Below are 142652 nucleotides of genomic sequence, written 5' to 3'. Positions count from 1 at the left end.
CCGCAGGCAGGCCTCACCATGTCCTGGTTTTCAAGACAGACGACAGGGCCCGCCCCAGGTGTGCGTGCCCCATGAATCGGGTTTGCTTGCTTCTCTGTCCCCGGACGAGGGGACACCCAGGAGGTGGGACTCAGCATGCCTACACCTTGCCCTTCCCACCCTGGGGCTGCAGGGACAGAGGACGGCAGGCAGTCTGAAGGGAGCGGTGGCCTGGCTACAGTCCTCGCTGACCACGGGGAGGACTGGGTCACTCGGACCCTCCCTGAGTAGCCCCGGGCGCTGATTTAGAGCAGGGTTACCACAAGGCTCTCCAGCTTACGGGGTCACCCTAGGGGCTTGGCAGGGAGTACGTGACAGCCAGGGATGGGGACAGGCTCTTGCCCGTGGTCCCAGGGTCACCCCACCCACTGAGGCAGGCTGGGCAGGCAGCAGGGGCCTGGGGTCGTGTTTGTAGAGTGAGCCAGTGCTGGGGGTGGGCTTCCGGCAGCCCACGTGCCGGGCGTCTGGGGCCACGGTGAACTTGAGGCGGCGGGAGGAGGTACCTTTATTGGCAGAGCCCACCCCTCACTTGGCCTTGCCCTGGGCAGCCACAGCCTCCATGGCCTTGCGCACGGTCTCCTCGTCGCCAAGGAACCGCATGGGCTTGGTGGGCTTCAGCGCCTGGTCCAGCTCGTACACGATGGGGATCCCGGTGGGCAGGTTCAGCTCCATGATGGCCTGGTCCGACATCCCTGGGGGAACAGGGTCCTCAGCCCCTCCCAGCCTGTCCGCCAGGCAGCCACCTGCTCCTGCGTCCCGCGGGCTCCGTGACCTTTGCGGGCCACAGAGCCGTCAGCCGGGCTCAGCCCTCCTGTCCCTGACAGCAAGGCCGCAGAAGTGTGGCTCGAGAAGGTCAGGGCAGACCTGAGACAGCAAGCGACAGAAATAGCTGTGGTAAACGGAGGAACCCCGCTCCACCCTGGGGCGACGCCATTGGTCCTCGCGGCCCGACGTGAACTCCAGCCAGACTGGTGGATACTTGGGTTCAGGAAAGACATTAACCATTTGGTTTCTAGAGAGTTCTAACTTCTAGGCACCCTAAGCAGAGGAGCAGGGGTACTTCTGAGGAAGGGAGAGGGGTAGGGACTGAGAGAAGGGCTGCTGGTGGCCGAGGTGGACGGGAGGCCCTGCCAGGTGGGAGGCAGTCTCTCGTGGAAACCCTACCCTGCCAGCCTCCCGCAGCCCCTGGCCTGGAATAGCAGCTCGACCTTTGCTGTCCTGCCACCCCACCCCCTTGGTGCAAGGAGGGCTTAAGGGAAATGCGTAAGTGGGAGGCCCCAGTCCCTCTGCCTCGCCTCGGGGCATCCTTTCCTCCTAGGCCAGCCCCCAGGACGGGGCTGGAAGATGGACTTTCCACCTGCTAGACTCAGGGCCAGCTGTGAGGCGTCTGCTGGACGCAGCATCCTGGGGAAGGCGGACTGGGGCCAGCCAGGCCTCCGTGCAGGAGCCTGTCGTGCTGGAAGGGGTTGCCCCTAAAAAGAAGCCCAGCTCCCAACCTGGGGTCCCTGGGGGTTCCCACACCCTGCATCCTTTTGATGGCCTTACCTGTGCCTGCAGTGGGCCTGAGCTGGGGTGCTGGGGCGGGGAGGGAGCAGAGCCCTGCCGAGGGTCACTCAGACCGGGACTTAGAGCCAGGCGGCCCTGCCTTCTCACAGGTGGGTGTCCTTGGACAAGAGGCCGCCCCCGGCCTCCCCTCCTGTCACCTGGGGCTTGTGTTTGGGAAGCCAGGCCAGCCGTGGGCCCCTCAGCCCCTGAGCAGGGCCTGGGCCCGGGGTCAGTGGTGCTGGACGCTGTCACCCACAGTCTTCGAAGGAAACTCATCTTAAACAGTGTCCCAGCACACACAGGTAGGGACTTATACAAAGCTGTTTTTTTAAATGGCTTCTCAATCCTCCGTGTTTGATTCACAGGCCGAAAGCCCCACTCTGGGCGCTGTGTCTGCAAAGCTGCCGCTGTGCTGGAATGCGGAGCTGGGGGCTGGCCGGCTCCAGGGAGCTCGTCGCCGCGCCCCGGGGCGCCGGGCCTCACCTTCCAGGTGCTTGACGATCCCCCGCAGGCTGTTCCCGTGCGCTGCGATCAGCACTCTCTTGCCGGCCTTGATCTGGGGGGCGATCTCGTCGTTCCAGAAGGGCAGGGCCCGGGCGATCGTGTCCTTGAGGCTCTCGCAGGTGGGCAGCTCCCCGGGCTTCAGGCCCGCGTACCGCCGCTCCTGGGGGCGCCCACATTGCGGTCGGCTGCCCGCCGGCCCCCCGCCCCCCCACCCCCACCCCGGCCTGCCTCCCGCCCCGCCCCGGCTGCTCACCTTGCTGATGGAGCTGTAGTAGGGGTGGTGCTCGTCCATGGGGGGCGGTGGGATGTCGAAGGAGCGCCTCCAGATCTTCACCTGCTCCTCCCCGTGCTTGGCCGCCGTCTCCGCCTTGTTGAGGCCGGTGAGGCCCCCGTAGTGCCGCTCGTTGAGGCGCCAGGTGCGCACCACGGGCAGCCACATCTGGTCCGTCCCGTCCAGGATGGTCCAGAGGGTGCGGATGGCCCGCTTGAGCACCGACGTGTAGCAGATGTCGAATTCCATCTTCGCATCCTTGATGGCGTGCGCGCCCCTCTTGGCCTCCTCGGCCCCCTTCTCGCTCAGCTCCGCGTCAAACCAGCCGCAGAAGCGGTTCTCCTGGTTCCAGGTGCTCTCACCGTGCCGAACCATCACCAGGCGGTGGTGGGTGGACATGGTGCCGGTGGGGGCTGTGGCAGGTTCCCGACGGGGACAGGCAGCCTCCCCAGCAGCCCCTGGCTTTATAACAGTCTGTCCCCAGCCCCCACCCCAGCCAACTGCCTATCAGCATTCCAGGCCTGACAGGCGGCGGCAGGTGGCCAGTAGCAGGGCTCCGTGCGCAAGGCTGGCCAGGAGCTGGCCTCAAAATAGCCTCAGCGGCCACCAGTCCCCACCAGTCCCCGGAGCCCAGGCTGGGCGGGGCCGGGTGGGGCCCCAGCAGGGCTGGGCGAGAAGGGCAGAATCCGGGCCTGCCACAGACCTGGGAGGTGGGGGCCAGCAGCAACAGAGGGGCTCTCCAGGGGGAGACTCCCCCTAAGGTTGGGGCTCCCAGCCCCGTCCAGCCCCTCCCTGTTCCCAGACACACACACAAAAAATCCCAGCCACGTTCACTAGTCACTCAGCACAACCGGGGACAAGCCTGAGTTTCGGTAGGGACGCTGCTCGATTCAAGAGGAGCCGCGGGTTGCGGGAGCCCTGTGGAAGCCTGTGGCCGACAGCCAGCCTCGGAGGGGCTGCGGCACCCTCTCCACTAGGGACGGAGGAGGAGGAAAGGTTGCTGTGGGCAGAGCTAGGGAGCAGGTGAGGGCTGTGGCCCTGGGGAAGGAAGAGGTCTGGCCTTGCGGGAGGTGGCAACAGTGTGGGGCGAGGTCTGAGCTGGGCGGAGCGGGGTTTCCAGGACAGTCGGGGGAGCTGAAGGTCTGGCTGCTTGGGCCAGGGAGGGGCCCCTTTTTTGCATCCTTATCCCACATCTGGCTACACTCTCCCGCTCTGCCTTCACCCAAGCCAGGCTCATTCCTTCCAGCGGGAACCACCTTTAAAAAGAAATCCTGGATGCATGTCCCCAAGAGGCCCCAGGAGCAGAGGCCACTGTGCCCATCCGTGGTCCCCCACGTCTTCCCACCCGCTGCCATGTTTCTGAAAATGGACAAGGGTGGGTGGGAGGCCATTTCAAGCTTGTGGTGGGGGGAGGGTGTAGCCCAAGTGGTAAAGTGTGTGCTGGGGTTCAATTCCCAGTACCTCCTCTAAAAATAAATAAATTAGCCTAATCACCTCCCTCCCTCCCCCCACCCAAACAGCAACAATAAAAAAAAAAAACACAAAGAGGCATTCTGATTATACAAATAACCCCTGTTAAGTGCAGGATACTTTTCAGATACACAATTAGAAAAAAATGAAAAAATAAAAAAAGTGAGGCGAGAGAAACTCTGACACCGCACCCTCCAGCCTTGCTGCCCACCCAGCGTAGGGGCTCCCAGCTCTGGGCCCCCAAGGTGGAGGCTCTCCACCCCAAGGCTGGAGGCGTCTACTTTTTGTCCCTTTGCCCCCAAGGTCCATCAGGGAGCCAGATGGGGGGTTGATACTCCAACAGGGAAAAGAATATGTGAAAGAATTTCAACCTAAAATAGGACTGGAGGGTATCAAGTGGAGAATCTCACACATGTGCCCTCAGGAAGACTGAGCGGGACCTGTGGGACCTTCCCGGGTTAGACACCCCCCCACCCCCGACCCCACCAAACCATGTCCTCCCCCTGCCTCTCTTTTGTAGAAAAACTTTCCTAGGCCTTCCCTAAGTTCCAAAGAGTAAGTTTAATCTAAGTAGGAAAATGCAGAACCAAAGGGAGAACAGCCAAGCAAGACGAAATAGTTTAGCCCTTAAACATAGTCAAGGACCTTAACTTTCTTCTCATGGGCTCTAGATGATATTCTGAGCCATGTCTTTGGAGCTTTCCTGCAGACACTAAAATCCCCACCGGATGGGAAAAGCTAAGTGCGTGCTGCCCACCAGCAGTAGACCCCAGACCAGTTGGAACCAGAAGGTTGATGGTGTTGACTCCTGATCACCTTACCACCAACCGATTAGAAGGATGTCCATGAGCTGATCAGACAGACACAACCCCCTTCCTCACTCTGTTTTTAAAAACTTTTCCCTGAAAAGCCATCAGGGAGCTCACGAGTACTAGCTGCCTGGACTCCTTGCTCGGCGCCCTGCGATAAACGCTATGCTTTCCTTCGCCGTAGCCAGTGTCGGTAGCCCGCCTTCCCTGCACCCAGGTGGATGTGCCCAAGTGTGGTTTGGTAACAAATTCCCATCAATGCCTGATGACAGAAAGCTGATAGTGTAGGAGTTTTCCCAGATAGTGGGTGGTTGATCACAAGTTGTCTTGTATGAAAACTTGGGAAGTTTTGCCTTGGGCATAAATCAAAGATGGCCCAGATTGGGCTGGCCTCACTAAGTGGGCTGAAACGAGCTTTGTTTGTGTGGCTGAATGGATTTTTTTCTGCTTGGCAAGTTTTCAAGGCTGGTCCCTTTCTGGTTTTGATTTTTAACTGACCCAAACCAAACACTCCCTGCCCATGAATACAACCTGCTTCAAACCCTCAACAGACCCTCCTGGACCTTGCTACAGAGTTTCCTGAATTGCAGCTTCTCTTTTAGTCCTGAATAAACTCATCTTTGGGGCTTTCCTCAGCTTGCTTCTTCATATTTAGGCCAACAGATAACACAGACAACTCAAGCTATTCCGGTTCATCCTGACCACTAGGAGAGGGGGAAATAATGGGATAGAGAGAGATGGAAGGTGACAGGGCAGCGACTTTTGATGGGAGGCAGGGGTGGGGTGCTGGAGACAGTCCCTCAGGCTTGACATCTGAGAAAAAGCAGAATGCAAAGGGCTTAGCTTTCTTGAATCCTAGGGAGAGAGCCTTCCAGGCAGAGGAGCCAGGAAAGAACCGATCTGCACAGAACAGCAAACAGGTATGAGACAGAGCGGCACGGAGGGGCTGGGCCCTGAGTCCTGATGAGTGGGAATCACTGGAGAGTTCGAAGTGTGGTTATACCTTAAAGCCGCTCATGGCTGCGGATGCAGGAGTCGAGGCCGAAAGCCCTGGGAGAGGCCGGGGCTTTGTGTTAAAACGAGGCTGCTTGGCCTGGGCTGGGTACAGACTGCGGATGAGGAGCCGCCAGACTGAGATGCTGTGGGGCCTTTCTGCCAACCAAAGGGAGGGGGTGGGCATGCCTTCCTGCCCGTCTGAGGAGTGCTGAGAAAGTGGGGCCCTCAGAGGAGAGTGTAGGACTGAGAAGACAAGACCCAGCTTTCAAGCCTTGGCTGCAGCCTGGCTCGTTCATTCAACAAGTATTTGCTGGGGATGTTCGAGCGCTGGGGGTGCCAGTGGTCCAGCGAGGCCCTGCCTGTGGGGACCTCCATCCCAGTGAGAGGACACGGACGGCATGCAACGTGTGGCACGGTGGACAGTGATGAGGTCCACGGAGAAGCAAGCGAGGGGTCAGGAGAGAGGCGGTTTCAACAGGACAGTCCTGGGAAGATGGAGGGAGGACCGCCCACTGGTTTCTCCCCATGATCACAACTGTAAATCCTGGACAGAGGCAGAGAGCGGATCTCAGAGGACTGAAAGTAAGTAACAGCAGGCAGATGAAGCAAGGACGTCAGATTCAACGTTCCATGGTGAATTTACCTTTTTTTTACTTCCAGGATTGCCCAGCTTGAAACCTAGAAGTGCACCCAGTGTGGACAGAAGAGGCCCCAGAGAATTCCTCTGGTCCAAGGAACGGAAATAAATTTCCTGCAGCCTCACCCCCACCCCATTTGTTTTTTCTCCTTCTTACCAACACCAGCTCCTGGGCAGTAATGTGGAGGTGGCATTGTGATGGCCGCGCCAGCCAGGCAGGCACCTGAAGCCCTGAGAGGGGAGTGACCATCTAACCAGAGAAGCTGAAGCCACAAGGGTGTGTGGCAACCACTCACTGCTTTCCCTCTGCCCTCACATCTTTTTCAACCAATTGCCTGTGGATGGGCACTTGGGTTGTTTCCATGTCTTGGCTCTTGTAAATTATTCTGTTATGAACATTGGGGTCCATGTATCTTTTCAAATTATAGAGTTTTACCCTTTTAGGGTATATATGCCCAGGAGTCAGGCTGCTGGACCTACTTTTGGATTTTTAAGGAAACTCCACACTGTTTTCCATAATGGCTGCACAAAGTTACAGTCCCTCCGAAAGTGTGGGAGGGTTCCCTTTTCTTCACACCCTCTCCAGCGTTTATTATTTATAGATGTTTTTGATGATGGCCATTCTGACTAGTCTGGGATGGTACCTCGTTGTAGTTTGGATTTGCGTTTCTCTAATAATTCGTGATGTTGAGCATCTTTTTATGTGCCTGTGGGCCATCTGTATGTCTTCTTTGGAAAAATGTCTATTTGGGTCTTCTGCCCATTTTTTGAATTTTTTTTAATATTTTATTTATTTACTATTGTATTACTTATTTTTTTATTTTGGGGGTGAGGTAATTAGGTTTATTGATTTTTAGAGGAGGGACTGGGGATTGAACCCAGGACCTCATGCATGCTAAGCGTGCGCTCTACCACTTGAGCTATACCCTCCCCTCTGAATGGTTTTTTGTTTTTTTCTTAATATTGAGTTGTATGAGCTGTTTGTGTATTTGGGTTATTAACCCCTCATCAGCTGCATGGTTTGCAAATATTTCCTCCCGTTCCATAGGTTGTCTTTTCAATTTGTTGATGATTTTCCTTACTGTACAAAAGCTTCTATGTTTGATTAGAACCCATTTGTTTATTTCTGCTTTTATTCCTTTCACGTTGGGAGACTGATCTAGGAACTTTATGGTGTCATGTCTTATATTTAGATCTTTAAACCATTTTGAGCTTATTTTTGCATATAGTGTAAGGGATTTTTCTACTTTCGTGGATTTACACGCAGCTGTTCAGCTCTCCCAGAATCACTTGTTGAAGACACTGTCTTTTCTCCATTGCATATTCTTGCCTCCTCGGTCATAGATTAATTGACCAGAGGTGTGTGGGGTTTTTTTCTGGGCTCTCTATTTGGTTCCATTGATCTATGTATCTGTTTTTGTACCAGTACCACAATGTTTTGATCACTTTAGCTTTGTAGTGTAGCCTAAAGCCTCCAGCTTTGTTCTTTTTCATCAGAATTTCTTCAGCAATTCTGCATCTTTTGTGGTTCCTTGTAAATTTTAGGATAATGTGTTGCAGTTCTCAGAAAAAATCTCATGCCAATTTTGATAGGGGTCGCATTAAATCTGTAGATTGTTTTAGGTATGTGGTCATTTTAACAATATTAATTCTTCCAAGAATTCTATCCCATCCAAGAGCATGGAATATGTTTCTATTTCTTCAAATGATCATCATTTCTATTATCAATGTTTTATAGTCTTCAGTGTATAGGTTTTTTTTTACCTCCTTGGTTAAGTTTATTCCTAGGTATTTTATTTTTATTGACACAATCTTAAATGGTATTTTTTTTCTCTTTCTCATAATTTCATTGCAATGTAAAGAAATGCAACAGATTTCTGTGTGTTAATCGTGTATCCTGCTACCTTGCTAAATTCATTTATTAGTTCTAATAGTTTTTGTGGGTTCTATATATGGAACATCACGTCATCTGCAAATAGTGACCGTTTTACCTCTTCTCTTCCAATTTATATATATTTTATTTCTTTTTCTTGACTGATTGTGGTGGCCAGGACTTCCAATACCATGTTGAACAGAAGTGGTGAGAGCGGGCATCCTTATCTTGTTCCTGAAATTAGCAGGAAGGATTTCCGTTTTTCACCCTTGAGTCTTATGTTGGCTGTGGACTTGCTATAAACTGCTTTTACGATGTCGAGGTATGTTCCCTCTATACCTACTTTGGTGAGAGTTTTGATCATGAATGGGTGTTGAATTTTGTCCAATGTTTTTTCTGTGTCTAATGAAATAATTTTGTGGTATTTGCCTTTTCTTTTGTTACTGTGAGGTATCACACTGTTTGATTTGTGTATATTGAACCATTTTTGCAGCCCTGCAATGAATCCAACTTGGTCATGGTGTCTGATCCTTTTTATGTATCGTTGGATTTGCTTTGCTAAAGTTTTGTTGAGGATTTTTGCATCAATATTCAACAGAGTTACTGGCCTGTAATTTTCTTTTTTTTTTTTTTGTAGTGTCTTTGTCTGGTTTTGGTATCAGAATGATGTTGCTTTCATAGAATGAATTTGGGAGTGGCCCTCCTCTTCGATCTTTTGGGGTAGTTTGAGAAGGATCAGTATAAATTCTTCTTTGAATGTGGTAGAATTCCCCAGTGAAGGTCCTGGACTTTTGTTTTCAGGGAGTTTTTTTTTTTTAATTATTATTATTACAGATTCCATTTCATTTCTAGTGATCTGTCTGTTCAAGTGATCTGTTTCTTCTTGAGTCAGTTTTATCAGGTTGTATGTTTCTAGAAACTTGTCCATTTCTTCTAAGTTGTCCCATTTGTGGGCATACAACTGTTCATAGTGTTTCCTTATGATTTTTTTTTATTTCTGTGCTATCTATTGTAATTTCTCCTCTTTCATTTCTTATTTTGTTTATTTGGGTCCTCTTTCTTTTTCTCTTGGTGAGTCTGGCTAGAGGTTTGTCAATTTTATCTTTATGAAAAACCACATTTGGGTTTTATTAATCTTTTGTATTGTTTTTTAATCTCTATTTTATTTGTTTCCTTTCTAATCTTTATTATGTTCTTCCTTCTGCTGACTTTGGGTTTTGTTTTTTGCTTTTTTTTTCCTAATTCTTTTAGGTGGTGGTTTAGGTTGTTCATTTGAGATTTTTCTTGTTTCCTGAAGAAGACCTGTATGTATTTCCATCTTAGAACTGCCATCTCGATCCTCTGGCCAAGCTCTACATTTTTACCCACCCTCGTGTTTTATGTTTTTGATATTACAATTAAATTTTTTCATGCATTTTTTATCCATTAACAAATTTTATTTTGTTATTTAAAATACTTCTGTCTTTTAACTTTCATTAGATTTATAAGTGATTTGTAGATTTATAACTGGTTCATCCATCACCATTACATTAGAATATTCTGAATTTAACTTTACCAGTGAGATTTCTAATTTCAGATGTTTTTCTGATACTATACTAATAAGCATCTTTTCATTTCAGCTTTTGAAGTCCTTTTAATATTTCTTTCAAGGCTGATCTAATGGTAATGAATTCTTTCTGCCTTTGCTTATCTAGAAAATTCTTTATCTCTCCTTTAATTCTGAAGGACAACTTTGCCAGTTAGAATATTCTTGGCTGGCAGGGTTTTTTCCCCAGCACTTAAAATATATCATGCTGCTCCATTCTAGCCTGTGAAGCTTCTGCTGTACACCTGAAACATTATGTATCACCTATACTTCAATAAAAAAATTAAAATTAAAAAATCAATTTGAAACAGACTAAAGACTTGCACATAAGACCTGAAGCCATAAAACTCCTAGAAGAAAACATAGGGGGAAAACTCCTTGACATTGGTCTCAGCAATGATTTTTTTGATTCCACATCAAAAGCATAGAAAAAAAAAAAAAAGCAAAAATAAGTAACTGAGACTATCAAACTAAAAACTTCTACACAGCCGAGGGAATAATCAACAAAATGAAAAGTTAGGCTATGAAATGGGAGGAAATATTTGCAAATCGTGTGTCTGATAAGGGATTAATAGCCAAAATAAATATAGAAGGAACTCTTCACTCAATAGTAAAAAAAAACAAGCAATCAAATTAAAAAATGGACAGAGGAAATGAATACATCTTTTTCTAGAGAAGACACACAAATGGCCAACAGGCACATGAAAAGATGCTCAACATCACTAATCATCAATGAAATGCAAGTCAAAATTGCAATGAGATATTTTATCTCACAGCTGTCAGATTGGCTGTCAACAAGGGGGAGGGTACGGCTCAGTGGTAGAGCACGTGCTTAAAATGCATGAGGTCATGGGTTCAATCCCCAGTACTTCCATTAAAAAAATTAAAATTAAAAAAAAAAGAATGGCTGTCAACAAAAAGACAAGAGATAACAAGTGTCAGTGAGGATGAGGAGATTCTCCACACACTTGTGCACTGTGATGGGATTGTAAAATGGTACACTATGAGAAACAGTATAGAGTTTCCTAAAAAAATTGAAAATAGAACCATATGATCCAGCAATCCTACTTCATGGCATATAGCCAAAGGAAATGTTTTCCTCAGTGGATGAATGGATAAAGACAGTGTGGGATGTGTGTGTGTAAAATTCAGCCGTGAGAAAGGAAAAAAATCTTGCTATTTATAGCAACATGGGTGAAACTGGAAGGCACTGTGTTAAGTAAAATACATCAGAAAGAGAAAGAGAAAGACAAATACTGTATGGTATCACTTATATGGGGAACTAAAAAAAAAAAAAAAAAAAAAAAGAGTCCAGCTCATAGAAACAGAAAGTACAGAAGTGGTTTTTTAGAGGCTAGGGGTGCTAGAAATAAGCAGATGCTGGCAAAGTGGTACAGACTTTATGCAGAACAGATAAACAAGATTATACTGCAGAGCACAGGGAAATATATACAAGATCTTACGGTAGCGCACAGCAAAAAAAAAATGTGACAATGAATATATGTATGTTCATGTATAATGGAAAAATTGTGCTCTGCACTGGAATTTGACACAACATTGTCAAATGACTATAGCTCAGTAAAAGTGTTTTTAAAAAATGGTACAGACTTTCAAGTGTGAGATAACTATGGTCTGAGGATCTTATGTAAAACATGATGATTACAGTTGTTAACGCTACTGAGCAATTGGAATTTGCTTAGAAAGTAGAATGTATATGTTCTCACAAAACAAACAAACAAACAAACAAACACACACGTTTTGTGTCAGGTCCCTGGAAGCTCTCTACTTTCTAACTTCCATGCTACCCTCTTTTTCTCTTCTTGTTCCTTCCTGGCTATTCCCTGATCACCTCTCATGTTCCAAGATGTCACTTCTTCCAAGCTTCTACTTCTCTAACTCATCGACTCATCTGGCATTGCTGTCCATCCTATGTCATGTTTCTTTGAGAGCATTAATTAGTTCTACTGTAATAGTTTGAGTCTTTCCTAAATCGTAGCGGTTATCCCGCTGACGACAACACGCATAGCTGTCTATCTCCAGGATATAATCAAATATTACCTGGTATATAAAACCAGGGAAATTTCAACATGTAAGAAGAAAGACAATCAACAGGTTCCCACCCTGAGATGTCATAGACATTGATATCATCAGATAAAGGCTTTACAGCATCTCCCATAATCGTGCTGCAACAAGTATCAGTGAACGTTCTTAAATGGGATGGAAATGTACAAAGTACCATGCAAGAAACAAGACATAAAGAGGGACAAATGGAAATTTTAGAACTGAAAAATAAAATAACCAAAATTTAAAATCCACCTGATGAACTCAATAGCAGAATGTAAATGGCAGAAAACAATAATTTGGGAAAAGATGGAAGCTTATAAATTCATGAAGTTCAGTGAATCACAATCAGGATAAACAACCACCAAAGAACCCAAGCCTAGAAACATCAGAATGAAATTTCTGAAAACTAAAGACCAAGAAGTATTCAAAAATCAGACCAAGGAAAATGAAGACATGTCCCACACAAAAATTTGGATGTTAATGCTCATGGCAGCATTATTCATGAGAGCCAAAAAGTGAAAATAACCCATTTTTGTGTCCTGTGGGACTCCCACTGTCCTGGACCTGCTCCAGTTCCAGCCAGAGCCTCGGAGGTGGTACTCCCCACAGGCTGCCCCCAGCCCTTGCCCACTCCAGCCCACACCAACCTGCCAATTCAGCTTTAGGCGCAGTGCTCCCCGTGGACTGAGCCTGGCCCTTACCCACTGCCGCTCCAGCCTCCCCTGGCCTGCACCTACTCCAGCTCCAGCCAACCTGTCAAAGCCACCAGGTGGAAGCGGTCCACACGGGGAATGATCCCACACAAGGTAACTCTTTCAAGACCAGGAAAGGTAGCTGGTTTCCCTAATTCATAGAGACAAAAGCCAAAGGTCAAACAAAGAGGCGATAGATGAGCATCTTCCAAATGAATGAACCGTAACAATAAAAGCCAGAAAAATGCTAATGAAACAGAATTAAATAATTTACCTGATACGGTGTTCAAAGAAATGGTCATAAGGATGCTGAGTGAACTCAGGAGAGGAATGGAAGAACTCACTGAGAACATCAACAGAATCTTAGAAGACATAAGAAAGAACCTACCAGAACTAAATAATACAACAACTAAAATTTTTTAAAATACTCTAGAGGCAATCAACAGCCAATTAAATGATACAGAAAAAAGCAGATAAGAAATCCAGAAGCTAGAATAGTGGGAATTGCCCAATCAGAAGAGCAAATTACTTATTATTATTATTATTATTATTATTATTATTATTATTATTATTATTATTATTATTACTATTACTATTATTATTATAGTAAGAATAGTTTAAGGGACCACTGGAACAACATCGAGTATACTAACATTTGAATTATAGGAGTCTCAGAAGGAGAAGATACAGAGAAAGGAACAAACAAACAAAAACCTTATTTGAAGAAATAATGGCTGAAAAATTCCCTAACCTGGGGGAGGAAACAGAGATCCAGGTACAGGAAGAACAGAGGATTGCTAACAAGATGTACCAAAGAGATCTACACCAAGATATATTATGACTAAATGCAAACATTAAAGATAGAGAGAGAATCTTAAAGGCAGCAAGAAAACAAAAAAGATTAATGACATATAAAGACCCCCCATAAGACTATCAGCTGATTTTTTTTTCAGCAGAAAGTTTGTAAGTCAGAGGGAGTGGCAGGATAAATTTAGAAGGCTGAAAGGAAAAACAGTACAACCTAGAGTACTCTACCTGGCAAGGTCATCATTCAGAATCGAAGGAGAGAAAAGAGTTTCCCAGACAAGCAAAAACTAAAGGAGTTCATTATTAGTTAACTCGCCTTAGAAGAAATGTTAAAGGATCTTCTTTATGCAAATAAGAAAAGACCACAACTCGAAATAAGAAAATATGTGAAAATATGTCTCAGGAGGTAGAGCACATGCTTTGCGTGCACAAGGTCCAGGGTTCAATCCCCAGTACCTCCTCTGAAAATAAATAAATAAACGTATTTACTCTTCCCCCCACCACCCAAAAAAAAATTTGTGAAAGGAAAATAATCTCACTGGTAAAGGCAGTAGACCAGCCACTTAAAAAGCTAGCATGAACAAGATTATACTGTGTAGCACAGGGAAATATATACAAGATCTTGTGGTGGCTCACAGTGAAAAAGAATGTGACAATGAATATACGTATGCTCATGTGTAACTGAAAAATTGTGCTGTACACTGGGATTTGACACAACATTATAAAATGATTATAACTCAATAAAAATGTTTTTAAAAAAGCTAGTATGGAGAGGTTACAAGACAGAAGCAGTACAATTAATTATAACTGTAATAAGTAGGCTATGTATACATAAAATAAAAAGATGTAAAATAAAACATCAAAAACATAAAACATGGTAGGGGAGAGTAAAAATGTAGTGATTTTAGAATACCTTCAAACTTGACTATCAGCTTAAAATAGACAGCTATAGAGAGAGGGCGATATAAACGAACCTCATGGCAACCACAAACCAAAAACCTACAATAGATACACAGACAATAAACAGAAAGAAATCCAAATATAACACTAAAGAAATCCATCAAACTACAAGGGAAAAAAAACAAGAGAAAACAGGAACAGGGAACAACAAAAACAACCAGGACACAAAAAGTGGCAATAAATGCATACCTATCGATGATTGCTATAAATGTAAATGGACTAAATTCTCTAATCAAAAGACATGGAGTAGCTGAATGGATTTAAAAACTAGGACCCAACTCTATGCTGTATACAAGGGACTCATTTCAGATCAAAAGATACATAGACTAGAAAGTGAAGGGATGGAAAACGATATTGTTTGCAAATAAAAAAGCAAAGAAAGCCGGAGTAGCAATACTCATATAAGACAAAGCAGAGCTTGAAACAAGGACCACAACAAAAGGCAAAGAAGGTCACTGCATAATGACGAAGGGGTTAATCCAACAAGAGGATATATGATGTGTAAACATTTATGCATCCAACTCAGGAGCACCATAGTATATAAAGCAAATATTAACAGAACTAAAAGGACGAATAGGAATGCAATATTAGTAGGGGGGTTTAATACCCCACTTACATCAATGAACACATCATTCAGACAGAAAACCAGTGAGAAAAACCACTGGTCTTAAACGACACATCAGACCAGATGAACTTAGCAGATCTATGAAAAACATTCCATCTAAAAGCAGCAGAAAACATTGCATGCAATATAATGTGTATGTGCAGTCGAACTGTAATAATTCGACATAATAAAACTGAAAAAGAGAGAAAGAGAGAGATATAGATGGATCGAGACATTGGATCAATGTGCTTTGTAGAAAAAGAAGAGGCAGTGAACCAAACGTGCAGGTAGGCTCTAGAATCTGAAAAAAGCCAAGGTAGAGAAATTCTTCTTAAACGGTTAAAATTTACAAAGCACGAAAAGGGAAATGTTTGATGTTACTACCATTAAGTACATTTATTCAATAAAATTAATGTCTTTTAAAAAATAAAAAAAAAAGCAGCAGAATACACGTTCTTCTCAAGTGCCCATGAAACATTCCCCAAGATCGATCACATGTTAGGCTGCAAAGCAAGTCTCAATAAAGTTAAGAAGATTGAATCATACCAAGCCCCTTTTTAAACCACAACAGGATGAAACTAGGAACGAGAAAATTAAAAAAACAAAGCAAATCACACAAACACGTGGAGACTAAACAACAAGGAGCAATGAAACAAATTTAAAAGGAGGAGGAAGTGGCCAAGATGGCAGAGTAAGAAGACGCTGAGCTCATGCTGTCCACGAGCACAGCAAAATTAACAACCATTTACAAAGCAACCATCAATGAAAAAACCTTAAAGACTAACAGAAGAGAATTTCTCCATCCAAAGACAAAAAGAAGAACCACAATGAGACAGGTCAGGGGGGCAGAAATTTGGTAGAGTCAAGACACAGACTTCGGGGTGGGAGACCCACAAATGGGAGGCTAATTTCAATTGCAGAGGCAGTCCCCAAGGAATGGTGGGTCTAAGTCCCATATCTGGCCCCCCAGACTGGGGCTGCTGCCCTGGGAAGATGAGCCCAGATCATTTGGTTTTTAGGGCTGGCAGAGTCTACTTTCAGGAGAGACGAGAGGCTGTGGGAAATTGAGACATCGTTCTTAAAGGGCACACACAAGATCTCAAACGTCCCAGGACCCGAAGCAGAAGCATTAATTTGAAATGAGCCGGGCTCAGACCTACCTGCTGACCTTTAAGGGCCTCCCAGAGAGGCAGAATGCAACTGGAAGTCACCCTGAGGACATAGATGCGGGTGGAAGCCATTACCGGGAGCCCTCCCTACCATGGGGACGCTGCTCCTGGCAAAAGGGCCATTTTGCAGTCCTGCCTCCAGCCCATTAGCATCAGGACCCAGCCCTTCCCACCGCCTGTTGGCACAGTCGTGGGATGCCCCGGCCAAGCAAGGAGCCAGGCAGGACATACCCCACTGACCAGTAGATTGGCTGCTGCCCTGAGACCCAGTCCCACCCTCCACAGGGACCCACAGCTGGGCTGGCACTAGCCATGGGACCCATGAGACCCCACAATGGCCACCCCAGGATCTAGACTTACCTACCAGCAGCCGAACACAAGCCCTGGAAATCACCCCCAACTCGACCATGACCTTGAACACCAGCACGCTGACACCAGCGCCAGGACCCCCATCCCCACGGAGGAGCCACCCTGGGACCCAGCTCCATCCTTCAGCAGTCTGACACTGCCTCAGGGCCGCCCAGGCACTCACACCACCCATCGTCAGCCAACAGAGTTCACACTAAGCAGGGCCTGGCAAGCAACAGAGCTAGAAGCCAGCCACACCAACCAGCATCCCACAGTAGTCAGCCTGCCACACGCAGCCCACAGAGAGGCACCCCGGGGGCATAGGGCCCTGGTGACTGCTGGCCCCTTAGGGACCCTTCTCCAAGATCAGCAAACATAGCCAACCTACCAAATACATAGAAATAAAAACAGAGAATTAGGCAAAATGGTGGCGGGGGAATATAATTCAAACAAAAGAACAAGATAAAATGCCATAAGAAGAGCCAGGGGAAGCAGAGACAAGCGATCGACATTGGAAAGCATTCAAAGCCAGAGAAAGACAAATGCTCTAAGATACGGCTTCCATGTGGAATATAAAAAAAAAAAAAATACAGCAAACTAGTGAATGTAACAGAAAAGAAACAGACTCACAGATGCAGAGAAGGAACTAGTGGTGGAACAAGGGGGAGAGGGGAGGGGGAGGGGCACGGTGGAGGAGGGGCGAAGGGGAGGGGCAAGGGGGAGGCGGGAGATGAAGAGCATAAATAAAATAAGCAAAAAGGATGTATTGTACACCAGGAGGAATATAGCCAATATCTTATAATAGCTTTACATGGAGTATAATCTATAAAAATTTTGAATTACTATGTTGCACACACTGATACATCGTAAAACCACTACATCCTGATAAAAATAATTATATTTTTTAAAGTCAACGGATTGGATATTGACATTAGCATCATACTGGTCTAAGACAATTAATTAGACATTCATCCATGATCAGAAGTGTCTCAGTGGGAGCGGTGGGACACAGCGTCATTTACCAAGGGACCCTGGAGGACTGTCACTCACCTGTATATCTGAAAAGAGACAAAAGACATTTGGTGAGAACTTCATATCAAGCAGAGTTAGTAAGCTTGCCCCACTCCTCCACACCGTGATTGGAGAAAAAAACTTCGGGAGTGCGACCTCAGATGGGCAAGAGAATTTTTAGAAGTCCAGAATGCCTGAGGATGGACTCCAACACCCATCAGAGAGGGAGGATGCAAGTTTGGACCCAGCGAAGAAGAAGGAACTCCTCCCCTCTGCTGCTCCCACCCAGCCGCCCCAGGGCAGCACTGAAAGCGGCTAGTCTGTTGGGTTTGGGCGAAGTCTCCCCACAGGAGAGTTGGAAAGCTGGCAGCGAGTGCCCAGCCACCCCAGTTGTGTGGGGTGTGACTGGACAGGTTCATTTTTCTCCAGCAGCGCCCAGACTACTGGGGACAGACCTCTATGACAAGGGGCAATGGCGGAGAAAGACAGAGATGCAGATGAGAACTTCCCACATTAAAGGGACATGGACTCTGCTGACTGCTTTAGGATTTTAGCAGGAAGGCAGCCCCCACAAGCTTCTCGGAGAATCCCAACCAAGCATCTCCCCTTATGGTCCAAAGGTACCCCCAACACCCCTTCACTAAGCCCCAGCCTCACCCATTCTGTGTCCAGATCCTTGGGGGAGCTCCCAAGCACAGCAGGTGTGGCAGATCCAGTCATCACGGTGCTTCCAGAAAAATGGATCAGGGTCTGTGCGCAAGGGAGAAGCACCCGCAGGAGCCATAACACTACCTTCTGGAAAAGAGAAGAAGGATTTCTAGCAGCCAGCATCAAGATTTGTAAGAATAAGAGAAGACATTATAGATACTGACAGGTGTATATAGAATCGAGAAACAAGTTTATACTGCGTAACACAGGGAAATATATTCAAGATCTTGTAGTCGCTCACGGTGAAAAAGAATATGAAGATGAATATATGTATGTTCACGCATGACTGAAGCACCGCGCTGTGCACCAGAAATTGATGTGACATTATCAACTAACTGTACCTCAATTAAAAAAAAAATATTTCAGAGCAGCTGAAAGAAAAGAGAGAGAAGGCATTGAAGCTTGACAGCTCTGCCACAAGGGCGAGCAGGAAGAGCGGAGAAGGGCTACACGTGCACAGTCTAGGAAACCCCAGATGAAGCTCCATCAACAAATAGGGCTCCATCTGAAGGCAACCAGCATAAAGGAGGCGTCTGCTACTTCCAGTGTGAAAGCAAAAATGCCAAAGTGCAAGGAACATGAGAGATCAAGGAAATATGTCATCGCCAAAAGATATCAAAAGCTGTACAAGCACCAAGCTCAAAAGCACAGAATATTGTGATCCGGCTGCTGAAGAGTTCAAAGCAGCTGTCCTGCAGATACTCGATGAGCTGCAGGAGAACTGAGAAAGAAAGTCAATGATTTCAAAAAGCGCTTTACCAAATAGACAAAAACTGTTTTTGTTTTTATTTATATTTTTAACAATATAACATTTTTTATTGATTTATAATCACTTTACAATGTTGTGTCAAATTCCAGCGTAGAGCACAATTTTTCAGTTATACATGAGTGCATATATATTCATTGTCACATTTTTTTCTCTGTGAGCTACCACAAGATCTTGTGTATATTTCCCTGTGCTCTGCAGTATAATCTTGTCTATCTATTCTACAACTTTGAAATCCCAGTCTGTCCCTTCCCACCCTCCACCCCCTTGGCAACCACAAGTTTGTATTCTATGTCTATGAGTCTGTTTCTGTTTTGTATTTATGCTTTGTTTGTTTTTGGGTTTTTTTTTTTTTTAGATTCCACATATGAGCGATCTCATATGGTATTTTTCTTTCTCTTTCTGGCTTACTTCACTTAGAATGACATTCTCCAGGAGCATCCATGTTGCTGCAAATGGCATTATGTTGTCGGTTTTTATGGCTGAATAGTATTCCATTGTATAAATATACCACATCTTCTTTATCCAGTCATCCGTTGATGGACATTTAGGCTGTCTCCATGTCTTGGCTATTGTAAATAGTGCTGCTGTGAAGAAACCTTTTTTTTTTTTTTAAATCAAACAGAAATTCCGTGGCTGAAGAATTCATTGAGTGAGATACAGGATGCAAAGGGAGCACCTGTAGAAAAGATGAGAGACAGGACCAAGGACGAAGGTGATAGGAATTTTGAAATAACATAGAAAAAAAATAAAGAACTTAAAAGAGTGAGGAAAACCTATGTGACCAAATGGGAACCCATTAAAAGGACAAATATTAGAGTGATCTATATTCCACACAGGGAAGATTGAAAGAGGAGTGTAGAGAGTTTATTTAAAGGAATAATGGCTGGGAAATTCCCAAATCTTGGGAAAGACTTGAACATGCAAGTTATGAAGTTAATAGATCACCCTATTTTCAGTTATTATTATTAATTATTATAAATTATTATTATAATAAATTATTGTTTTCAATACCAAAAGACCATCTCCAAGACACATTACAATTAAACTATGAAAAATCAAAAGTAAACAGATAATACTAAAGGCAGCTGGGGGTGGGGAAGTAATCTACATTAGGCTGTTAGTGGACTTTTCAGCAGAAACTCTACAGGCCAGTTGAGGATGAAATAATATATTCAAATTGTTTAAAGAAAAAAATTGCCAGCAAAGAATACTCTATCGGGCAAAGTTAATGCAGAAAACAGCAAAGGAAACCATAAACAAAGTGAAAAGACAAGCTACAGACTGGGAGAAAATATTTGCAAGTGATGCAACCGACAAGGGCTTAACTTCCAGAATATATAAACAGTTCATACCACTCAACAACAACAAACAACCCAAACAAAAAATGGGCAGAAGACCTAAACAGATATTTCTCCAATGAAGACACACAGATGGTCAACAGGCACATGAAAAGATGCTCAATATCGCCAATTATCAGAGAAATGCCAATCAAAACTACAATGAGGTGTCACCTCGCACTGGTCAGAATGGCCATCATGAAAATGTCCACAAATAATAAATGGTGGGGAGGTTTTAGAGAAAAGGGAACCCTCCTACACTGTTGGTGGAAATGTAATTTGGTGCAGCCACTATGGAAAACAGTATGGAGTTTCCTAAAAAAAACTAAAAGTAGACTTACCATATGATCCATCAATCCCACTTCTGGGCATATATCTGGAGAAAACACTAATTCAAAAAGATACATGCGCCCCACTGTTCACAGCAGCACTGTTTACAACAGCTAAGACATGGAAACAACCCAAATGCCCATGGACAGAGGACTGGATAAAGAAGCTGTGCCTGTGTATTACTCAACCATAACAAAAGGAAATGCCATTTGCAACAACATGGATGGAAACCTAGAGATTATTATATTAAGTGAAGTAAGTCAGAGGAAGACAAATATCACATGATAGCACTTATATGTGAAATCTTAAAAATGACACAAACGAACTTATTTATAAAACAGAAATCAACTCACAGATGTAGAAAACAAACCTATGGTTACCAAAGGGGAATGGGGGGGTGAGGGATAAATTAGGAGTTTGAGATTAGCAGTACAAACAACTATACACAAAATAGATAAAGAACAAGATCCTACTGTGTAACACAGGGATATGTATCTGAATCACTAGCTGTACACAACATTGTAACAGACTAACACTGTAACAAACTCACACAACATTGTAAGCCAACTATACTTCAATTAAAAATAACCAGTAGACAAAAAGTTCTTTACTGAAGAGACTGAAACAATTTTTAAAACACTAAAGGGAAATTCTGGAGCTAAAGAATGCATGAAAGAAATGAAGAATGCAGCTAAGAGCGTCAGTAACAAGGGAGACCAGATGGAAGACAGAGTAAGTGACATGTTGGACAGGAATATAGAAATAGCTCAATGAGGAGAGAGAACAAAAGTATTAAAAAGCGAGGAAACCTTGCAAGACCTATCGGTGTTGATCAGAAAGCAAATATAATAATGATTGGTATACCAGAAAGAGAGGAAGTGGGCAGAGAGTTTATTGGAAGAATAAAAACTGATAACTTCCCAAATCTGGGGAAGGAATTGAACATACAAGTGCATAAAGCTAACAGAACACCCTATTATCACAATGCAAAAGAGCTTCTCCAAGACACATTGTAATGAAATGGTAAAAATCAAGGATAAAGAAAGAATATTAAAGACAGCCGGGGGGGGGGGATGGAACAAGAGGGTAAGCTACAAAAGAACCCCTATTAGGCAATTAGTAAATTTCTCAGAAGAAACTTTACAAGCCAGGGGACTGAAATGACATTTTAAAAGAGCTGAATGATAAAATTGCCAGTCAAGAACACAAAGTCCAGCAAAGTTATCCTTAAATATGAAGGAAAAATAAAGATTTGCCCAACAAAAAAAAAGGTGAGGGAGTTCACCACCATCAGATCTTTTTTTCTTTTCTTTTTTTTTTTTTTTTGCAAGAAATACTGCAAGAAGTTCTTCAAACTGAATATAAAGTTGCCAGTCAGTTACATGAAAACATGTAAGAGTACGTAACCCTCTGCTGGGGGGAAAATAAACACTCAGATTTTGTAATTTTGTATTAGAATGGTCTGTTAAACACTTAACTGTGGTTAACAGAGTAGAAGTTAGAAGAAAAGAGTATAACCAGAACTACAAAATTTTGCTACTAACACACAGCATGAAAAGAGGTAAACAGTGATATCAGAAATATAAAAGGGAGGAGTGAAAGTGTGGAGCCTTAATAATTGAACAAAGATAAGTTACTGTCAGCATAAAATGGACTGATTTATCTATGAGATATTTTATATAAACCTCTTGGCCACCACAAAGCAAAAACTTAGATTGGATTCACAAAACGAAAAAAGGGAGACCGAGCATATGATCATGGAAATACACCAATTTATAAAGGAAGGCATAAACAGAGGAAAAACAAAAGTGGAGATATAAAACAACCACAAGGCAAACAATAAGATGATAGTAGCGAGTCCTTACATGTAATCACTGTATGTGCTGGGGAGAGGGTACATCTCAAGTGGCAGAGCGCATGCTTAACATGCATGAGGTCCTGGGTTCAATCCCCAGTACCTCCTCTAAAAATAAAGATGTAAATAAACCTAATTACTTCCCCACTCCAAAAAAAAAACACTAAATAAATACATAAACCACTGTTAAAAAATTTTTTTAAATCACTATATATGTAAATGTATTGAAATAAAAAGAAGCAGAATATATGGGTAGATAAAAAAAAAAAAAGACCTAACTGTATACTGCTCACAAGAGATTCCTTTCAGCTCTAAAGAAACAGGTAGGCTCAAAGGGAAGGGATATAAGAAAATAGTCTAAGTGATGGAAACCAAAGAAAGAGGGTAGCTATACTTACATCAGAGAAAATGGACTTTAAGCCAAAAATGGTGACACAAGACAAAGAAGGTCATTGTATAATGATAAAGCGATCAACACACCAGGAAGATATAACAACCATAAATAAATGCACCCAACATTAATTGGATTATCTAAATGTCTTAAGCAAACACTAACAGATCTGAAGTGTGAAACAAGGAATACAGTACTAGCAGGTTTCAATACTGTGCTATCAGCAAGGGATAGCTGATAGCAGACAGAAAACCAACAGAAAACACTGGACTTGAATCAACTGTTAGATAAATGGACTTAACAGGCAAATATAGAACATTCCATCTAACAGCAGCAAAATGCATGTTCTTCACTAGTGTGCATGGAATATTCGCCAGGATAGATCCTATGAGAAGACACAAAACAAGTCTTAGAAAATTGTAGAAGATTGATCATGCCAATTATCATTTCTGACCTTAGTGGTATGAACTAGAAATCAACAAGAGAAAACTGGAAATTTACAACTATGTGGTAACTCAACTATTTTAAAAATTATCTCAAAACAAATGAAAATGGAAATACAACATATCAAGTCCTGTTGGGCACTGTAACAGCAGTCCTGAGAAGAAACCTTATAGCAATAAATGCACACATTGTGAAATTAGAAATAGCTCAAAGTAATTTTACACCTGAAGGAACTAGAAAAAGACAAGCAAATTAAATTCAAAGTTAACAGATGGAAGAAAATAATCAAGATCAGAGTGGAAACAAATGAAATGGAGACCAGAAAAATCAATAGAATAGATCAATGAAGCTAAAAGCTAGTCCTTTGAAAACATAAACAAAATTAACAACCTTTAGTTAGACTAGGATAAGAGAGAGAACACTTAAATAAATGAAATCAGAAATGAAAGGAGAGACGTTAAATCTGACAGTAGAGAAATACGTAGGATCATAAGAGACTAGTATGAACCGTTATTAGCCAACAAGTTACATAACCTAAAAGAAATGGATACATATCTGGAAACACACAACCTACAAAGACTGGATTAATAAGAAATAGAAAATCTGAACAGACCAATAAGGAGTTAAGAGATTGAATCAGTAATCAAAATCCTCCCAAAACAGAAAATCTCATGACCAGACAGCTTCACTGGTGAATTTTACCAAGGAGTTAATGAAGAATGGAGAATTATCCTTCCAAAATTCTTCCAGAAAAATAGAAGAAGAGGTAATACTCCCAAACACATCTTATGAGGCCAATATTACCTATTACCCTGATACCATAGCCAGATAAGATCGCTATAAGAAAGAAAATTATAGGCCAATATCCTTGATGAATATAAATGCAAAAATTCTCAAAAAATACTTGGAAACAGAATTCAAGACCACATTAAAGGGTCACAAAATGGCTACAATCAAGTGTGATTTATCCCTGGAATGCAAGGGTGGTTTAACATAATGCAAATTAATAAATGTAATATGTTACATTAATAAAAGATCAGATAAAATCACATGATTAGTGGATGCAGAAAAAGCATTTGAAAAAACACAATATTTTCTCATGATAAAAGCCCTGACACCTTGGTGTTAAAGGGAACATATCTCAACATAATGAAGCCCATACGCTGCAAACCCACAGCTAACATTATATTCAATGAAGAAAAATTGAAAGCTTTTCCTCTAAGATCAGGAACAAAACAAGGATGCCCCCTTTCACAACCTTTATTCAATATAGTTCTAGAATTCCTAGTCAAAAGATTAGGCAAGTCAAAGGGATGAAAGGGCATCCAAATTGGAAATGAAGAAGTAAAATTGTCATTATTTGTAGAGGACATGATCTTGTATTCATAAAATCACAAAGACTCAACCAAAAAATGTTGGAAGTAATCAACAAATTCAGTAAATTTGTAGGATATAAAATCAACACACAGGGTTGATGTTAGCATCTTGGAGGCATGAGTTATTTTTTCTCCTCTTCAATTTACAACTAATCAGATCTCTGTAACTGAACAAAAGCACCTCTGTACAGTACGTCAGAATACCCAAGAGATCCAATCACTTGTGAATTGGAAAGTGGGTGGATTGGACCTCAGGGAAGGGTATGGACCCAAGGGAGTTGTGGCTGTAACAGGGCAACAGCAGAAGTGATGATGGAGGCAATGACACGAGGGTGAGTGGCACACGGGTCAATAGCAGTGGCATCAGAAGCACCAGAGAACTTTCTAACAGAGGAAGTGAAAAGTGAAAAGGGTGAATGACTGTCTGCCCAGTCACATGGGCTTCAGCTGGAGGGTCCAACTGCTCTTCAGCAAAACCTGGATCTCTGAGGAGATACCTCCATGGCTGAGGGGAGGCTAGGAAAGGAAAGAAGGCAGACAAGGAGAACTGACAGAGTATATGTCCTGCTGTCTGCCCCAGGTTTCTAGCAAGAGATCTGTCCACAGATCTGCAGAACTTCCCCCCGTAGATCCCCTACCAGGCCATGAGCATACCCAAAGCCCCAGTTCTAAGGGCACATCTCCCCACACTCTGCCATTATCTTTTTCTGCCAGCTTTTTTATGTGCATGCTCCAAACTTTAGCAAGCTATTAGGTTCCATTAGAAAAGTCAACAAAAGAATAATGATCATTCTATGTTATTCTAAGTGAAGTAAGCCAGAAAGAGAAAGAAAAATACCATATGAGATCACTCATATGTGGAATCTAAAAAAACAAATGAACATAAATGCAAAATAGAAACAGACTCATAGACATAGAATATAAACTTGTGGTTGCCAGGTTGGCGGGGGGTGGGAAGGGACAGACTGGGAGTTCGAGGTTTGTAGATACTGACAGGCATATGCAGAATAGATAAACAGGATTATACTGTAGAGCACAGGGAAATATATACAAGATCTTTTGGTAGCTCACAGCAAAAAAGAATACAACAATGAATATATGTATGTTCATGTATAACTGAAAACTTGTACTCTACACTGGAAATTGACACAACATTGTAAACTGACTATAACTCAATAAAAAAAAAGAATAATGATCATTCCAGAAGAGAAAGAGAAGGAGAAAAGGGCAATGAGCTTAAAAAGAAACAGTATCTTGGACTTCCCAAACCTGCAGAAAGAACTAAACACACAAATCCATAAAGCTAGTAGAACACCAAATTATCTCAATGGAAAAGACTTTGTCCAAGACACATTATAATGAAGCTATTAAAAGTCAATAGTAAATAAAGAATTTTAAAGGCAGCCAAGGGGAAAAAAGAGAAAGTAATCTACAAGGAACCTCCATTAGGCTCTCAGCAGATTTTTCAGCAGAAACCCTACAGACCAGAAGAGAGTTGAATGACATATACAAAGTATTGCCAGCCAACGATACTCTATTCTGCAAAGTTATCCTTCAGTTATGAAGGAGAAATAAAGGCTTTGTTAGACAAACAGAAGAGGAGGAGTTCACCACTAACAGAGCTGCTTTACAAAAAATGGGGAAAGAAGCTTTGCAAGCTGAAATGAAAAGACAAAATACACAAAACTAGAAGATATTCTAAGCAGAAACCAAAAGAACGTGGGCATGGCCATATTTATATCAGGAGAAACAGACTTCAAGCCAAAAAAGGGAACAAGAGACAGAAAGGACATTAAATAATCATAAAGTGGTCAGTACATCAAGAAGAGAAAACACTTACAAATACATGCTTTCCCAAGACTCAAGCCCTGAAATTTTTAAGCAAATACTAACAGACCTTAAGGGAGAAATGGACACCAATAATAGTAGGAGATTTCAATACCCCACTATCAGCAAAAGATAAATTGTCCTGATGAAAAATCAACACAAAAATGTTGGAATCGAACCATACTTTAGAGAAATGGACTCAGCAGACATACATGAGACGTTCCATACAACAGCAGCAGAATACACATTCTTCTCAAGAGCATATGGAACATTCTCCAGAATAGGGCATATGATAAGATGCAAAACAAGTGCTAGCAAATTTAAGAAGATTGAAATCATGCCAACTATCATTTCTGACATCAGTGGTGTGAAACTAGAAGTTAACGACAATAGGAAAGTGAGACGTCCTGCAAATATGAGGAAACAAAATGAAACATTTCTGAACAATGAACAGGTGAACGAAAAAAATTAAAAGGGAAATAAACAATTATCTCCAAGCAAATGAAAATGGAAACATAACATATCAAATCTTGTGGGGTGCAACAAAAGCAGTTCTGAGAGGAAAGTTTATAGCAATAAACACATATATTAAGAAGTTAGAAAGATGTCAAATAAAGAACCTAATTTTATACCTCAAGAAAGTAGAAAATGAAGAATGAATTAAGCCCAAAGTTAGCAGAAGGAAGGAAATAATAAAGATCAGAGTGGAAATAAATGAAAGAGAGACCAGAAAAGCAGTAAGAATGGTCAACAAAACTAAGAACTGGTTCTTCCAAAAGACAAACAAAATTGACAATCCTTTAGCTAGATTAAGGGAAAAAGAGAGCAAACTCAAATAAATAAAGTTAGAAATGTAACAGGAGATATACAACGTATACTACAGAAATACATAGGATCATAAGAGACTACTGTGAGCAATTACATGCCAAGAAATTACATAACCTAGAGGAAGTGGATGCATATCCAGAAACACACAACCTACAGAAGCTGAATCAGTAAGAAACAGACAATCTAAACAAACCAATAAGGAGTAAAGAGATTAAATCAGTAATTTAAAAAAAAAAACCAAACTTCCAACGCAGGAAACTCCAGGACCAGATGGCTTCATTGGTGAAATCTACCAAACTTTTAAAGAAGAATTTAAACAAACCCCCCTTCAAACTCTTCCAGAATATCAACGAGAGGGACCACTTCCAACATCCTCTACAAAGCCAGCATCACCTTGAAACCACAACCAGATAAGGATCCCACAAGAAAAGAAACCATGGACCAATACCCTGACGAATATAGAAGAAAAAGTTCTTAACAACATATTAGCAAACAGGATTAAGGAACACATTAAGAGTCTTATACACCATGTCAAGTGGGATTTCTCCGTGGAATACAGAGATAACTCAGTGTGTGGAAATCAGTAAGTGTAGTACCTCACATCAATAAAAGGAAAACCAAAAATCACATAACATCTCAATAGATTCAGGAAAAGCATTTGACAAAAAGCACTTGACATCCTTTTCATTGATAAAAACCCTTAACAGGTTGGGTATAGAAGGACCATAACTCAACATAATAAAGGTCATATATGACAAACTGATGGATAACATTATACTCAATGGAGAAAAAAATTGAAGACTTTTCTTCTAAGATTAAGAATACAACGAGGATGCCCACTCTCATCACTCCTATTTAATAGATAGTTCTGGAAATCCTATTCAGAGCTATTAGACAAGACAAAGAAATAAAAGGCATTCAGATCAGAAACAAACTCATAAAACGGTTGGTATTTGCTGATAAGATCTTATATATTGTAACTCCCAAAGATTCAATCAAAAACTCTTGGACCTAATGAATAATTTCAGTAAATGAATAAATGAATGAATGAATGAATGAGTAAATAAATAAATAAACAATTAAATTGAGACAAAGGGAAAATGGAAACCCAGCCATTTGTGACAACATGGATGGACCATGGACCTTAAGGGCATTATGCGAAGTGAGAGAAGTCAAAGACAAATACTGTATGATATGATTTATATGTGAAATCTTTAAAAAGCTGAATTTGTAATAACGGTAGAGTGGCGGTTCCCAGGGGCTGCACTTGGAGGAACAGGAGAGATACTGTTTAAGGGTACAAACTTGCAACTAGTAGATACATATATTGCCGCTAGTAGGTAAATACATGGCCATAGATAAATGTATCCAATTAACATGTTGCAAAACTCAAATTTGCATAATGTTCTGTGTCAAATATGTTTAAATTTTTTTAAAAGGAAAGAAAATAGATTAAACTCTCCCAATCAAAAGATGTAGTTTGTGTGTATGAACGGATTGGCAAAGTGGATCCAAGGAGGAAGGGTGTAGCTCAGCCGTAGAGTGTGTGCTCAGCATGCACATGGTCCTGGGTTCAATCCCTGGTCCCGTTGTTAAAATAAATAAATAAATAAATAAATAAATAAATAAATAAATAAATAAATAAATAAAATTAAAAAGGAATTCAACCATATGGTATCTATGAAATACTTAATTTCTTAAAATTTTATTTTATTGAGTTGTGTCAATTTCCAGTGCAGAGCACAATTTTTCAGTTATACATGAACACACATGTATTTATTGTCGCATTCTTTTTCACCGTGAGCTGCCACAAGATCTTGTATATATTTCCCTGTGCTCTACGGTATAATCTTGTTTATCCATTCTGTATATACCTGTCTGAAATACTTAATTTTGATTAAAGAGTACACCAAGGCTGAAAGCAGAGGAATGGAAAAAGATATTCCATGCAAACGGCAACCAAGAGCAATCAGGAATTTCTACATTAATATTACACAAAAAAAGATTATTATGTCCAATAATTTGAAAGCAGGATGTTGAAAAGATATTTTTACATCCACATTCACAGCAGCACTATTCATAATAGCCAAGATGTGGAAGCAACCCACTGTCTGTCAACAGATGAATGGATAAATAGTATGTAGTGATGTGGTGTCTATATACAATGGAATATTATGCATCCTTCAAAAGGAAGAAGATTCTGATATATGCCACACAACGGATGGACCTTAGGACATCATGCTAAGTGAAATAAGTCACTCACAAAAAGGCCAACGTTGCATAATTCCACTTATACGAGTTACCTAAAGTAGTCAAATTTGAGAGACACCAGCAGGATGACGGATAAGAGTTCTCTACCATCATCTCCCAAAAGAATATCAGTTTTGAAAATCACCCTCAGATAAGAGAACCTTTGTGGGAGTCCAGGATTCCAGTGCAGAAATTCCAGCACACAGATGGAGAAAAAAAAAAAATCTGAGTTTGGACACCTTGGAGAAGTCAAGAGGAACAGTTTCATTTGAAATGTGTCACCCTCAAATAACGGGACACAACCAAGGTGCCAAAGAGACTCCCTCAGCCCATGATCTCTCTTGCAAGGGAAAGAGAGAGCAAGTGAGTAAGGGCCCAGAATCCCCAGGCATGCAGGATGCTGCCCACGTGGCACATCTTTTGCTTGCCTTCCCCATATTAGAGAGGTGATTTGTAAGTGTGGGAAGGTAGGGAAAGGCTGGGAGCGTAGCAGTCAAGGCTTGGAACTCAATAAAGAGATGCTACTAACTAGCTTAGAATTGTTCCCACTAACCAATTCATGGTCTCCATCAAGACGCTCACCTATGAGCAGCTAAGGACACCTTCTCTGCAGACCCCAAAGAGCCCCACAGGCACCAAATACTTCACGTGTTTCTACCACCCTCTCCCCACATGGCTGGACTCCTGCATGCACGCCCATGGATGGTAAATTGGTAACTAAGAAAGTCCAAGCCTTAGGAGGTAGAGAGCAAACACAGAGAGCCAGCCCAGCTCTGTGGAACTGGGAGAAGGATCAGAAACCTGAGCAATTCAGGAAACCACCCTACAGAAAACAAATGGGAGGCTGTCAGCACCCAGCCTGGCTTTGTGAGATTGAGAGAAGGCACACAATGTCAAGAACCATCCCCCAGTGCCCCCACCCAGAGGACACTACATCTATAGAATGAGTACATCTACAGAAAAGATCTGAGAAGTCCTCAGAACCCCAGGCTGGACTGGCTGGTGAAGTTATCTCTTTTGCAAAGTGAATAGAAGACTGGAAGGGGTGATTGCTTCTTAAAATGTGAAGACAGCAACTCAATGTTCAAGGAACATGAAATATCAAGGAAATATCAAGACACCATCAAAGGAATACAAAATTTTCCAGTTACTGTCTCAAAAAATATATATATAGAAAAGACTGACAAAGCTAAGAGCTTGATTTCTGAAAGATAAACAAAATTGACAAATCTTTGGCTAGATATCTAAGGAAAGAGAGAAAACTCAAATAAATAAAACCAGACTTGAAGAGTAGACATAACAACTCAATACATATGATCACAAGAGATTACTGAAAATGAAAATGTGTATATTCATATATGACTGAAAAATTATGCTGTACACCAGACATTGACACAACATTATAAACTGACTATACCTCAATAAAAAAATTTAAAAAACAAGAGATTACTATGAGCAGTTGTATGCCAACAATTGAATAGCCAAGAAAAAAATGGATAAAATTCTACAAATATACAACCTACCAAGACTGAATCAGGAAGAAATAGAAAATCTGAACAGACTAACAAGTAAAGAGATTGAATCGATAATCAAAAACCTCCCAGCACAGAAAACCCCAAGACTAGATGGTGTCACTGGTGAATTCCACCAAACAAAAAGAATCAATATCAATCTTTCTCAAACTGTTCCAAAAAATTGAAGAAGAGGGAACACCCCCACATTTTATAAGGCCAGTATTACCCTGATACCAAAGTCCGATAAGGACAGTGTAAAAAAACTATAAACCTATATCCCTGATGAATACAGATGCAAAAATTCTAAATAAAATATTAGCAAACCAAATTCACCAACAAGTTAAAAGGATCATACACCATGATCGAGTTGCATTTATCTGTAGGTTGCAAGGATGTTTCAACATATGCAAATCAGTAAATGAGATACCATATTACTAGAATGAAAAATAAAAATCATATGATTATATAAATGCAGAAAAAAAAAGTTGACAAAAGTAGTACAATTAACTATAACTGTAATAAGTACGCTATGTATACATAAAATAAACAAATGTAAAATGTAACACCAAAAACAAAACGTGGTAGGGGAGAGTAACAATGTAGTGATTTTAGAATGCCTTCAAACTTAAGTAACTACGGTGCCTACAGAAGACTCACTTCAGGGCAAAAGACATACACAGACTGAAAGTGAAGGGATGTCTATTCAGTTCCTCTACCAATTTTTTAATGATTGCTACATTTCTTTGTTGAGTTGTATGAGTTTTTATATATTCTGGGCATTAAACCTTTATCTGATAGATCTTTTGCAAATATGTTCTCCCATTCTGTATGTTGCCTTTTCATTCTGTTGATTGTTTCTTTTGTTGTGCAGAATCTTTTAAGTTTGATGCCGTCTAATTATTGTTTTTTGCTTTTGTTCCTTGTTCTTTTGGTGTCATTTCCAAAAAAAAATTATTGCCAAGACCAATATCTGGGAACTTCTTTTCTATGTTTTCTTCTTACAGTTTTACATCCCAGGGCTTACGTCTTTAACCCATTTCAAGTTATTTCTGTGAGTAGGGTAAGATACAGGTCCAACTTTGTTTTTCTGCATGTGTTTCTCCAATTTTCTTAACACCATTTATTGAAGAGTGTATCCTTTCTCCACTGGCTCCCTTGACTATATATACAGGGATTGATTACTGGGCTCCCTATTCTGTTCAATGGCTCAGGGAAATGGCTCTCTGTGTCCATTTTTATGCTGGTACAATACTGTTTTAATAACTATATCTTTACATATAGTTTGAAATAGGAACTGTGGTAGCTCCAGCTTTGTTCATCTTTCTCAGGATTGCTTTGGCTATTCTAGGTCTCTTGCGGTTTCATACAAATTTTAGGATTTTTTCCTATTTCTGTGAAAAATACCTTTGGAAACTTGATAGGGATTGTACTGAATATGGCTTTGGGTAATATGGATATCTTCACAATATTAATTCTTCTGATTCATAAACATGAGACAACTTTCCATCTGTTTCCATCGTCTTCAATTTCTTTCATCAAAGTCTTATAGTTTTCATTGCACAGAGCTGTCACTTCTTTGCGTAAATTTATTCCTAAGCATTTTATTGCTTGGATGGTGTTGTGAATTTATTTCTTTGTCAGATATTTCAATTTAACTGTTTATTAATGCAACAGATTTTTGTATGTTGACTTTATATCCTGCAACTCTACTGAAGTTGTTGGTTATTTCCAACAATTTTATGAGTCTAAGTCTTCAGGGTTTTCTATAAGTGAGATCATATCACGGCAAAGAATGAGTGTTTTATTTCTTTCTCTCTGATTTAGATGACTTTTAGTTCTTCATTGTGCTGGATTGCTCTAGCTAGGACTTCTGGCACTATGTTGAATAAGCTTTTTAAGTGTCTGGTCTATGGCCTTTACCAGTGAGATTTTTTTTTCCCCAAAGAAGACACACAAGTAGTCAACAGGTACATATAAAGATGCTCAATATCAGTAATCATGAGGGAAACAAAGGCAGATCAAACCCATGGTGAGATGCCACCTTACACCCAGTTTGAAGACAGCCATCTTTCAGAGGACAAGACATATAAAGCAGTGATGAGGACGTGGAGAAAAGGGGCCACTTGTGCACTGTTGGTGGGGATGCAAACTGGTGCAGTCACTGTGGAAAACAGTGTGAAGGACCCCTGAAAGATTAAAAATAAAACCACTATGTGATCCAGGAATTCCACTTCTGAGTAGATAAGCAAAGGAAAACAGTATATCAAAGAGGTATTTGAACCCCCTTGTGCATTGCAGCATTGTTCCAATAGTGAAGACAAGGAGGCAATCCATGTGTTCATCAGTGAATGAATGGATAGTGAGGAAGTCTCATATATATTGCAACGTATTGTTATTCAGCCACGAGAAAGAAGAATGTTGAGGGCATTACGTGAAGTGAGATAAGTTCGCCAGAGAAGGACAAATAGTGTATGACGTCAAATGATGTGGAATCTGAAAAAGCTGAACTCACAGAAACAGACAAAATGGTAGTTACCAGAGGCTGGATTTGATAGGGAATTGCAAGGATTCAAACTTGCAACTAGTAGATAATTAAGTCCTGGGGATCCTACGCAAAGCATGGTGATTACGGTCAACAATACTGGTTTATATACTGCAAACCTGCCTGGAGACTTGATCATAAATGTTCTCACCACAAAAAAGAATTGATAATTGTGTCACGTCATAGAAGCGTTTTCTTACTCTCTGGTGGTTATCAATGCAGTAGATGAATGTATCAAATCAACAGGTTATGTAACTTAAAATTACACAATACTATGTGGCAACTGTATCTCAATTTAAAAAGCAAATAATTTTTAAAGTGTAAGAGATAGCTGGCTTCCCCTAGAATGGGTGATTCAAGAGAACAAGGAGAGAGTGGGAATGTCTTTTATCCCTTAGCTGTAAGTCACACAGCATCATCTCCACTGATAAACTACGAGGAGATTACATGGGGGCAGGAATATTAGGAGGTGAGATGACCGGGGACCATCACAGAGGCTGGCTCCCACAGTCCTACACAACAAAGATTTCTCCACTGTTCCTTCAGGATAACCTGCTGGATATTTATGCCTTGAAAGACCTGTTTACAATTCTCTTAAGTCTAAAATCAAACTGCGTTTTACATGCGAACACAATGTAGGTTTTGAACCATCTAATACACACTAAATTTTCTAGGAATGCAACTTCTGTGTAAATAGAAGGAAAGATTGTAACTATTTTGTTTATAACTGTACTAAGAATTTTTCATCATTTCGGGTAACCTCACTTGGGCTATTTTGGCTACACAGCGCACCTGGCAATTCTGGTTTAATTCCTCTAGTTGGTAACAATTCTCCACATAAGTGCAACTATCTAACCACTTCAATGACTCAAGCGATGCTAAATATTTATGTATCAAAATATATATTAGTTAATTATAAATAACTTTTTCTCCTTTATATTGTAATTGGATTATTCTGATGGTTTCAATTATGTGTATGGGATGTCACAGAATTTGTGAATTTCATTTCAGGATGCTAAAAGGAGAATTACAGCAGGTTTTAAGAAAAGTTGTGAGAGTGAGCCCTTCCGCAAAAAAAGGAAAAGAGAACAGAGGGATGTTTGCCAGGACTTGGGAGTGAGAAGGGTCTGGATACAGGAGGCAGCGCTAGGGGACTGCATTCTTTCACATTATGGTCGCAGAATTTATGCATGTTAAAACATCACAGAACTGTACATCAGAAAAGTGAATTTTTACTGTTTGTAAATAAAATGAAATAGAAATTCATCTGGGAAAAAAAAAAAAAAGGTTGTGAGGGTCACATAATGTATTGGAGTATTGTTTTAATCCAGCATCCTTTTTCACATTTATAAACCGAGGACAGAAGAGGCTGAACATTTCAAACATTTCATGTCTAATTAGTGGAGGAACTTGGAGGAAAACCCAATCCTTAATACTAGCCCAGCGCAGACCCCATTGTATCTAGTTCCAGGCACTGACTTTCTAATTAATCTCTGCACTGTGAACACGGATCAGCCTTGGATCAGCTGTTGGCCACAGTGGTCCAGGAAACTCATTCTTTAAATGGCTAACCTCTCTTCCTCCCCAGCCCTCCAAGGAAAACACAGTTTAAATCTATCTTACGAATTACTTCTTACTACCTCAAAAGTTACTCTCTCCCATCAGACCTGGACAGTTGATTGTATATTTAACAATATGGCCCCATGAGGACTTTTGTTAAGTTGCAGAGAATATTGTGTGCGCAAGATGTTTATGTTTGTTATTGTAATTTTATTAGGCAGAGGAAAATTTTACCACAAACGACATGAATCATACATGCAGATCTTTTTTTTTTTACATAAACTTGTAAATAAAATCCTCATATTAAGAAAAGGAAATTTAAGCATTGGCAATGCCTTTTCTGAGGAACGATGCCCATTGGGGCAATGAACAATCAGGAGAAAACTCTTAAATCTATTAAAATTAAATTTAATCGATTAAATCTATAAAAATTAATTAAAATTAAATCTATTAAAATTAATTAAATCTATTAAAAATCCAATTGATGTTTCCCAAGTAAATTCTTTCATTGTAATAAAGACTGGGTTCCTAGCTATGGAATTGTATCCTTGAAATATGGATTTGACAGCAAGGAACGGAGACTGAAAATGTCAGCGGTTTAAATAAGATGGAAATGCATCTCTCTCTCAAGTAAAGGGCCAGAGGGATGCAGCCAAGGACTGCAAAGAAAGTTCCGCACTGATGGAGTGGTCAGGGAGTCAGGCGTCTCCAGTCTCACTGCTTCTGTCTTTCCTAGAGCGTGACTCTCATCCTTATGGTCCCACATGGCAGAATTATATCCGAGGTAGCTGCTGAATGAAAGAACACACACACACACAAAAAAGGGCATGAGTTTCTGAGAGCAGATCCCAAAAGTTCTCATCACAAGGGAAAAAGGTTGTAACTCCACGAGGTGATGGCTATTAACTAAACTCATTGTGGTGATCGTTTTGCAACGTATGTAACTCAAGCCATTATGCTGTGAGGTTTAAACTTAGGCTGGCGGCTGTATGTCAAATAAACCTCAATAAAAATGAAAAATAAAGACCCTTAGCCATCTGTCTCCAGCTGGTTGTTTTACTTTATGTATCTTGCAACTTTTTAGCACGAACGTTTTTACAAACAGAGGAAGATTGAAAATATGCATTAAGCGCTCTTTGACTTTCCATCTTGAATCCACAGTTAATATTCTCTCTCTGTTTTCCAACCCTCTCCCCCATCTCCCTTAAGCGTGTGTGTGTCTTCAGTAACCAAAACATGTGAAAATAAATTTTAGAAATCATTTTTCACCCTTAAGATTTCATTGCATTCCCTAAGAAGAAGAACCTTCTCCCACCGACTCACAATTTAATTATCACAGCTCAGAAAATGAACAATATTATCTGCTATTCAGATTTTCCCAAATGTTCCAGGCAAGGCTGACAAACCACATTCAGTTTTTATGTTTCTTCAATCTTCTCAAAGAACAGTTCCTCTATTTTTTTTTTTTTTTTTTTTTTTTGCTTATGTCTGGCGTTGTCCAGGGCACCCTCCATTGTAAAGATGCATTTTTGCATTTGCAATTTGAAAGGCATCTCTTAGGTGATAATTTAGCCTCCCGTTCATATGTTCTTCCCCAAACATAGCTCACTCAAAGGGTGACGATCTTTGTCTGAATGGATGACTGCATAGATGTTTACAAAATATAAAATTTCTAATTATATCATTGCTTATGTATTTATTAGCTTCTGCCAGTTGTGTCTTAAGTAAGAGACACCTTAGAAGATGCCACATATTAAGGAAGACACCTGTTTATGTTTCACTGGTGTATGTTATGTGCTGAGCTGTCTTCCTCTTTGTCCAAATTCATACGTAGAAGGCTCAGAATGTGACTAATTGGAAATAAGGCCATTAAAGAGGGGATTAAGTTAAAAGGAGGCCATTCAAATCCAACCTGACTGGTGTCCTCATAAAAGGAGGGAACTTGGACACCCAGAGAGATACGGGGGTGCATACGCAGAGTGACAGCCGTGTGGCAGGCAGCAAGAGGGTGGCCGTCTATAAGCCAAGGAGAGGGGCCTCAGAGGACACCAACCCTGCCAGCACCTCGGTCTTGGACTGACTTCCAGCCTCCAAGACTGCGAGAAAATAAATTTGTGTCGTTTAAGCCACTCGGTCTATGGGACCTTGTTATGGCAGCTCCAGGACGTGGATACAGACTAGCACTGAGCAGTGGGGTGCTGCTGTAGCAAACACCTACAACTGTGGCAGTGGCTTTGGAACTGGGTAGCGAGCAGAGCCCGGAAGAGCTTTAAGGTACGTGTTAGGAAAACCTGAAATTACCCTGAAGGGAGGATCGGTAGAAATATGGACATTAAAGGTGATTCTGATAAGGTCTCAGGTGTAAGTGAGAGCAGTTATAATGGGCAGTGGAGGAAAGGTGAGCCTTGTGTTGACTGAAATAAAATCACACAGTGTGAGAGTTGGGGGGTAAGTTTTATTTGGGGCAAAATGAGGACTATTGCCCGGGAGACAGCCTCCCAGAAAGCTGTGAGAAACTGCTCCAAAGAGATGGGGGGAGAACTCAGTATTCTATGTGACTTCAGTGAAGGGATGAGCACATGCAGCCAAGCATACACTTAGGCAGAGGCTGGCTGCTCGTCACAAGGGGCAGATGTCACCATTAACAATTTCAGCGCTTTTCTAGATATGAGAAGACACAAGAATTTGAGCTCATAAAATCTTCTGCTGCAAATATCTGTCTGAAGGCCTGCTCGGCCAGTTTCCCCAGAGCACAGAGCGCCTCATTCCTGACCTCCACCCTGAACTCCTTTCTGGGTGTGTTGGAGGCCAGTGGCTGCAGCGGCTTGGAGATTAATCCAAGCACAGTTCGATGGCAAGTGCCAGTGTGATCCAATCCCTGGAGAGGCAGATGGCCAGTGCCAAGTTTTAGTTAGCACCTGTTGTAAAGTGACAAAGAAATTGGCTGAACTGTGTTCTAGAGTTTTGTGGAAGGTGGAAACCAGAAGTGGCAAACCTGAGAGATTTCTAAACAAAGTTTTGAAGGTGCAGGCTGGTCTCTCTGTACTAAGATGAGAGAGGAGGGAAATTTAAGAATGAATTGTCAAGCAAAAAGGATCTGTACCGTGAAGATTTAAAACTCTCATCCTGTCCATATTGCAAAAACTGAGATCGTCTGTTCTAGAGAGAATCCCAGGGTGGCTGGACACTCACTCCTGTAAAGAGATAACCGTGTGACTCATGGATCCAGTCAGCTGTCTCAACAAAGGCTGGGAATAGAAACGGGGTTGTCCCAGCAGGAACACAGCCATCCTGAACTAAAAAGGGACAGAAATGAGATAAAATGTAGGAAGGCTGTTGGGGACTCTTCAAGATGGGAGGGCAGAACTATTTCGCTGTCAGTATGTGTTACCCTGTAAGAAAAGGAGAAAGGAATCTTACGGTGGGGCTGTCGCCTCTTCGGGTCCAGAGGGCAGGGCCACTTCCTAGGTAACAGTGGGCCAGGCTGCTGTGAACACAAGGTGGGCGGGTGTCATGGGTGGTGAAAGGATTTACCGAAGGCCACGGGGATTGAGGAAAAAAGGGGAGATTTAATAGCTATGCTGTGACAAGCAGCAGTGGGCCACACAGACGAGAGGGACCTGTGTGAGCCCTGAGGGTGGTCGTGCGGGGTCTTTTATTGGGGGGACGGGCTGTGCACACAAAGGGGCGGGGTCACATGATCGATTCGGGCACAGGCATCTGATTGGTTGTAAGACCTGTCAGGACGTCTCTGAACAACAGGATTTATGACTTGATAAGGGAAGGATGCATGGTCTGTCTGGCCAGGGGTATTGTGAGCCGGGCTATGTCCCGGTTTTGTTCAAGGGAAGATGTTTCTGTCTCGCAGAAGTGCAGGTGTGCAGCGGGTCCGGCCGTGGGGAGTGGGGCTGAGGTGTCTCCAGGCACACAGAGAGCCCTGGGGTGGGGGTTTTCTAACTTTAAAGTGGCTTCAGAGAGTGCCAGCTGGCCCCACACAGGCTGCTACCGCCCAGAACTGAGGGGACAATTCTTCCCTCACCACCGCCACCTGGCAGGGGTCCCAGAAGGCAGAGCTGCCACCCTAGTGAGCCTGGAGAACAGAACACTGAGCCACAGAGAATTATTCTCAAGCCTTAAAATCTAATAGAATTTGCCCTGCTAGGATTTGAACTTGCTTGGAACCCATCACTGCTGCCCGTTCTCAGATTTCTCCCTTTTGTAAGTGGCGCTGTCTACACTGTCCCCATCCCACTGTTGTATTTTGAAAGTGGATAACGTGTGTGGTTTCACAGATTCAGAGCTGAAGAGGAATTTTGCCTCAGGATGAATCACACCTCAAGCCTCACACGCTTCATCTAGATGGTTTTTAAATGCGATTTGGGACTTGGCGTTGACGCTGGAATAGGTAAGACCTTTGGGCTGTTGGGATGGGGGTGAATGCATTTTGCGTGTGTCAACTGAAAAAAAAAAAATTGCACAGCCTGAAGTTGAAAATGATGTTTTATTTGGCGTGGAGCAGGCTGGCACTCTCTGGGGTCACATAAACCCCCACCCTTGGGCTCTCTGTGTGCCTGGAGCCCGGTTGACACCTTGGCCCCCAGTCCCCACTACAGGACCACTCTGCACGCCTGCATTCTGCAGGACTTCAAACCACCTTTCATGTGAGTTTGCATTTGGCAGACTCACTGATACTGGCCGACTTAAGCCTGGGAGACAGCCTCTCAGATCGTTCAGGATTGTTCCAAAGAGGTAAGGGAGTGCCCAGGATATACAGGAGTTTTTGCAAAAATCCTGGTAGCCAGAACATTAAAAAAAATTACTATTAATTAAAGAAAACCAGCCATCTCAAGTTAATGAATTCAGTGCCCTTCTCTGTATGGGAAGCGTCTGGGCTCATTGAAATTATTCCTTTGATCTGCAACTTAACTATCTTGCTTTCCTCCAGCCTGAATCCCCGCAGGGTGCACGGTCAGGGACAGCTGAAATGGCTGATGGCTTGATGCCTGCAGCATCCTTTGTTTACTGAGATGGCAGGTGACATCCTTTGCCCACATGTGTGAGAAGGACGTGAATTTGGGGGCGGGGGCAATGGTGGAATGTTGTGGGTGAATTGCATTCTTTCCAATTCATGGGTTGAGGTCCTAACCACCAGCCCCTCAGAGTGTGATTATATTTGGAGCCAGGGCTTTTAAAGAGGTGAGTAAGTTAAAACAAGGCCATTAGGGCACGCCTGAATCCAGTCTGACTGGTGTCCTTAAAAGATGGAATTTGCACAGAGAGAAACACCAGGGCCAAGTGCAGATGAGGCAGGAAGGGGGCAGGGCACAGCCATTCTAGGAACGCTACAGCAGTTAACATCAAAATGGTGAAAGATTCAACCCCGGGAGGCCTTGAGGCTCAAGACGTGGGAGATTTGACGTCCAGTAGACCTTGAGCGTCATTGTACGCCCATTGTAATATATCAGCATGGTGAATAACACGCCCCCAGGCACCATGGCGGTCCTGAGGCTGCCACAAAAGGTCACAGGGTGGGAAATGGCCAACTCCCTGGGAATCCCAGCCCCTTCCCCTTAGACTGGTCCTTCTACTTATTAGCATATGAAGCCACCAAGCCCATAAAAATGGGCAGCACTGCCCCTCACGGCCGCCACCTGTGTATCCCTCTTTGGAGACGGCCCGCACTCTTGTCTATGGAGTGTGCACCTGCTTTTCCTCTGAGCATCCAACCCCCACACCTCGTGGCCTTTCTCTTGCCTTTCGATGTATCTCTTTAAATAAATCTACCTTGACTCAACCGTGGCTCACTCCTGAGTTCTTTCCTGAGCGAAGCCAAGGACCCACACTTGGTGGGGCCCGTCCCAGGGGCTCCACCGAAGCCTGGGACACAGCCCTCCTCACGCCCCACACCCATTTTTCCTGCGTCCCAGAGAGGAACCATCACATGAAGAGGCAACAAGCAAGTGGCCACCTGAAAGCCAGGAGCGAAGCCTCAGAGGTAACCAACCTGCTTGGCACCTTGATCTTGAACTTCCAGTCCTTGGAACTATGAGGAAATAAATGTTTATTCTTTAAGCCACCCAGTCTGGCATTTCTTATAGCAGCCTGAGCAAACTAATATGCGGAGTTAACTGCAAACACCTTGTGCGAGGGACGCTGAAAACTGTAATCCTCATTATTCTAAACCCTGGGGGACTGTTTTTATGGAAGAAAAGGAGAACTGGATGATGGGGTAACTCAGACCATCACAAGCCCTGCACAGACGCGAATTCCTGAGAAGACCTTTCCTTTTTAAAAGGGTCCAAATAATGCTTAATATTGGGAAACACTCAACTCAAGAAACATCTGTAGTTAAAGGCGAAATCATGTTGCAACTTCTGAGTCCTTCAGTAACCTGGAGACAGGAACCTGCCAGTCTTTCAGTTAATAATGATTGAGAGGCCAGGGCTGGTAACACAGCTGAGCCCAGTAGGTGAAAACTCACTGCTTTTCTCCACAACCCTGGAGTTTGAAAGTGTGTTTCTCCTGGATCCCAGCTCACATCCTCCTTACATTTGAAGCTGCCCAGGCTTTATTTGGGACCTATTTAGAGGTTTATATTTCTAGTAGAGGACTTGTTCTGATTGTGAGCACTTGTTTGCCACTTTGGTCTGATTTTTTTTTTTTTTTTTTTTTTTTTTGGTATCAGACTGTTCCGCTGAAACTGGCTGAAATTGCCCTTGGCTTATTCCCTTTGGAACAGGTGTTTAGCCTTTGACTCATCCCTTCAGGAACAGAGGCTGTTTCTCTGAAACGGTGCCAAGTTTTTCAACCTTTAGCCTGTTGCTTTGGAAAGGCTGTCTTCTGAAGACTGGCTTTTAAAAAAAAAGCCTTTGGCCTGGCTCCTCCAGGACCCACCAGTCTCCTTAAGACTGGCTGGGACTGGCTTGCAGCTTTTTGAATTGAGCAGTTTGAAAATTGTTCTTTATGCTAGAGGAAAAAATCTCTGAGAAATAATCGCAGTGTTGTTGTATCATATCACTTACATGTGGAATCTAAAAAAAAATCATACACATGAACTTATAAAACAGAAACAGACTCACATAAACAAGCAAACAAACAAACCTGACTGTCTGGAAGCTGGGGAAGTCATCTTCCTGGCTTTTCCACAAAGAATGCTGCCTTTCAAGGGACCAACAACATCCAAAGCGATGTTTTCCCAAATGATAATTTAGAAAACTGGCCAGAGCCCGCCCAATCATTGGCCTCAGAAAAGGAAAAATAAGATTGGAAATTCGACAGTTGTAGGTCTGATAAGAAGAGAAAGTTTTGATGTAGACTAAGTTATAACTCAGTCCTGCCGGAATCTCCCCAATTCCCATTCCTCACCACTGTACACGCATTAAACCATCGGTCTAATGACAGAATAGCCTTCATGAGTCAGTGCTGGTGGGGGAACATCAACAAGGCTGCAAAAAGTGCCCACTTCACTCATCCCGCTTGTCTAACCCAAGGAAGCCTGTTCGTGCTGCTCCCAGACATTTTAAGCTGCCAAATGGGTCGTCTGGCAAAGGGATTTCAAACACCTTCTTCCATCTCCTGAATGTACGTATGTTTCAGTCATGGTCTGTATGTTTTCACACTGGACTGACGCCTTCCCTTGCAGACAGAATACTGCTCCTCTTGTGGCTAAAGTCTTTTTGGAAAATATTATCCGTACCTGGGAAAGTCATCTTGAACTTCACGGTGACGGAGGAACCCACGTTACTGGCCAGGTGTTTTTGACAACTGTGCACCGTGTGGCCGGTTTTAAAACGCCTTCACTGTTCTTATCACCTCGGTCCTCTGGTTTCAGTGGAAACTACTAATGGCACCGTTAAGACTCAGCTGGCGAGGTCTGTCACAAGCATTGCTGTTGGTCCTTCTAAGTCCCAGGTCCACCTTTTTGGGAACTCATAAACTCTCATCTTTTGAGATGGTCACAGGGCGTCCAATGCACTTGGCTCCTGCCTCTTTTCACCCACAACTGATTAAAAAAAAAAAGAGATACTCCAATATTGCAAAAGCCTAACTGCTTCTATTAAAAATAACCATCTTTTTTTTTAACATTTTTTATTGATTTATAATCATTTACAATGTTGTGTCAAATTCCAGTGTTCAGCACAATTTTTCAGTCATTCATGGACATATACACACTCATTGTCACATTTTTTCTCTCTGAGTTATCATAACATTTTGTGTGTATTTCCCTGTGCTATACAGTGTAATTTTGTTTATCTATTCTACAATTTTGAAATCCCAGACTATCCCTTCCCACCCTCCACCCCCCTGGCAACCACAAGTCTGTATTCTCTGTCTATGAGTCTATTTCCGTCCTGTATTTATGCTTTTTGTTTGTTTGTTTGTTTTTGTTTTTGTTTTTTAGATTCCACATATGAGCGATCTCATATGGTATTTTTCTTTCTCTTTCTGGCTTACTTCACTTAAAATGACATTCTCCAGGAGCATCCATGTTGCTGCAAATGGCATTATGTTGTCGGTTTTTATGGCTGTGTAGTATTCCATTGTATAAATATACCACATCTTCTTTATCCAGTCACCTGTTGATGGACATTTAGGCTGTCTCCATGTCTTGGCTATTGTAAATAGTGCCGTTATGAACATTGGGGTGCAGGTGTCATCCTGAAGTAGGGTTCCTTCTGGATACAAGCCCAGGAGTGGGATTCCTGGGTCATACGGTAAGTCTATTCCTAGTCTTTTGAGGAATCTCCACGCTGTTTTCCACAGTGGCTTCACCAAACTGAATTCCCACCAGCAGTGTAGGAGGGTTCCCCTTTCTCCACAGCCTCTCCAGCATTTGTCAAAAAATAACCATCTTTTGGCAGAGCAATCTTTTCACAGCATGCTCCCACAATGTGGGATTCAAAGACCTGAAGTATCACACTTTTCAACGTGGAGTTTTTGTCCATTGGAAGTGATTCCTCCAGAACTCTCTTCAGCCTCACTGGAGCGGCCCCCCCCCATCAGGTACTGAAAACCAAGTCTGGGGCTGCCAAACTCCAAGGAAAAGACTCGTGATTTGCATGGCACATCTTTAAAAAGCACCAAACCCTGACTAGGTCTTCACACCATCTGGTGACCTGAAAGAAAAGACTTACCAGAACTGAAGCCGATGACATGTGATGAAACAGCTTTCCCAGGATATCCGGACCAGGCTTGCTGGAAGTCTGTCCCCAAACCTTTGACAATGACGTAACACTTCAGATGATCTCCAAAGTCTGTGTTCTTGATAACACATGAACTTCAGATAAAAAAAATGCCTGAGAGTTCTCCTTCCTACCCCTTCCTTGTTACTCAGCTGTAGCTTTAATAGTTTTCCAACCTGTGCACTTTTCCTCTGACATGAGACACTGCACCCAGGAAAGGTTCTTCCCAACATTAAGGGATAAAAAGCTGTTGACACTAGAAAAGCCATCAGTGACGCTTTCACAGGAAGATCTTGATCAAAAGGGGTAAATGCAAAAAATTAATAAAAAGAAATCTCAGTTAAATAGTCGAGAGACCAGAAGGGGGAGCTCTCATAACCTATGATGATAGCAGAGCCCAACAGGAAAGAAGCAAGATTTCTCTTCTTCCTCAGGGAGGACCCAGGCAAAGGAAAGCCATGGACTCTTTGTTTACTTTAGCCACCCCAACATCCTCCTCTATGAAAGGGTACTCCCTCTTTCCCCTGTGGGGCATGCGTGTGGCATGCCATGGCCACACGCCTCAAATTGCAATTCTCTGCTGTGTCCAAATAAACCCATCTTTGCTGGAGAAATAACTTATTTGTTTCAGGGCAACAACCCATTAATGAGGAAACAGCAAAGCTACTTCAAGGGAGAATGCAAGCAAGTGTGTATACAGAGCAAGTGACAAAGAGGAGAAACAGAAACTCTTGGGATGAAATTGATGAATCAGACAGAAAACTGGTTAAGGCTCTGAGTGTGGCAGAGGTCACTTGCATTTTTACAGGAGAAGATCGTTTACACCATCATTGGAGAAAAAAAACTTTGCATCTCTGTTACACAACACAGCTTGAGCTTCGCTTTCTGCAAGTTAAATTCTGCCCTTTAAGAGTAATAAAATGCTCTCATTTTAAATAGTAAGTCTAAGTTACTGGAGTCCAAAGACCCTTGGTGGTCCTGTCGGATGGTGTGTTACCATTGCAATGAAGACCAAAGATGACTTTTCTGCTTTCCTGGCAAGTTCTGGTTCCAACAGGTGTGGTCTGGCGTTGCATGATTCAGTCAATCAGATGTGCACATTTGCTGAGATCTGGAAAAGTGTCTGGGACTCGCCTTAGGTGCTGTCTATTTCCCTGAACCCCTCCCTTCACCTCCGGTCATGGGTAAGTTCATTTCCTTTACCTCCTTAACTAACTTCTAGCCTCACTGTCTGCACTCAGCACTTTGCATCCTGCTGGTGTAATTGCTTATCTCTCCCTCTAGACACCAGGCAGAGTTTTCTTGCAACCCTCTGTGTACTGGCTCTCCTGCTCGGGGTCTGGTACAACTTACAAGTTCAATAAATGGTTTTTGAATAACTGCACGAATGAGATGGGATCTGAGCCGTGTTGTGAAAAAAATATATATGGTGGGTAAGAGGTAGTGGGGGGTGGAAGGGGAATTCAGCAGAGGTGAAGGACATCTCAAAGTCACCAGCTGGAGGGTGGGCTTCAGTGTGGGCCAATTGTAGGGGAGCGCGGGGCAGGGCCAGGGGAGCGCAGGGCAGGGGCAGAACAGGAAGATCCAGGCATGAAAGGTGAGGCTCAGGGAGCCTTCCGTCCGCGGTCTGCCTCCTCATCCTTTGGCTGTCCTTGCTGTCACACGTGGGGAGAGTGCATGGCCCCACCGGGCGCAGAGATCGGAGGGACCTTGAAGAACCTAGACGCACAAGACGCCGCGAGACAGAGCAATGGGTTCACGGCCAGTCACCGCCCTCTGGAACAAGCCTCAGCCCGCAGGGACTTTGCTTCTTTCAAAAACCTTGCCAGGCCTATTCAAGGGTGACAGGACGGTGTCCTAGAGGGAGGAGACCCCTGGCAGCAACCCTGCACCTCGCCTGCCCAGCTACTGCCCTCGGGGCCCCTGGCGCGCGCACTCAGGCGGGGCGGACCTTGGTACCCAGGAGTGTGCCCAGGGGGTTGCGAGCCGGGGTGGGGCGCGCGAGCCGGGGGGCGGGGTTTGCGCGCGAGTCGGGGGTGGGGTGGGCGGGGTTTGCGCGCGAGCCGGGGGCGGGGTGGGCGGGGCGCGGCGAAGGCTGCACGGCGCATCCCCGCTCCTCGCCCGCTCGCGCGCCCCCGGCTCGTGCGCCCCCGGGGCCGGATCCCGCCCGCCGCGCAGGGGACGTGCCGCTAACCCGCGTCTGCGGCGAGGAGGACGCGCAGCCATGGGCCGCCTGGCCAGGAGGGTGGCGGCGCTGCTGCTCGGGCTGCTCGTGGAGGTAGGGCCCCGCCGGGCCGGGCTGGGCGGGGGCCACCCCGAGGCGCACGCGAACCCGTCTTCGGGGCGCCCTGAAGGCCGAGGGCCGAGAGCCGCGGGTTCCTCTGTGTCGGGGAGTCGCCCCAGTGCCCCCCCGCTCCTCTGACGCCCTCCACGCGTGTGGGGAGGACCCCGGAGCATCTTCCCCGAGGGGCCCGGCTCAGGGTGGGGTGGGCGGTGAGGGTCCAGGGAGCGGCCCAGCGGTTCGGGGCGGGGCGGGGGCGCCGCCGGGTCACGGTGCAAGCGCGCGGGGACGCGGATGTGGGCCATGTCACGGGAGCGCGAGGCGGACGGCAGGGCTGAGTGAGAGGGAACGTCGCCCTTGTGAAAACACAGCCCCAAAGCTTCAGATACGAGAGGAAAGCCCTGGAGAGCTGGCAGGGTGGGTGTGGCCTTCGGAGCCTGGACCGGGGACTGGACTTGTTGGAGCGGTCGCGGCGGAGGCGCTGGTGACCGCAGCCGCCGTGGGGACCTCGGCTGTCCCCCGCTGGGAAGTCGCGCCCTCGGACGCGGGCCACCTCCTTCTTGCCAGAGCGGCTTCCTTAACATGTGAGCTCGTGGGATTCTGGGGTGTCGTTTGCATTAGGGTTTGTTCCGTTCCCTGCTCAGCTCCATTATTTTGAAGTGAATGTGTATTAAATTAATTAAGTCAGAGTAAGTGATGAGACTGTGTTCCGTTTCTGTCTTTAATATTTGTGGTCTTAAACACTTTTCTTTAATAGTGGGGTGTTCGTGTTGGAAATCACCCCTTGGTTTTCTCCATTTATAAAGAAAGATATGTTACAAATGCTCTCCTAAAAGGTAGGTTGATGGCCAAGTTTCTGGCCCCAGAATCCGCCATAACAAAGGCTTCCTGTTTTGTTCTTATATCTCCCTGGCAGAGTTGTTTCTGTTTTTGTGGTTTCCCTCCACTTGCATTCTTTTCATTCATTCAGAATTCTATGACCTTACGAATCACATCGCCTCGGTGATTACGAGACAGGATAATGGGGAAATGAGTCTGAGGCCACTATTCGCATAAAAAAACAAATGTATCTGTACCTACACGTGCAGTCCCCGCACTTTTTAATCAGCACTTGATGAAATTATCTGGCATTTGTTTCTTCTGTCTTCCCCAGGTCTTCAGTGTGGTGCTGTCCCCTGAATGTAGCATAGACTGCCTCTTCCCAAAATAGATGTTCAGTTGCACAGGAGTGCCGCTATGGGGAAAAAAAACAAAAACAAAAACAAAAACGTACAACTGCAAAGTTGAGAATTAAGTTTTATTCAGCAGGCTTACTGAGGACTTAAGCCCTGGACACAGTCTTTCAGCTCTGAGGGACTGTTGGGAAGAGGTAAGGGAGGAGCCAGGATATATATTTTTGCAAAAATAAAATAAAATAAATTATAGGAATAATTAATTTCTGTTAATTAAGGAAAACCAGACATCTCAGGTTAATAAATTTAGCGCCTTTCTCTGTATGGGAAGATGCTGGAAGAGTCTGGGCTCGTTGAATTCATTCCTTTGATCTGCAACTTAACTGTCTTGGGGCCAGAATTCTGTTTTTCTCCGTCCTGAATCCCCACAGGGTGCTGTCTGGGGCAGCTGCAGTGGCTGGTGGCTAGATGGATGCCACATCCTTTGTTCAGTGAATATGGCAGGTGACATTCTTCGTCCACAGGAATTTATGGTCTTAACAGAGAATTCAAGTCATGCCTGAAAACTTCAAACAATCTTAGGCAGAACTGTGACAACACTAAAATTTAAGTGACGAAATGGATGCTGGCACAAAGTCAAATATTTAGATGACTGGTGATTTTTGTTTTCATGGGATGGTTATTCCAAGCACCTGTTTTGTCTGTGGCAGAGAGGTATCTCTCCAAGGAATTACTCCAAGGAATTAAGGAGATTTCTTTCTAATCTATCGTGTGGAATTTTATACATGGGGTATACATCTGAGATGTTGTCATCTGAAGCGGGTTGCTCTGAATTTTGCCTAAAATTGGGTGTTACCAGCATACCTCGCGTGCTTTTGAAGCCCTGAATCACATGCATAAATGTGCGATTTCAGTTGCCGATGATGTGGAGAGGCCGAGGGCTATCTTCCAGATGAGGGCATAAGACGATCGAGAGAGATGTTTGAAGGCTTCTGACAGCCAGCTGCAACCTGGGATTCTTGTCTTTGTTTCTTTGTTCTGCTTGAGCTGGTTTCATCGCAGTCCTGGTGTGGTTGATCAGAAGCCACCTGGCAGCCTTTAAGCCGTCCTGGCCCCTCCTCTGGCACCCTGTTCCTAGCCAGCACCACGCAGGAAGATTGCACGCGGGGGTTAAGCTAGCAAGGGGTCCTTGAGCAGGGAGATGTGTCTGAAAGCTGTCTCAGAAGAGCCTTCCTCCCCTGCCTCACATCCTCTTATAAAAATTCACTTAGCTGCTACACGTAAAGACTGTGTGTTTGTTACTTAGCAAACACTTCCAGAGTGTGTACCCTGAGGCACGCATTGTTCTGAGCACTTGACAAACATCAACTCCTTCATCTTATCAATTGCTTGTGTTCCCGTTTTTGTTTCAAATGGGAGGTGTTAAAAGAGCTCGTCCGCGTCCCTCTGCTGTGAGGTGGGAGGGCTTGAGATGTCAGCTCAGGCGGTGGCCCCCGCTCCCTGTGCTGTGCTCCTGGACAGACAGACATGGAGAGGGTGTGCACACGGGTGCTCCCGAGGCCGGTGGTCGACTTAGAGAGGTATTCGGTCCACGCAGGAGATAAACCAGAAAGTGCCCTCTAGGAACTCAGCCACATCTCCTTAGGGGACCACAGAATTTAGCATCCACACTGAAATCGGGGGCTGTACCCCAGGCAGCGGGACCGTCCTGGAAGCCCTGGTGTGCACCCCTCGCCCGAAGCCCAGGCAGGGCTTTAACAAAGTGGAAACAGGCCGCTGATCTCAGTGTCCCTTCCCCGGGGAGGCTCCTGGGGAGTTGATTCCCGCAGTGGCCTTTCCTTCCTGTTAACTCAGAGTTGCCTGTGAGTTGCATGGGGAGCCGGCGAGGACCCTTGTTTCATCTTCCCCCTTCCCCGGTCACTCTGCAGTACATCCCAGGCCCCCGGGCCACGAGCGTGGCCACAGAGTAGGGGGTCTTTTGGGGTCATAAAATTCTGTGATTGTCTTCTGTCCCCTGGTTCATGTGAGGCCCTGAGAACAGTGCCTTTAGGAAGAGTGACAATGCTGAGAGCTGCCTCCCAGAACCCCTGGTGAAGCAGCTCCCAGTGGCCGTCCCTGGGCTGCAGAGCACCTTAGAAACTGGAAAAGAAAAGACGTTTGAAAGCTGTTGGTGCCTTTGACCCTGGGGAGCCATTAGGCCTGGATCAGACGCGCTCCTGTGGGCCTTCATCAGAGGGCGTGGCTTTCTAGCTATGTCACTGCAGTTTCTTCCCGGGGGCCGGGTTGTTGACACTTTTGTAATAGACTGAGTGGTGTTTGTTCTGGCTTCTGTCCTTCCGGAAATGAGCCCAGAACTGCGCAGCGCCCCGTTCAGTGTAACACCCTCGCGTGCCAGTGTCGGGGGTCCCACTGTGCCCATTCACGGGGGAAAGAACTCTGTGCCAGGTGATCTTTTTAAGAGACCGGCATCAGTAGCTTTCTGACCCTCTCCTGGAGCCAAAAGCTGGAAAACTTTAAGCAAGGCCACCGTGTGTTTCATAATTATTCTGGCCAATGAACAGCTCTTCTTGGGCTAGAAAGAAAGCAGTGGTCTTGTCTTAGAGAGAGAGGATCGGGAAGGGAGCATTGTCTTTTGCAATTAGGGAAAAATAAGAGGGTTATTGAGTATTTTTCTCAAGTCCTTTGTATTTTGAGGCCCAGGAGTCTTGAAATGAGACCCAAGTCATGTTTTAAGAGTGTTTCCTGTCTCGTGCCAAATGCTTGTTTGTGCCCTGGGATTGCCACGAATGCGGCAGCCTCTGGGTGCCAATTTTCTGAAATCCATCGTTTCAAGCCTCCCACTCTTTAAGAGTTTTTAGATTTCTGAGCAACATGCGATTTGAATGAGAAAGGAGCCTGTAGGGAGTCTGTTAGGGCTGGAAGCTCCACCGGAGGCCGGGGGCGCGAGGATGCGAGGTGGCAGTGATCAGTGAACCTGGTGGCAAGGACGCCACTCCGAAGTGGGGCGAACTGGCTCCCGGTGAGTGAGGAGGTCTCAGAGCTCTGGGCCCAGACCTGGGAGCCTCATGAGCCCTTGCTGTCCTTTGGTTTGTACGCAGCTGGAGGGGGGGCGGTTGGTCAGTGACTCCAGAAGTCCATAGATTAGGCTGGTGGCCACTGGATATCTCACCATGGGGTGGCACGTCATTTTTTTAGAACCCATGTGTGTCCTCTCAGTGAGGCCTACCAAGATCTTGCTCTGACCAAGCCCCTCCTTTTTCTGTGTCTTCAAAACATGGAATTTACTTTCCATAATCTAGTGATCCATTGTGTTAGCTGAAACCTGCGCCAGCTCCTGGAACCGTATCTGGCACAGAGCAGGGACTCCGTGTGTATTTGAGTGAATAAATAGATCAGGGGGTGATGACCATGGAGAAGAGTCTGAATAGGTCTCTAGAAAGAGAGGGGAAGGCGATTGATAAGCTGTGGACTCTGAAGGGGGCCACGTGTGCTTCGACTTGGAGCTGACTTTTATTTGAATATTTCTAGGGCTGGAAACTCACTGTCTCAAAACAAAGCATCAACTCTGCGGCCCATTTCCGCGGTTAAAGTTTTCTGTTACATTGAGCAGAAATGTCTGCGCCGTTGCGCCTGGCTCTAGGTCTGTTCCTTGGGCTTTTTCAGAGGAAGTGCCATCACGATGACCGCCCCTCGGCGTCTGAACACAGCTGTGCTGGTCCCCACTGTGTTCCCCTCCAGGCTTCATCTCCGTCTGTCGTTTCTCACAAGATGTGGTTTCGAATTTGAAAACTGCCAAGCTGCATGGGCAGCGCTCAGGAAACCGTCACTGTCTGAAAAAAGTGGCTCCTAGAAAACGGCCGCTCAGAGTGAATCCATTTTAAAAGAGGGATCAAAATTTCATAGCTGATAGTGGGGGGAGAAAGCTTGATGGAGTGTTGTTTTGAGAAAACAAAGCCCAGATGAGAAAGATGAATTAATTTGTTGTTTGTCTTATCATTTCTCATTTCTTTTCTTTTTTTCCTTTGAGAGGAGATGCAATTCGGTTTCTTCATTTTTCTTTATTTTTTTTTAATGGCGGTGCTGGGGATGGAACCCAGGACCTCATGCAGGCTAAGCACGCGCTCTACCCCTGAGCTGCACCCTCCCCCAAAGATGAATGAATTTTATCCTAAGAACCCATTTTTAGAATTGAGTCAATTTGGGGGCGAGGAAGGGAGATTCACTTTTCTGCTAAAACCCTGTGATGTGTAACAGCACAGCCTTCACTGGACATTGCAAGTTAAGGGCGTGATCATAGTAAGGGTTTTATTTCTTTTTTTTTTCCCCCCCAGAATTATTTAGTCTATTAATCAAACCCCACCTTACGTCCACCTCCAGCTTCTCTTGGTCTTTTTAATTCATATCATTTTTCCTTTGGGCATCTGTTGGGTTATTTTTTTTTAATAGGCTTTGTTTTTTTAGAGGAGTTTCAGGTTCACAACAGAATTGAGCAGAAAACACAGAGTTCGCACAGAGCCCTCCCCACCCACACATACGTCCTCCCGACCCTCAGCATCCCTCGTCAGTGTGGCATCTTTGGTGCCATCGGTGAACCAACATGGACACGTTATTATCAACCAACGTCCACAGTTTACATGAGGGTTCACTCTTGATGTTGGACATTCTGTGGGCTTTGCCAGGTGCATGATGACATGTGGCCACCACTACGGTGTCACACAGACTAATTTCATCGCCCTAAAAATCCCTTGTGCTCCGTCTGTTCCTCCCTCCCTCCCTCCCTCCCCCCAAACCCCGTGGAAACCACGATCTTTTTATTGTCTCTGTAGCTGTGCCTCTTCCAGAATGTCATTTGGTTGGAATCGTACGGTTTGTAGCATTTCCAGACTGGCTTCTTTCATTTAGTAACATATCTCTTAAGTTTCTTCTGTGTCTTTCATGGCTTGATAAGCCTTTTTTTTTTTTAACTGCACATATATTTTTTAATTCTAATTTACATGTATGTACTGTTTATTGTTTCTAAGAATGTTCAGAGCTTTAGCTTTTTGAACTTACATAGTTATCAAAGGAATGAAGCCACCTGTTGGGTTGTTACCAACGGGTACCTGCCACGTCCGTTTGTCTGTTTCATAGGCTTCGTGAGCCACTGCGTCTTTGGGAGATCTGCACGGTCACGGTCACGGTCACGTTGCTGTCCACTTGCGTGGTATTTGTGTTGGACTGTCCTGGGATCCTGCCCTCTGAGGTTGACCCGGAGCAGCTCGTGCGACATGGCGCTGTCTGAGAAGGGGTGACTTCGGTGCTGAGTGCATTCTGTCAGCCGGCGTGCCTCCCATCTCTTCCCCGCTGGGCCTTGTCTGAGCGGTAGACACACTCCGCCCTGCAGGTGCGGTCTCTCTGGCACTGTCACCGCCCCTGTTTGGACCTTTTCATCGCGAAGAGAAGATAAGCCAAGAGATTCACATTGAGTTTGCAGTTGCAGAGCGGTTTAGCATCATATTTAAAACCCAAATTGAGGACGATATATTGATTCTAATTATATTTTACATTACTTCCTTCACCTCAACTTCTTAAGCCTGTCAACACCTGTCTGAATACTATTTTCTAAAAAATCCAGTATCCTTTATGGTTTTGCTACATCGAGGGTGAAGTATATGGTTAAGATTTTTGACACCGATATCCTTAATTTTTAAAAGTCAGAATTTAGCTGTAAATATGCAGTGTTTTTAAGTGCTTGACCACTTGCTCTTGGTGAAGAAAGACCCAACAAATGAGGGCCTGGAACTCTGGCAAAGTATCTAAATGTGGGGCTTCTTTGCACTCATGCTGCCGAGCAGTCAAGAAGCCTTTTGCGACACCATTGTTTGGTGATCAGGAAACAGTGACCTTTTGCTATTTAAGGAGTCAGGTGGTGGATGAATACAGGGAGGCAGTGAGTATAAGTATATACACTTTCAGGAAATGCAGCTGTGGACTTCAGAGCTTTTGACAAGGGCACAGAACTGAGGTAGTATCTTAGAAATGAGGTTGGACTGTTGATTGATGATTGATTTTGAACTTGAAGCACAGAAGACTTCTGCTAGTGATGTTTTGTTTAGATGGTGTCAGTCCATCTGAGCCGCCGTAACAAACTTCAGAACAGTGGGTGGTTTGCAAAGAGCAGAAGTTCTGGAGGCTGGGAAGACAGCAGCCTGGTCCAGTTCTGGTGAGGGACCTCTTCCTGGTTCATACCTGGTTCGTACCTGGCACCTCCTCACGTGGTGGGAGGGACACACAATCTCTGCGTGGTCTCTTTGATAAAAACATTAATCCCATCAACCCTAGTGATCTAATCACACCCTTAAGCCCCCCACCTCCTAAGTCACCACATCGGCGTTAGGATTTCAACGTGAATTTTGAGAGGGGGGGACATGAACATTCAGGCCAGAGCAGGTGGCACCATAGCCCCGTGTTGTGGGATCTCGGTGCTTTGTGGATCGGCTGGGAGCCTTTGGGGTAAATTCCTCAGGCTGTCCTTGGCTTAGCTGAGTCCCTTGTAGGAAGAGAAGGCCCTCGGTGTTGAGGGAAGCTCTGGGAAGGGCCACCGGTTGGAATTTAGCTCCGCACAGGTTGCGCCAACAGATTGTGAACACGGTCAGCTGTTTTTAAGCAAGGTTTTTCGCCCGGGTTTCCTGCCAGAAATGGAGGCTGCACGTCTGCAGAGAGGGAGGGCCCCAAATACCTTTTTGTTTAAAAATGATGCTTTTTTGGCCTTTTTAGTGTATCTGTGACTAGGCTCGGTCATTAGTGGCCGAAACAAAGGAAAGGAAGATTGCGATTACTGTCACCCTTGGCTCTTAATTTTTGCCCTGGGTAAGGTCATCAAAGGGTCCCAACGGGCATTCTCTCCCCGTGTCTATGCTTTTTTGGGTGGTGGGCCGGAAGGCAGCAGCCGCGCAGGTCACATCTTGACTTTTTAACCAAGTGACGATGAGTGACACCCTTTTAGCTCATCTCAGTCTAATGGCGTTTGGTGATTTGTGACCAGTGTTGTCCCAAGAATCAAACCAACCATGGCTTCTCGGAGGGTGGGGACAGATCTCAGATTCTTAAGGGGGGTGGGGAGTGTGTTTGTGAAGCTCTAGTTGTGGTACCTCGTTCCTCAGTCGGATGGAAAAGAAGCAGGGCTGGCAGGGTGTGGCGTGTATGAGGCAGGTCCCCCAGCCTCAGGGCATCCCTGTCTTCGATGAAGCCTCCAGAACCTCAGTCTGCTGTCTGCTGACCTCAAGGTACCATCCAAGAAGTTCAGCCTTACGCTCTCTTTTCAGGAACCCTGGCTTCTTTCTGTTTTGTTTTGTTTTTTTTTTTAATTTATTTCATGTCGCTTTCCTCCTGACCACTTTTCTCTAGCTCAAAGATTGTCAAAAATTGGGTTTGTATGCTCTCTGGAGGCATTTTCAAAACCCGTATACCCCGTCACACATTTTATGGAATCCTTTGCATTACAGATTTTAAATGATCGATGAATTTATTCCAGTGAGATCAATGGATATTAATCGCTCAGGTATTCTGAAAACTACTTGAAATTAAACTAGAACATCATTCTTTTAATGCATCCAGTGGAATCAAAATATCAGCTGCAATTTGATACTGATTCTTGTGGATGGAGAGTGTCGCCTGCCGTATCAGTAAACAAAGGATGCTGCGGCCGGCAGGCCATCAGCCACTGCAGCTGCCACGACTGGGCACCCTGAGGGGATTCAGGATGCAGAAAAACAGCATACTGGCCTTAGTAGCTAAGGTGCATGTCAAAGAAATGATTTCAAAGAGCCCACACTTTTGCATCTTTCCATACAGAGCAAAGTGCAAAATTCGTTAACTCGAGATGGTCTGGTTTTCTTTAATTAACAGCAATGTTTTGAAGTTCAGACTACCTGGTCTTTGTTGCAGAAACTCCGATACATCCTGGCTCCTCCCTTACCTCTTTGGAGCAGTCCCTCCGAGCTGTCTGAGAGGCTGTCTCCAGGGTTTAAGTCCTCAGTATGTCTGCCGAATAAAACATGATTCTCAAAAAAAAAAATAAATAAATAAAAATTAAAAAAAAAAGAAATATGAGACCAAATCAAAAATAGAAGGAAAAAACCCCCATAATTCTCAACTTTCAGGTTGTGCATTTTTCTTCAGTTAACATTATCGTTCCTTTAAAAATAGACAAACAAGCTCATCTCTAACAGTTGGAAATTTTATATCATTTCCTTTTCTCTGACCTTCTGCTTCCATTCTTTCTACCCTGCAGAATTTTAGTGAAATCCATGCTTAAGTTTGTTTTTTAATATCTATCTTTTTTTGTAACAGAAATACGTATCTTGAGTTAATTTTAAAAGCATTTCCTCAGATAAGCCATTCAAAGATTAAAAATTGGAACCTGACTATAACTCAATAAAAAAAATTGGCTAATGGAGTTATCATTACACATTTGATTGAAACAATGTAAATATATTTCAAACTGAATAGTCTTCAACAGACAAGTTTACTGGAAGCGAATTTCTGCATGAGCTGGGTGAGGATTTTTTTTCCAGTTAGATCATGTATCACTGGTAGAAATGGAAGAAGTTTTGTATTGAACTTCTTTTGACTCATGGGCCCAAACCTCATAGTCAGCTATGATCAGGTCATTTTTCAGTTTAGTTGGAAGCAAAGAGTTTAAGAGCAGCGGTAAAGTGTGTTCTGACGGAGACCGCCTCCTTGACAGAACCTCAGTGAGCTTTCTCTGAGGGTCTTCTTGACCAGGCCCCTGGGTTGCCCTTCTGGGTCCGTCTGCACAGAGCCAAGTTCAGCAAGAATCTTGCCAAGTAACACTCCTGCCCTTGGTATCCAAATGCTTTGACCTGCCTTCAGCAAGAATTCTGTTCAATCAGTTTCGCAAAAATGTCCCCGCCCTCAGTGTGTCCTCTCAGTGATTTTCCGCCCCCGACCCCGTCGCTCTGCTCCGTGGCTGTAAACCCCCGTTGGTCCCCGTTGGGTTTGGAGCTGAGCTCCGTCACCCTGTCTGCTAGTGCAGAGTCTTGAGCGAACCCTTCCCTACCGTCTCAGCAAGCAGCAGAGTCAGTCCCCGAGGGCAGGGTTGGTATCTGATGCCCGGGACAGTTTGCAGTTCGAGGGCAGCGCATCCCAGTAAGAGCAGGAGTTGGGGCGAGGTGTGCCTTGCTTTGTAAAGAGGAGAAGGGTGACGGGGAAAGGGGGACCAGCTTGGTCACTTGACCAGCATCTTCACCAGAACCTGAGTTCCCTGGCAGGTCACTTTTAGGAAAAGAGGGCTATGGGAGTTACGGTCTAGAAATTAGGTTTTTAACAGTATGGAGGAGTGTCCGTTAGTTAAGTCTCTGATCCTTTGAGGACCTCCCTGCCTGTCTGATCCTGGGGAGCTTTGAGCCATTACCTGCGCCTTGGGCTGCAGCCCAGAGCGACAGCATGTGTCCCTGGGTGTGGGCCCCAGGCAGCTCTGCTTTCTGAGAGGTGCTTCTGATGAGATGGTGAGATGGGAGCCTTCGGTCCTTCCAGCCAGACAAGACTTGCTCCGGGTCCCTGAAGGCACCACACTTCCTCTGCGCGTTTCCCCTTCCCCCTGACTTTGGCATTTCAGCTCCCACTGTGGTTAAAGACCCTCAGGTGATGTCTGGGAAGACACAGGTAAGAGTTGCAGGACCTGGCCAATCTACTCCCAGAAGCTCCTAGCTCAGGGATCTTCCTCGCCTGCCTGTTAGGTCTTCTTGAGCAGAGACAGGAGGTAAGATCAGAGCTTGGATGTAGAGGTTAGCGCCAGGAAAGAGGGTGGGGGTCTGAGGAGTGGAATGAGGAGGGAGATGAGCTGGAGGGAACGTGCACGTATATTTGAGGTTTAGTGGAAAGAGGTTGAGGCAACGCTGGTGGGATGTCCTGGATGTAAAAGTTAACCATGAAGATGAGCTGAGAAGGGTCTGCACTTCAAGCAGTGGAGAATGCCTGAGAGAGCAGCTGGGGGAACGGTCCCCAGGGAGCTGCATCCTAGCATCTCAGAGCATCCGTGGTGGAGTTGAAGGTGAGCCTTTTTTTTTCTTTCTTTTTTTTTTTTTAATTGAGTTATAGTCAGTTTACAATGTTGTGTTCATTTGTGGTGCACAATGCAATGCTTCAGTCATATGGGAATATACATATATTCATTTTCATATTCTTTTTTACTGTGAGCTACTACAAGATATTGAATATATTTCCCTGTGCTCACAGTATAATCTTGTTTATCTATTTTATATTTACCAGTCAGTATCTGCAAATCTCAAACTCCCAGTTTATCCCTTCCCACCCCGCCCCGACCCCTGGCAACCGCAAGTCTGTATCCTATGTCTGTGAGTCCGTTTCTGTTTTATATATAAGTTCATTTGTCTTTTTTTTTTTTTTTAAGATTCCACATATGAGTGATCTCATATGGTATTTTTCTTTCTCTTTCTGGCTTACTTCACTTACAATGACAATCTCCAGGGCCATTCATGTTGCTGCAAATGGCATTATTTTATCCCTTTTCATGGCTGAGTAGTATTCCGTTGTATAAATATACCACCTCTTCTTTATCCAGTCATCCTTGGATGGACATTTAGGCTGTTTCCACGTCTTGGCTATTGTAAATAGTGCTGCTGTGAACATTGGGGTGCAGGTGTCTTTTAGAATTAGGGTTCCTTCTGAATATATGCCCAGGAGTGGGATTACTGGGTCATACAGTAAGTCTATTTTCAGTCTTTTGAGGAATCTGCACCCTGTTTTCCACACTGGCTGCCCCGGGGATTGAGCGTTTTTGATAGTCCTGTGGATACAGCCGGGAGTCCTGGCTTGCCCCCCAAGTGGCATGGGGACAGACGAATGGGAAGGTGGCACCAGAGTTGGGCTTACTGCTGTGGGCCTGGTGGCGTGTCTGGAGTAAGAGTTCTAGGGGGTTAGTGTTCAGGTGGCTGACAACCACCTCAGGGTCACTGAGGGTCACTGCTGGAGCATGTGAGGCTAGAAGGGGGTTGATGGCTTGGGAAATGAAGACTGCATGATGGTTAAAAAAAAAAATGGAGGTCCCTTGGGAGCCAGGTGAGTCCGTGTGGCAAATCCATCAGACGGGAGCCTTCAGGAGAGGGGGAGGGTGGAGATGCTGTGCTGTGAGCTCTGTGTTAGTTTCCCATGGCTGCCATGACAAATTACCGTACACCGCTGGCCTGAAACAACGCAGATTTTTGTCTTACAGTTCTACAGGTCAGAAGTCTTATATGAGTCTTGCTAAAATCAGGGTGTCAGCAGGGCTGCAAGGCTGCATTCTTTCTAGTGGAGAATCTGTTTCCTCATCTTTCAAGCTTCTAGAGACTTGTCCCCAGTCCTTGGCTGGTGCCCCGTTCTTCCATCTTCAAAGCCGGCAGTGTGGTGTCTTCCAATCTCCCTCACCCTTCTGCCTCCTTCTGTCAAGTACAACGGTTCTCGGGATGACACTGGGCCCACCTGCGTTAGCTGGGGCATCTTCCCAGCTCAGGATCCTTGGCTGATCCCACCTGCAAAGCCCTTCTGCCGTGGAAGCTTCCGAAGATGGACCGGGGACATCTCTGAGGGGCAGAAGAGATTATTCTGCTTACCACAGGGTTGAAAAAAAAATTATTTCTTAAAATATATACTGTACCTGAGCCACTGTTAGTGGCATATTTCTGCAGTTTATTGGCAAATAATGAGGCGGTTCTTTGGGTCACTGACCTGAGCAGTTCAAAGCCTCGTTAAGGATTCGTTGAGTTAAGTTTAGGTCTGTTTCGTGCTCTGAGTTCTTGGTGTTGGTCACCTCAGTGGAAGGTGAGGGTTACCTTCTAACTTTTCTTAGTTCCTTCAGTATCGCGGATAAGGAAGAGGTTTCTGGCACAACGGAGCTGGCTCTGGGTTATTTGATGCCATTGGTGTTTCGACCACTCCCTCGCAGGCAAGGAGCTGCCGTGTGAGCTCATGACCCCCGGGCTTCGGTCAGCTGCGCCGGGTGTGAGGTGCGGTCACCGGGACAGCCGGCCAGGGGCTGTTCCTGGGGGCCTCCTCCTGGGCCGCGGCCCCGGCTGTCAGCGTAACCCTGTGGTGCATTTTGCGCAGCTGCCGGGGGTGGAGGGAAGTTCACAGGGGTGAGTGTCACGGGGCTAGTGCTTTCGGTAGATGGCTCAGGAGCTCACTGAAGCCATCATCGCAGGGAGGTGAGGGTCCCCGGATGAAGCACCGCCTTGACTGTCCACCTTACACCTACCGTCCTGCTGACCTAAGGTGTCTGTGTGCTTGGAGCACACACATGATTGATGCAGTTAAGCCTTCGGAAGGAAGCCTGAAGTATTAGACAGCTTTCCAGTGAAGCTGCTCCTCGCTGACCTTGAACCCTGACCTCCCCTTGGCATTCTCTTGTTGTTTAGCAAGTCCACATTATTGCTGAAAAGGTCTCAGGACACTACCATGGCTCGCTCTTTGACACCCAGCGCCATCAGTGATGCGGGCTCTGGTGGCACCCCTTCAGCATCCCGTGTTTCAGGCCGCGGTCTGAAGTCCTTACCCTGCGGGGTCTGTGTCCACAGGGAGGCTGGGGGCAGCGCGCGGGGGGATCGATGGGTGAGCGTGGGCAGGTGGGGATGGCACAGCCCACGGCGCGGTCACGCTGCCTGTGTCCCAGGCTCTGATCGTGGCTCTCGGGAGCCTGAGCACAGATGGCTGGGGTTGGCGTCAGAGCATCCAGGGTGGCAGGGTCCACCTGCTGTTGAACCCCGTGTTGATCTTCCGTGCGGTTGTGAGCATGTACACAAGTCAGTGGGTGTGAAACATTCACGTTATTTGTGTGAGTTTGCGTTTATTTCTCTGGGGGAAGGTTTAAAGTGAGCATCTGAAAAAAACGCAGAAGGATTTCCCTGTGTGTGTTAGACTGTGTTACCAGTTGGGTTACCAGGAGGAAACCCATTCAACTGATGTAAACTTTGAGGACGTGTCTTCTTTCCTCTGGTAACAAGTCCTGCGTGGTTGGGGTCCCCTCAGGGTCAGTTCACGCGGTGGCTCTGTGCTGTCCTCGGGGTCTTTCCACTTTGTCATTCGGCCGTGACTTGGGGCTGGTTCTGTCCTTGTGGTCGCATCGTGGGTGGGGGTAGTTGGTTCTGCACAAGATGCAGATAAGCCAGCTTCTCCAGCGTCTGTTAAGACATCGATGTGTTTGTTCTGTTCCGGCCGAGCGGTGCTACTTGGCTCCCCCAGCCCCAGGTTTTCCCGGTGAGAAACGCGTTTTGGACGAGGACGGTGTTAGATGGGTCCTTAGGGATCAGCATTGTGGAATCAAAAATCAGCCCAGTGATTCAGATGTAAACGTGCAGAAACCTTCTTGCTAGGATGTGGGGTTTTTTAACTGCTTTTTTTTGAAACATCTTACACTGGAGTATTTTTCAGACTCTCCAACATTCTTTACTTTTTCTGACTTAAAAGATGATGGTGGTGATGCGGTAACTAGCACTTCCTGCGTGTTTATTCTGTGCCAAACACTATTCAAATAAAAAAATTTGGGTCTTTCGAATTTTCTTCTTTTCTTTTTTCCAAGTTTACTGAGATCTAGTTGACAAGTTAAAATTTTACGTACATTTAAGGGGTATAATGTGATGGTCTGATATATGTATACATTGTGAAGTGATTGACACAACCAAGCTAATTAACATCGCCGCATACGGTTACCTTTTGTACATGTGTACTGAGAACAAGGCTCTTGGCAAATTAATGGTTTTATTAAGTGCAGTCACCATGCTGTGCTTTAGATCTCCGGAACTTACTCCCCCTACGTAACTAAACTCTTTTTTTTTTTTTTTTTACCATTTTTTATTGATTTATATAACTGAACTCTTGTACCCTTTAACCAACACCTCCCCATTTCCCCATCCACTCAACTCTTTGGCAGACATCATTCTGCCCTCTTTGCGAGTTTGACTTTTTTAGATTCCACGTGTACGTAAGATCGTGTGGTTTTTGTCTCTGTGAATCTCCTTATTTCATTGAACCTAATGTCCTCCAGGTTCATTTGTGTTGTCCAGTGGCAGAATATGCTTTTTTATGGCCGAATAATATTCCATTATAAATATATTAGTATATATTTTAAATAAATATGTTTATATATAAATAAATTACTTTTATTTAAACATGTTATTTATGTAACTTTTATTTAAATAAGTAAATATTGTGTGTGTGTATATATATATCATATTTTCTTTTTTTTATAATTTTTTTTGCATTGGGGGGAGGTAATTAGGTTTATTTATTTTCAGAGGAGGTACCGGGGATTGAACCCAGGACCTCACGCCTGCTAGGCAGGTGCTCTCCCACTTGAGGTGTACCGCCCCCCCCACTACATCACGTTTTCTTTATCCATTCATCCACTGGGCTTACTTTGTTTTGTGATCTTAGCTATTGTGGAAAATGCTACAGTGAACATGAGGGTTCAGATATCTCTTCAAGATAGTAATTTCATTTCCTCTGGATTTGTACCCCGAAATGGGACCGTTGGATCTTGTGTTCCCTCTGTTCTTCATTTGCTGAGGAATCTCCACACTGTTTTCCATAGTGGCTGCACCAATTTACATTTCCCACTGATGGTTTCCTTTGCTCCATCCATGAGGTGATAACCTCATTGTGGTTTCGATTTACATTTCCCTGATAATTCGTGATGCTGGGTACCTTTCCCTGTGCCTGTTGGCCACTGTATGTCTTCTTCGGGAAAATGTGTATTCAGGTACTTTGCCAAATTTTTATTGTTGTTTTTGTTGTTGAATGGTTTAAGTTCCTTGTCTATTTTACATGTGAACCCCTTGCCAGATGTACGGTTTACAAATATTTCCTACCACTTTCTAAGGCTGCCTTTTCACCTTGTTGACTGTTTCCTTTGCTGTGCAGATGTCGTTTAGTTAGATGTGGTCATGCCTGTTAATTTTTGCTTTTGTTGCCTGTGTGTTTGGTGTCATATTAAAAAAAATAACAATATGGGTAAGACCTATGTTAAGGAGCTTTCCCCCTATGTTTTCTTTAGGAGTTTTATAGTTTTAGCTCTTAAAATTTAAGGCTTTAAACTTGGAATGCTTCGATCTGTTTGGAATTTTTTTTGTGAACTAACACGTGCTCTATCTTGCAGGATGTTTTGTATGCACTTGAGAAGTATGTATGTTCTTCTACTGTTGGTGGAAAGTTCTGGATATGTCCTTTAGGTCCATTTGTTGTGCAGTGTACTTAGGCTGCTTCCTTCCTGACATTCTCCCTGGGTGACTGATCCATTTGAAAGTGGGATCTTGAACTCTCCTAGTATTACTGTACTGCTGTCTATAATTCCTTTCAGGTCTGTCAATATTTGCTTTATATATTTAGATACTTTGATGTTGGGTGAATATTTATAACTGTCATAGCTTCCTGTTGAATTGACCTTTTATCATTATATAATGACCTTTTTAGTCTCTTTTGACAGTTTTGACTTAAGGTCATTTTTATCTGATATAAGAACAACGGAGCCTTGAACATTTTGGCGGATAGGGTGCCAACTGCCCACGCATTTGAAAATCCACATGTAACTTTACAGTGAGCTCTCTGTATTTGCAATTCCACATCCATGAATTCAACCGTGGCTCGTGTAGTCCTTATTTAGTATGTATGTATTGAAAACAATACCAGTAAAAAAAAAAAAAAGGAAGAAAGAAAAAAGAAAAAGACAAATGAACATAAATACAAAACAGAAACAGACTCATAGACATAGAACACAAACTTGTGGTTGCCAGGGGGGAAGGGGTGGGAAGGGACAGACTGGGATTTCGAAATTTGTAGATACTGACAGGCATATGCAGAATAGATGAACAAGATTATCCTGTAGAACACAGGGAAATATATACAAGATCTTGTGTTAGCTCACAGCAAAAAAGAATGTGACAATGAATATATGTACGTTCACGTATAACTGAAAAATTGTGCTCTACACTGGAATTTGACACAACATTGTAAACTGACTATAACTCAATAAAATAAAATTTAAAAAAAGAAAGAAATGAAAGCAACACCAGTGTATTATGTAAGAGGACTCGTGAAGTTCAAACTGGTGTTGTTAAGAGGGTCAGCTTATAGACACCGCGTTCTCTCTTGGTTACCATTTGCATGGAATGTCTTTCCGTCCCTTTGAGCCTCTGTGTGCTTTTAAAGCTCGAGTCTCTCGTGTGCAGCATACAGCTGGGTATTGTTTTTCCATTCATTCAGCCACTCTGTTTTTTTTTTGATTGAAGAATTTAATCTAAATTTAAATTATTAATTATTAACAGGTAAGAACTTACTCTTGCAATTTTGTTTATTATTTTCTGACTTTTTTTTTTTTATAGTTTCTTTGCTTCTTTCCTGCCTGCTTGCTTTCTTCCTTTGGGATTCGATCATTTTTTGCAGTATTTCCTTTGCGTCATTTCTCTTAAGCTTTCGTTCCTATGCTGTAGGCTTTCGCTTGGTGGTTACCATGAGGTTTATATAAAACAGCTTACAGTTCTGACAGTCTAATTTAAGCCAGTCACTTACCTTCAGCTGCACACAAGAAGTCCCCACAGCACATTGTATGCTACGGATGTCAAACTTCTTTTTGTATTTGTCTGTCCACTAACAAATCATCGCAGCCGTAGCTGTTTGTAATATTTTTGTGTCTAACTTGCATACTCGAGGTGAAAGTAATTTTCCCACCAGCACTGCTGTATTAGAGTGTTTTGAATTTGATTATGTGTCTACCAGTGAGTTTGATGCTTCCGTTACGTTTTCGTGTTCCTCAATCAATAGCCTCCTTTCATTTCAACTGGAAGAATTCCCTTTCGCGTGTCTTGGAAGACAGGTCTAGCGTGATGAGTCAGTCCCTCAGGTTTTGTTTATCTGTGAAAGTCTTTATCTTGTCATCATTTCGGCAAGAGCAGGCTTTGCTGCGTGTAGAATTCTTCATTGGTCATCTTTTTCTCTCATCACTTTGAATATATCTTTGAATTATCCCAGTATCTCCTGGCTTGTAAGTTTTATACACTCATAGAAATCCACTTACAGCCTTATAGGGGTTCCTCTAATTATAAATCTTTTTTCTCTCGCTGCTTTTAAAACTTCCGCCTTGCATTTGACTGTTGATAATTTAATTAGTGAACTCCCTGCCCTTTTCTCTCTTCCCTCCTTCTCAGAGCCCCGTGGTACATCTTTTGATTTGCTTATTGGCGTCTCGTACGTCCCATAGGCTTTTTTTCACTTTTTCTCATTTTCGCCTTTTCACTCTCCCTGGGTAATTTCAGATGACCCGTCTTTGAGTTCACAGATTCTTCCTTCTGCTTGATCGCAGAGTGTTGAAGGAATCTACTGGATTTTTCATTTTGTTCGTTGTGTTCCTCAGCTCCAGAATTGGTTTGGGTCTTTTTTTTTTTTTATGATTTCTATCTTTTGGTTGGAATTCTCATCTCATTCGCGTAGCATTATCCTGATTTTGTTGGATTATGTGCCTGTGTTCTCTTGTAGTTTGCAGAGCTCCCTTAAGGCAATTATTTTGAGTTCGTTGTAGGGCAGAGTCATTGATTCCCAGTTCTTTGTGGTTGGTTTCTATGGTGACTCATGGTTGCCTGACTCATTGTGGTCCACGAAGCCTGGCATTGCTGTCTGTGCATTTGAAGGAGCAAACCCGTCCTCCTGTCTTAACAGGCTGATTTTAGGGGGACCCAAGACTGGTGGGGTTGCCTTTGCACCTGAATTTGAGCCGGGCTGGAGCCTGGTCACGCGGCTGCTGTCAGATCTATGGTTGTGTCCACCATGGGCAAGCCCATTACTCTCTGTCCCCTGGGCGACGGGACTGCCTCCAAGCCTGTGGTTGGGCAGGGCTGCAGCCTGGTCACAGTGCCACTTCAGGGTCTGTGTTGGAGGTCCTGTTACCAGGGACGTGGGCGCGTGGGGCCCCTCCTGGCCCCTTGGCAGCTTGGCTCTGTGCAGGACCACGGCCAGGCTGGGCCAGAGCCAAGTCCACGGGGGACAGAGCTGCGTTGGGCCTGTAGCCAGGGCTGCCGTCGGCCAGCCTGCCTTCTCCAGGTCTTGGTCTTGGGCTTCACCCCGGTTTTGCAGCTTCCTGCCTGAATCGAAAAGCTCCCACGAAGACACTGTTGCCTGTGGATGGATGCCAGCTTGTTCTTTAATGGGGGGGGGCCGGGGCGTGAGCTGGGGACCTTTTACTCTACGTCACGCGGATATCCTGCCAAACACTGCTTTAGACACTTGGCGTTTCATCTCTACCGCCCTTCTCTGAGCGTAGTGCTGCGTTGTGTCCATTTTGCAGATGAACCAACTGAGGCACAGGAGATGAAGAAGCTTTCCCACGACTTTCCAGCTAGAGCCAGGATGCTAACCTCATCAGACTGATTTCAGAGTCTGTGTCCTTAAATACTGTGGTCCCCCTGCCCCAAATGTATATATTTATATAATATATTTTCTTCTCTGGGGGTCTTGCCTGGCCTGGCCTGGCCTGGAAGGAGGTCCTGCTGGATGGTTCACATTTAGGGCTTTCTGGTTCTTAAGAGTCTGAGAAACTCAGCCATGTTACCCTAAGTGGTGCGTCTTTATTGTGAATAGGATGTGGAAACGAGGAAGATGGAGAGTCTGGCTCATGGAATCCAGAAACGGATAAACCAGCTTAAGATCAGGAAGGCAGCTCAGGAACTAGTGTGCCCCACTGGGTTGTCTCTGTGGCCTCTGTGTCACATCTTCTGCGCGGCAGCCCTGCCAGCCTCCCCCTCCCCCAGACCCCCACGTCACCAGCTTGGCTGCGCAGGTGGCAGGCAAGGCGGTGGCCTTCTGCCTCGTAACTGTGAGCGCGTGGTCCCTGCACAGGCGAGGTGGGAGGCCCTGGGCACACGTCCCCACTGGGCCGTCGCCAAGCACGGGCTATTAGGAGAATCTGTTGGCAAACATCTTATAATATGTGTAAAAGAAAACAAGTGGGTGTTGATTTATAGACAGTTTGGCCTTATTTGTTAATTTGTATTTGTGTGCTTTGTTTTACTTTCACTCACTGAAGAAATTCTAGTGCAAGCCGTCTTTAAATCAGTAGGATTATAGTCCTTGAAAGGCCTCTGTAAGTAGAAATTATGTGAGTGAAATTTGGTCTCTTTTTAAAATTCATCGTAAAGCATTATGCTCGCAGCCAAAGGCATACTGCTCCTGTGAAAGAAACTGGCCGCCGCTGTGCTTAATAAGGGGGCCGGGGGCCGGGGAATTGGGGGGTCCCGGGGCTGAAGAGGCTTTGACAGGGGGACACTTAGGGACAAGGCCACCCAGGACAACGCGCCAAACCAGGATGGCACTTGCGCCCATAAGAGCTGGGTCTGACCCGTGCCCACGGTGTGCCGCGTGCCTTACCTGTGTTCCCCACGGTAACCCTGTCACACGGTCACTCCGCTGCGGCTGAGAAGTTAGGTGATTTGTTAAAGGTCACACGTGCAGTAAAAGGAGATGGGGGTTTTCTGTTTAGTTTCGACATGTGCGGAAACTGAGGCACTGAAGCTTAAAGACTGTTGCAAGTAGGCATCCGCAAAGCCCTGTTATGCTTCGTGGGCTGGTGTCTGATGGGGGAGGGGGAGGGGGAGGGAGCAGCCGTGCTGCCCGGTGGGGTGTGTGCCGACACGGGTCCCCGCCTTCCGTTCCGGCCCATGGTTTGCCGCTTTCTTTCAACTACTTCTCTGAAGTCTGCAGACAGGCTGATAATTTAAAAAAAAATTTTTTTAGAGACTTTTAAAAAGTGTATTTCTCCAATAGCCAAGACTTGGAAGCAACCTAAGTGTCCATCAACAGAGGACTGGATAAAGAAGCTGTGGTGTATTTATACAATGGAATATTATTCAGCCATAAAAAAGAATACAATCACAACATTTGCAGCAACATGGATGGACCTGGAGAATGTCACTCTAAGTGAAGTATGCCAGAAAGAGAAAGAAAAATACCATATGAGATTGCCTATATGTGGAATCTAAAGAAAGAAAAAAAGAAGACACTAATGAACTCATCTACGAAACAGAAACAGACTCACAGACATAGTAAACAATCTTATGGTTACCCCAGGGGAAAGGGGGTGGGAAGGGATAAATTGGGAGTTCAAGATTTGCAAATATTAACTGTTATACATAAAAATAGGTAAACAACAAGTTTCTTCAGCATGGGGAACTGTATTCAGTATCTTGCAGTAACCTTTAACGAAAAAGAATATAAAAACATATGTATGTATGTGTATGACTGAAACATGACGCTGCTCACTAGAAATTGACACATTGTAACTGACTATACTTCAGCTTAAAATACATGTATATATATTTCTCTGTGAAACTTGTTCCCGATGGGTTTGTCTTTTGGCTTCCAAGCATGTTTTACTGTAGTGGTTTAACGTGGAAACAGCACGTCTTGGTGAAGGTGACATTGCCTGCTCCTTCCCTTCCCGGCGCACAGCAGAGTTCCCTGCCCCCGTGGTTCTTCCTCCTGCACCCCCTTCCCGCACCTCTCACGTGCACCTTGGCTGCTGACGTCCTCCAGGCTTGGTTGAGGACCTCTTCCTCTTCTCATTCTCTGAACGATCCTGAGGGATCTCAGCCTCCTCTAAATCTTCCATCACGTTATTTATGCCGTCTCCCAAATCTGTGCTTCTAGCCTGAGTTCCCTGCTGAGTGCCGGCCCCTGGGGATCCAGTGGTGTAATAGGAATCTCTCAGATCCTGTATCCGAAAGAGAGCCCATCCGTGGATTTTTATCTGTCGGCGGGCCCTGCCACGCACCCGGCATGCTGCCCCAGAGACCTGGACCGTTCCAGCCCCACCCTCTGTGTGGTCTCTGCTGTCCCCAGTCCTGCGACTCGCCCTCCTCCCGGGTCCCAGAACTCACCTCTCTCAGGCCTCCATCTGGCTTGCCTGCCTCAGTCCAGGCCCTTCTCCCTGTGGGGGACCCTCCTTCTTCTGCCTGTATGATCGTTTGAAACCCTAATCCAGCCTGTCACTTCCTTACTGGCAATCCACAAGTGGCCCTGAAATTCCGCCCCACCTTAGTTGACGGTGCCCATTGGCACCTGTCCATTCCTTAGGGAGTGCGTGGTGGTGTGACCGTGCTGACCCTCGGCTGGCTCCACGCCCTTGCCTGAACCAGCTGCTCCGTCCAGGAGTGAGGGAGCAGATATCACACATTTTTAAGTGTGTTTTATCGTAGGAGAATTAACTGATCATTGTACAAGTTTCAGAGCCTGTCTTGTCAGCAGTAAGCAGGTGAGGAAGGGAGGGCCTGTGAGTAGCAAGTTCTCTCTGCCTCTCCTCTTTGTCGGGGATCACAGCCCCGGATAAGCTTTCACAATTTGGAAATCACAAAGGGTGAGAGGGAAAGAGATCCAAGACTGCAAAGTTTGAACAGGGTACGTTGCTAAGCTGCAACTAGGACGTGCAGTCTTTCTCGGGGGCACCCACTGATTTGTGCAGTATGCCACCCGTCATACTGAACAGGGCAGACCTGGGGGCCGTCCTGCTGTGAGGCTCCAGGGTCTGCTGGAAGGAAATGATGGCTGACTGTGAGGCCCCAGGAGGAGAGTGAGTGAACGTGTGTGTGCACGCATACATGTGTATACGGGGTGTGCGTTGAGGGTGGAGGAGAGGGAACACAGTGGAATCAAAAGTGGGGGGCCTTCTTATATGGTGATGCGTGACAAGTAGCCGTGGGGGGTGGGGCTGCTGGGGTTGAAGACACGGAATGGGGGCACCCGGCAGGCTTGCGGGCCGTATTTACTTCTGACCCCCAGTTAGTCTTATTGGTTTTGGTAAAGGAAATATTTAAAGTAAAACCAAAATATTTAGGCCTAGGTGTGTAATCAAAATTTTATTCGTCTTGCAGCAAATGAATTGGCACATGCAGCCAAACCTAGTAACTTTGTCTCAGGGGCTGTGTTGTAGGTAAACAGCCCGTTTCCCCAGGCTCGTCTTTCCCTCCCTTTGAAAGCAGGCCTCTTAACAAAGATTGTTCACTGGTGCGGATTCCATCAGCCTGCCCTGACTCCTCGTCATACGCGGTGCAGGAGAAATAACAGAATAACTTGGGAATCTGAGGTTTGCAGATACTAACTACTGTATATAAAATAGATCAACAGGTTTCTACTGTACAGCACGGGGAACTATATTCAATGAAAAAATATGAAAAGGAATATGTGTATGTTCATGTATGACTGAAGCATGTGCTGCGCACCAGAAATGGACACAGCATTGTAAACTGACTGTACTTCAATAAAAAAATAAAGTATGTGTTTTACACACACACACACAGAGAACATATCCCCGTTAAATTCTGTGAGGTGGTGGAAGTAAGTAGGGGCATTAAAAACTTTCCCCCCCAAAAAATAAAATTAAAAAAAAAAGCTTTCCCCCAAACCTCTCCTTTTTGCAAAAAAAAAAAAAATTGTTTTTCTTTTCAACATTTTTTTATTGAGTTATACTCATTTTACAATGTTGTGTCAAATTCCAGTGTGGAGCACAATTTTTCAGTCGTATGAACATATATATATTCATTGTCACATTTTTTTCTCTGTGAGCTACCACAAGATCTTGTATATATTTCCCTGTGCTCTACAGGATAATCTTGTTTATCTATTCTACATTTTGAAATCCCAGTCTGTCCCTTCCCACCCTCCACCCCCTTGGCAACCACAAGTTTGTATTCTATGTCTATGAGTCTGTTTCTGTCCTATATTTATGTTTTTTTTTTTTTTTTTTTTAGATTCTGCATATGAGCGACCTCATATGGTATTTTTCTTTCTCTTTCTGGCTTACTTCACTTAGGATGACATTCTCCAGGAACATCCATGTTGCTGCAAATGGCATTATGTTGTCATTTTTTATGACTGAGTAGTATTCCATTGTATAAATATACCGCATCTTCTTTATCCAGTCATCTGTGGATGGACATTTAGGCTGTTTCCATGTCTTGGCCATTGTAAATAGTGCTGCTGTGAACATTGGGGTGCAGGTGTCTTTCTGAAGTAGGGTTCCTTCTGGATATATGCCCAGGAGCGGGATTCCTGGGTCACACAGGTAAGTCTATTCCTAGTCAAAAAAAAAAAAAAATTCTTGAATCCAAAATTTAAAAATAGCCGACACAATAGATGAATTATGGTTCCTTTCTAGCAATGCCTCCTGGCAGTGTCACGTGCACTGGCAACGAGGTTATGAGATATAATTAACTCCTGGGCCTACACAGTCACTCCCTGAATGTTTCCAAGCTTAATACATTTTAGAAAGAGTGACAGTTGTAATTATGTTGTCAAGCGTTTGTCGTTTTCTGCTGTAGGAACACCGCTGAAACCCAGATGGAGAGCTCCACCCGGACTCTGAAGGGTGCAAGGCACGAGTGTTGGTTGTACGTCTTCCCCAAAGTGTGTAAATGTTTATCAGCAGTGTGTAGACAGCCCCGTGTAGACTTTTTCCTTTGGGTTCAAGGGTCCAGTCTAGGCGATCCTGTGTCTTGTCCCCCCAGTGTACTGTCACCTTCCTGACTTCAGCACAGGTGGCTCTTGGAGGTCCCCTGCGGGGAGCAGGGCTCCCCCGGCCACCTTGTCACTTTCTTCCGTGAGTGAGTTCCCCGTCAGCAACCTGGGAGATCAGACTCCTGCCTTAGGAGCGAGGTCGGGCTGCACGACCTGAGGTCTAATGCCCAGTTTTTGGAGGTGATGTAAATGTGGTAGGAAAAAGGGCAGCTTTGGAGCCAGGCAGACCTGAGTTTTAAACCGGTTCCAGCCTTTCATTTTGGGGGTCATGTCACTTAGCTTTCCTGGACCTCATTTGTGACACCGGGGTCCCCAGCCTGGCCCCCAGCGCTGGGCCTCCACCTCTCCATCGTTTGTTACCAGTTTAATGGGGAGGGTACAGCTCAGTGGCAGAGCGCATGCTCAGCATGCGTGAGGTCCTGGGTTCAATCCCCGGTCCTGCTGTTAAAAATAAATATACCTAATTTTTTACAAAAGCAAACACCCACTTTGCCTTGTCTTCCTGCTTCAGCTTCCAGTACCCCCAACCCCAATTCGATGCGTTTCTGTTTGCCCCCTGCTGCACCAGAGAGGGAAGCAGGCTTGCCCCCTCCCCACTCAGGGTTGCTTGTAGGAAGAAGGAAAAAGATGTCCCTTCTCTGATTTTCTGCACTTAGACTTCTCCTTGGATGGGAAGATTGACCTTTGAGATACGCTCCCGGAAGTGCTCAGAATCCGATTTGGCACTGAGCACACTGTGTGCTGTTTCAGCCCACGAGGAAATCTGTGGGGAATTTGCCAACCAAACAGGAATATTCCATGTTTTCACGGAAGAACCCAACCCCGTTGCTTCTGGTGGGGCTGTTGCCTCCTCTGGGAATGCCCTCTCTCCCTGGCTTTCTGTTCTCATTTCAAACACGTCCCCCTCCAGGAAGCCTGCCCTGATCTCTCAAGCCAAAAGGAATCTCCGACTTCCAAACTTCATAGTTAAACCATTACGATATTTATTATGAAAATAAAACGAATGCATTCTAATCATAGAGTAATTTTAAAGCAGAGAAATATGCAGAGGAACAAAACCGAGCCCCTCCTAATTCACCAAGACAGGAGCCATTAACCTCGAATGACGTCTCCTTGCAGCAGTTTGTTTTCTGCATTATTCATACAGTGGTCACAGCATGCGTAAAGTTTCGCATTCTTCTGTCATGAGCACTTGCATTCCATTAAAAATTACCCCATAAACATGTCAGTGGCTCTGTAGTATTTTGAGGTGGTTTTTGATGAAGTCATCCATTCTCCAGATGCTGAACATTCAGCTTGTTCCCCATTTTCCTAGGTTTTCAGGATCCTAAGATCAGCCTCTTTGTGCATTTGGGATTTTTATTTTATTGTATTTTATTTGTTTTGGATTTTTTTTTAAGGTAGATTTCTAAAAATGGAATAACCAGACAGGCCAGAGCTGATTGACAGATTTAAGGGCATCTGCTATGTCTTACCAGCTTGACTTTCAGAAAGTTAATTTTTTTTTTAATCAAGTTTATTCTCCCTCCGGCAGCATGTATGATTGCCAGGTCAAATGCTGTATGTTTGCTCATTTGGACAGAAGTAAGTTTTCCCCACGTTACGAGACACAGAGGTTTAAAACACCAGCACGTGCGTGCGGACACTGAAGGTGTCTTTCAGAGGCGGGCTGACCATCCTGCCCTGTGCCCAGGCTCTCATGGCAGGTAGACTGGCCTGTTGGCTGATGTTGTTACCCCTTTGGTTCTGATGGCCGAGTTATGCAATGTGAGGAAGCCGGATTCCGCCCAGAGTCCTTGGACCAATGCTGTGCCCTCTCCCCAGCACGGGTGTTGTCTGGCGGCCCCCCTCGCTGTGCCCAACTGTTCTGGCCCCCGGACCCCCGGCACCTGGGCTCCGGGGGCACCCTGGGGAGCAGCCCGGTCTTGATGTGGGCGACCCAGGGGCTGCTTTCCTGGACAAGGCTCTCAGTCCCTGCAGTGAGCCTGATGGGAATGGGTGGAAATGAGCCTTTTCCTGATTTGGGAGTCCCTTTTTTTTCTTTAGAAAGGATGAGAGTGCAGGCTTTTAAATACACAGATTTTTTTTTATATATATATATATAAGGGGGATTTATTTTAGAATATTTCCATGCTCTCTCGTCTGGGAAGAAGGCAAAGTATTCTCCGTAGAGTTGGGTGTCTGTTTAGAATGTAGTTTTGGGGGCAAGGAAGTACCTCCTTTTGTTCGGTGCTCAGGGTAAGTGTCCAGTGCTCGGAGTGTCAGCCACGGTAGCCCTGCCCCTCCGGGTCACCCTGGGGAAGGTGGTGGAGATGGGCAGGCTGTTTCCAAGGGTGGGAAAGGAGGGGAGAGCTCTGAGAACCCAGAGCCTGGTTCGGCCCCAGTTGCAAAAATGATACCTAAGGGTCCCTTCCTTCCTCAGCCTTTGTCCAGACAAGTCACAGACTTGGGGGTTTGGGCTGAAACCGAGCCATGGGCCACGTGCATCCGTCACCAAGTCTCCTGTCCCACGGGGTGTGATGTCTGACCTGGGGTCACTTGCCCTAAGGGAGGGGCGAATGGTGAAGGGCCCGGGGCCCTCCTGCCCCGTGCCTGTCTATCTGAGCGGGCCTTTGCTCTAAGAGCCGGAGTGTGTTCAGTGCTTGGTAATGGTTTGTGATGATCTCGTCCTGGGTCCCTCATGAAACCTTTAGGTAATTTGGGGTCCATTTGGAGCACCTGGTCCCCAGCTGCCTGGACTATCCATTATCCGCTAGCAAACCTCTCAGACTTGTGTTCTTTGCTAGGCTGGACCCCCACAGTGATCTTGCCCAGTGCCTACACCCCCCAACATCCCTGTCTTTAGGTGGCTGGTGCCCTCCGGGCCCTGCATCTCCAGGTGGCTGCCCCCCCAGGCCCTGCGCCTCCAGGTGGCTGGTCCCCCCGGCCCTGTGTCTCCAGGTGGCCGCCCCCCCCAGGCCCGGTGTCTCCAGGTCGCCGGCCCCCACTGTGGCTGCGCTAGGCTGGTCATAGACGTGAATGGTGATGAAATAAGGCCTCCTGCTTCCCCCTTAGGGGTGTGGGTTTTGCTGGTCATTGGGAGATGCTGGTTTTTCATTATCCTGAAGTGCCTGTTGCAGGTCCCATGATATTTGCCTCATGTTTCATGGACCCCCGGCTTCGTCGCATCCTGAGTGATAGGAAAGAAGTGGCATGACCTTGCCTCATCGTGTGAAGGGCATGTTGGGACCCGGGTGGGAGGGACAGGGTAGGTACCACTCGTGGTCTGGGCGATTGTGGACAGGCCTTTGGGCTCTTCAGAAAAGTTGGAAATCTAGGTTTTTCTGGAGAGTTTCCTTATCTTAACAGTGCTGTGGGCCAAGCAGAACAAACACGTCCACCGGCGGCCGTTGAAGCTGACCGTTCTTAAGTCACCTGCCAGCAAGGTTTGAGTGATTGCTACACGTGGTTCTGTGTGTTCAGAGGTCTCTGTAAAAGGTATTTTCTTGCTTTTATTTATTTACTTTTTTTTCGAGTTTACGTGATTCTGTAACTCCCAAGAAGCTGGCTATCAGTGTACAGAGACTCAAGTTTAAATTATTGACCCCTATACTTACATGTTGGAGAACAGGACTTCACTGTAAAATTAGCCAAAATGTCCTGCCGTCGTCTTCCAAGTGGCAGCACAGAAAAGAGCCTCCGAGGTCGCCTGGCTGCCCCTCCTCCTCTTCCCACCTCGTGGGGGTGGGGGGTGTCCTGCTGGGGGGAATTTATCTGAAAAACCTGGAGTCTTTTTTGACTTTCTCCCCAGCCCCAGAGTTGGGACAGGGCGTGACCTGGGTGTCACGATATCCAACCCACCACTGCTGCCTGGAGCTGTCCGGGGGCTGCTCAGATCCAGGGCGGAGGGGTGACGAATGGCCTCGGCTGCTGCCACGCTGGGCTCCCGGCACACGGCGTGGGCCAGGAGGGCTGACTGTCCCCTCAATTCTGGGCTCCGGTGCTGCTGGCTCAGTCATCTGCAGACCGAGGCTTCCGCTCACCCTCCAGATGCCCGCCCCGCACCCCCGCCTCTGCTCAGGGTGTTTCACAGCCGGGAGCCTTCATTCAGGCGTTACTCTTGTTTCTTTGTTTTGGGCACGATATATCTGTATATTTTTTAATCAGCTTTTTAACTTTGGAAGAATTTTCGATTTATAGGAAAGTGTCAAAGCTAATACAGACTTCCTGCATACCTCTCAGCCATTTTCCACTGATCTCACGTCTGACTTCACCACACTGTATTTGCTAAAAAAAAAAAAAAAACCCCAAAACCAACACAACCTACATTGGTAATGTTACCATTACTGAAACTTCTGGCTTTTATTTCTGTTCCCCGGCTTTCCTACTTGGGTCTCTCTCTGTCCCATGCTGAAGTGAGGCCAAGTCCAGCTTTGCCCAGACTTCCCGCCTTCCCCTATTCTTTGTGTGTCCCCTTTGTGTAACCATTCTCAACTTGGTGGACTCCCTGGCAGTAATTACGTGTTCATTTGTGGGCTAATTTTTAAACACAAGAGCCGTCAGCCCTGCCTGGTGACGGATCTGTCCGTTTAGAAGGTGTACACCTCGGGGGAGGGGAAGGCTCAGTGGCAGAGCGCGTGCTTAGCACGTACAAGGTCCTGGGTTCCACCCCCAGTCCCTCCATCAAAATAAAAAATAAATAAACCTACTTACCTCCCCCCCAAAAAACAAACAAACAATAGAAGGTGTACAACTTGCACTGATGTGGCTGGGAGCATCTCAGGGAGCTTCGAGGCTGACTAGGAACCAGGGTGCCACCCCGAGCTCCGTCGGATGCATAACTAGTGTGGCCCGCAAGCTGGGACTCCAGCGGCAGTCCTGTCTGTTTTATTTTTCCAGTCACACCAGGGTGTAAGCATACATGTGAATTCAGTTACGCAGGCCAGGCCAGAAAGGGAGAGCAGGAGAGGAGACAGCTTCGACTGTGCCCGGGCCGTGCCGGGGCTGGTGGCACACCTGGGGGAGGCCCCGGGACAGGAGGGGAGCGCCTTCACCTCGCAGCACTGGGGTCCCTCACCTCATCTCCCCAGGGACCTTCTTGGATAGAAACGGTGTTCATTTCAGCTTGTTTTTGACTATAAATGACGTTTGTCGTATGTTGCTGGTGGGGTTTTTTTTACTGTGTTTTATTTTTAAAAAAGGAACATATGCCTATCAGTTGAGAAGTTTAATAGTGCCAGAGCTTCAAACTAAAAATGATGCAGGAAAAACAGATGTGAGGCGAGAGGAGGGCCGTATTCCAGGTCTCTGTTGAGTCCCCAGAACACACCCTGCCAAGTGTGGGTCCTTGGCTTCGTGCAGGTAAGAATTCACGTGTGAGCCACAGTTGAGTAAAGGTAGATTTATTTAGAGAGAGACACGCTGCATAGAGCGTAGGCTGTCTCAGAAGGCGAGAGAAAGGCCACGAGGTGTGCGGGTTGGGGGCTCAGGTTGGAGCCAAAGCAGGCGCACACTCCATAGACAGAGTGGGGGCCGCCTCCTTTATATCCTTTTATGTCATAGTCACGTCCAGTGTCGCCACATCCCTGTCAACACTTGTAATTGTCTGTCTTTTAGACTGTGGTCAACTGAGGGAGTGTCACGTGGTGTCTCGCTATGGTTTTGACTTGCGTCTCCTTAATGATCAGTGAAACGGAGCATCTGATTCTGTGCTTAGTGGCCATCCTTGGAGAAATGTCTATTTAAATGATTGCCCATTTTAAAAAGAAGGGTTTTACCGAGATATAACCCACATGCATGCAGCTCACCCATTTCAAGTGTAGAATTCAGCGGTTTTTAACATTCACATGGTTGTGCCAGTCAGTTTTAGATCCTTGCCGTGACCCCAAAAAGGAACCCTGTGGCCGTTTTTAACGGCTTGTCCTTTTATTGCTCAGTTTGAAGACGTCTGTGTACAGGTCCCTCGTCAGCTGTAGGACTTGGCACATCTTTGCCCCATTCTGTGGGTTTGCCTTTTCACTTTCTTCATGGTATTATTTGCAGCGTAACAGTTTCAAATGTTCACGTGGTCCAGTTGAGTTATATTTTTCTCTTTCGGTACATCCGCTTCGGGCATTTTTTTTCCCTTGTGTGTTTAATTGACATTTATTTCTGTAGCGTCCTCAGGCCCTTTCTGAGATCTAAGTCAGACATAGAAATAAACAAGACAAAGCTGTGTGATGGGATGATGGCACTGACCCCATCCAGGCGCATCCCAGCAGGGACATCGGTCGTGAGTTTTCACTGTTGAAGCCTCAGTGGCAGCAAAGACCTTTCTTTCCAGTAGTCCGGAGGGAGCACTTGTCTTCAGCCAGGCTTCTCTGAGTCCTTTCCTTTCAACCTCTGCTTCAGGTGGAGTTGGGCCGGGCAGCTGCTGACCGCCCAGCATGGTCCAGAGCTCACCCGCATGTCACTGCTGCTGGCAGGTGGACAGCTCGGGCCAGTCGCAAAGATGGGGGGCAATTCATTGATTTAGGAGCTAAAAAGAAACCAGGGTGGCCAGCCAGGGAATGTAGCCAATGTGCATACCATTGCTTCTGTGCAAAAATAAAAGGGGTCCTAAATTCAAAAATCATCAGTTTAGAAATAGACGTTTGAAATGCGGTCCAAGTGGGGCTGTACCTGCTCATTCATAGCTGCTCTTTTCCACAGCTGTTCCACCACAGGGAGGGCTGTGCGTACGTGCAGTTTTAATGTGCTGTGTGTGTTTTATGTCCCAGAAAGACGCTCATCCGTGTGTCCCGCTGCTGCCCAGCTCCTGAGCCTGCCCACGGGCATCGCTGCGCCGGGACCGGCTGGAAGGCGGCGTGCCCCGCAGACCCCCCCAGTGTATCGGGGGTGGGAGGGACACGGGCTCTGCCCAAGGCTGGTCTCCGCAGGCTGTGGCCCTTGCTCGTGAAGAGCTGTTATCCACGTGAATGAGTCAGCCTTTTCCCCTCTTCCTTTCAGACTCCCATTTGGCCGCTTCATGGCTCATTAGTTTTATTTTAAGGACGGGCAGAGAGAGATGAATTGGAGGAAACTGAACTCAGCCTGGAGCTTTTTATAAAAAGGGATGGATACCAACAGACATTGCATTCTTAAATTACCTGGGGATTTCATCTATGTTGCCCTTGTCCCCTATCTTCATAGGGAATTGATTTGATTTTTTTTTTAAATGCACGTATATGGTGTAAACAAAAAAGGGTATGAAACAGAACAAAAGAGTCTCACCCTCCCCTCCCATCTCCCCAAGTCTAGACTCTCTGCAGGGGGAGAGAGTTAAATTTCTCTGTTAAATTTCTTTTGCAGCCCTCTGAATTTTTTTTTTTAATTATGTGCCAGATACTTTGTTAAAAGTACGCAGATGGGGTCGTATGTTACACAGCGTTCTGCATCTCTTGTCTTCTTTTTTTTTGTAAGAGATATTTCTTGGAGCTATTTGCATGTTGGCATGCAACAAACTGAGTGCATCCTCCTTGGAACTGCAGGGTGTTCCCTGACGTGTTCCCTGATAGTGCGGCTCTCTTAAATCGCTTCTGATGGGCATTTAGGTGCTTTCTGGCGTCTGGCTGTTAGCAGCGCCCCATGAAACCCTTGGGCAGGTGTCTGTCTTACTGGTCTTTTGTACGTTTGCATTGAGGGGTTATTCTGCTTGTCTTTAAACCGTCGGAGGCCGTCATGGTTTATAGTGGTTCTCTCTGTGGACTCACGAGGCTTTGGGTTGTAGGCGGATTTGCTGTGGAAGGTTTGGGTGCAGCCCGTATTCGGACTTTTGTTTTTGAGAAGATGCTTGAGCGATTGAGTTAGAAAAGGTCCCAAATAAAAGGTCTGTGTCGGGGTGCTGAACTTACACTTGGCGTCTTTGTAATGCTTTGGAGGCTGGAAGGACTTTAGCCAAATCCTTGCCTGGATTGGGAGACGGACTGCGGGGAGCAGCTTGGGGAGAGAACACAGCCCCAGGCAGGGCACGGTGCAGAGAGCCCCGGGGCAGAATGGGCGAGGGACACCTGCCCTTTCTGGGAGAGTCTACAGGAGTAGACTTTGCAGCGTTTCCTGATGAAGAAGCACTTCCCCAGCGAGATGGACACTCGATCTGCAGAGCGGATCAGCAGTCAAGTTCTCTGCCACGTCACCAGCTGGTGAAGAGAGGTGTCCTGCAGCGCGGGGTGCGGGGTTGGGGCTTGTGTGTCCAAGCCAGGCTGCAGTGGGACATGTGGCCCTGGCCGTGCGAGCGTCCCTGCTCCAACCTGCAGCTTCCCACGCGGGGCCTGCGAGCTCCTCGTTGGCTTGTGGGGGAGAGCTGGCCAGGGAGACGAAGGGCATGGGCCGCGGATGGCCTGGTCCAGCGAGGCCCCCCCAGCCCCCAGCATAGCGGTCAGCAGTTGCTGGCACTTACTGAGTGCATTTGGGGGGGATGAACTCTATGTGGGTAGCCTGGGGGTGAGATTTCATTAAACACTTTGGAGACATTGAAGTGGGAAGACCTAGGGGGCAGAGGAAGGTGATTGTTTCTTGATGGCCGGGAAAGGGGACAGTCTCAGCTTCACGCTTTTACACACACTAGCTCACAGAATCTTCATGATACCCTCGGGGAGGTGGACTTTATTCACCTGCACGCAGTGGCGGTGTCACTGAGGATCTTAGCGGTCCATCCGGAACGGGTTTCATTCGACGGCAGGTGACTGCGGGCCGACCTCTGACTACACTCCTTTGCTCTGTGTCCTTCCTGGCACCCAGGACGGTGCGGAGCTGGACGCGGGGCATTCTCACTCACTCAGGTGGTTGGGTGACCGATGGCTGGGTTTGCTGAAACCTGACCCAAAGTTTGGGCGTCTGTTCTCAGAAAGAAGAGGCGTTGGACGCGACCTCCCCGAAAACTCCGACGTGAATGACTCATACGCCTCCGCTTATGTGCAGGGTGGCCGGATCAGCTGTTACCTGCCGGGCTAGGGGTGCGCGCCGGCGTTCCCGCAGTGTCAGCATCCCCGGGAACGCCGTGTGAGCCAGAGGGCCAGTGCCTCACCTGGCAGAGGCTGGAGGGCGGTGCACGGTGCTAAGCGTGTTCTCTTTTCCCATCGGCCTTTGGTGGCTTTACTGAGCCCGCTGGGGGCTCGGGACACACGTGGGGAAACCAGCCTGGCTGTGAGGGAGCAGCCTCTGTCCACACGGTCCTGCTCGCTCCCCTAGGGAGTGCTGACAGCCCGTCCCAGTTCAGGGGACGGGCTGTCAGGTTGAAAGCTCTTTGATTTACCGCAAGCATTCAGCCTGCTGTCAGAAGATGGCCAGTCCCTTCCGCCTCCATGCTTAGAGTGTCTAGTAAACCCTCCAAACTCCTCAGACATGACTTTAATCCAGTCGTGTGCCATTCTCCTGCCTCCTTCCCCTCAGGAGCTGAGGGTTTGACACGGCAGGGATTCTGCTCTGTCCACCTTCTGTGAGGCTCCCGGGTGGTGACAGTGCCGGGAGTGAGGCTGCGTGCCCATGTGGACCCTGTCATCACGCCCCGGTGCCCCGGCCCGTGTCCCGCCACCAACAGCGTTCTGTTTTCCTGTCAGTCTTCCTCTGCAATCCTGCTCGCGTCGGATGCTTCTCCACCACTCTCTCCTTTCCTCCCACCGTGAGAACTTCTGGTGATGCGGTGGGGTCCCGTCCATCTTTGCTTCCCGCAGCAGCCGAGCTCTCCATCCTCGCTGTGCTGAGCCTTGCCTCTGTCTTAATTGGAAAGTGAGCGGGGCGAGTGTCCAAACTGCAGTGTGTTTAGCCGAGTCAAATTAAAACGTTTGAGCAGGCAGAGGAGGAAGGGGATACGTGAGCATTTCCACAAGAGCGTTTCCTGAGCCCCTGCCCGGGGCTGGACCCCGGAGGTAAGAGGGCGGACGAGGCAGGACCCTAAACTTCAGAGGCTCCCGGTCTGCGGGAGGAAGCCAGACAGTCACGAGTGGGTGGGCAGGGTGGGAAAGAGTGGGCATTTGAGACCCCCTCCCACCAGCTGCAGAGTGGGGGCCACACGCTGTCCTCCTGACACGGGACAGTCCCTCCCTGATGACACCGTGGGACCGCCCGCCCCGCGCTCAGCGTGCCCCTGGGCTCAGCAACCTGCCCCTTCACGCTATATTTTTAGGAGCAAATAAGAAGATCACACAAATGAAAACCCTTGTGCTGTATGAAAATGCCGGAGTGCTGAAGATTTTAGTAAAAATTTAATCAGAGCCCCAAGGGGAAAACTGACATCTCATTTTTAGGAAAATTCAGGAAGTTTTCATCTGGCGACACCGAGCCTGGCCCCACACAGTGTTAGCTCCAGGGAAGGGCATTCCCGGAGGAGATATCTAGATGGGTCTTCAGGGACGTGCTGTCTAGAGGCAGGTGGGGTCAGGTGGCCGTGGGGGGGCCAGGGCGGGACGTCTGCTGGGCTGGGGGGCACAGCCGCGCTGGGGCTCTGCTCTGCTCTCCTGCCTCCACGGGTCTCCACCTGCCTTCTCTTCCTTCTCTTCCTCAGCCCCCTCCTTTGCCACCAGCAAGCCTTCGCACACCCACCATTCACCTCCCGCCCCAGACAAGGCTTGATGCCCAGGAGGGTGGAGTGGGGGACGCAGGACACGGCAACCAACAGCCATCGGAAACGCTAGCTGACAGAGCCGGGAGACAGAGCTGTATGCACTTTGCTGAGACTTGCCCAGAAACAGGGAGCATTGCCCGGAAAGTTCGGCCGCCCTCCTCCGTTGGGTGTCTCCATGTACCCGCCACGCCACCCCAGCCCGCATCCTCAGCAGGAGAAAAGGGAAGGAGGAAAAGCTTAGGAGGGTCAGGGGCACCTGAGACAGAGCATCGAGAGGGTGATGTGCCCAGGAGAGCAGCGGAGTGTAGCTGCTGCCAGGGGTGGGCAGGCGGGTCCTTCAGACCACGTGCCCCCAGCTGTGTGGGGGCACAGTTCCTTTCAGTCTTTAAACTCACGCATTATGCACCCTGTGCATGCAAGGGCCAAGAGTGCGTCCCGCTCATGTGTCCCTGGCGTCCTGCTTAGGAGAGCGAGGGCGGCGAGCAGGGGTCAGTGCCAAGCACTGTGCTCCCTGGAAGCACAAGGTGGGGTCCAGGACGGCGGCGGGGGGGGGGGGTCGGGTCAGCGGAGTCCTCCCTGGCAGATCAGATTGAGGAGGAACCCCGAGTTTCAGCTGGGACCTGCAGGAGGGGCGGCAGGTGCCGGGGGTGCATGTGGCGGTGCCCCGGTGAGTGGGACGGCCTCATGGGGTTTGGGGGACCCAGCAGGGGCCACGTCGCCTCGAACTCGGGGGGCCACCACTTGTTCAGCCTTTGGTCGCGCTTCGTCAGATCTCAGCTCTTCTCCGTCCCCCGTGCTCCCGACGGTTAAAGTCCAGACGCTTCGTCACTGCGTGTCCTCACTCAGTCCAGCGCACTTTCCCTCCAAAGTGCAAGTCAAAGAGGGGAGGCTGGTGCACAGCCCAGGTTAGGGGACCCTCCTCTGCCCTTTTTGGCATTTTGCTACCCAAGCCGCTGTCTCTGCTAACCTTTGTAGGCGTTTCTGTCCACAAAAGTTGAGAAGTGACTAATTTCTCCCTAGCCCTGGTGGTTAAGTTTTGGATTTGCTGGTAAAGATTTAGGCCAGTGTGTGTCTGTTAATCCCATCTCGGGGCTCTGTGTGCTGTGGTTGGAAACAACAGATTTTTTTTCGTCACATTCTCACTCACTCCCTTTCAGGTCATGAAAGCAGCATCTCCCTCCTTCTTGCCCCCCGCCAGGTTGCTGGGCTCACCTGAGGGCCTTTGCACGTCGGAACTCCTGCGCTGTGTGCTTCTGAAGTGAGTGACGTTTTGTGGCATTTAGAAAATTTGTCATGGAACCCCTCTTGGCTGCAGGCCCATGCATGCGTTCATTTCGTGTTGTTCTGTGCCCCAAATTTCCACCTCTGAGTATTTTTCGCATCGAAGAACTTTATTCTGAGAGCCAGAGGGACTGTCCTGTGGTTTGCCGCCCCAGGTGGGCTTTGTGCCCTTTGGTTTGGGATTGTTCACATCAAGTCAGACATTCTGAGCGCCTTTGTTTTTGTTTTGCTCTTAGAGAGGTAGGAAGTGATAGTTCAGATGGCCGAACAACCCATAAAAGGTTGTTCACGGGATAGAGGTGCACTAGTCTGTGTGGTTTTGGTAGAGCAGCAGACAGCTAGACATGAGCAGAGAAAGGGGGACGCAGGCCACATGGCAGGAACTGGGCAGAAAGGAGGGGCGTGGGCCAAATGCAGGGAAACCACACATCATGTGAGCACCAGGGGTCCCTGGGCAGAGAAAGAAGGGCAGGAACCTCTGGGCTGATAAGGGGTCACACATTTTGGGGTGAGGAGTGACCTGGAAACCAACAAAGAAAGATGGAAAAAGGCAGGAATCTCCAGTGAGTGTCTGAATGTAACCTTTTGCTCATTCTGCCCTCATTTCAATAACATTAGCCTTGCAGATCAGAAGTCCCCATCATGCACCGACGCTGGGACACTTCTGATCCAGACTAAATAAGGACAAAAATCCCTCCTCCCTTTGGGAAGGTGGAGCTGGGGTGATAATCAAGGAATAGGACCCCAAACCCTTCCCTCCCCGGTGAATATTCCGCCCGTTCATTTTTACACCCTATGTAGCTAACTTGCCAAAGAAACTCGGGGCAGCTGCTCACCTGAGTCTGCCTGCTCCCCCCGTGAGAGTGTGCCGTCCATCCTTTGATAAATTTTCACCTTACTTTTTTTAACCACTATGTCTTACCTCTAAATTCTTTTGGGGACGGGGCAAGAACCTGGAACACCGGGTACATCCCCCGGCAGCAGTTTCAGTTGGCATTTTTGGTTTCTTCTAGCAGTAAAGTGATGCCTAAAATAAATCTCATTCTGGCTCCCTGTGAGAGGTGTGGCAGACATTCCAGAGAATGAGACTGTGAATTATTGTCACACAGGAAGCTGCAGCGTCCAGGCACTGGCAGAGAAAACACACAGGCAGAAGCTGGCGGACCTCATTCGAGCCCAGCTTTCTGCCTGCTTCTTGTGTTCACTTGGCCAAGTTAAGTCACCTCTCCACACTCCGTAAGTGGAGTGAGCTATCCCACCCACCCCCCAACCCAAGGGGCGATGATTTAATCATGCCGGTGTAGCGAAGCCACCGTAAACCCAAAAGGACAGGGTGCAGAGAGCTCCTGGGGTGCTGAGCCCGTGGAGATTCGGGGAGAGTGGTGCGCCCGGACAGCGCGGCAGCTCCGTGCTCCCCACGCCGTGCCCTGGGCACCTTCCACCTGGCTATTCCTGACTTACATCCTTTTATAATAAGTCAGTGATCTAGTGAGTGAAATGTTCCCGAGCGTTCTGTGAGCCACTCTTACAAGTTAATGGAATCCAGGGAGGGGCTTGTGGGAACCTCCAGTGTGTAGCTGGTCGCTCAGAAGCACCGGCGACAACCCGGACGTGTGCCTGGCATCTGAGTGGGGACTGGGGCAGTCTTGTGGGCCTGAGCCCCCGCCCTGTGGGATCCGGTGCCGTCTCCATGTAGACAGTGTCAGATTGAGCTGAACGGTAGGGACACCCAGTTGGTGCTGGAGAGTTGCCTGGCGGCAGGGAAAACACACACATCAAGTGTCAGACGCGTTGTGGGTGTGGTAACGTGTGAGAGTGACGGAGAAGCAGTTGTCCAGCACGGCGGCGTCCAAATTAAACTCCACGCTGAGCTAGAACTTGGATGACACGACGGCCTCGTAAAGAACGTTTCACGTTGATAATTATGTTTCACAAATAGCATGGTTTTCAAAGTGCTTGTGTTCAACTGAGCATGAACTGAGAGTTCTGAACGTTTCAGGGGCTCCTGTCTTTTGCACCAGCTTTGCATTCGGCGCCTTGTCGCCACAACAGCTTCTGATTATTGTCAAAGGAATTTAAGACTCAAGAGAGAAATATTTGTAAAGTAACCCCGAAGAAGCCACGCTGTCCAAAAATAACGTTATAAGTTTAGGCTTATGTGGTCCCATTCTTTTTCCTATGAATATGTCTTTATTTTTCCATTGTTAAAATGAAATGTGTGTAAGGTGTTTTAAAGTGAGTGCATTAAATGGATGTTTTCCATGATGTTAAACTTTTTATAAATATGGTTTTAACTGCTGACTGCATGAGTGTTTGTTTCATTAATCCTTTCTAACCTTTTCACTGGCTTTGCTCATCGGTTACTTTTTATTTACCTCCTAAGTTGAATAATGTTCGCTTTTGCTAACCATTTATATTGCCTTCATTTAAATATCTCTTTACACCCACTCTCTATTCTTTATTGGACTATATAAATCATGTGCTTTTTAAAGCAAAATTGAATAGAAATTTTGGAACAAAATGTTATGAGTTCCATACAGAAAATGTGAAGACTGATTGCCAAAATGGACAGTGGGAAAATGTCACCTCCAGTACCACCAGAAAGATAATTTATTGTCAATATTTTGATATTTATTTTTCCACAGTATTTTCTCTCTCCTGTGATTTATAACAGAAATATACTACGCCAGGTACACTATTTTATGGGCTTTATTTTTCTTTGCAAAATATTCCCGTAATTGTATGTTTCTCTACAATCTGACAGCATATGCCTACCAGCATGTCTTTTGGATGTATTATAATTTTGGTAGCCAAACCCGTATTCTGAAAATTATGGTTATTGCCAATTTTTATTAATACTCTTTTTCACAATCGTTAACATTATTTCCTCGGGACCAATGTTAATAACCGTGTTTAAGTTACGTACATTTTAAAAGGTTTTTTTTTTTTACATATGTTGAAAAATTGTCCCCCTGAGACATTCCATTTATATTCCCATCAGTGTTACGTGATATGTCTTTTTCTTCATGGCCTCATCAGCTGTAGATACTAATTTTTTCTTTTAAAAAATTTTTTTGGTGGATAAATCCATACCATTGTAATTTATATTGACTTGATTACTAATGAACTACATCTTTTCAAATAGGTTTATTGACCGTCTCTGTTTTTTCTTTGAAAAATGCTCATTTCTGTGACTTTTATTCTTCTCCTTTTGGGATTTTTATCTTTTTCTTATTGAATTATATAAGCTCTTTATTGTTTAAGGGTATGAATCTTATTCTACTTGAATACTTTGCTCTGTTGTTTTAATTTCGGTGACCTCCTTAAATGATGGAATTTGAGGAGATCTGCCCTCCTACCATTCTTTTGTTGAAAACTAAAGTGGATAAAGCAGAGAGACTTTTTTTAGAGTAATTTATAAGAGTTCACAGAATTTTTCCAAGGATATGCAGGTGGAACTAATTATGTCTTACAGTGTGCATGTCCCTAGCGTCTTCAAGATATTCGTAGATGATGCGCCACCTCTGTTGGCTGTTTGCTGGCAGTACATGAATTCCTGGTGTGATTCCTTCTATAAGGCACGGGAGTCGCTTTTATTTTTGTTCCTGTGAGTTCCTCTCCTTTTTTTCCTTTAGGAAATGATGCTTGTGAGAAACCTCATACTCTTATTTCTTTAAGAAAAAAAAGAATCAAGGCTCCTGAAAAAAAAAAGAATGTCCATAAGCCAAAAGATTAAGTAATGAGCACTTAGGGAATTGATTTAAATTCTGATACAGGAAGCATTATCGTTCCTTTTATTATTTGAAATTCAGAGACCTTGAGATAATTAACTGCCATTCCGTCCATAGATTCTTTTCTTTTACTGAAGTATATAGTCAGTTTACAACGTTGTGTGAGTTTCTGGTGCACAGCGTATTGTTTCAGTCACACATGTGTGCACAGATATTCCTTTTCATATTCCTTTTCATTTTAGGTCACTACAAGGTATTGAATATAGTTCCCTGCGCTATCCAATAGGATCTTTCTGTTTATCTACTTTATACATAGTAGTTAGTGTCTGCAGATCTCGAACTCCCAGTTTACCCCTTCCCACCCCCTTCCCCCCGCTGGTAACCATAAGTTTGTTTCCTACGTCTGTGAGTCTGTTTCTGTTTCGTAAATAAGTTCATTTGTGTCTTTTATTTAGATTCCACGTATAAGTGATACGATATTTTCCTTTCTCTTTCTGGCTTCCTTCACCTAGAATGACGATCTCCAGGTCCATCCATGTTGCTGCGAAAACCAATTCTTGATCACACACCAGCAAGGCCTCTCCCTGCCTTCTGCCTCTGTCCCTGGTCCTGAGCACCAGGCCTGCCCGCATCCCCCAGGCTCCTTTTGTTCAGACTTTGGGAGCGTGAACGCCCGCTCTAACTGGGCCGGGCTGAACGGCGCCTGGTGTTGAGTTCAGCTTCTGTCAGTGTGCCAGCAGCACCACGTCCCAGCACAGGACAGAGAGCATCAGTCAGGTTCTTCCTTTTGGGGACACCCCCCCATTTTGCAGCACATTGTGGGCTTACTGGCCCAGGACAGACTGGCTAAAGCTGTTACCACGAAAACAAGGATCCTTGCTTTCCAAGTGCCTGGGGGATTCATTCTGTTGGTGAAGCCCTTGTTTGCCAGTTTGTTATTTACTTAAAGATCCCGCCTCAACCCCCTACTGAGCAGGAGGAGAAAGGATGGAATTTAGGTCAAATCCTCAGAGTTTTGAGTCTTTTAGACCTTCCTGCTAACTTCCATGTGCCCAGAGCCACAGACGGCTTCAGTTCCAAGCTGACCAGTGTTGTGGGACAGCGTGTCTTTGAACTTGGAATAGAAAAAGGATACATTATTTTATCGAACAGTGGCTCTGGTTCTTCCTATATTCAGGAGAGATAAATGCAGAATCATTTATGTCAGTATGAGGATTACCATTTGGGATTAGCAGGGATGTGTTCTTTGGGGCCTTATTTAGATCTTGGCTAAGTACGGATAACTATATTTAGGAAGGGCTGAACTGCGTTTATAAATATCCTAGTCCTCGAGTAACCAGTGGCCAGGATTCTTCGCTGAGTGCAGACGTCTTGTAAGCCTTTCCCAGTTTAAATCTGAGATTCCCTCACTCGGATTGCTCCGACGGTTTTTCACAATCGCACGTGTTCTGCTCTGCAGATCGTTTATAAATTATATGTCGCTACTCTTTGCGATCCCTTCAGGAACTAGACGGCTGTGTCATTATTACTTCCATTAGACCCGGGGTTGGGGGGAGCATTGCATCATGAGCTCGTTGAAGGCCTGCTGTTTGCCCGGAACGTGGTAGAGCACGCTGCCCGGTAAGGATGCCCGGACAGTAACAGAAGGCAGCTGCCCTGACCTCTCCCAGCAAAAGTGCTTTCTGCTTCAGTGGATGGGCAGTTCTCGCAAAGCCTTGCCAGGCTCTTGGCAGAGTGGGTGGAGCTGCTTTTAGGGGTTGCCATAAAACCCTGAAACTGATTTTTTTCTTAGCTTATTTACTCCTCAAATTCTTTTTCTCCTCCCACATTTTAAGGCTGTTTATTTACATCAATTTTGTCTTAATTATCAAGTTTATTGACAATTGTTCATAATATTTCCTAATTATCTTCTTTTTTATTGAGTTATAGTCAGTTTACAATGTTGTGTCCATTTCTGGTGCACAGCACATGCTTCAGTCACACATGAACATACATATATTCATTTGCATATTCTTTTTCACCGTGAGCTACCACAACATCTTGTATATTTTTCCCTGCGCTGTACAGTATAAACTTGTTTATCTATTCTATATACACCTGTCAGTATCTACAAATCTCGAACTCCCAGTCTGTCCCTTCCCACCCCCCTCCCCGCTGGCAGCCACAAGTTTGTATTCTGTGTATGTGAGTCTGTTTCTGTTTTATATTTAAGTTCATTTGTCTTCTGTTTTGTTTTTTGTTGTTGTTAGAGTTTTTTTTTTTTCTAATTCCATATATGAGCGATCTCATGTGGTATTTTTCTTTCTCTTTCTGGCTTACTTCACTTAGAATGCCATTCTCTAGGGACATCCATGTTGCTGCCAATGGCATTATTTTATTATTTTTTATGGCTGCCTAGTATTCCAGTGTATAAATGGACCACAACTTCTTCATCCAGTCATCTGTCAGTGGACATTTAGGTTGGTCCCATGTCTTGGCTACTGTAAATAGTGCTGCTATGAACACTGGGGTGCACGTGTCTTTTTGAAGTAGGGTTCCTTCTGGGTATATGCCCAGGAGTGGGTCAAATTCTTTTTGGAGAAGGCCTTATTCTTTCTAGGGAGATTTTGGAAAACGGGAAAGCACACAAATGTAAGGTATTACTTATTTAGAACCTTTGTTCTCGAGGTTTGGAAGCATTGCTCCGTCACAGTAAAACGAGCCTTGGAAGTCCCTTGTCCCAGAGAATTAAGAAAAGTTGCTTCAGGACACACAGTTCCGGGTGGAGCTGGTAAATGGCTGTGGGATTCAGTGAGCTATACCCCAGTCTAGGCCAGGCATTTTGATATATTCAATCTCAGTCACTTCATAAAGCTGTCTTCTAAATTCTGTTTTTTAGAGATAAGGAAGCTGAGATCTGAACTAACTGGCCACGTGGCCGGTAGTGGCAGTCAGGGTGGGAACGTGGTCCTCTCGGCTTCCATTCATTCCTCCTCGATGCGGAGAAGCCATCCGGCCCCTTCGATGCACTGCAGCCCTGGCTGGGGCCTTCTTTCTGCTGTTCCCCGTGCTGCCGTCTGCCCGCTCACGGCGTCACCTCCGACAGCCCGCCAGTGTTGGGGGCTACTCTGGAAAGCCCCCCTCACTCATCCCTTGCAAACTCCCATTTTGACCGCCTCTGCAGAGCCCCAGCTGCCTGCCTCCACCCCGAATCCTGGTGTTTATGCTGGGTTTGGAAATGGGCGTGGGTGGGCGGATGGTGGCTCTGCTGGTGGACTTTTTCCCCTGGCACAGCCTGGCTCTCCATCCTGGCTGGTTTCCCGCAGGAATCTCCCCCAGCACTTCCCGCCCCGTGGAACCTAATCTCCGTTTATCCCACAAGGCGTCTGGGATGCTGTGCAAGCTGTCCGTGACACCTGGTGCCCAGTGTCGTGCGTCTATTGAAGGAGAGCCTCAACAGCGAGAAGCGTCAGGACCTCTCGGTCCTCATCCAGTGTTTTCCAGCTGGTGAATGAGACACGACGTGTGTTCTTTACGTTATCCAGCTGTAACGTGGAATAGATGTGTCGTTACAGCGTTGACATTCCTCACAAGGAAGCTGTTGTAAAAGTCCAGCGACCAAAAAAAAAAAAAAAATTGAAGGAGTTGCCTGGATATTAGCAAATTTCAAAGGACTTAACCCAATTTCAGGAACAATAAAAGGAAACTATATTTTAGCCCTAGGTAGCTCAGTTTAAAAGGGATTTTTCTCTTCTGTTTCAGGAAATATTCATAGCCGTATTTTTTTTTTTCTCTTAAGAGAATTTTTTTTTTTTATAAAGGAGCAAACTGGGTTAATGTTTTAAAAATAGGTCTTATTTGAGTGGATCAGTGAAAAATGGCGAAAGGTTATTGGCCAGTAACTGTGGGCAAGAATAACCAGCAAGGCCCAGTGGAGTTGCCGGGAAGAGATCTGGGGGGGTCTGGGCAAGAGTGGGTGGAAATAGGGTGCTGGACGTCTGCGCCAGGCGGGGCACCGAGGGGAGAGGGTGTCCCCCGTACCGATCTCGTGCGAGCATTAACCCCAGTTCCCTCATGTGGTTGCTCCTGGCAAAGTGGTGGCCTGTGTAGAAGCTCCCTGCTGGTCCTTAGGAAACGTCTTCAGGCTGGGAAGAGTGGATTTAAAAAAAAAAAAAAATCCTTTTTTTTTTTTTTAAATCCTTTTTTTTAAAGCAGTTCATTACTTTTCGCACAACCCTTCCTGTAATTTTTTTTTTGCAAAGAATTAATCAAATGTACAATTTCCCTTTTCCATAAAAAATAACATGCTACGTGCATCTCTCGGCATGCTAGTTCCTCACTTAGCGCTGCCTCTTGGAAGTCACTTCATCCTGGTTCTGAGAAACCTCAATCCTCTCGGTGGCCTGGTCCTCCACTGTATGGACTCACCATCCCCCGCCTAGCCAGCCTGCTGTGAGCAGGCATTCAACGTCCTTGCCAGGATTTGGCTGTTAGAAATAATGCCACGATAAATAACCTTGTGCGTGGGGCGTCCCATGATTATGGAGAGATCACCAGAGATGGAGGAGAAACGCAACACTCGCTTGGCAGGCGTTGCTAAGTGTCCTTCCCAGCAGCCACGACATGAACGGGAGTGTCTGGGAGCCATGCCGTCTCACCACTCAGGTTTTCACACAAGCTGCTGTAGCTCTGTGCTCCGCTCGGCCCTGTGACACACGCGTGTGTACGTCCCCACGCCCCCGCCCGCCGGCAGCTGAGTGCGGAAGATGCGCGGGCTGGGGATGGATGCTGCCTGCCGCCCGCCCCCGGCCTCTCACCTGCTGACGGGGGAGCTGGGAGCAGGTGCCACTCCTCGGTCCGGTTCGCTTCTGCCGTCCTGCAGTCATCGGACAGCATGGGGCAGTGGGCGGGGGGCAAAGGAGGTCCCTCGGGTAACTCTGGGCAGCAACACCATAAAGAAACATTGTGATTCTGAGTAAGACACCCTTGCGGGCCCCAGTTTTTAATCTATAAATTGGCCTTCCTCATATTCGCATACCAAGAAAAAAAATCCTAAAAGGTTTAATGGTTCTATTTCTGTTGTTTCCTTAAGAGTTAGGAGATGAGGTGCTGGGGGCCAGGAACGTGGTGGTTCCGAAGACGGAGCCTGCAGAGGGCTTTCCCACAGCAGGGCCTGTGTCCTGACCCCCCACCCCTGCACTGAGCTGCCCTGGGAGGGGCCGGGGCAGTGGGAGGGACGGCTTCAGCGTCTGGCCCTGGTGTCCCCAGCTTCGGGCTGGCACTCTTTCTCCACTGTGTCTGGAACTTGAGTGTCAGATTCCGAGACGGTGTGTCTGTCCCCAGCGGTGATGGAGAATATAAAGAGGAGACATTTGAAATGCTCCCCCTGGTTTCTCAGTTGTGTCATCAAAGACTCCAGTGAAATGAATTGCCATTTCGGGCAGAGACCTGAAATTATTCTTCCTTCCCAACTAAATTGACTTCTTCAGCCGTCTGAACTTCATTTCTTGAACTGGACAACAGCTAACCTAGTCTAAGTTAAACTCACTTTCCATGAATAAAGCTGGGTCACTTCAGGCTGCCTAAATGTGCTGCTGAGTGTCGTAAAGCATATTTTTTTAAAAAAAATGCAGTACTTCATGCTCTTTTCATAACCCAGCTGATTTAGCCGGCAGAACATGTAACGTTCGAACCCACCTCTCTCTTAGATTCGGGGTCTGTTTCTGAACTTCCTTACGTACCTGTCGGGCAGGCCGAGGCAGGAGCCATCCCACACCCCGCGGGGGTCGGATCCAGCAGGACAGTTCGTCCCCGCCTCGCCCAAAGAAAGCGTTGTTTTCACTGCTCCTTTGCCTGCCGGCAGCTTTGCGCTGTCGTATTTGAAGGTGGGATTTACGCTTGGGGCCAGTGAGCTGGATCGTGGAGGTAGGAGGGTGTGTATTTTATTTTTAAAATGATGGCATGAGTGGAGTGATTTTAGAAGAGCCTTGCTGGGCCAAGTCAGGGCACTTCCGCTGGGAGCTCTTGGTGCACGGACACACCTGCTGGGGGTGGGAGGTGCGGCGGCCCCCGCTCTGCCCCGCCCTCCGGGAATTTCCACATCAATTTCCTCGGAAGCACAGGGGAGGCTCCTGTGGTCCCTCCTTGTCCCCCACTTCCGTCTTCCTCGTCCCTGGGAGTGAGTGATGACCTATGCCTGACTTCCGGAGTCCGGCAGACACAGATGCCCACTGAGGGGTCGATGGCTTTTGGAACACAGTGCGCCCTCCGAACATCATGGGTTTGAACTGCGTGGGTCCCCTTCACGTGAATTTTTAAAAACAGTAAACATGATAGCGCTGAGGAACCGATCTGTGGAACCGGGAAGGGGGTGGGGGGCTAAGTTCTACGTGAACTGTCAGCTCTGCAGAGGGCGGGCGCCCGGGAGCCCCCTGCGTCGTTCAGGGCTCAGCTGTACCCTGAAATACAAAGATGTAGAATCGTTCAGACTGTTTCCGATGTCTTTCAAAAACAAAAGCTGGGGAAACCTTTGTAATTCTGCATTTCTAACGTCCTTCAGGTACTTGGAGTAACACGCCATGTGAATTTTAAGAAAGAATCATCTTTAATTTTCATTTGTAATGAGTTGTTCACGCCCTTGAATTCAGAGGCGTGGAAGGCTAGAAAAATTTTAGGGAAATAGACGGTCTCTTCCCTTTTAAAACATCTGCAGGAATGAAAAGTCATGTTGGGGGTGGGTCTCTCTAGTTCCTTGTCGTCCCCCCAAGCCCCTGCTTCTCACACTTTAAGCTTCCTTGTTTCTTTCCGTGAGATCTTTTCCACAATATGCAAGCAGCTTTCCACTGACAAACCTTTTCTTCCTTTTATTTCCAGTGTACAGAGGCCAGAAAGCACTGCTGGTACTTCGAAGGACTTTATCCGACATATTATATGTAAGTATTTGCGCTTGTCTGTGGGCCCGATTCTGTAGGTCACAGCCCAGCCTTGGGAGGCCCCCGCCCCTGCTCTCACCGGCCCCTGCCCTCCAGTGAGCAGGCCACCTCCCTGAGGACGCCCCGCCCGCTCAGACCAGCCGCTGTGGGGACAGCGTTAAATGCTGGGCGCTCTGTTCTCTGGTTCGTGTTAACTCGCCCTGGGATATTCACAAAGGGCAAGACGCCTGAGCCAGGCCAGGGTTATGCTGGTTTATGCAAATCTTCCCAGGCAGACGGAGCACCGTAGCAGAAGTAGAGTTTTGAATTTCTTGCACGGGACAGGAAAACGTACTTGGCTCAGCTGCTGTGACGGTGTGCGTGTGAGAGAGAGAGATGACGGTGACCGCTGGGCCCCCCGGCCCCTCCCCAGACAGGTGCACACCTGCTCTGTTGGCCACTCTCTCTGCTGACCCATCTGCCTGGGTGGCCAGATTACCTTTCTAGATTATCAGTTATTATTTTTGACTGTGTTTTGAAGGTCCCTAAGTTTTGAGTGGAACGCACCAAACCAGCTTTTCCCAAAAACACTGTATTGAATGTTGCGAAACATGAGAAATTTCAGTAATGCAGTATACCGAATGCGTCCTAGAGCAGAAACATTCTATTTCCTGGTATAAAGGGAGATTGGACAGGAAATACTGTACATTTACTGTTTTTTTTTTTTTTGGCGGGCGGGAGGTAATTAGGTTTTATTATTTAGTTTTAGAGGAGGTGCTGGGGATGGGACCCAGGACCTCGTGCCTGCTAAGCACGCCCTCTGCCGCTTGAGCTGTACCCTCCCCTGGGAAACACTATACATGATGATCGCAAAGAGGGTTATTTTTCAATTGGCCAAGATATGCATTTTCCGTCTCTGTCGTTCTTAGGGAGTTTCTCACCTCGAAGAGACCAGAGTAGGTGGGACGGTGGCCTGGCTGTGCAGGGGGATGGCGTGCACGGAGATGGGCAGCTTTCCCGCCTTGGTTTCATGCCGACAAGCAGGGGTCCTTCATGCCCCACGTGATGGGGGTCCTGGCAGAAGTCCTCTGCAGCTGCAAAAAGACAGAAGTCCACTTGGACAGCAAAGCAGACGCATAAGGGCTTTGGACGTGAAACATTTGGTTCCTGGGCGGGTCAACCACGCCTTCCTGTGTGTTCTGCCTCGAAAATGCACCTATCTCGGACGGTTTGGTAGATCAGCTGATAAGCCATTTCCTGGTTTGTCAGAGGTCATTGCTCGTTTGTTCCTTTGTCCGTTTCTTTCTTCACTACATGTTTTGAAAGTGTTTTTGCTTTGACAGAAAAGTACCAAGCCAGGCCCCGTTCTTGTCACTCGGACCTGCTGCTTTGGGTTCCTGTCACCTCTCTGCTGATAGTGAGGGGAAGCATCCTAAAACTTAAAAAATAAAGCCACTCGGCCCGTTTTTAGAGTACTGAAGTGTAAAAACGATAGCAGGGAGCATTTATTGGGCCCTTAATGTAGGCTGGGCATTGTTTTTTGCCCCTTTCATGAATTCATGTCATTTAATCCCGCAGCCACTTGCAAACCCCAGCCCTACACACCAGTCTTCTTGAATCCATCTCTGGTCTGTCTGTTCCTCTGCTGTCTGTCCCCACAGCCTTCACCTGTATCCACACCTCTGTTAACACTCACCTGAAGCATTGCATAAACGTTCTTTCCCCCAGCCTGGGTTTACTGAGATATAACCGGCCTGCAACATTGTCTAAGTTTAAAAGTGCGCAGCGCGGTGATGGGATGCGCTTACCTGCTGCAAAGCGATCACCGCCGTAGCCTTAGCTAACACCTGCATCACGTCCCATAATTACCGTCTCTTTTTCTGTGATGAGGGCATTAAGATCTACTCGTTTAGTAACTTTCAGGTATATGATAAAGTATTGTTAACTACAACCACCATGCTGTGCGTTAGATGCCCGGAACTTACTTGTAACTGGAAGTTTGTACCCTTTGACACATATCTCCTCATTCCCCCGCTTCCCCCCCAGCCCCCTGGTAACCACCCTTCTACTCTCTTTTTTCTGTGAGTTCTGCTTTTTTTTAGATTCCACATGTAAGTGAGATCGTGCAGTATTTACCTTTTTCTGTATGCCTTAGCATGATCGCCTCGAGGTCCGTCCATGTTGTTGCAAATGGCGGGGTTTCCCGCTTTCTCAGCACTGAATCGTATTCCATTGTGTGTACAGGTGCCACGTGTTCTTGACCCATTCGCCCACTGATGCAGGCTGCCTTGGCTGCTGTGGATAGTTGCTGCAGTGAGCCCAGGATTGCAGCTGTCTCTTCAAGATCTTTTTCCCATTTCCTTTGCATGTGTGCCCAGAAGTGGCATTCCCACCAGCAGTGCACTGACTTCACACTTCTCCCACGCCAACACTTACCTTGTCTTCTTTTTTATTGAGTTATAGTGAGTTTACAATGTTATGTCTATTTCTGGTGCACAGCACAGTGCTTCAGCCATACATGAATATTCACATATTCATTTTCATATTTTTCACCTGAGCTACCATAAGATATTGAATATATTTCCCTGTGCTGTACAGTATAAACTTGTTTGTCTGTTTTATATGCACCAGTCAGTATCTGCAAATCTCGAACTCCCAGTCTGTCCCTTCCCATCCCGCTCCCCGCTGGGAACCACAAGTCTATTCTATGTCTGTGTTACCTTGTCTTTTTCACGATAGCCATCAGACCGATGTGAGGTGATACCTCTGTGTGATTTTGGTTTGCATTTTCCTAATGATTTGCAATGTTAAGCACATTTTCATACACCTGTTCGCCATCTGTATGTCTTCTTTGGAAAATGAACTGTTCAGCTCCTCTGCCATTTAAAAAACTGGATTATTTGGTTTTTTTCTATATGAATTCCTTCTATATTTTCTATATGAGTTCCTTCTAACCCCTTATCTGTTACGTGGTTTGCAAGTATTTTCTTCCAGTAGTTCATTTTGCTGAGTGTTTCTTTTGCTGAACAGAAGCTTTTTAGTTTGAAGCTTTTTAGTCCTTTTTTGCTTTTTGTGTTTTTGTTGTTTGTGCTTTTGGTGTCGTGTCCAAAAAGTCATTGCCAAGGCCGGTGTTGAGGCGCTTCTCCCTGCATGTTCTTCTGGTTTTGTGGTGTTAGGTCTTATGTTTAAGTCTTCGATCCGTTTCAGGCTAATCTTTGTGAGTGCTGTGAGGTAGGGTTTCCGTTTCATTTTTCTGCGTGTGTTTCTCCAGTTTTCCCAGCACCGTTTGTTAAAGAGACTATTCTTTCCCCATCGGATGCTTTCGGCTCCCTCGTTAACTGTTAGTTGACCGTTTATGCGAGGGTTTATTTCTGGCCTTTTTATTCTGTTCCATTGGTCAGCGTGTGTATATGTGTGCCAGTACCGAACTGTTTGTATTACTGTAACTTGGTCGTATCGTCTGATGTCAGGGAGCTTGATTCCTAGTTCTTCCTTCTCATGATCATTTGGCTATTTGGGGTCTTTTGTGATTCCATACAAATTTTAGGATTTTTTTTTTCTGTCTCTGAAAAATGCCATTGGAATTTTGGTAGGATTTCCATGGAGTCTGGAGATGACTTTCTGGTGGCCCTCCTTTCTTTCTCTTCTCTCATTAAATTGTCACTTCTTAATAAATTACTGAAAATTCTGTGTCGCTTCCCTACTTAAAAATATCAGGAACAAAGTTCAAATTCTTAGCCACCTTTAGAAACAATAGGTTCCCATGATACTTGTCTGGCTTTATCACGTCGGGCACACGGGGGGCATCCCTGAATGTTGGGTGGATTTGCATGGCTGCTCGTCCGTTCCCCGCCTTTGGCTCTGCTGTTCGTCTCCGGCATTTCCTGGTTCTCTGCCTGGCAGGCTCCTTGGTGACAGAGAAACCTTCCTTCGGAATCAGTTCCTCCTTCCCTATTGGCTCTGATGCAGCATCCTGGAAAGTCTCCACACAGTACGGCGTGTCTGTTGAGTGCTTCTGGTGTGGGGCCCATAATGTGTGCATTTATTTGGCTCCAGTGTGTAGCACCGTACACGGCACAGCATGTAGCTTGACCCTCGATGCTTGTCTTCGTGTCTGCACAGCTGCTGTCCTACAAGCTTCTTTCTCCCTGTTTCCATTTCCTGGATTCTGGCCTCTGGCCCTTAATCGTAGATTTTCAAGTGTTTCAGAGTCCAGAGGATTAAGGTCTAAATTTTTGCTCTGATACTTTTGTGTAAAACTGAGGTGAAATTCTCATAACAAAATTAACCATTCTAAAGTGAACAGTGCAGGGTAAAGAAGCTGTGGTGTATTTTTACAGTGGAATACTACTCAGCCATGAAAAATGGTAAAATAACGCCATTTGCAGCAACATGGATGGCCCTGGAGAATGTCATTCTAAGTGAAGTAAGCCAGAAAGAGAAAGAAAAATACCGTATGAGGTCACTCATATGTGGAATCTAAAAAAAAGAGAAAAAAGAAAAAAACCAAATGAACTTATATATAAAACAGAAACAGACTCACAGACGTAGAATACAGGCTTGTGGTTGCCAGAGGGGAGGAGGCGGTGGGAAGGGATGGACTGGGAGTTCGAGATTTGTGGATACTGACCGATGTATATAGACTAGATAAGCAAGTTTATACTGTAGAGCACAGGGAAATATATTCAAGATCTTGTAGTAACTCACGGTGAAAAAGTATATGAAAATGAACATACATATGTTCAGGTATGACTGAAGCATTGTGCTGTGCACCAGAAATTGACACAACATGGTAAACTGAACCACAATTTAAAAAAATAATAAATTATATTGGAATTCTTAGAACACAAAAATAATGAATCAGTGAGTAAATAAAGTGAACAGTTCAGTGCCCCATAGTATAGTCATCGTGTTGTGAAGTCACTGCCTTTGTCCAGTTCCAGGCAGTTCCATTGCTGCTTTGTCATTTCCTAGCCCTGTGACCTTCTCAGCTACCTTCTGCATGAGATGTGAACACAAGTGTTGACCTTCTGGCTTGTAGCACAGGGCCTGTGCGTGGTCAGCGTGGAAATTGTATGCAAATATGTGCCCACCCAAGGCCAGCTGGCATCTCTGTGGTGCGTGCGCACAAGACTGGTTCCCACACAGACTGGCCCTGCCACTTCCCTGCAGGCTTGAGGGACATCAGTGCCCTGACACACCCCCCAGGGCTCAGTGTGGTGCCACGGAGAGGAGCCACTTTTGGGCGTCCACCCCTGTTATCCAAGGGGAGGGAGGAGAGGTGACTTAGGTACATTCTACTCTGTCCAAGCTTACGTTGCTCAAGGATTGATTTGCCGCAGGTTGGACGGCTTTTGGACGATCACAACCTTGAGCCTGTGTGTTGGTCCCTGAATCCAACCCCATCGTGGTTTCTGTGGGCGTGGCACCAATGTGGTGTGGACAAGGGAGACTCTCACCTGGTCCAAGCTTGCTTGCTGGGGGCCTGGGCATCCAGGGCCCCACCAGGGCTGGTGCCACGTGGCCCACACGGTGTGTCAGACACATGTTCGGATGCGGGATGCTTGCTGCTCGGGCATAGAGACACTGCCCTCTCCTCCGTTCAATCCACGTTTGCATGTCTAGCGTCTGGCACGTGCTGATTGTGGGGATTCAGTGGCGCCTGTGCCGCGGGGGCTGTGGCATAATAGTGTGTGACTGAGCAGTTCATTTTTTGAAGCACCTTTTAACATTAAATTCAGAAATCATGAGTTATAACAGATCTCATTGAAAAACTGTATTCCACCTTTCATTTCTTCTGGGTTAAGTGCTTTATGCTTTATTCTCTTAAATACATAGTTCTTCAGGACATTGATGACTCAAGATGGTATTTTTATCCTATTATAGGGTTTTTCCCTCTGCAGAAAATACGTTACAAATGGCGCCTCTGTTTTATGCTGATCATTTGCCCTGGAGCACACTGGGGAGGGGACGTCTAGGTTACGCACTTGTTTTAGAGATTTTACTCTTACGTTTGAAATCTAATTTCATTTGTCTTGAGGTGGGAAGCCCCATGAAGAGACCAGCAGGACCCCCAGGCAGGGCCACTGCTTTGCCACCCACGCCATTGGGTTCCCTAGCCCTGCGGTATTATCTTGTTTTTGTGCTTCTGTAAAAGGGCTGGCTTCTAGGAAAGCGAAACTTACCCCTAAGATTCTATTGGTTCCCAAAGCTCACTCCTGATTGGTCCATTTCTAACACCTCATTTGCATAAAGCTCACTCCTGATTGGTCCATTTCTAACACCTCATTTGCATAAAGCTCATTCCTGATTGGTTTGTTTGTTACACCTGCTCTGCATATGATGTTGCAGAATCTTGACTAGTACCCTCTAAAAGCCTGTGTAAACCTACAGACGGGGTCCAGAGCTTGGAGGGTTAACTCCTCTGGGCCCGCTGGCTCAATAAACCCGAGTTCTCCAACCCCCCAGTGTCCTTCGGTCTCTTGCCCGGATCCAGGTTGCTGTCACCCTGAGCTGTCACCCTTTGCTGTAACAGCACCACCAGGAATCCCCCCTGCGCTTCTGCTTCTCTTATCTCTGCATGTTCCTGAATTTCATTCTAGCGTTGCAGTTATCAAGCTGATGAGACTAATTTTTTTAAAATGATAATTAGGTTTCTGCTGTAGCTCTGTGGACATTTTGACTCTGGCCTGATTGAGTTATTTATCCAAATTCTCTCTCCTCTCTCTCTCTCTCTCTCTCTCCCTCTCTCTCCCTTTGTTGAGGTTTTTGATTCCTTTAATTTGTCATTTTACCAGTGCTGAGCTAGAAGACTGCATGTGTATATGTGTACAAACAAAATGTATTCTCATTTTTTAATGAAAAGTCCCTTGGGAACCTGAGTGGAGAAGCAACACGTTTTTCAAACCTCTCCCCTGTTATTTATTCTTTCCACCTACCCTGCGCTTGACCACCTTTCTTTCCTGTCTGCGGGCTGTCCCTTCAAAATCTTTTAATTAAAATGTGCCTTCCTTGTACTTCGGTTCTGGGCTCATGAGACGTCTCCTTGTAGCAACAGTGTGGTTTGAAAATCGCAGTGGCCACGTGGCCTTGCCAGGCCCCTTCCTGCGCTTTCCTTCGTTCCTGTCTTGAGTTCTGAGAGGGCTTGCCCATTCAGCCCCTGCCTGCGGTGGGCAGGCGAGGTGAGAGATGGGGGTGGTCTGCGGGGGAGCGGGTGCCCGCCAGCCTCGCAGGGCTGCACGGATCAGGGGAGGGGGATGTCTTACCCCCTGTTTGTTCAGACTCCAGGGAGCACTGCACACCGTGGGGGGCTGTCAGAGAAGGGTCTCGATGCAGCGTCACATCCGGGGGCACTTGGATGTCCTGTAGCTGCCGGAAGCCCTCATCCGGTGGCTGGAGCGCTGATGCGCCCCGTGCTCCGTGCAGCACCTGGGTGTTTCTGGCTCACCTGCGCTCACCAGCAGATCCCTTGGCCTCTTGGCTCTCTTGGTACAAAGGAGCCATGGGAGCGGCAACTCCCACGAGGGTAGATGCTGCCTTGTATGATTGTAACATCTGTGTCATCAAGTAATGTTTGCCATTTCCTTGTGGCTGGGAGAGGGTCCGTGGCTCTGTGTGCAGAGAGGACCAGGTGGGACCTCTGCCTTTAGGGGTGGGGATGCTGCCCCACAGAGGTCGGGGCGCTGGCTGAGCTGGTCTCGCTGTGGCGTGAGCTCTGGATGATTCTGGGGGGCCCTTCGCAGCTTGTATCCAGTATCCAGAGGTGCCTGGGCGGGCACCACCACGGCCAGGAATCGACCCTGTGTGGGCAGTGGGGGCCTCTCAGATCAGGGGCACTGTTCCTCCTGTCTGCGAGAGATGCCACCCTGTACTGCTGAGATTTACAGCCCAAGGTCACCCACCCACAGCTGCTGTCCACACGTGTCCACAAGAGCAGAGGTGGGAGACCGCCTGGGAGGCAGAATCGGATGAAGGTGATGGGTGTCGAGTCTGTGTCGGGCACGTGGACTTGCATGAGTCTCCAAGTGTGGGGGACCCGGGGCCTCAGGGCCTTCTGGGGAGCTGACGGCGGTGGGAGGCCCTCACGCCCGGGCTCTCCCTCCAGCCGTCCCCGAGACCCACCCATGTTTCCAGGTCTCCCTCAGAGCAGAGAACGTCCCTGAGCTTTCCCAGGCTAGCTGAGGCGGGGCCGCCCACTGGGTCAAGCAAGTGGCGAGGGGATTAATCAGTACAAAGTCTGAGAATCGCTGGCATTCTTGAGCGCTGACTGTGTGCAGTGGGCTTCCCTGAGCTCGCCGCCCGTGGCGGCCCCAGGAGGCTCTTCGTGGTGGCCCGCCTCCCTTTCCCTTCCTTCCCCTCCCTTCCAGCTGAGGGCCGTGTGTCCCTCCCTGCTCCATCACAGGACTTACTGTTACCAAAATAGACCATCTTCTGTCCCCTCCCCAGTCGGGGGTCCTGTCTTGCGTGCTGACACGCTGCCCGGCACACGGGAGGGGCTCTGTGCTCTGCAGGCTTGGAGAGAGAGAGTGACTCGCTGCCGTCGTTTGATGATGGGGCTTGTTTCAGGGACCTGATGTCGAGAGAACCTTTTCGAGTCCTGCTCTGCCGTCAGATTGCTGTGTGACCTCGGGTAGATCTCCTAACCTCTCTGGGCCCCAGTGTCTTGGGCTCGATCATCTCCAAGGTCTCACCCTGCTTATTCTATGACACCCGCTGGCTGGCTGCGCCGCGTCATTTAGAGCCTGGAGAACAAAAAGGTGAAAAACCAAAGCAGGCTTGTGTGTTGAACCAGAGGCAAGGGTACAGATGTGCGATGGATTTTCGCGTATTAAGGGTCCAACCTGCTTGCCAAGTACAGAGTAAGCCCCTAATATTTCCTGTCTAAGCAGTGAGTCACCTTCTGCTGGTTCTTGGTACAGACACAACAGTGAGGAGAGGATGCTAGCCACACAGTCGGGTGGTGGACTGGGTCTAGGAGCCTGGGACCACTCGCTCTTCCGGATTTGGAGGTTCCTAAGATGTCTCATAGAGCTCTGTGACAGTCGGGTGCATGGAGGTTTATTCCGACAGTGACTTTTTGCATTTGATTTTAAACAAGCCAGAGAAAGCCGGTGATTTAAATGTGCGTGTTTCCTGTTTTGTATGAACAGAGATGGATCTGGTAATTCCTTCCAGAAAATTCAGAGTATGTTAGAAATTGATTCGGTCTGCTTAGCTAGACACCAGTGATTTAAAAACAGGACCCAGGGGCCCTCAGTAGAGCTGGCAGGTGCGAAAGGACCCAGATGGAACAGGGCATTTGGGTTCTGGGCAGCGCACTTGCTTGCTCCTGTTAGCTTTTCCTTTAGATCTAAGTACCCCTGAAGGAAAGAATGTGGGGAACCTCTCCGAATCAGTGCAGCTCAGACTTGGACTCACTCCACAACTGCCCGGCTCAGAGGGCAGAAGGAACAGGGGTACTCCCATCCCCCCGGGTGTTGTGTCTCAACGGGTGTGTGTCTCTGCTGTGGATCATTAATGCTGTGAGCAGGCGCAGTGTTCGCAGGGGTCAGGTCAAGATCCCAGACACGGGCCCCCACCCACCTGCTGGAGGTAGAGGGGCCAAGGTTGGTCCAGGGGGCCTGCGACCGGCAGGAGGCTCTGTTGTGACCCGGGGCCGGATGGAGAGCGCCCTCCATGCCCGCCAGCAGACCCCATGCGCCCAGCTCCCCCCGGCAGCTTGGGAAGCCTGAGGTGTAAGCAGGGGTGGACAAGGTGGGGGGCAGTGGGGCAGGGCGGGGGGGCGTCCTCCACGGTTGGTGGTGGAGAAGCTGAGCACAACCTTTGATGGCAGGCCGAGGAGGGGAGGTGTCTGGTCTGGGGACAGACGGTCTAAAGAACTTTTCTTCTCCCTCATTCCTTTTTTTTTACATTTTTTTTATTGAGTTATAGTCAGTTTACAATGTTGTGTCAATTTCCAGTGCAGAGCACAATTTTTCAGTTATACACGAACATACATATATTCATTGTCACATTCTTTTTCACCGTGAGCCACCACAAGATCTTGTATATATTTCCCTGTGCTCTACAGGATTTATCTATTCTATACACACCTGTCAGTATCTACAAATTTCAAACTCCCAGTCTGTCCCTTACCACCCCCTTCCCCCCCGGCAACCGCAAGTTTTTATTCTGTGTCTATGAGTCTGTTTCTGTTTTGTATTTATGTTCATTTTTTTGTTTTTCGTTTTAGATTCCACATATGAGTGATCTCATATGGTATTTTTCTTTCTCTTTCTGGCTTACTTCACTTAGAATGACATTCTCCAGGAGCATCCATGTTGCTGCAAATGGCATTATGTTGTCGGTTTTTATGGCTGAATAGTATTCCATTGCATAAATATACCACATCTTCTTTATCCAGTCACCTGTTGATGGACATTTAGGCTGTTTCCATGTCTTGGCTGTTGTAAATAGTGCTGCTATGAACATTGGGGTGCAGGTGCCTTTTTGAAGTGGAGTTCCTTCTGGATGTATGCCCAGGAGCAGGATTCCGGTCTTTTATTCTTGCTGCGCTTCTCAGTGAAGACTCCTGATACAAGCTGGGGGCATTTTTCGTGTCCTTAGAACAGGGAGGAAGATTTCACAGTAATTCTTCCTTTCAGATGTCGAGACCCCGCTGTGGTCTGAATACTTGGGTGCCCCCAAATTCACATGCTGACTCCTACCCCAAAGGTGATGGTATTCGAAATTGCTTAAGTCATGCGGGTGGAGCCTTCTTGCACGGGATTAATGCTCTTGGGAAAGCTCCTCCAGAGAGCTCCCTTGCCCCTCCGCCACGGGAGGGCCCACGAGGAGGCTGTGGCCCAGAAGCGGCCTCGCCGAAACATGACCGTGAGCTTGATCTTGGACTCCCCAGCCCCCAAACTGTGAGAAATAAATGTGTGTTGTTGGCAAGCCACCCAGTCAGAGGAGTTCTGTTACAGCAGCCTGAACAGACTGAGACAACCTCTGAAATGTCATGTTTCTATATATACTCTGTAACTTGGGTTTTTTTTTTTTTTCCCATCAAGTGCGTATTATAAATATTCTTCTAAATCAGCATACACAGCAACCCCATTGTAACTCCCAGTGACCCAGCAGTCGCCGGGGAGGTACCGCGATTTATTTACATGTTTCCTTACAATCATCGTGCATTCAGGTAGCGCCCACCTCTTGTGTCTACTGTTGAAGGTCTGCACACCCTAATCTGTTGTTCTAAAATGTCAAGCAGTGCTCATCAACAAATTTTTTTTTAAATAATTCCCTTGGTAGAGAGATTGGACTTGAACACCACGGGGCTATTTTTATTCTCTTTAGAATTCCACTTAGTATGATGTGTTAAAAGATGAACGGAGGCATGTTCAATTTTTTAAGAGTTCATTTGAGCAAAAAGCATCCATTCAAGATGGACAGCACCATCCGGTGGCGGGGGTGGGGGTGGGTGGGGTGGGAGGGGGTGACGAGGACCCTTCTGCCGACCGACCGGAGCTGGGGGCGGGGTGTTTACAGCGATGCAGACAAGGAAGCGATCTGACTGGCTTAAGCAGCTGCCTGATTTGGAAAACAGAGTTGGCTGCAGGTCATGGGTTTCCTTCCTCACCTCGAGGCATTTACAGGAATCCACTCTGGGCTGGGTTTCAGTTCCCTTACGAGGCATCGAACCCCTTGGGGCCACGTCAGGCTAACGCAGCCTCCTGGTTTGTGCATTTCAAGGCAGGTTCGGCTGGCAGCGATGTGTCCCATGTGGTGTTACGTATCTCATAATTCATGAACCCAAACCATTCTGGGTCTCTACAAATCTGATCCCAGGAGTTTGGGGAAAGGATCCCGGTGTGCCCCAGGACTGAACTAAACATGTCCTAGAACTTACTTTGTCATGAGATGAATTTGCAGAAACAGAATTGCCGACACAAAGGTCATGCTTATTTTATATTCGAACAAATGCTGTTGGTCCCCCAAAGGTTGTCAGGATACAATCAGCCATCGGGGCGTCAGAGCAGCTGCTTCCGACCACCCTCACCAGCACTGGGTGTCATGCTGTCATCAGGGGACAGTTTGCACCCTGAGTTCTAGGTCATGTGCGCGGTCACTGTAGGGAGCGTCTGCAGCAAATCACTCCTGCTGAAGGTGAAACACTTGACGGTGTGCCGGGAGCCATGGTAAGCACCCGGGCTGTGCATGAAGGGATGGGCGAGCATTGGTCTTAAGCTCACGGTCCGGCGGAGGACAGATGCCTTTAACAAGGAATGAAAATATTGTGCATGGTCAGGGCTGCAGAAATGGGGACCCAGCCAGGGGAGGATTGTGTCCCCGGGGAGGGCGAGTGGGTGGTGTTGGGAAAGACCCCACAGAGCTGACCTCTGAAGGGCGAGGAGCAGGCCCAGAGGCACCGGTGAGGTACGCAGGTGCGCGCACATTTGGGGAAGCACAAGGCTGCAGTTGGGGCTGCCTTGGAGGTGGCAGGGGATGAGGTGGGGGGAGGCTGAGGCTCATTGAGAAGGGTCTTGAACGGCCCTCTGAGGAGCTGGGCTTCCTTCTGCTGCACAAGGCAGGGGAGCAGCCTGGCCTCTCAGAAGGCTGCCTGGACAGTGACGGGCTGGGGGGTCGAGCCTGGAGCTGAGGAGGTTGCTTTGCAGGGGGCGCAGCGTGGAGGGTCTGCCTCTTTCAGTGCCGATGGGGCCAAGAAGCGAGGTTCTGGACTCAGGCGCATCTCCCAGAAGAGTGGATGCAGGGTGGAGGGAGCCGTTAAAGCAGAGGTCTCTGGTTGGACAGACCATGAGAGAACCCACGAAGAGGGCGGGTTCAGGGAGGGGTTTAGCAGAAGAGGGAGTGCAGGACATTGAGTCTGACATTCCAAGAACATCCCGGAACATCCAGGCAGTGAGAGCTTTGCTTTTGGAGCTCAGGAGGGAGTCCACAGACAGGATGCAGGTCGACGAGGTCTAAGCATGCACGTGATAGTTACCAAGTCAACTGAAAGTCGAGCTGAGAAAGTCAGCCACGTGTCAACCCGAATCCAGCTTTCTAGACTTTTGAGCTAATGGGCACTTGAATGTCTGCTTCCCAGGGACTCATGGCCAAGTTCATGGTTCCATGTGTACTTGCCACACTTGTGTTATTTCAGTGAAATGAAATTTATTATCAGATTTCAGTTCTACAGGGTCATAGGAGGACTTCTGTTTTACCATTTCCCGTATGACCTCCCTGGCCAGAATTTATTTTTTAATCGGAGACTTGGTCAGCCCCAAAGTCTAGAAGGAAAAGATCCTTGTTTTCCAGAATAGAGTTGAATAGAACTGATATTCAGGTGATCAGCAATTTACCCAAAGGAGAAAAGTGGAGAAACCCTTAGAATCACGAGGGTGGAGCTTCAGGCTCTGAAGCCAGCAGAGGTCAGCAATCGTGCGAAAGTCCGTCTTACCTCGTCCCCCCACGTCCGCTCTGGGTGCAGCTGGCTTGGAGGCAGCAGCTGATCAGCAGTTCAAACGGCAAGGAAATGAGCCCTTTCTAACCTATGTGGTCTTTTAATTTTAAGGCTTCTAATAAGCATTTGTAATGCCTTCTCCCTGGAAGACGTGGAGGTAAAATTCTCCCACGTGCCACCCATACGGACAACCAGTTTCGATTTGATCAAGTTTGAGATGCTTTCTGGTAAAAGGCGTGTCTCTGGAGGAATGCCTCGCGGGGGTCTGTCCCCGCCACCCTCCAAGTCTCGAGGTCTGGTCTCGTCAGAGCCACTGCGGTCCCCTCTTCAGAGCCCAGAGATGTGTGACTTTGCCACGAGACGATAAAAGGTCGTCAGAATATAAGCATCTGTCTTCCCAGACCCAGGGCACATCCCCGCCTGTCAGGGAAGTCAGATCAGACCAGGAAGGGAAAGATTCTGACAGGAGAATCGTCAGCTAAAGGGGCAGAAAGAACGAACCACCAGTTCACCCTCAGGTCTGTGAAGTTCTTGACTCGACGGCCAGGCACGCATGAGGTCTGAAGCCTGTGACTGGAGAGGTGAAGGTTCTTTTGACAGAAGTGAGGAAACTTACCAGAATATGTCCGTCACCTCATTTGTGATGACGGCACCATGTGTTTGTATGTGTCCAAACTCAACGACTTTGTACGTCTGGACTATGTGCAGTTCTTTGTGTATCCGTTTTACTTCAGTACAGCTGTTTTTTTTTTTAAACTGATCAGAAACCCCAGAACCCCGTCCCTTCCCCTGCGATGTTCGTGCTGGGTCCCAGGAGAGGAGTGACAGTCTAGAGCGTGCCACCCGCAGGGCGCTGGCTCTCAGCCTGGCTGTGTCCTAGACTCGCCTGAAGAGTGATTCCCAACCAGCAGGCATGGGCGGACCTTAACTCCCATGCCAGTAACTGGGATGGGAGGCGGTGTTGAGCAGCCACTGCTTTCTCAGTGACCATCTGAAGCTGCGGGGCTCCTCCTGGGCCACCTACTTTCCTGTTGATGGAAAGGGTCCTGCAGGGGAGGGCTTACGGCTGCTTCATTCAAATGGAGGACTTCCCCATCTTTCCCGTGGCAGGGCTGGAGCTCCGGTTGCCGTGTTCTGCCTGTGATAAGGCTAAAAATAAACAGATACTTTAAATAGTATCGAGAAGCTTGTTAACAGGAAAGTGGAATTGGTGGTGAGTAATAGATAGTGTGGGAAAGAGATGGCTCTGACTCATTGATATCTTTCGGGGAATTAACGGGAACCCTGAAGCGTCACGGGGACCGCAGACAGCCTGGTTTAGGAGGGAACCAAGGCTGGAACGCCCAGGCCGTCATGTGCTAAGGAAGCAAGCGGCCTCCCAGGCCGAGCTTTCAACAGGGCTTGTGCGAAAGATGAGAAGTGAGTGGTCCCCCGGGGCAGCGGAGCAGGCACCTCCACGAAGGCTTCCCGAGAATCACCCAGAAGGAATTGTTAAACGGGTTCTTGCCATTCGGGTTTGCCTGCTAACGTCCTGTGAGGTTGGGCGCATTTTCCCAGTGGGACCACAAGGCTGGGAGATCTGCGACCTGGCTCGTGCCTGAGTTGCGTGGAGGACCTTTAACAGCATCTCAGTCCGTGTCTGGTAAGATAGGGAATTCCGGGCTAAACAAACAGGCCGGCTAGGCCGCTTCCTGACTGGCCAACAGCTGGACCCGCGCAAGTAGGATTAATGAGAAACCAGCACGGCAGGAAGGTCTTGAATGGGATTCGCCGTCGGCTCCGTCGTCAGTATGTTTTCAGGTTGTACGGAGAAAATGTCTTACATCTAATCTCTTTTTTCCTTTTCCATTTTCTTTCCTTCTTTCCCTCCCTCCCTCTCTTCCTTTCATCCTCCGTCTTTTAAAAATGAACACGCAAGCCACATACCGGAACATTCACTCCTGCTGTCTTTGTGTCCAGGCCGTGAGCTGATGTGGTTGGCTGACATGTAGGACAGCTAAGCAGAAGACACCTCGTGGGGGCCTGGGCCACATGCCCGGGTTGGGATCCAGGAAATGCCCAATGCACCCAGCCCCTCCTCCCTCCCCGCTTGCAGAGTCCTCCCTCCCAGTCTGCACCGCTCACTGCGTCCCCTCTGACAGTCCATGCAGCTCGGCCAGGACTCCATTCATGGGGTAGCCTCCTCTCTCTTTCTCTTCCATTGATCTTCCTCCAGACTGCCTGTGGGAATTTGGGGCGACCTCGGAGTCTGGCTTACGGCTTCAGGGTGTGAAGGAGTCCACTTTGTGTCCCGACCCAAGCCCCATTCTCCTCCACCGGACCTTGCCGTGGGGTGGCTGGACACTGCCACGCTGCCACCTGCCGTGGGGTCACTGCAGACGGGTGTGCTCGGCACTGCTGGATCCCAACAAAGCTTGACTCACATCCTTCATTTTAAGCGGCAGAAAATGACAAGGAGTAGTGAACTGCCTGGAGTGGCACCGTGAGGCTTCAGAAGCTCCTGACTGGCTGGCGTAATGGGCCAGATTTCATGCATTTAATTTTTACTGTGGATAACTGTAGGATGCTATATTTAGGTCCCGAAGCCCTGCTGTACCGGCGCAGGATGGGAAGACAGAATTTACTGCGAGAGCCTGGCAAGTTGCCGTTGACAGAGAGTTCGCTATGACTCAGCTGTCTGTGGTTGCTGAGGATGTTAGCACCGTGTGAGGCTGCAGGCAGAGAGCGGAGGCATCCTTCCTGATGTTGGGGAGCCAGGGTGGTACCCAAATGGGGCGTGCTTTTCCTGGAGAAGAGAGACCGGGAAACCATGAGAACCACCCCCTCCAGGAGTTGAAGGGCTGGCTCGCTGCTGTAACGGCCCCGTGAGGCGGGAATGGCGTGGGGCGGGGGGAGCAGACGTGGACTGTGCGCGAGGAAGGATGCCCGTGGCCGTGGAAGGTGTGGGCGGCCCCAGGCGGGGAGGGACGTGGCCGGGGTGGCTTCCTCCATACGGGTGAGGAGGGGCGGAACCCGTCAGGCCCTTACGGGGAGACCTGCCAAGGGCGCTGTGTGGGCCCGGGGTCCAGGCGACCTCTGCTTCCACCCTTCGGAGTTTTCACCTCCCCTTTGGGGTTTTCTCTCATCTTGCGGGGCTGTGTTTAGTTTAGGAGCCCAGTTTCTCACAGGTTAATCGCAGGTCTCAGATAACGGTGCACGTGCTTCCTGATGCTAACTCAGGAAGTCCTTCTTCAAGCATCTGCCGTGTGCTTCGCCCCGCGGGAAAATGCATGTGACAATGAAAGCTCTGTAAGAAGCAGGTCCGGGTGTCAGGACCCACATGGTCGGGGAGGAGGGTGTAGCTCAGGGGTAGAGCGTGTGCTTAGCAGGCACGAGGTCCTGGGTTCAATCCCCGGTACCTCCACTAAAAAAATAAACTACGCCCCCCCCAAAATAAAACTTAAAAAATCCATACAGTATATAATTGAGAAGACCAGACCAGCTGTCAAACTAAGAAACTTTGGGCTACACAGGGGGAAAAATGTCCCAGCAGCTACTTAGAAGAGAGAATGCTCTGCTGAGAGCTAGCCCAGCAGGTCGGGGGAGGATTGGCCCGTGCGTGAAGTGGGGTTGATGGAATTTCCTTAAAACCCTCAAGCTTTCCTGTTTCAGCCATGCTCTGTTCTTTACCACCAAAAATGTTTCATCCGCCACGAACTCCATCCTCCGCCCTGAAGACCTGACTCATATTTTAGGTGCTTTGCTAGATGCCGAGATAATTTTTCATGAAATCAGTTTAAATATAAATTACCATTTTACACCACATGAAAAAAAATCTACTTACCAACATTTTGCCATTTTTCTTTTTTTTTTTTGGTGTATATATATGTATTTATTGAGGTATAGGCAGTTTACAATGTTGTGTCAATTTCTGGTGCACAGCACAGTGGCTCGGTCATACATGAATACACATACGTTCATTTTCATATTCTTTTTCACCATAAGTTACTACAAGATTGACTATAGTTCCCTGTGCTCCACAGTATGAACTTGTTGTTTATTTTGTATGTATCAGTCATTATCTGCAAATCTCAAACTCCCAATTTATCCCTTCCCACTCCCTTCACCCTTGGTAACCATAAGTTTGCTTTCTATGCCTGTGAGTCTGTTCCTGTTTTGTAAATAAGTTCATTTGTCTTTTTTTTTTAGATTCCACATAGGAGTGATATCATTTGGTATTCTTCTTTCTCTTTCTGGCTTATTTCACTTAGAATGACAATCTCCAGGGACATCCATGTTGCTGCAAATGGCGTTGTTTTATTCTTTTTTATGGCTGAGTAGTATTCCATTGTATAAATATACCACAGCTTCTTTATCCGGTCATCTGTTGATGGACATTTAGGTTGTTTCCATGTCTTGGCTATTGTAAATAGTGCTGCTGTGAACATTGGGGTGCAGGTGTCTTTTTGAATTAAGGTTCCCTCCAGGTATATGCCTAGGAGTGGGATTGCTGGATCATAGGGTGAGTCTATTTTTAGTTTTTTGAGGCACTTCAGACTATTTTCCATAATGGCTGCACCAAACTGCATTCCCACCAGCAGTGTAGGAGGGTTCCCTTTTCTCCACAGCCTCTCCAGCATTTGTCATTCATGAACTGTTGAATGATGGCCATTCTGACTGGTGTGAGGTGATACCTCATTGTAGTTTTGATTTGCGTTTCTCTGATAATCAGTGATATTAAGCATTTCTTCATGTGTCTATTGACCATTCATGTGTCTTCATTGGAGAAATGCTTGTTTAGGTCTTCTGCCCATTTTTGATTGGGTTGTTTGTTCTGTCACTGTTAAGCTGTATGAGCTGTTTACATATTCTGGAAAGTAAGCCCTTGTCAGTCTCAGCTTTTGCAAACATTTTCTCCCATTCCGTAGGTTGTCTTTTTGTTTTCCTTTGCTGTGCAAAAGGCCACTTTTCTTTAACAGAAAGACTTTGTCCGTTTATTAATGTTGGACCCTCCCTGACCTGATATGCTGTCTTTCTCTGTGCTTGAGATTTATGCGACTCAGAGGCTAAGAATAAATACATCTGGTGGTCAGACCACACCTCCCCTCCTGGACAGTGCTAAGCATGTCATGTGCTCACTCCTTAGGCTCCTGAAACTCCCTAAGGGACCTCTTGTCATCTGTGCCTTTAATCCCTGCTACGATGAATTTCTAACTCATGACAGATACACTTCCAGACATGGCCGTCCCCAGAACCACATCACCTGTTGTTTCCTCGGGGGAGAACCCGCACACCCTGACTTTATCTCTGTGATGTTCTTCCTTATAAATTCACACCTGCTCAGACCATCCCATCCTCTGATCTTACCAGAAATTTATGTTTGGATCCCGGAATACAGTGGCAAATACCTGGTTAACAGGGAGCAGTTCCAGGGGCCCCGTTCTGCTAATGCACGTGCTCTGTTCACCCTTCCGAAGCCGCTGTGTGTGTTTCAGAGCCCTAGACCTCTAGTTGGATGTGTTGGGAGTCGGTTTAGTTAAAATCAACGTCAGTTGCAGCCTGACATCTGGCGCACAGAGCAGCAGCGAAGAGGAAGATTGCTTCCTGCTGTCTCCACCCGGACTCGTCCAGCCCGCAGCACAGCGAGGGTCGTGGGCTTAGTCAGGCTTCCACTGTCCTTTGGGACATCAGAGCCACTTCAGGGCTTGAGCACTGGGGCCGGGGACCTGGTGTGTCCCATGATGAGTTATTTATTCGCTGGACTGCCCACTCACATTGGCTGCTTTTGCTTAAGCTCGGTGTTCACACTTAACTCTCTTTTTATAGTTGCAGCTGTTAGGAATGTCAGCAGGCGGTGCTCTTAGGGCCCCAGTTTGCCAGCAGGTTCATGGGGAGAAGGCAGCAGAGAGAAAGCGGGTGACGGTGACACCCCACGGGTCGGAGCCGGGCTCCTTCAAGTGGCTCGCTCTCCCCAGCATCCGCGCCGGGAGCCGGGCCAGGACCACAGATGACGCAGATGACCACAGTGCTGGGAGCGAACGCGTCTGCAGCTAAACAAAAGAGCGTAAAAGGCAGTCTATTTTGAGGGGAAGAAAAGGACGTAATCTGTTGACAATGCATATTTCTGCTGGCCTTACAAATTTCGATCCCAAAAGGTGAGACCGAGGTGGAGTGCTTCGATGTTGAATCTTGTCAACAGAGGCATTTGAATGAGGAACTCACAGTCAGTACACTTCTAGTGTTTGCTCTCAGGCTGAGGTGTGTGTGTAATTTGAGACAGGAGGCGCTAAGGATGTTTAAAAGCTCGTAGCAGTTCTGGTCTTGTGTGCTTCCTCTATCATGAGAATAGGATACTGAGGGGCTTCCTTGTAAATGCGACACTGAAAGGGAGGCATTTAAATTTAAGCACATTGAGCTCTTGAAAGACGACCCATTCACTAAATGTTATCCCCACCTGCTTTCCTCTTCTGTACTAAGATCCCAGTTGCCGGACTGGGATGGACTCCAGGAACCCTTCAGCCCTGCTGTGCCCGAGCCAGGAAGCTCTGGGTATAGTCGGGGTCGGGGCTAACCCTCCAGGAAACATCGCGGTGACAAAAGGCGTAGGACAATGGGAGAGAAGCTGAGCTGACTGGGAGGATCGCAGTCTCGTTTCTCCAAAGCTGCAGGTGTCTGCCATCTGTGTTCTCCATCCTCTGCAGCCGCCTCCTGCCCTCATTCACAGGCTGTTCATAGGAGGCATATGAGCAGGGGCACTCCCACCGGAGAGGGTCTTCGAGATGTGACAGCAACGTGAATCCCGTGCAGAGACCAAGCAACACTCGGGGGTTGGAGAACTCAGGTTTATTACGCCGGCAGGCCCAGAGGAGTTAACACTCCAAGCTCTGGACCCCGTCTGTAGGTTTACACAAGCTTTTATAGGGTTTTAGGTTTTGATTCAGTTTGCACCATGTGCAAATGAGGGGTGAGAAACGGAGCAATCAGGAGCGAGCTTTTGGGACCCAATGGAATTTTAGGGGTAAATGCAAATGAGGTGTTAGAAATGGACCAATCAGGAGTGAGCTTTTGGGGACCCATGGAATCTTAGGGGTAAGTTTCGTTTTCCTAGAAGCAAGCTGTTTTACAGAAGCGCAAAAGCAGGAAGGCAGTGGCCCTGCCTGCGAGGTCTTGCTAGTCCCTTTGTGGGTTTTGCCCCTTCAGGGAGAGTTACACCTTCTAGAATTTGATCGTTGAAGGACATTTAGCAGAATTAGGAGCAAAGATGCAGTAGGTCATCGGACCCAGTGTCACCCAGACAGAAATCACGGGGGGCCAGAAAGAACCCTTAGCTCAGCACTGTTGACAGCAAGAAGTGCCCTGCTAGCTAGTCAGGGGACTGGGACCTGCAGCTGCCCGGAACCCACCAGGAGGACGAAGCCCACGCAGACACAACAGAAACTTGAGCCTGTCTGCGTCTGACCCAGGGCTTCCACAGCGCTAGCTTTGGAGGAATGTGTTTGTCTGTGTGGCTGCATGTGTGACCCAAACCTAAGTTCCACAAAACACGAGTTACGTTTAGTGCCCTCTGATTTGTTAAAAGTGATCTTTAAGCGGAGACGGTACAGCTCAAGTGTTAGAGTGCATGCTTAGCATGCATGAGGTCCTGGGTTCGATCCCCAGTGCCTCCTCTAAAAAATAAATAAATTACCTATCCACCTCCCCCCGCCAAAATAAAATAATTAAGTAGAATAAAAAATAAAGCTAATTTGTAAAAAAAAAAAAAAAGTATGAAAAAAAGTGGTCTTTACCTTCGTAAAACGCTTGTCACACCCCAATAACATGATGTCACAACCCAGTAGTGGGTCACAGTGCTTGAAAACTCTGTTCTGTCGTATGATTTTGTGGGAAATTTGATCTTTCTTTCCAAATCAACACCATGCTTTTAGCCAGTGTCGCATCTTAATGTCTTTCTGTCTTTATGATATTTTCTACTGATTTGTAGCGAGTTCTTGACATGCAGTGTAGCAGGTGGCTGGGGCGATTTGCAGTTCCAGGTTAAACCAAGGACCCCTTCGGGCGTTGTTAGAGCGGTTGCCGAACTTCTCTCTGTGGCTGTATCGTTTGCCCAAGGGTCGTCTGGTTCCTTCACGTCGCCTGTTCCCACAGTCCTGCCGAACCTCCGTCTTTCCTCCTGCTTCCTCTGGGCGTGGTCTGCCCTCTGGGAAACTGTGAACGTCACCTTCCCTTCTACACCTCCCTACTTCTTCACTCTCTTACACATCCCTCCACATCCCTGCTTCTCCTGGTCCTTCCTGGTTGGTGCATTCGCATGAACGAAATGGTTGTGGAATCTTACACCGTCACTGTTCACGAACACAGTCACAGCGCACCACCGCCGTGATGGCTTTTGTAAGAAGCGGGGACGAGGAGGAATAGGAGAGTTAAGTGAGATCGGAGAAGGCGGCCCTTTGATGATGAAAAACGCAGTGTTGCCGAAGGCGCAGGGTCTCCGCCTAGTGCCTCCCTGAGATGTTGGCCAGCTCCACCCTTGGCTTCAGCAGACGGTGACCTGGGCTGGGTGGAGGTGTGACATCCCTCGTGCCCTGGTTCCTGAGCTGCTTTCAAACATGGGAGTGACAGTATTTACGTCGTGTGACCTGGCATCCAGGTTGTTAAGCTGTGCCCAAAGCCTGTAAGCTGTGTTCTTATTTGTATTAAAATCCTATTGCTGAGTGATGAACCATACAGACTTACCAGATTGAAGTCTCATATATTTATTATCTTAGGAATCCTGTGGGTCACAAACCGGGCAGAGCATTGATGGGTCCCTTTGCTCCTGGGGTCACAAAGCTGAAACCAAGAGGCTGGCGGGGGTGTGCCCTCTTCTGGGGCTCGGGGTCCTCTTGGACACTCATCCAGGTTGCTGGCAGGATTCACTGCCTCGCGGTTGTAGGACTGACGCCCCAGTCTCCTTGCTGGCAGGCTGCGGTTTGCACCCACTCTCGGAGACCACCCTGAGCCCCCGCCACACGGCTCCCTGCAGCTGCTTCCTCAGAGCCAGCAGTCTTGCACAACGGTTCACCTTGGGTGCATGGGGGTGGCCGTCTCACTCTGTTCGCAGGACCCTCCACACTCCAGGGGAGGAGGTCACGCAGGCCATCTCCACTAGGGGGGCAAGGGTCTTGAGGCCCTCTTTGAATTCTGCCTTCCATAAGGTCACATTTGTCATGAGTCTAGCGTGATTGCTAAGGACTTTTTGCAAATTCATGATCAGGAAACAGTCCCATCTCTTTTTTGTGTACAATTAATTGAACTCCACGTTGGCTAAAACTGAGAAGTCCTTGGTCTCCCTCGAATGCGGCCCCCGCTCCGTCCACGCACACACCAAGGGGTCGCTGTGGGTGATGCTGTGTGCGCGGTGCTGGCAGGTGGTACCCTGGGCCCCCGACCCAGTTCCTGTTTTTCTTGCTTATTGTTTATACCCCTCTTCTAGAAAGAAGGCTCCTCTGTGGCAGGGACGTCTGTCTGGATGTTCTTTGCTCCACCCCTGGGACCCACCACAGGCCAAGTCCCTAGTAGCCTTGGTGGCTTTTTGTTGGATGCATAGGTTATGAGAACCCATAGCATTTTCTTAAAAAAATTTTTTTGGGGGGAGGGGAGGCAATTAGGTTTATTTATTTACTTATGTTTAGAGCAGCTGCTGGGGATTGAACCCAGGACCTTATGCATGTTAAGCACATGATCTACCACTGAGCTACACCCTGCCCCGTCTCCATAGCACTTTTAAGCACACATTTCAGGCGCTCTGCCAGTTGCTGGTTGGTTAAAGCAAGTTAACCAGGTTAGCTTATGTCACAGCTCATAGGAGCATCTCATTAGAATCGGCAGTTTCTAACTAGTTCATGGACTCTGGGGAGAGCGGGCTGAAATGTCCCATTATGTGGAGAACGGGGTGTGTGTGTGTGTATGTGATGGTGGTGGTTCACTGGTGGGGGGACCCTCTCAGCTCAGTTTGTCCTTGAAATGACAGAGGACTTAGCAGCGACTGGGTGCTGGGGGTTTAAGCAGCTGAAAAGCTAGCAGGGACCTAGACCGCAATTCCATGATCATATAATATTAATGAAAAACAGCCTCCCCCTGCCCGCAGCCCGGTCCACTGCCACCTGGACTGAAATTCTTTTAGTGGCAGTATGTCTGTAGAAACCGAAGCGCAGGGCCTTTCCCAGGGACCGAGCAGAGGCCTGTCCTTGGGTTGAGCAGGGGGTGCGTTCGAGGGCCCTTCTCGGGGCTCCTCTGGGGGAGACGGACGCTGGACGCCACAAGTGCCAGCATCGCGGGGCTGGGAGGCGTGGCAGCCGTCCCCATCGGCACTCCCCATCAGACTTCAAGCAGGCCCTGAGGGGATCCTGCCCGCCCACCCCTTCTACTGATGGGGAAACTGAGGCTCCCAGAGGGCGGATCGCTTGCCAGAAGCCCCGCGGCTGGTAAGTGGTGAGACCGGGCTCAGCCCCTCTGGGTGCGGGCGGGCAGGTTCCACGCCGGTTCTCGGGCCTCCGGCCACGGTGCGTCCGCAGAGGGAAACCGCTGTGATCGGCCCAGGGGATGTGCAGCGATCACAGTGCTTTGAAGGACACCAGCCCTGGCCCTCTCAGCACCTTCCCTTTGGGCCACCACAGCTCTGCTGGTGCCACCAGATGCAGCGGTGGCAGCTCTGTCCTTCGCGCTGAAGTCCGCCGGGGCCTGCTGGCCGGCCTGGCCCTTGCCTCCGCGGGACGCTGATCAGCCTGTGCCCTCTCTCCCCACAGATGTCCGCCCCTTCGAGGACTGCTGTGGCTCCCGGTGCTGCGTGCGGGCGCTCTCCATCCAGAGGCTCTGGTACTTCTGGTAGGTGGCAGCTCTCCCTCCTCCCGGGTGCTCCCCACCCCAGGGGCCCTGCCCGGGCAGCTTGTCGCGGCCGCAGTGACATCACCCCCACCAAGGGCGCGGTCAAGGACGCAGGGACGTCTGGGCTGGCTTCACAGAGTGTGCCTGTGCTTGGGGAGAAAAGTTCTTTTGGAAACTGGACTGGACAACAGCCTGGTCCTTCAGTGGCTCTGACCCCAACTCTCTTAAAGAATCAGAGAATCAGCAATCTTGCTTGAGGTTTCTGCCACCTGGAAATCCTCCTTATGCACGTTGTGTCGGCTAAGTCCCGGCTTCCAAGACTGGCAGCCTGCCTCCCTGTCCATCCTCCGGCTCTGCTGAGGGAGGCTGGGAGAGCTGTCTGGAGTCTATAAGATTGTACCTTGGGAGGGAACGAGCGAGCCAACCTGACAGTGTCCCAGAAGGATGGGCGCAGGGCTTCTGTTAACGAGAGGGACCCCCCCCCGGGGCTTGCCATCCTCAAAGGATGCCCGTTTGGAGGTTTGTCTGAGGATTTCTGACTCTGCAGATAAGAGAGAGGCTTCAGATGGTAGAGATGGCAGGAAGGGGGAAGGGGTTTGCCTAAAGCCGAAAAGAGCCTTTCCCGTGCCCGCCAGCCTCTCCTCTGCGCCACCGCAGGGGCCCGGTCATCCAGGCAGACCCCACGCAGGGGTAGGACCCCGCTTCGTGACTTTCCGATTCGGCCGCTGCTGACCTCTCACGACCCCCAGGCCTTTCCCCTCTGACAGCTGTTCTGGTGTTTGACTAGAGGAGCCGGCAGGAGGTGGGGGCTCCACGTGCCACGTTGTCCTCCCCAGGAGAGCCTCCGTTGGTGCTCACCGTCACCACCTCCCTGATGGGACATGGGTCACGGGGGGCCCTGAGCGGTGGCAGGCTGGCGCCGCCTCTTCCCGCCTCCCGGTGCTCAGGGCATCAAGCTCTGTGACAGGAGGGTTTTTTAGCCCAAGATCTCTGTGTACATGTCGAGGTGGAGATGACTGGTACCAAAGCAGGGGAGAGGTGGCATCTCAGAGCTTTGCCTGGCTTCACACACGCTTCCCCTTGGGCCTTGGGTTGAAGCAGGCAGGACGGGGCATGAGTCCCGGAAGGGTTCAGCCGGGTTGGTCCGAAGCACCAGCTGAATGATGATAAAGTTGTGGAAATGCTCCTAAAAATGGAAAAAAAACTGTCACTTCCAAGAGATGCTTTCGCCCCCCTTCCCTCCCTCCCTCCCTACCTGACGCCCTGCGTCCTCGCTTTCCTTGTCACCAGAAGCTCGTTCCCTTGTCGCCTCTCAGTTTGTCTCTTAAAATAAAGTTGGTCTCCAACTACTGTTTCAATCAGGGGTGACTCTGGCGATGACCACCTCCCACGCCAGGAGCTGGCCCCCTGCGCGTGGCGTCGTCTCGTCTGCTTGCACCGACTTGCTCTCGGGCCATCCAAGGCGGGAGGTGCACACGGCTTTAATTTTCCTGGGGAAAAATGTATACTTGATTTGATAGTGTGACCAACATTTTGGCTTATCGCACAGCAAAGACCGAGACCTCATCCGGCTCCTGCATGTCCAACCCAGGGAGCCTGGTCTTGTGTTGCTGACAAAGTAGACCTTTATGTCATTCGCCTCCCTGTGCTTTGCGCTCCTGCTCGGATGGATGCGCGGCCTTGGACCGGGGTTGGATGTGAGATTTTCAGGGAGTCCAAATGAAGCCGTTCCCTTTGTGATTCCAGCGTCTGCCCTGCTTTGCCAGCCCCCCGCACGGCCTGGATTCCTCCAGCTCCCCAGGACTGCACGCCTGGCCCCCTCCCCATCTGCAGCCCACAGTGGTCCCCTCTGGGTCCCTCGCCCACCCAGCTCTTCCTGCGGGAGCACCCGCGCGTGTCTTTCCACCCAGAAAGCTCCCCTTCCCTGCCCTCCAACGTGTCTCTCTTTTTTTTTTTTTCCCATCCTCAGCTGTTTCCAAAGCTCAGCTGTTGCTTTGAAGGAAAGGAAGCTTTTCTGATCTTCCTCATTCTGACACGTACCCTTGTTTAAACCTCTTGTTGCCCTGAACGGTACCTTGGCATGATGAAAATTGTCACTTGTGTGTTATGTGTGTTTTACTGCACACACACACACACACACACACACACACACACACACACACACACACACCTGTGTTGCACTCTTGATTTTCTTAGAACTACCCAAGTTGTAAATAAATACTTTTGTTAGTTTGTTGTCTCCGGCCCCCCTCCCCTAACAGAACGCAAGTTCAGTGACGGGACCTCCCTGTCTTACCCCCTGTAATGCGCGCATTGGTGCTGGGAGCATGGCAGGTGCATAAAGTCACTTGTTGAATGAATGTGAATGAAAAGATCAGAAAGCCAGTTTCAGCCCTTTCTTGAATCATTTCCTGTCTGGTGTCTCTGATCTTGGCTCCCGCTCACCGTTCCAAGGTTGTCTGGTAAATGCCGACTGACTGACTGTGGGACTTAATACTTCACGTCGTGTGAATGCTCCCAAGGGCTTCACTCTCTGCTCTTTTCTTAAATTTCATTTGTGTGTGGACAGGTGCCTTTGACCATCACGTGGCTGGGTCTGCTGTGTGCTCATCCTCCACAAAAGTGCATGCGTGCGTGTGCATGTGTGTGACGTTCTGGAAGGTTCCAAGAGCCTCGTCATCATGTCAGTTTCAAGGTGGACAAGTTTCTTAGTGAAGTCTGTGTGGGACAGACAGCTTGGCCCTTCTCTGGATGAATGAGTCCCCCTGTTTCTAGAAAAGCAAGTATAGGCAAGTGTGAGCTGGGAAGAAGTGATTCATTCATTCATTCATTCATTCTTCATTGAAAGCCAGTGATGTGACAGTCACCGAGAATCCTTAGATGAGTTGGACAAAGGTCCGGTCCTTAAGGCAGTCAGGTCTGCATTGTTAGACCTTAGGGTCACAGTAGGAGAAGGTGCCCCCTTACGTAGAACTTAAGAATTTTAAATCCTTTTTTTTGTAATTGAGATCTAGTCAGTTTACAATGTTGTGTCAATTCTGGAGCACAGCTCAGTGCTTCAGGCAGACATGAACATACATACATTCATTTTCAGATTCTTTTTCACCACAAATTACTACAAGGTATTGAATATAGTTTCCTGTGCTGTGCAGTATAATCCTGTTTATCTATTAAATCAGCTTTTTTATTGATCGTGAGTGTTTTCTCCTGTAGTTCCTCTGTAATTAAGACGTGCCCTAGAAAGGACACCTCTTACGTGTTCTTTGTGGGTGGCCGTATGACAGTGGGGACACGACTGCTGGGACGGAGCGCCTGCTTACTCTTCTTGCAGTGCAGAAAACTGGGGGAAGCAGACAGCGAGGACCAGCAGCAGTGTTCAAACAGGACTGAGAAGGGACCTCCTGCTTTGACTAAGGTGGAGGTGAGGTCAGAGCCACGGACAGGAAAGTCATTGCCCCAAGCCTTTGAAGCCAGGAGCCATTGGGATGTGCTTGAGACAGAGAGCGCACTTTAGAGAGCTCGGTGGGGGTGGCCGTGGTCCAGGGGCACCCAGAGCTGGGCAGGCCACGTGACACCTCCACCGGGAAATGTCCGCGGGGAGAGGGGCCAGGACAGGGGTTTGGGACCTGCATCTCTAGCCTCAGCCTGAGCTCGGCATGTGCTCTTGAGGTGGGAAGCCCCAGGAAAAGACTGGCAGGACCCCCAGGCAGGGCCACTACTTTCCTGCCAGCGCCATCCGGTTCCCTAGCCCAGCGGCATTATCTCGCTTTTGTGCTTCTGTAAAACGGCTTGTTTCTAGGAAAGCAGAACTCACCTCTAAGATCCTATTGGTTCCCAGAGCTCACTCCTGATTGGTCCGCTTCTAACACCTTATTTGCATAAAGCTCACTCCTGATTGGTCCATTTCTAACACCTTATTTGCATGTGATGTTGCCAAATGTTGCAAAATCTTGATTGGCAGCCTATAAAAGCCTGTGTAAACCTACACACAGGGTCCAGAGCTTGGAGTGTTAACTCCTCTGGGCCCGCTGGTGTGATAAACCTGAGTTCTCCAACCCCCGAGGGCTGCTTGGTCTCTCGCCCGGACCCAGGCTGCTGTCACCACTGAGCTGTCACTCTGAGCTGTAACGCGCTTTGCTGTGTCATTTCGTCCCAGGTTCCTCCTCATGATGGGCGTGCTCTTCTGCTGCGGAGCCGGCTTCTTCATCCGGAGACGCATGTACCCCCCGCCGCTGATCGAGGAGCCCGCGTTCAACGTGTCCTACACCAGGCAGCCCGCAAGCTCCACTCCAGGTCAGCCACGCCGCCGTCCTTGTCTCTCCTCCCTGCGCTTTCCGTGTCCTTCTGCAAGCCTTTGGAAAGGGCATTGCCACCGAACATGCTCAGAGGGAAAAAAAATCAGGCCGCATGTGTTCACTTAAGTGCTGGTGGTCAGCCCTCCTGTGCGTTTGTGCCGATAAAAAATGCACCGTCTGTTGTTTTGTGTGTCTGTCACCTCATGTAGTCACCTGATTAGTGGTGCGTCTTTATGCAGTTCATAGGTGCACATTATTTGCATTTTCCTTTAAGATTATTTCATGTATATATTATTATGTAGAAACAGTAATGTGCTTGCCTTTCTTAATGCTTCTGGACTAAATATTAATTACGTTTCTAAATGGTGAAATTACGCTTAGATATTCTGTCCTGGCTGATCATTCACCTTCTTTTGTTCTGCTTTTTATTCATTCATTCATTCAGTGTTTATTGTGCTTTGACTGGTATTCTGAGTACTTACAAATAGCGCTGCTACAGACATTTCTGTACAAGTTACATTTGGTCTGTTCGGGGAACATTACCTAAAGTGGTGTCCCAGGGTCAGAAAGAATTTGTGGTTTCTTAATTCGTATAAAACACTGCTTTAACTACCTAAAACTCAAAGGTACTGTGGTGGGTAAATTCGAGTCTCCCTCGGGACGCAGCCCAGTTCCCTAGCTTAACCGTTTTCCCTTTGGGGACTGAGAGGTGCCAGGGGCTCTGGGGGGCTGGGGGGGAGCCCCCTCCGATGTTCAGAGTTGTTACCATCATTTCAGAAGGTGGGAGGAAATGTTTGGAGATGGATAACTTCATGGCATCTATGTGATGATGGCTTCGTGGCGTATATTTAGTCTCTAAACTCATTAACTTTCAGACATTAAATTTCTTCACCTTTTTGTATGTCCGTCACACCTCAGAAAAGGCATTTTCAAAGGAAAAAGAAAAGCAGGCGACTGAGGGCGGGAAGAGCTCTCTCCTGCTGTTTAGACACAGAGGTGCGGAGATGTGCCTTTGCTGACCTGTGTCTTAACAGCTTTCTTCCACCAAATTCTCCCCGGGGTTTTTTTTTTTTTTTTTAAAGATGCATCTTTATTATTTTTTAAAACGTTGCTCAAAAATCTGAATGTGTATTTTGCACAACAGTTACAGAGATTGCTGTACCTTAAGCCTTGACTCAAGGTTAGAACCACGTTTCACACATAAGTAGGTTTTTATTCTTTCATATTTGGAAGTATCTGAATTGTGCCCCAGCATAGGGTAATGTGAAAATTTTCAGTTAAAATGGGAGGTGAAAGCTAGATTTTATCTGGGTTAATCTGAGTTTTCAGTCCTCTTCGACTGTTTTTCCAAGAAGCAGGCAGCAAATCGGAGAAATGGGTAAAAGACTAATGGATTTCCTCTTCCTTTCCGCCTTCATTACATGGATTTCTAGTGTCCCATGTGGTCACAGATGCAAGATGCCATGTGTCCCTGGCCCACAGTGTCAGGTCTGTGGTTCCTTTCCTGGGCCGCACCATTCTGGTTGAATGTCCTCAGCGTCTCAGTGTTTCCGGACAAGGATGCCACGCACCCCCGTCACCCCCTCTCCCTGTCCCCGTCGTCTCCTTTCTGCATCACAGTGCACCACGCCTAACTGGAATCCTCAGCCCCCCTTATAATAAATAGGTCATCCGATCCTACCTAATCTTATTTCAGACTCTCACCTCACCCCTGATCAATGCCTGCTGAAAGCTTTCCCAGCCACTGGCCTCTGCCAGCCCTTCTCTGTCTCGCATGTTGCCACCAGAAAGTTCTTGGTGGGGAAAAAAGAGCACATAGGTCATGTTCCCCTGCTTAAGGGTCTCCACCAGCTCACTTTGCTCCCAGCAAGTCTAGACTCCTCGGCCAAGGACCCAGGCCCCCGCCACCTCATCCCCCATCCTCACCCTCCCAGTGCCCCGGGGGGGCAGCCTGGCCCCAAGTCCCCCACCTCGCTGGGGCCCCAGCCCCCGCCCTCCCTTTGTCCCAGGTTACTTCCCTTCCTCCTCTTTCTCTCCTGGGTGCTCAGGTGATTTAACCGCACTTATTGTGGTGATTTTTTTTTTATTGACATTAACATTGGTTTACAACATATCAGTTTCGTGTGTACAACTTTGTATTTCTGCTACTGTGCACCCTAGAGTGTCCTTACCACCAAAAGTTTACTTTCCATCCATCACCATACGGTTGATCGCCTTTACACATTTTGTCTGTCCCCCCTTCACCAAACCCCCCCGCCCCCTTAACCACTACTCTGTTCTCTGTATCCGTGTGTTTGGTTTTATATTCTAAAGAAGAGTGAAATCATGTAACCATATTTGTATTTGTCTCTCTCACTTAACTTCTCTTAGCATAATACCCGCTAAATCCCATCTGTGTTGTCACAAATGCCAAGATTTCGTTCTTTTTAATGGCTGAGTAATATTCCATCTCTCTCTCTCTCTCTCTCTCTCTCTCTCTCTCTCTCTCTCTCTCTCTCTCTCTCTCTCACACACACACACACACACACACACACACACACACACACACACACCTTCTTTATCCATTCTTCCATTGATGGACACTTAGGTTGCTTCTATATCTTGGTTGTTGAGAATAATGCTGTGAACATTGGGGTGCATGTATCTTTTTGAATTTGTGTTTTCATATTCTCTGGAAAAATACCCAGAAGTGGGATTACTGGGTCGTATGGTAGTTCTGTCTTAATTGTTTGAGGAGCTTCCATACTGGTTTCCACAGTGGCTGCACCAGCTTACGTTCCTACTGATAGTGGACAAGGGTTCTGTTTTTCTCCACGTCCTCACCAACCCTTGTTATCTCTTACCTTTTTCACGATAACCACTCTCATAGGTATGAGGTGACATCTCATTGTGGCTTTGACTTGCATTTCCCTCGTGATTATGTGATGTTGAGCATCTTTTCATGTGCCTGTTGGCCATCTGTATATCCTCTTTGGAAAAATGTCTTTTCAGATCTTCTGCCCACTATTCAGTAAGGTTGCTTGTTTTTTGTTGTTGTTGAGTTGTATGAATTCTTTATATATTTTGGCTACTAACCTCTTATCAAATTTATGGTTTGCAAATATTTCTCCAATTCAGAAGGTTTCCTTATTCTTTTTACTTTAACCATTTTTAAAATTCATTTATGTATTTATTTTACAATATTGTATTTTTTAAATTGAAGTATAGCTGACGTACAATATTATATGTTGCAGGTACACAGTATAATGATTCACAAATTTTTTAAGGTTATACTCCATTTATAGTTATTACAAAATATTGCCTATATTCCTCATGTTGCACAATACATCCTTTTTGCTTATTTTATACCTGAGTTGGCACCTCTTAATCCCCCACCCTCATCTGGCCCCTCCCTCGTCCCTCTCCCCACTGATCACCACTAGTTCCTTCTCTACATCTGTGAGTCTGTTTCTTTTCTGTTACATTCACTGGTTTGTTGTATATTTTTAGATTCCGCATGTAAGCAATATCTTACAGTATTTGTCTTTCTCTGTCTGACTTACTTCACTTAGCATAAATGCTAAATCCATCCATGCTGTGCCCCAGAAACTAATACTTTTTAAATCAGCTATATTTCAATTAAAAAACAAACAAACAACAACGCATTTAAAATATGAGCAGAAGAACTGAACAGACATTTTTCCAAAAGAGGAAAGGCAGATGGCCCACAGGACACCTCTCACCTGTCAGAATGGCCATCACCAAAAAGAACACAAATAGATGTTGGCAAGGATGTGGAGAAAAGGGAACCCCTGTACACTGATGGTGGGAATGTAAATTGGTGCAGCCACTGTGGGAAACAACCCGGAGGGTTCTCAAAAACCCCAAAATAGAACCACCGCATGGCCCAGCAATCCCACTCCTGGGAATCTATGCAAGAAAAAACTGAAACATTAATTCAAAAAGATACATACACCCCACTATTAACAGCAGCGCTATTTACAGTTGCCAAGACATGGAAGCAACCTCAGTGCACACACCAACAGATGCAGGGACAAAGAATATGTAGCATGCATACGTAATAGAGCGTAACTCACCCACAAAAAAGAAGGATATTTTGCCATTCGCAGCCCTTCATTCACTTTTTTTTTTTTTCACTTCAAAAACCAGAATTTTTTAACTGGCATAAACATTTCCATTGCATCAAAAACAACAAAATACCTAGAAATAAACTTAACCAAGGAGGTTCCCTATACTCTGAAAGCTGTAAAACGTTGATGAAGGAAATTGAACATGATACAAAGAAATGGAAAGATATCTTGTGCTTTTGGATTGGAAGAATCAACATTATCAAAATGACCACAGTACCCAAAGCGATACACAGATCCAGTGCAACCCCCGTCGAAACACCCACGACATTTTTCACAGAACTAGAACAAACAATTCCAGATTTTATATGGAACCATAAAACATTGCAAATTGCCAAAGCAATCTTTTGTAGGTCTTTTCTTCTTTTTGTTCTCTTATGGTGTGATGACTAGAGAAGTTCCTTTAATATTTGCTGTAAAGCTGGTTTGGCGGCGCTGAAACCTTTTAACTCTTGTTTATCTGAGAAGCTTTTGATTTCTCCATCAAATCTGAGCGACAGCCTTGTTAGATAGAGTGTTCTTGGTTGTAAGTTTTTCCCTTTCATCGCTTTAAATATATCATGCCACTCCCTTCTGGTCTATAGAGTTTCTGCTGAAAAATCCGCTGATAACCTTGTGGAAATTCCCTTGGATGTTATCTGTTGCTTTTCTCTTGCTGATTTTAATATTTTCTCCTTACCTTTCATTTTTGTCGATTTGATGACCACGTGCCTTGGCGGGTTCCTCTTTGGGTTGATTCTGTGTGCTGCTGTCTGCACTTCCAGGACTTGGGTGACTGTTTCCTTTCCCACGATGGGGAAGTTTTCAGTTACTACCTCCAAAAATTTTCTCAGGTCCTCTCTCTCTCTCGCTTCTCTCTGGGACCCCTATAATGTGAATATGAGTGTCCTTCATGTTGTCCCAGAGCTCTCTTAAACTATCCTCATTCCTTTTCATTCTTTCTTATTTTTTTCTGGTCCGCAGTAGTGATTTCCACGAATCTGTCTTCTAGCTCACTGATCCGTTCTTCTGCCTCGTTAGTCTATTCTTGGTTCCTTCTAGTGCGTTATTCATTTCAGTGATTTTATTCAACTCTTGTATTTTCCAACTCTTTGCTAAAAACTTCACTCTGTGCATCTATACTTCTCTTGAGTTCTCTGAACATCTTGGCCATCATTACCTTAAACTCTTTCTCAGATAAGTTGCCTCTCTCCTCATCACTCATTTTTCCTTCTGGGGTTTTATCTTGTGCCTTGACCTGGGAGATAGTCCTTTGCCACCTCATATCGTCTGTCTTTCTATTTGTATTTTTAGGTAGGTTAATTACATTTCTCGACCTTGGAGAGGTGGCCCTCTGTGGGAGACGTCCTGTGTGTCCCAGCAGTGCACTCTTCTCTTGTCCCCCAAGAGCCAGGTCCCAGTGTAGAGTCTGGCTTGTGTTTGTGGACTCCTTCCACAGGCTTTGGGGTCGTTGTTTTCTTATTCCTAGTTTCTGCCACCTGGTGGGTGAGGCTGGACTAGAGGCTTATGCAGGGTTCCTGGCAGGAGGAGCCTGCCCACTGCTGGGAGAGGCTTGTTCCTGGAACTCTGGTGGGTAGGGCTGTGTCTTGAGGCTTCCCGGCATTTAAGCCTACAGGCTGTTGGGTGGGGCTGGGTCTTGGTGCTAATGAGCCAATCGAGATATCAGCCTCCGGGAAAGCTCGGGTAGCTGAACACTCCCAGAATGTCCACCCCCGGCTTTTATGTCCCCTGGGTGAGCCGCAGCCCTCCCCTGCCTCCCCAGAGATTCTCCAAAACCAGCCGGCAGGCCTGGCCCAGGTTCCTAGAAAATCACTGCTTCTGCCCTTGGACCTGGCACACGTGAGATTCGGTGTACGCTTCCCAAGACAGCGAAGCCCCTGTTTCGCCCAGTCTTGTGGGGCTCCTGGAGTTAAGCCCCACTGGCCTTCGAAACCAGATGTCCGGGGGGTCTCCTCCTCCCAGTGCTGGAACCCCGGGCTGGGGAGCCTGACCTGGGGCTCAGAGCTCTCACTTGCGGGAGGGCCTCTGCGACTTAATTGTTCTTCAGCTTGTGGGCCACCCGCCCGGTGGGGCAGGGGACCCAACCCCAACCACAGCGTGATCACGCCCCTCCTCCCGCCCTGCTGTGGCCCCCCCTTTGTGTTCCCAGCTGGAGAAGATCTTTTTGGCTAGGTTCCAGTCTTTTTTATCTTCCATGGTGGTTTAGCTTTCAGTTGCGGTGTTGCTGTAGTCGTGAGGAGAGACGAGCTTGTGGTCCTGCCACTCCGCCATCTTGACCAGAAACCTTGCTTTATTGTTTTGATGATGGTTTCCTTCACTGTGAAAAGCTTTTTCATGTGATCTTGTCCCATTTGTTTATCTTTGCTTCTGTTTCCTTTGCCTGAGGACACATGTCCGAAAAAGATAATGCTGTGTTCTCTTCTAGAATTTTTATGTTTCCAGGTCTTACATCCAAGCCTTTAATCCATATTAATTTGTGTGCGTGGTATATGGTAGTGTCTGGTCTGACCCTTCTGCATGTGGCTTTTCAGTTTTTCCCAACTCCATTTGTTGAAGAGACTACGCTTTCTTCATGGTATGTTTTTTTGCTTCTTTCTTGTAAATGAGGCATTCATATATGTGTGAGGTTACTTCTGGACTCTCAGTTCTGTTCCATTGATATGTGTGTCTGTTTTTATGCCGAGACCATGCTGTTTGTATTACAATAGCTTTGTAGTATCGTTTGAAATCAGGGTGTGTTCCCTCCAGCTTAGTTCGTTTTTCTCGCGGATGCTTTGGCTATTTGTGGTTCCATGTAAATTTTAGAATACTCTGTTGTATTTCTGCGAAAAGTGTCATTGGAATTCTGATCGTGATTGCATTGAATCTGTAGATTGCTTTAGGTAATATGGACATTTTAACAACGTTAATCCTTCTATAATCCATGAGTGTGCAATACCTTGCAATTTCTTTGCATCATCCTTAATTTCTCTCTCAATGTCTTACAGTTTTTCCGTGTGCAGGCCTTCACCTCCTTGGTTAAATGTATTCCTAAGTATTTTTTTTGTTGCGTGTATAAATGGGGTTGTTCTCTAGGTTTCTTTTTGCTAGCTCATTGTTTGTGTATAGAAAAAACAGATTTTCCTATATTGATTTTTGCACCCTGCCAGTTTACTGTGCTTATTATTTCTAATAGGTTTTTTTTTTGGTTTTTTGTTCTTTTTTTTTTTTTTGCTGGTATCTTTAGGGTTTTCTCTGTATCGTGGTGAGTTTTAACCCCTTATGTATACTTCGGGCCAAGTGCATCGGCAGGACTGTCCGCTTAGGGTGGGGATTTGCCGTGGCCACACTGGGGGCCTCATTGGATGCATACTGACTGCACACCTGCTAAGATGCTGCAGGTGTGTGGCGTGCAGCCTGGGTCCCAGCCCTCACTCACCCCCTTGTGCGCTGCGTGGTTTACACAACCAGATGTGGGAGCGCTGTGTAGTTGCACAGTAACTCTCTAGTCACCAACTGTGATGAGAACGGATGGAAGGGACTGAAGAATACGTAAGAATGGTTAAGTGGGAGTGAGGGCGGGCGGAGCGTGAGATGGAGAAGCCGCCAGTGCGGCTCCGGTGGTCGTCCTTTGCCACCAGCCTTTCGCACACCTGCCCCCCGAGACTCCTGAGCTGCGGGGTCCGAACCGCTGCTCTGGTGCCCGCAGCCACAGCGTAAAACTGCAGGATGCTCGTGAAGGGTGGAGAAATGTAGGGACTATACTGAGTCTCTGGAAACAGTGGAGACGGGAGGTGTTACCGAGTCCAAACCTGTTCTGCTCGCCGCACGACAGGGCAATAAATCGGGAGACAAGGTGTTGGGGCAAGGAATTGTGACTTTATTTGGAAAGCCAGCAGACCGACAGGATGGCGGACTGATGTCTTAGAGAACCATCTTCCCCAAGTCAGAATTCAGGCTCCTTTTATACTAAAAGGGGAGGGGGCGTGGTTGGCTGTTGCAAACTTCTGGATGCAGGAATCCTTTGTTCTTGTAGTTGTGCACGTGCATCAGGCCATGGTTCCCCTGCAAACCTCCAACAAAACAAATGTTATTTTCTATTCTGCAACTTGTTATCTTTATATGAGTGCGAAGGTGTTAATACCCTTAAAGGGCAGAGCCTTGAGAATGGGCTCTCCTGTCTGTTTCAGGCTAAAGGCAACGCTGTTTCACAAAAGGAGCAGAGCCAGCAAGACTGAGCCCAGAAAACAGGGCACAGGGTTAAAGCCAAAGGAACAGATCTCATGGAGTCAGATTTATCCTTTTCTAGTGCAAAGCTGCTGGTCGGAGGTCGGGGCCGAGATCCAGCTCAGCTGGGCCTCTGCAGGGAAGGCCGAGTGGGAGGAGTGGGGAGGAGCGTGGCCTGGGGACCAAGAAGAGGCGCCTGGACCGGGCAGTAGGAGGCCTGAGGTCCGTGGGCTGGGGCGGGCCCTGTCTCTCCTGAGCCTCTGCACCTTATCTGCAAAATGAAATTGCATGAAGAAGAGCGGTTCTCAGTATAGCGAGTCTATACAGAGGTGGCCACCACGTAACTGGAGAAGGTCCGAGGTCCCCGAGTGACGCAGACCCCCAGTCCTCCCTGCCGTGAGCTGGAGGCCCATGGACACGGCCCCCTGGGGAAAGAGGAACGACCTACCCTGTCCCCTCTGTCCCCCCGGGCAGCCGCACTGCGTCCACGCAGGAGGAGGGTCAGAGGAACAGTGCTGAGTGCCCTTTAAGAACTTGCAGAAGCGGGTGGTGAGTGAAGGGGAAGGGGTCCTGAGGGATCAGACTTCCACTTAGAAGATGTGTAAGGTCCTGGGGCTGTCATGTGAGCTTGGTGACTGTCGGTAACTGTATTTGAAAGCTGCCAAGAGAGTAGATCTTAAAAGTTCTCATCACGAGGAAAGAATGCAGAACTGCGAGGTGATGGACGATAACTCACTGGGGTGATTATTTCGCAATATGGTTGTATATTCAATCATTGCGCCATCTACATCTTCTATTTGTCCAGTGTTCTGTGTCAGTTATAGCTCAATAAAAGTGGAAATAAAAAAGAACTCTTAGAAGAGTGGGATGAATGTAAAACCGCGTTTACAGCACGGCTGCGGGGCTGGAGGAGCGTGGGGCTGGGCTTCAGGGAGATCTGAGCAGGGCCTCGCCGACCTTGTGCCCTGGACGCTGGTGTTGGGGACGGTTCCCGGGACACAAAGGAAAAGATAATAATGTTACGGTCTCTCTTTGTGGGATAGTGTGTGGCTCTCCAGCTGACAGTCTAGATCAAGGCCCTGTAACTGTGGCAGGATAAATGTGAAGCTGTTATTTAGGGAAGCGGCGTGTGCTGTGCGCTCGCACAGGTGCACGGAAGTGCGAGAGGACAGGAGGAGTGACAGCTGTGCTGTTAATGTGACTTTAAATTGTCTTTGAAATTGGCTAACTGTAATGTGGCTAATCCTCATTAAAAAAAAAAAATAAGTGAAACGAAAGTAGGATTGTTCCCATTGGGAGATACACTGTAATTCCTTTCCACCAGTGCATTTCCAGGGAGTTTGTTGACTGACTTTCTGACGGATCCTATACTAACCCTGTCAATCTGCAGTAACAGTAGTGGCCTGGATAAATGATGCCAAGTGCAGGAAAACGGAAATGGTAGGGAGTGTGTTTTGACAGTTTAATTACCCTCCAAATCAGAGCTGAAACACAAACGGGGCTGCTTCAGCCGTGAGGACAAGCTTCTGTCTGCCTGTTCCCGTGGGAGGTGAGGGCCCCAGTGCTCACGTGTGTCTTGGCAGAATTTCACCTGGATAATCTCTACAAGCTGTGACAGCTCAGCCTGAAAGGCCAGGTACCTGATACAGATACGGCTTTCCCTTCCATCCTCCCCCTCCTCCCAAAGAAACAGTAAAAGAAGGGCCTTCTGTGTTGTGGGTAAGCCTTGCCAGAGCAGACACGCGGGGTTGGGACTGCTGGCTCCCTTCCTGGGGCCGACCCGTGTGACCAGTCTTTCGTATCTTTCAAGAAATGATCCATGACTTTTCTGACATGTATATAAGAAAGGAAGTCGTTTTGATACTGGTAAAAATAACTTTGCACAGTGAGCTACAACTCTAGTCCTGTGTTGAATAACGTCAAAGTATACAGAACGGGAACTCAGGAGAGGAAAATACATGGAAACTGTAGACATGTCAGTGCATCATTATTAATCTGATCAAAATATAACGTGGCGTATTTAGACGAATGTATCAAATTTTACACTACGAAGAAAAGTTGAATCAGTCTGCAAAAGCAGAAATCCTACGCTGTGGGGGTCCAGACCAGGATGCTCTGGGCCCCACTCCTAACCTCACGTCCCTCTAGCACATCTTGGGGAAGTGACTCCATTTCTCTAAGCCTGAAGCACCTGACCCATGACACACTTTCTTGGTGGTAAAGGCTGCTGCCAATATTCCTGAAATGTGTCATTTTAAGAAATCTGTAAAGGAGCAAATGAGTCATCTGCACGCACTTGGAAGTGAAGGACTCCCCCCTGCATTAGTCATTGAGCGAATGAAGGCTAGGAGTGAGGGAGGACCGGGCTCCCCGCCCTCACTCCAGACCTGCTCGCCCATCTCTGCTGTTCCCACCCGCTGCCCCCGCTGTCCTGGTCCCCCTCGTCCCACGCCTGCTGCACTCTGCCCTTCTGATTTTCTGAAAACCTCCAGGCTGCCACGTTGGTGGCTTCAGCACTGTGGTTTCTTCCACCTGAAAGGCCCGTTCTCCATCTGTACCCACGTCCTCGTGTACCCATGGCTGCTCCCCCATCACCTGCTGCCCGTGTACACACGGCCTCCCCGTGTACACGTGCTGCTCCTCCATCATTAGCATCAATAATATACGATATATTCTTGTTTCACCTTGCTTGTTGTCTCTCTTAGCTGGAAGTAACTTAAGGACTTGAGATTTTCTGTTTTTGCTACTGCTGTATCCTGAGTGCCCATAACAGCGCTGGATGATTGTCAGAATTCAATGTTTGTTTAATATACAAGTGAATGAAGTATCTGTGAAAAATTAATACAAAACCATATGCAATGCACATGAGCTGATATTTAGGTAAATTCATAGCCGCCTTCTTTGTTAAAAATTTAAAATAAGAGAGAAAATGAACTGACCTCTCCTTAAAAGAGGTTAAGAAATAAATAAAATAAATTCACCGAAAGCAGTGAGAAATACGTAGTAAATAAAAATATAAGTTAATTACATAAAATGGAAAAACTGGTTTTCAAGGCTAAAAGTTAGTGCCTGGTAAAAAAGCAATAAAAGTAAATAATATTGCCACTTCCACCCCCTGATAAATCTAATCAATAAAGCAGGGTAAAGATAAAATCATAAATCAAAACATGACATATCCATTAGAGATTTAAAATTACACGAAGTATTCCTGAAATGGACAATCTTGGTCAGACGGGAAAGTCTACATTATCAAAGATGCATTAGAACATTGAACATTTCAGTGGTCCCAAAAGCAAATGAGTTTGAGGACATTTTCAAGGAATTAGCTTTCAGAATGGCTCCAAATTCATATGGTATCACTGAGACTTTTAAGAAACAGTTCATTTCAATGCAGCATAAATTAGTACGAAGTATAGAAAGTTATGGAAATCTACCTCATTTTTTGTAAAGCTACTGCAACTTGGAAACAAACACTAAACTAAAATCATATTGAATCATGTTTAATGAGCATGAATGCAAAAATCCTGGGAAACTGAATTGAATCATATGTCAAAGAAACTGCCATGACCAAGCATTGGTCTTCCTACCACGAGAGGAGCTGTTAACATTGTACATTATGTCAGAAAGCAATTATTGGCAGAGGAATCTGGGAAGACGGTGGCGTGGGAAGTTCAAGGCTTCTCCCCCCTCACCTCGACAAAAATGGCACCGGCAGAATCTGTCTGATGTAACTGTTCTGGAACTTGGAGGCTGTTCAAGACTTGCAACTTCCAGGGTAAGGTCTGGAGGGCAGACTGCACTTAACTTTGGTCAGAGTCAGCTCGTGGCACAGTAACACCCCTCCCTCACCCCAGGCCACAAAGGTTTTTCAGTTTTACAAGGTGAAGGAAGTTATGGGGATGCATCACAGTGATGGGTTGCACAGGGAGGTAAATGCATTTAATTCCACTAAATTGCATACTTAAAAATGGTTAGGGTGTTTATTTTTTAATTTTATGTTATATGTATTTTGCAGTAACAAAAATGTAAAAAAAAAAAAAAGGCAACAAATATCTCAGTAAATGCTGAAGAAGCTGTTGATGAAATTTTATATCTAACGTTCCTTACCACAACTCTTTCAAAACTAGTAAGGTAGGGGGGAGGGTATAGGTCAAGTGGCAGAGCGCACGCTTAGCATGCACAAAGTCCTGGGTTCAATCCCCAGTGCCTCCTCCAAAATTAAATAAACCTAATTACCTCCCCCTGCCAAAAAATAAATAAAATAAAATAAAATAAAATATTTAAAAATAGTAGAAAAAAATTTTAAAAACAAACAAAAAGAAAACAGTAAGGAAGGTGCTATGAACTAGTAATGTAACTAGCAATGTAGGTCTTTTTCTTGATATAATAAGGCTTACAGTGTATGTTCCTTGAACGTCTTTGAAGGCAAGGACCAAGTCCTCAGTGATATACCTTAGTGATACCTCAATGATAAATCAATAATGAACTATGAGAAAGAGAAGTTAAAAAAACAACCTCATTTCCGATTGTCTCAAAAAGAATAAAATGCCTAGGAATAAATTTAACCAAGGAAGTGGAAGACATATACGACAAACTGTAAGACACTGACGAAAGAAACCGAAGAAGACACAAATAAGGGAAAAGGTATTCCACGTTAATGTTTTGGGAGAATTAATGTTGTTAAACCGTCTGCACTGCCCAAAGCAGTCTACACATTCAGTGCAACTCCTGTCAAAATTCCAGTGGCCGTTTCCACAGAACTGGAACCAGTAATTCTAAAAGATTCCAAATTGCCAAAACAATCTTCAGAAAAAGGAACCAAGCTGGAGTTAATGTGGTCCCTGATTTCAAACCATACTGCATATCTATAGTAATCAAAATGTTCACAGCAGCACTATTTACAACAGCCAAGACATGGAAACAGCCTAAATGTCCATCAACAGATAACTGGATAAAGAAGCTGTGGTATATTTATATGATGGAATACTACGCAGCCATGAAAAAGAATGAAAAATTTTCTATTTGTAACAACATGGTTGGACTCAGAGGGTATTATGCTAAGCGAACTAAGCCAGACAGAGAAAGACAAATGCTGTCTGTCATCACTTGTGTGGGGAATCTGAAAAATAAAATGAATGAATATAACAAAGCAGAAATAGACTCACAGATAGAGAACAAACTAATGGTTAGTTGGTGGGGAGAGGGAGGAGGGAGGGTTAAGACAGTGGTTGGGAATTAAGAGACACAACCACTATGTGTAAAATAAATGTGCCACCAGGAGGAAACATAGCCATTATTCTGTAATAACTTTAAATGGACTATAACTTATAGAAATTTTGAATCAGCATTGTACACCTGAAACTAACATCATAAATCAACTATACTTCCATTTTAAAATTTCTAAATTAAATTAGATTTAAAAAATACATATGCCCCCAACCTGCGCCCTGTAGAGCCACCACCTGTCGCCTCTCTGGTTGTCAGCCCTTCCCCCCGAGTGGCTGCTGTCCGGGCAGCTGGGCGTCTGTGCGGGCTTGGCGGGCACAGCCCTGATGTCCTCAAGCCACCGAGGCCCCACGTCATATCCGGCGTGGCTCTTGTCCTGACCACTCCTCAGCCTCGCGGGCTGCCAGCCCCTCCCCCTCCCTGAACTGGCCCTCTCCCTCTGGGATGTGCCGCGGCTCCTGCCTCAGTGGTCCCCGCTTCCCCCCAGCCTCCTTTCCTTCTCCTCCCCCTCCGTGCTTTGCGTTTCTCCTGCCCTGAGTGTGGTCTCGGCTGCACCCCCCCCCGACCACCCCCCGTCCCCACACGCCCTTCCAGGGCCGGGCTGCCGCGGGCCCTGCCCTTCCGCCCATCCCCTCTCGTGCTTGCTGGTCCCCTGTCCTTCGGTGACACCTCTGGGTTCCCTTCCCCATCCCCCCCATTTCCTCTCTCATATTCCAAGGCTTCCATTGTGTCTCCCCTGGACCCTTCCAGTAGCCTCGTGTTAATCTTGAACTTTTAATTTATATAAAATAGAACGGGATCCAGAGATACATAAAGTGTCACCTCCGCCCTTGAGAAGCTCCTGGCCGTGGCGGCCACAGGCCCGCAGACACACACGTCCCCGGCAGCCGGCCCGAGGCCCCGGTGGGAGCAGATGCCGTCTGCTGGCCACACGGGCGTGGGGTGAGGCGGGGGCTGCCCGCTCCCCTCCCGGCACCCTGGGTGCTTTTCTGGCCTGAGGTTTCCCTTCCACCCTCTCTCTCCCTCAGCACGTTCGTGGATTTCCGAGATGTGACTTGTGTCAGGTCTGAGACGCCTTGCACACCTTGGCAGGTGTCCTTCCAGGAATCTGACCTTTATTCAGTTAAACTGTGGCAGAGGGAGACTTACACACACACACACACACACCCAGAGGCCCTAAGCAACAGACATGCAGAAACTTCTCTGGTGCGCGAGTGCCCCCGGGAATAAATGAGACCTAATTCAGGTACATCGATCTCACGCATGAACTCGGCCCAGCCCACCTAAGCCCAGAGCCCCCAGTTTCTTTCCTTGATTCTTTCTGTATTGGCCGGTATTCTGTGGTGTTGCGAGCATGATCAGAGTAAGCAGATATAAGAAGCAGGCTGCAGAACAGCCCCTGACATACTTCTGCCGTTAAAATGAGAGTTGGGGCTAGATTTGGGGCAGGGTGACCAGACTGTTTCCTCTCTTCACCGGCTGGGCTCTGTGGACCCCGGTGCCTGCACTCTGGCCTGCGGCAGGGGTCGGTCCGCATCCTGCAGCCTCTCCCCGGGACAAGAGCATCTTCCTTCTGCAGCGTCCAGGGCAGGCAGACAGTCTGCGGGCGCGTCAACCCGCCCGCCCCGCTGGCATCGGGCCCCATAGGCTGTCTCCCTGCCTGGGAACTGGGCTCGCCTGGAGGACAGGTAATCCGCCCTGAGCACCTGCTACCCCAGCAGGTGGGGATGGAGATCCTGCCTCAGCAGACTGTTCTCAGAAGGCTCGTGGAGGTTCCGGGGATGATTGCGGCTGAGAGTCAGGAACCCAGGGTCGTCTTAACTGACTGACCTTCCTGTGCCCCGGGTTTCTTGGCTGCAAGTTCTGCACAGCCCTCTCTGCTGGTGCACCTCCCCAGGTCTCGGCCAAGATGCCCTGGTGTGTCCCTCGGCTGCAGGCTGGCCCCCGCCACCCCTGATCCCGGTGAAGTCCTGTCACCAGGCACCGCCGTGGGGGCCCCGGGTCGCCTTTGCCTGAGCCCAGTGCCCGCCGCGGCTGGGTGCCTCGGCCCCTGACACGCGTCAGCCGAGGGCGCGCCCGGGGCGGTGGTCCCCTCGGCCGCCCGCTGGCGGTGACGGGCGGTGGGACTTTGCCGCTGCACTCATGTGTGTCTGCTTGCCTGTCTTTCAGGGGCCCAGCAGCTGGGGCTGCCCTATTACACCGACCCGGGAGGACCAGGCGTGACTCCTGCGGGGAACCCCGTGGCGATGGCGTTCCAGGTCCAGCCCAGCTCGCCCCAGGGAAGCTCGGCCTACCCGCCGCCCCCCTCCTACTGCAACACGCCCCCGCCCCCGTATGAGCAGGTGGTGAAGGACAAGTAGGGGGGCCTCCTGGCGCCTGCCTGTGCGCTGGGCCCGGGAGGCAGGGAGGGCTGTCAGCCCCCCGGTCCCCATCCGCGCTCACTCCCAGGAACGGCCTTGTGAGCCACTAAGGGCGAACTCCTCTGCTATCTTCAAAGCACGCCCAGCCTCCCCTCAAGTTTTCCTCGGAGGACCAGCATCCGAATTCACCCCCCGTCTCCTCTGTTGCTCCTGTTCCCGATGTGATCTGTGCTCCGGCTGCGTGGACGGTCCCGAGGGGTGACACCCTGGGGTCGCCTGCCCAGATCCTCAGGAGAGAGACCAGGCCGGAGGCCCGGCGGGACACGTGCGGCTGAGTGATGCCGGGGGCGGGGGCAGGGCGCCCAGCTCGGGGCTTCCTCCCACCCTGGGAGGCCCTGCGCCCGGCAGGCTGCTCGCTGAAGTCAGCCCCCAACCCCGAGTCACCGTCCCAGCCCCTTGTCCCGTCAGCCTTCCTCTTCAAAAAGCTGTTAGAGATGCAGTGGGTGGAGAAGCGGCCTCTCAGCACCTTTCCATCCCCTCTCACTTGCTAAAGCCGAGGGAGGCCGCCCTGTGCACACCCAGCCCCGGGGAGCATCGCGTCTGGCTGTCCCCGCAGGGAGCTGAGCCAGCGGAATCAGGCCCAGCGGGATGTCTGTAGTTAACCTGAAAATCACTAAGGAAAGTTATTTAAATTCATGGGAAATTGCCCCCGGCCTCATACCGGGTCGTTGCATTTTATGAGTTTTTGGTCTGACCTGGGGAGGAAAAAATTGTGCCCCCCCCCGCCCCATTGTTAGTGGGTCCTTTGAGGTCAGGCTCCGAGTCTTCCCTGGGTGCCAGCCTGCAGCTCTCCGGTCTGTGATGGTGACCAGATGTCTGTGCCCTGACGTCAGGCAGCTCTGATGGTGGGTCTTGCTGGACACTTTCCAAGCAGGCACATCCGGCTGGGAGCCACACTGGCCCTTGGACAGAGGCGTCGTAGGAGCCTGGGTGTCTGACCTCAGCAGGTGTGTGCTGGGCTCTGAACAGGAGGAGTTTGCTAAGAAAAAGAACGCGAAACCCCAGGGCTGCGAAGAGGGATCTCTTCAAAAAGAACGGAATAGATCTCACTGGTGGGCTGATCAAAATGAGAACCAAGATGTGGTTGGAGCCGCCAGCCCCGACCCGGGAGCCCCCTCACCCTGGGATCACAGGTTGCCGGGGGCCATCACTGGGCCGGGGTCCTGCCCCCCTGTGTAGGTAGTAACGCCCGTGGCCGTGGATCTAAACCCAGATTGAGACCTGCCCGGTCAGGTATAGAGGATCAGAGGGCACAGCCAAGACAGGAAGGTCCCTGTGTGGGGGGTGGGGGGGTGGAGGGGGCGCTTTTTGAAATGAACTAACCAGAGCCTGTTGAGAAGTTGTCACTGAACTTGAGCTGGAGTGGGCGCTGCCTTCGTTCCCACGGCCCCTGGCTTGGTGTCCCTGGTCTATGGGGGACGAGTGAGGAGTCAGGATGGGGCCACCGAGACTTCCCTTTCCTGAGGATGGAGAATCCAGGAGCCTCCCAGGGGCCCCGGAGAGCCTGGACACGGACGCTGCCGCCGGTGTCTCCGACCACCCGCACGTGACCTCTGAGCCCCTGCCCCCACACTCCAGTCCTTGATGGGACGAGACCACAAAGCACAACACTCGCTGTTTACAGCCAAGGGCGGCCCCGTGGCTCCCCGAGTTCCTCCTCCTGCAGGGCGTCCGTTTTGCATTTTCAACATCACTTTCTCCCTTTTACTGTCTTGATAACGAAGCACACGCAGAGCTGCCCCCTGGATTGGATCTTTGCGGCTGGACAGACGCCCACATGCCCGGGACTAAATTCTGTTGATCTTTTTGATAGCACATGATTTTAAGGGACTGGGTGGTGCCGGTGGCACTCACCACTTTTATATTCATGTTTGTGTGAGAGAAGTTCTGTGTCCCCTTGACCCTGGCTGAGAACGGTGGGCACCTGTGTGTGGAGAGTCCACTCGCGGCGACATCGCCTGCCCACGGGTCCCTCCGCGCTGTGGGGGGACTGTGCCCACGGCTGGGAGCAGATCTGTGCATGTTTCTCCTCTGCAACTTGGCTCATTTCTCTTTTCTGTTCTTTTGATAGGGTCCTGTTTCCTATGTATGCAGAATAAAAATAAATTTGGCCACGTGCTCTGACTCTTTTGCTGGGGGGAGGAGGGGAGGGAGGAAGTTTCAGATAAGGATGTGGGGTGGGTGATGCACCCAATCTCAGGAGAACTGGAAATTACATGCTTTCAAAGAATATAGGGAACTTTTGGTTCACCAACACATTTCTTTAAATCTGGCTAGGGGAAAAATTATCCAGGGTCAGAAGGAAGACACAGGCATGAATTACACAAACTCACAGCGAAGACTGACATTGTTTGTCCGGATGTGCCTTCCACAGGGAGGTGATTTAAAATCCAGCTCTGGTCAGAAACGATCTCTCTCATGGATCCTTTGCTGCTACAATTGGGCTGTTTTAGATGAACCACTAATTGAGATGTTTATAAAGAAGCGTTTTATAATTTGCTGTCTTAAAACGGGACGGGAAATACAGCCAGAGGAGGCCAGGCGGCCCCTGGTGCCAGTTCGCACGCCTGCCCTGGACGCGGCTCCCGGTCCTCGGCCTCCCCCGGTGAAACGGGGCAGGTCGTTTCCAAATCAGAGCTCAAGACTTGAGATGGCAAAGGCGGTGCTCACTTCATCTGTCCCTCCCGAGTTTCACTGAACTCCAAAAAGTCCGTAAGAGCTCTCAAGGCAAAAAGAAAAAAGTGCAAGAGGAAGTGTGAGTGATTCCCGAACTAGAACACGGCAGGTGGCGCTGACTGATGGAGCTGGAAATGTGTGGGGGAGGCGGTGGGGAGACCCCAGGCCCCAGCAGGTGAGCGAGCAGCAGTGGCCGTGGGCAGGTGGCTGGGTGGCAGCGTGGCCGGCTGGTGGCTGTTCTGGACGGTGGGGAGGGAGGGCGGGCTCCATCCTGCTCCCATGTCAGCGGGGCGGTGGGCGGTGGGAGTCCGTGCCCCCGAGCCCACATTTTCACAAAGTGGGTGCTCTGCGTGGTGAGGTGCTGGGAGGTGGGCTGTTGGCCGGGCCAGGCGTATTTTAGTGTATCAGCCAGCTAAGGCCTGCATAGTCTGAGCTGCCACAGCCCCCGGAGCTGGGCCAAGATTGCAGGGAGTTTCCAGAAACTCAGAGTCTGGGCGACACCACGACCCAGCCACCAGCACCAGCCGTCCCTCCCTCCCAAGCTTTCTCCGACACCAAAGGAAGGAGGCTCAGCCCAGCTTCCTTCCGACCAGCCTTTCGCCCCCATCACCCCAGCTTCTCCCAGCTAAAATAATCCTTAATAGTCTGAGCTCCCAGCTTGTAATGTTCTTTGAGTGCCGAGGAGGAGAGCACAAAGCAGGTGTGAGGGCAGCCCCTGCAAATGTCGCTGTCCCTTGTGACACCAGGGTGAGCCCTGGGCTCTGGGTCTGCTGTTCGCTGGCTCTGCGTCATCAGGCACGTTATGGACACTCAACAAGCGTTGGAAACCCTGTTCTCCCTCATCCCACGTTCCCCGGAGCAAGAGAGATTGAAGCCAAGTGGGAGACAGACTCCCGCCCGATGCTTTGTCCATCAGGAGATGCATCTTCCGTGCGTTCACCATCTCAGGCCATGAGCGTGTGAAGACGGAAGCCAAGGGGGTCCCGTGCACCCCAACGTCACCGTACTGGCTTGAAATGTTGGCGGGTGCTGCTCAGCAGAGGGCGCTGAGCCAATCAGAGCTCGGATGGAGGACCCTCGCCACCATCTGTCTCCCCACCATTTATTTATGAAGGACGAGATCTGAGTGCCCCAGAACCAGCCACGAATGACAAGCAGTATTTTTTTTTTTTTGTCTCATCATATCACTTGTCTGTCCCCCTGGCCACAGCTGTGTCTTGAGATGCTCCTGCTTCAGAGGGACTGTGCCTGAAGCCTTCCTAAAAACGGCGTGGTGGGCGCAGGGGTGATTTTCGACACAGCCCCCCTCCCCGCAACACCCAAGAAGAAGCTGGAGGGTTCCAGCTGGGTCCTGGCGCATCGCCCCACTAGGAGATGAGCACTGGGACTCCAGCCACGAAGGTCCGGCTCTGCTTCTGGGAGGCAGGACTCCTGTTCCTGCGATGATGGGAGGACGAGGAGGGTCCCGCGGCTTCCTTGCAGCAAAAGCAGGAATGTGGGAGCGCTGCTCGGCAGTCCTGAGGTCCTGAAGCCCCGGGGTCATGGCTGCAGCAGACCCAGTCCATTAATCATTGCACAGATGGAACAGGAGACTTGGCACCCAGCGCGCACCTCCGACAGGTGCCTGGCTCAGCCCTTACCATCACAATCCCTTGTGTT

The 142652-nt window shown here is 47.3% G+C and overlaps 2 protein-coding genes and 1 long non-coding RNA gene across 3 annotated transcripts; 2 read left to right on the top strand and 1 right to left on the bottom strand.

Moving 5' to 3' along the window:
* Window positions 1–525: 525 nt before the first annotated feature.
* Window positions 526–2829, bottom strand: PGAM2 (phosphoglycerate mutase 2). The gene is made up of 3 exons (XM_032471169.1): window positions 2342–2829; window positions 2068–2248; window positions 526–731 (listed from the first exon to the last, which is right to left on the bottom strand). Exons 1-3 carry the CDS (start codon window positions 2756–2758, stop codon window positions 565–567), a joined length of 765 nt encoding a protein of 254 aa, XP_032327060.1. The 5' UTR covers window positions 2759–2829; the 3' UTR covers window positions 526–564.
* Window positions 2830–2922: 93 nt separating this feature from the next.
* LOC116660827 lies at window positions 2923–6788 on the top strand. The gene is made up of 4 exons (XR_004316476.1): window positions 2923–3382; window positions 5498–5558; window positions 5939–6216; window positions 6295–6788. It is a non-coding gene; the product is annotated as an uncharacterized LOC116660827 (long non-coding RNA).
* A 39590-nt stretch (window positions 6789–46378) lies between these two features.
* On the top strand, window positions 46379–140434 carry VOPP1 (VOPP1 WW domain binding protein). The gene is made up of 6 exons (XM_032471174.1): window positions 46379–46575; window positions 93720–93778; window positions 94122–94126; window positions 117965–118043; window positions 122200–122336; window positions 138067–140434. The coding sequence occupies exons 1-6, from the start codon at window positions 46522–46524 to the stop codon at window positions 138255–138257; spliced, it is 525 nt and encodes a 174-aa protein (XP_032327065.1). The 5' UTR covers window positions 46379–46521; the 3' UTR covers window positions 138258–140434.
* The last annotated feature ends 2218 nt before the right edge of the window (window positions 140435–142652 follow it).

The sequence above is a fragment of the Camelus ferus genome, chromosome 31, assembly GCF_009834535.1.
Source record: "Camelus ferus isolate YT-003-E chromosome 31, BCGSAC_Cfer_1.0, whole genome shotgun sequence".
NCBI classification, from domain to species: Eukaryota; Metazoa; Chordata; class Mammalia; order Artiodactyla; family Camelidae; genus Camelus; species Camelus ferus.
The sequence above is the reverse complement of the archived record's forward strand: the minus strand, read 5'-3'. Positions and strand labels throughout refer to the sequence as shown.

What these genes read in the sequence shown, in the direction of transcription:
- PGAM2 (XM_032471169.1), bottom strand. Translation starts at nt 2,758, where the DNA reads ATGTCCACCCACCACCGCCTGGTGATGGTTCGGCACGGTGAGAGCACC. An exon ending in ACTACAGCTCCATCAGCAAG is followed by an intron (nt 2,249 to 2,341) that starts GTGAGCAGCCGG and finishes GGGCGCCCCCAG; the next exon opens with GAGCGGCGGTACGCGGGCCT. An exon ending in GATCGTCAAGCACCTGGAAG is followed by an intron (nt 732 to 2,067) that starts GTGAGGCCCGGC and finishes CTGTTCCCCCAG; the next exon opens with GGATGTCGGACCAGGCCATC.
- VOPP1 (XM_032471174.1), top strand. Translation starts at nt 46,522, where the DNA reads ATGGGCCGCCTGGCCAGGAGGGTGGCGGCGCTGCTGCTCGGGCTGCTC. An exon ending in CAGAGGCTCTGGTACTTCTG is followed by an intron (nt 118,044 to 122,199) that starts GTAGGTGGCAGC and finishes ATTTCGTCCCAG; the next exon opens with GTTCCTCCTCATGATGGGCG. An exon ending in GCCCGCAAGCTCCACTCCAG is followed by an intron (nt 122,337 to 138,066) that starts GTCAGCCACGCC and finishes CCTGTCTTTCAG; the next exon opens with GGGCCCAGCAGCTGGGGCTG.